This window comes from Platichthys flesus, chromosome 5 (genome assembly GCF_949316205.1).
Source record: "Platichthys flesus chromosome 5, fPlaFle2.1, whole genome shotgun sequence".
NCBI lineage: Eukaryota > Metazoa > Chordata > Actinopteri > Pleuronectiformes > Pleuronectidae > Platichthys > Platichthys flesus.
Genome location: NC_084949.1, coordinates 14,683,077 through 14,814,307, shown reverse-complemented (window position 1 = coordinate 14,814,307; position 131,231 = coordinate 14,683,077). Strand labels below are relative to the sequence as shown.

The 131,231-nt window shown below is 41.8% G+C and overlaps 7 protein-coding genes across 17 annotated transcripts in view; 5 read left to right on the top strand and 2 right to left on the bottom strand.

Annotated features, from left to right (window-relative positions):
• Window positions 1-12,557: 12,557 nt before the first annotated feature.
• Window positions 12,558-17,500, top strand: LOC133954453 (transcription factor Sox-10-like). The gene is made up of 4 exons (XM_062388886.1): window positions 12,558-12,664; window positions 13,045-13,698; window positions 14,110-14,378; window positions 14,528-17,500. The coding sequence occupies exons 2-4, from the start codon at window positions 13,256-13,258 to the stop codon at window positions 15,301-15,303; spliced, it is 1,488 nt and encodes a 495-aa protein (XP_062244870.1). The 5' UTR covers window positions 12,558-12,664; window positions 13,045-13,255; the 3' UTR covers window positions 15,304-17,500.
• Window positions 17,501-18,465: 965 nt separating this feature from the next.
• rnaseh2a (ribonuclease H2, subunit A) lies at window positions 18,466-22,349 on the top strand. 6 transcript variants are annotated; one of them, XM_062388854.1, is made up of 10 exons: window positions 18,531-18,570; window positions 18,923-18,993; window positions 19,310-19,438; window positions 19,530-19,601; window positions 19,828-19,954; window positions 20,255-20,342; window positions 20,879-21,016; window positions 21,336-21,423; window positions 21,631-21,754; window positions 21,995-22,349. In XM_062388854.1, exons 3-10 carry the CDS (start codon window positions 19,312-19,314, stop codon window positions 22,155-22,157), a joined length of 927 nt encoding a protein of 308 aa, XP_062244838.1. In that variant the 5' UTR covers window positions 18,531-18,570; window positions 18,923-18,993; window positions 19,310-19,311; the 3' UTR covers window positions 22,158-22,349. The 6 variants fall into 6 exon arrangements, with proteins under 6 accessions (XP_062244837.1, XP_062244836.1, XP_062244841.1 ...); XM_062388853.1 differs by lacking the exon at window positions 18,923-18,993 and having other exon boundaries at window positions 18,466-18,570; window positions 19,307-19,438; XM_062388852.1 differs by lacking the exon at window positions 18,923-18,993 and having other exon boundaries at window positions 18,505-18,570.
• Window positions 22,350-32,498: 10,149 nt separating this feature from the next.
• Window positions 32,499-39,345, bottom strand: LOC133953427 (serine/arginine repetitive matrix protein 5-like; the record flags this gene model as incomplete). The annotated part of the gene is made up of 15 exons (XM_062387351.1): window positions 32,499-32,736; window positions 33,052-34,869; window positions 35,014-35,096; window positions 35,194-35,414; window positions 35,535-35,593; window positions 35,865-35,965; window positions 36,316-36,456; window positions 36,570-36,681; window positions 36,763-36,824; window positions 36,919-37,010; window positions 37,102-37,169; window positions 37,736-37,835; window positions 38,051-38,161; window positions 38,303-38,509; window positions 39,111-39,345. Coding segments are annotated over 15 exons (3,648 nt in total), but the record flags the coding sequence as incomplete, so codon positions are not given.
• A 2,540-nt stretch (window positions 39,346-41,885) lies between these two features.
• On the bottom strand, window positions 41,886-44,124 carry LOC133953309 (zinc finger protein 599-like). Its single transcript, XM_062387183.1, has 2 exons — window positions 43,795-44,124; window positions 41,886-43,203 (listed from the first exon to the last, which is right to left on the bottom strand). The coding sequence occupies exons 1-2, from the start codon at window positions 44,078-44,080 to the stop codon at window positions 42,290-42,292; spliced, it is 1,200 nt and encodes a 399-aa protein (XP_062243167.1). The 5' UTR covers window positions 44,081-44,124; the 3' UTR covers window positions 41,886-42,289.
• Window positions 44,125-49,077: 4,953 nt separating this feature from the next.
• mast1a (microtubule associated serine/threonine kinase 1a) lies at window positions 49,078-107,640 on the top strand. 2 transcript variants are annotated; one of them, XM_062387101.1, is made up of 27 exons: window positions 49,078-49,735; window positions 56,005-56,036; window positions 75,437-75,525; window positions 78,264-78,339; window positions 78,868-78,940; window positions 82,800-82,960; window positions 83,826-83,901; window positions 85,276-85,485; window positions 85,594-85,695; window positions 89,910-90,042; window positions 91,554-91,621; window positions 91,711-91,787; window positions 92,388-92,596; window positions 92,783-92,921; window positions 93,573-93,705; window positions 94,535-94,700; window positions 95,025-95,126; window positions 95,936-96,058; window positions 96,223-96,332; window positions 99,353-99,516; window positions 100,839-101,083; window positions 101,326-101,583; window positions 101,686-101,918; window positions 102,082-102,204; window positions 102,432-102,568; window positions 102,716-102,903; window positions 103,142-107,640. In XM_062387101.1, exons 1-27 carry the CDS (start codon window positions 49,697-49,699, stop codon window positions 104,857-104,859), a joined length of 5,184 nt encoding a protein of 1,727 aa, XP_062243085.1. In that variant the 5' UTR covers window positions 49,078-49,696; the 3' UTR covers window positions 104,860-107,640. The 2 variants fall into 2 exon arrangements, with proteins under 2 accessions (XP_062243085.1, XP_062243086.1); XM_062387102.1 differs by lacking the exons at window positions 49,078-49,735; window positions 56,005-56,036 and adding an exon at window positions 60,881-61,144.
• Window positions 107,641-108,812: 1,172 nt separating this feature from the next.
• On the top strand, window positions 108,813-117,182 carry atg4da (autophagy related 4D, cysteine peptidase a). 2 transcript variants are annotated; one of them, XM_062387155.1, is made up of 11 exons: window positions 108,813-109,121; window positions 111,036-111,285; window positions 111,378-111,461; window positions 111,867-112,040; window positions 112,525-112,876; window positions 112,962-113,026; window positions 113,147-113,298; window positions 113,404-113,482; window positions 114,851-114,927; window positions 115,116-115,235; window positions 115,916-117,182. In XM_062387155.1, exons 2-11 carry the CDS (start codon window positions 111,060-111,062, stop codon window positions 116,093-116,095), a joined length of 1,509 nt encoding a protein of 502 aa, XP_062243139.1. In that variant the 5' UTR covers window positions 108,813-109,121; window positions 111,036-111,059; the 3' UTR covers window positions 116,096-117,182. The 2 variants fall into 2 exon arrangements, with proteins under 2 accessions (XP_062243139.1, XP_062243138.1); XM_062387154.1 differs by having other exon boundaries at window positions 111,030-111,285.
• A 9,204-nt stretch (window positions 117,183-126,386) lies between these two features.
• The window catches only part of LOC133953275 (transcription activator BRG1), an 18,389-nt gene continuing 13,544 nt past the window's right edge, over window positions 126,387-131,231 (top strand). For all 4 annotated transcript variants that reach the window (XM_062387106.1, XM_062387105.1, XM_062387104.1 and 1 more), the window contains exons 1-6: window positions 126,387-126,535; window positions 126,980-127,218; window positions 129,217-129,349; window positions 130,022-130,552; window positions 130,777-130,875; window positions 131,209-131,231. The exon at window positions 131,209-131,231 is cut by the window's right edge and continues 236 nt beyond it. In XM_062387106.1, coding sequence (XP_062243090.1) covers window positions 127,018-127,218; window positions 129,217-129,349; window positions 130,022-130,552; window positions 130,777-130,875; window positions 131,209-131,231 — 987 coding nt within the window. In that variant the 5' untranslated portion in view covers window positions 126,387-126,535; window positions 126,980-127,017. The remainder of the gene's footprint in view (window positions 126,536-126,979; window positions 127,219-129,216; window positions 129,350-130,021; window positions 130,553-130,776; window positions 130,876-131,208) is intronic.

Genomic DNA, 131,231 nt, shown 5'->3' with positions numbered 1-131,231 from the left:
GTAACTGGATTCTGTGGAAACGATCCATACCCAATTTGAATTGTTTCTTTCTTGGGTCATACCCCACCCCTCCACAAAGTGTATATTATTATTATGTATTTATAATTGCATAATCCCCTTGTATAACAAATACAGTTGAGAACCTAACCTCCTTGGTGGAGGTAATTAATCAAATAATGTGGAGACAAATCAAATGTATCTGGCATTTGACGTCACTTGAGGGTCTGTGGCAAACTCCATCTAACTCTATAGCAATTGTAATTTACAGAGTAGTATGTGTCACAGTACATACAACACTCTCCAGTGACCCAAATACAGTCAGTCCTGGTTGTGTCTCCAATGACAAAACCTATTGAGTCAAGGACGGATTGAAATTGATGAAACACACAGACTAAACTCAGCCTGGCCACGCAGGGCTGAAAGGTGAACGGCTCTAAGTGCAATAACAGAAACAAAAGAAGGAGTAAGTGAAGTCATTATTGTAGTGGGACCAATTGTGTTTTGACCGCTGCACATGCTCCCCCATGTGGTTGAACAGTGACACCACAGTGGTTTGCAGTGCCATAGAACCAAATTCTGTTTTTTAATTGATCACTAAACCATTTTCTCATGTTGCTTTGATGGATTTTGTTATTTTATCCTCAGCAAATGACTGATCATTAATTAAACCAGTATGAATAAGTGATTTCTGTGATATATCTGTGGTTAAAGAGGAGATGATGTAAAGGTCTCCAGCAAGGGGTCATATCATTAATTCGAGACATCAGAAGTAGACAGTTATACAATAAACAAAAATAAATGGAAGTTAATGCAATGTCCCGTAAGGATGGCAGTACATATGCAATGTGTGTGTGTGTTTGCGTACGTGCAAGTGTGTTTAAATCGGTAACAACTTCTGCATACTCAACCGATTTCAACTTTTAATCAGCATCAACGTTTCGATCATTCAAGACATTCCTGCTCTTGTTTTTCTTCTGCCAACTGCCAAGCCGTTTTCATTAATTCAGGTTTTCAACAGATACTGTCCAATGCTCTTTATCTGTTCGTATAAAGCAAGCATCAAGGGCAGTGCCAAGAAGAAGAGGAGCAGCAAAGTCAGGTTTGTGTTTCTCAAAGTTCTCTTATTGAACATCATTGAGACATGTTTGAGGTTTTCATGGTGGAACTTGATTTAAATGACCACTTTGCAACTAACCTGGGCTACTGAGAACCAAGGAAGGACTTAACACACTTCTGTAATGAAATTGGATTACCATTTAATATCGCACTATTATTAAAGTGATTGTCTATCTGTATGAAATTGACCAATGATCTTGGGACATTTTCTTGTTCTCAAATCCTATAGCTGTAAAAGGAAACCAAAATACCCCCAACATTTTTTAATGTTTTAACTCTTGACAATCCTTAGCTGGAACTTTTTGGTTATGAATGTTTCTTCCGCGATAGAAAAACAGTCAGATGGGAAATTCCTCCCATCAGATTCCTCTTCTGTAATCTAATCGGGCGATCTTTGATGTGGTTAGATGTCGTCTCGCGTCTCCTCTAATAGGTCGTTTCCCCTTCTTGCAATCTTCCCCTCTCCCTGCTGTCATCCCATCCTGCTGTTTTCTGATGCTGGTTAATTAACCGCACCGTCACACCCCCTGTCATCAGGGTCCATGAGGGAGAGCAGCTGGGTGACCCCTGTGACCCCTGCTAATGCCGCTGATGGCTGACTAGGATCTTACCTAATAAGTTGCTGTGTGTGGGAGTGTGCGTGAGCGCTTTTATGTGCCTGACACCCTGCGTATCTTCATGCCCTCTCTGCCCTAACTGGCTGTTTGTGGCCTTGGGCTGTGCGACCAGAGCCAGTGACAGTGTGTGTGCTCAGCAGGGGACAGTATTTAGAGACTGGGAGCTGTGGCCAGGGGGATCTTTGATTCCATAATGAGCCGTGTTGTGTTGTGGAGCTGTGAAGCAGCTCACTGGGGGGACAGAGGAGCATTGTGTGCAGCTCAGGCTAAAGCAGAGGAGGCCTGACTGAACTGGGCTGGGAAGCACCACAGGGCAAACATCTTCTGGATACGTCTGTCTGCATGTCTGCCTGCCTGCCTGTCTGTCTTTCTCTTGCTGTCTGTCTGTCTGTCTGTCTGTCTGTCTGTCTGCCTGCCTGCCTGCCTGTCTGTCTGTCTGTCTGTCTGTCTGCCTGTCTGCCTGTCTGTCTGTGTGTCTGTCTTCCTGTCTGTCTGTGTGTCTGCCTGTCTGTGTGTCTGTGTGTCTGCCTGTCTGTGTGTCTGCCTGTCTATCTGTCTGTGTGTCTGTGTGTCTGTGTGTCTGTCTGCCTGTCTGTCTGTCTGTCTGTCTGTCTGTCTGTCTGTCTGTCTGTCTGTCTGTCTGTCTGTCTGTCTGTCTGTCTGTCTGTCTGTCTGTCTGCCTGCCTGCCTTCCTGTCTGTCTGCCTGTCTGTCTGTCTGTCTGCCTGCCTGCCTTCCTGTCTGTCTGCCTGTCTGTCTGTCTGCCTGACTGTCTGTCTCTCTGGTATTTTTAATTTTCTTGTATTTCTATGACAAACTTCCTTCCATATAATCAGTCACGCTTCGATAGCGAAACTGTAACTGATGTGATTATTGTAATAAAATATGAACGTTGTGCTCGACTGGATAGAGCATACTGAGTTCGTAACTACAGTGTCCCCAGTTTGAGAACTTGCTGGGTGTCCTTTCGATCTATTTAACTATCTGCTATAGGATAAGGACAAAAAAATGCCTCCTCAAGTTATAAAAATGTATGTCAATAATACATTATTGTGATGGAATTGTGTACAGTTAGTTCAAGTAAGTCTTCAAGAAAAGGTTCAAACATTTGGTTAAATGTGTTTTCTAACAAAAGCCTAAAACCATAGCATGATGTCATGGGCGGTTCTTCTAACCAGAAGGTCTGTGGTTCGATTCCAGTTTTTAATATTCTGCATGAGTCTTCGGGCAATATTCTGAACCCCATCTCTTTCCCTTTTCATACAGAAACTGTACGAATGTGTGTGTAAATGTGTGAATGGAAAAAACTGTACTGTAAAGTGCTTTGAGTGATAATCAAGACTAGAAAAGTTTTAAATAAATACAAACCAAATACAGAGCACATTAACGTTTTAACAGGTGAGCTGTAGAAGGTTAATATGTGATACCTCTGCCCACCACCAGGGTAGCACTTTCCCTCTGGTTCTAGTCTTTCTAATTAGCTAAGCTTCTGGCTGTAAATCTAGTTTTAAGACATTTGCTTTTATGTTTGTATGTTGCACATTTCGAAAACAAGAGAGTGGGAGGACTGGGAGTGCACCCGGTAGCTCAATTTCCATTTTGTATTGTTTATATAGACTTGCATCAGGGACATTCATTGCTTTAATCTGTTTTTGAAGTTGAGGTATGAGTTAGTACACAAAGAAGTGAGTCTGCACATTATGTTTTGTATCAGAGTTTTCTCAAGTGTAATTTATACATACCAGTTTGCTTCTAACTCAAATTCTATTTTTAAGTGTTTAGTAAAGAAAATTTCCCAGATTTTGTTCTGTATGAATTTTGTAGAATGTCACACTCCCTCTGTCATGGCACTTTCTTATTGTATCTACACTGTCAAAAGAATCCCCTGCATGAAGTCTATCAAATTTACAGATATGGCCAATTAAATAAAAGCTCCAAATGCACAGCCATCAGTTATAAAGCTTACTAAGTGTGTTTTATGTCCTCTGGTTTTTATCAAGTTGCCAGGTTGACCAATGTTACCTGCAGTAGGTTTTGCTGGAGTTTGTAATAATAATAATAATAATATGGCAATAACAACACCCAGTGCATCATATCGATTGGACATCAGTCCAATCAATATAAGTTCTCATTCTTACATCCTCTATATATATACACCTATGAATACTCTGTGAAAAGGTCAGATGGAAATCTTTCTGTCCTTTACAGGCTGCGCAAACAGTTCCACTGTCACACAGTGGAAATATTAGGTTGCTAATATTCATTCATGCCGTTTTTTAAGAAATCAAAATGACAGACACCAGAAATGTCATAAATCACCATATTTCTCTCTCTCCCTGCTCCCAAATATCCCATCCATCTTTCTGTCCCGCTGGAGCCTTTTTATCTCTCCCTGTGCTCGGACAACAACAGACTCTTTCATGTAGCCATCTTTCCCTCAAACCCCTCAGGCCCTCTCCTCTTCTCTTTGGTTCACACAGGCTAATTAAATGCTCAGAAGTCATAATTTGAAAGTCTGCTTCACTTTCTCTCTTTCGCTGTTTTGTCTCTCGTGCTCTTTTTTTATTTTTTTCAGGGAAAGAAATCTCATAAAACACATATTTGAGTTATTGGCCCTGGTGGCATTTCAGAGTTAGTAGCCTTTTTTGTTTTTAAATAAAGACACAGATGTTGTTGTTGTTTTGATGAAGAAATATCACTTTATTTGGGGTTTTGGTTCAGTTCACATAAACACATATAAGACCACAGCAAATAAAATGTTACGTCCTATTTTTTTCTTTTTATTTCGGGATGTTGCAGTGGTTGAAATGTAAAATCTTAACTGACATGTTTAATAATTTATTTTGTCAGTGGGAAAACGGAGAGACAAAAAAAAACTGTCATACACCGAGCCGTGTGGCCATGGCAAAAGAAGGAGGTGCACACAACAGAGTTATAACAATTATACAGGAATAGATCGAAGAAGAGAATTTAAACTAACAACATGTGATCAGTGAGACCAGCAGAGTTGAGGTGGGTGCATGAGTGCAAAGATGAAGCAACACAAACCACACAGGTGTCTCAGGCACGAGAGAGCCAGCAACTTGTTTCAGAGAAGCAGCAGCTGGCGTACAGGGTCCAGACGTGCGATGAACATGTCACCCTCTGCTGATGATCCTCTGCTGATGCCCCGCCCACCTCTGGTACACCTGCAGAGAAACAGGTCATCACATCACACACAACATAACTGAGTGAAAATGTGTCAAACTGTTAGGTCTCAGAAGCTTGTGGATATGGTTCCAGTCCCTGATACCCTGTGGCTTGGTGTGTGGGGGGGGGGGGGGGTCCCATATGACTATTGACACAGTCACATGAGTACAAAAAGGAAAGCATGTCCCCATAACAAATCACTCCATTTTAAGACATATTTTAAACTTTTTGTTTAGGGTCATTGATTTGTTGGTCTCCAGGAAATTAATGTAAATTGAATGTCCTCTGAGTTAGAGAGAAATGACTATGTTCGTGTCGTTTCGTGCATGGGTGTGCATGTGCGTCTGTGTGTGAGTGTGCGTGTCAAGCTGTCTACAGCATCTCATATAAGCTGTTATTTGTGTACTTGACTCAGGTGCAGGCTGATTGAAGAAAACCTCTGATATTAAAAAATGACAGACTCGAGAGTTCACCTTCCATATGATCCCACTTTACTTTACCTTAATTTACTTTAACCACTTTCTACTGTACTACTTCTAAGAGGGTTATTATTTTTACCCTGTCTGTTTGATTGTTGGTGAGTTTGTTTGTTAGTTAGCAGAATTAAGACAGACAGACAGACAGACAGACAGATAGATAGATAGATAGATAGATAGACAGATAGACAGACAGACAGACAGACAGACAGACAGACAGACAGACAGACAGACAGACAGACAGACAGACAGACAGACAGACAGACAGACAGACAGATAGATAAACAGACAGACAGATAGACAGATAGATAGATAGATAGATAGATAGATACATACATACATACATACATACATACATACATACATACATACATACATACATACATACATACATACATACATACATACGTACATACATACATACATACATACATACATACATACATACATACATACATACATACATAGGGTTAGGGTTAGTTCACCATGTGCTGCACAGCAGTCGTCAGGCACAGAGAGAACGATAATTACTCCACAATGACACTACACATCACCACGGTTACCGTATATAACCTGTTACAAAAAGTGTTCCACGTGTAATAAGGTGCTTCACCTTCACACACTGAGATTCACTCGTTCAATGAATATTTGCAATTTGGTAGGGATGCAAATAAAAGTGTGGATCTTGTGTGCGCTCTTTACTCGCTTTGTTATTTGACGACAATGACAGAGTCACTGAAGTTACAAACAGACATACAAACATGTCGTGTTACAAGGGTTAGGGTTACACGAGATAGTAGTTTGTTCATAGTTTATTAAACATCATATCTGTAAACTTAATCTGACACATCAATCAGTTTCCAAAAGTTCAGGGAGGAAACATTTATAACTAGTGACTTTTTTTTTCTTCTATGTTGCAGGGGGAAGAAATGTGAGAGAGTCTAACAACCAACTTAAATGCATGACTAAACAGCGTGCTGGCATGTATGACTGAGGGGCAAAACCGTCATAGAGTCACATCATGAATGCCACCATTGTCCATGTCACCATCATCCCCATCTTCATCACCACCACTACCCTCTGAGATCTAACATCCTCCTGCATCTGAGTCAGAGGCGCAAATATAAAATCTGTCGATGACCTTTTCCTCCCACTTTCCATCACTCGTGTTTAATTTTTTAAACCTCACGTCATGTTCTCATCGTTCTCCCCGACCATCTTCTTTATCTCCCACAGTTGTTCACTTTTCTGTGCCTCCGCTTCTCTCGGTCAGGCTGCAGTTGTGGCCGAGAGATGCGGACACAGCAAACCGCCTGAACAATAGGCCATTCATGATAGCCTGCAATGCAATGATGATCCTGCCCTGCCCTCCACCCCCCACCCTGCACCAGCCTCCACAGCTGCACAGGAATGTGGTCCAACAAGTTACCCTCCTCCTCCTCCTCCCTGCTGCCGCCACCACCATCCCTACCACTGCCACCACCTCGCCAGTGCTGCCGCCATCGCAACCGAAGCCCCTCTTCCCCAAATAAAAAGGACGAAAGAAGGCAAGAAACTATAGAGGAGGGGGAAACTGTGCAGACAGAGCACAAAGAGAGGATTCATGCTCGGCCACATACACTCCCAGAGGAGAAAGAGAGGGGGACCCGTTTAAGTGTGGTGCAGCTGCACTAATTCACTGGGTGAAAATAGGCAAAAGAGGAGTGACAGAGGTCAGATAGCAGAATCATTTTTTATTCATTCCCCACGTATAGCGTGTCACTGCATCATCCCCACTTACAAAGTATGCATGACGAATAAATCAAGTGATAAACCCAGAAAACACCTGCAGCCCTCGGTGGGATGAATTCACCGGTTTGTTCCAAGATTTTGAGCCGTTCCCATGCGTTCTCAACCAGTGGGTCAGTGGCCCATTAGAAATCCCACCAGGACCCTCATTTTTCACTTTCAATCACGCATCAATACCATACTTCAGACGACACCCAGCCACAGCAAATCACTTCTTCACCCACAAAACCGTCCGATGGGGTGTAGAGTCGTCGTCTCCCTTTTTTGAAGACATGCCGCAAATCACCGCGCAGGTCTCGGTCATTAGCTGGAGGAAGAATTGTTGACGAGATGTACGGCTCAGCGTGAAAGTCAAAACATTTGAGTCACATGAGGGTCAGAATTATGGATAGTCTAGAGTCGGAGCTGGAATTCCCCGAGTGAAAGGCACTGACCTCGACTGCTATTCGCACAAAGCCTGAGAGCACATTTTAATTAATGAACAGAGAAAACACAGCGAAAAGGCTGCAGAGCATGAGAAAAGCCCTCAGAGCAACAGATAAAAATCATTTTTCTAAACGGGCGTTTTCAACCTCATGTAGCAGGGACGTGCTGTGATCCTATCTGCAGAAGAGTATCCCTCTGTATCAGTCTTTTGCAATTTCTGACATATAATTTTGGCTTGTTTTGTCGAGTTCGTCATCATTAGGAACAAATGACGCTATTCATTTTCAGGCCCAATGTGCCTATTGACATGGGAATGAATGCTTTCCACCAATTACCCATCAGTTTAATGCAGAATGTGACCCAGCATGTGAATATTTGACCGCTGTGCATGCTTCCCTTATCTGCATCCCTCTCACACTCTCTCCCTCTCACACACACACACACACACACACACAGCGTTACGCGCGCAAACACACACACACCACACACACACACACACACACACACACACACTATCTGCATCTCTCTGTTTTTCTCTCTCTTTGACTTTTCCCTCCACCGTCAGATTTCAAGAATTTCCCCTGGGAGTTGTTCAAGTATCGAAGCCAAAGCAAGAGGTCATTCCCTTTCATTTCGCTTTCTCTTCGCTTCTTCATTCCCCCCCAACACACACACACATAACTGATCACCTTATTTTCTATCTTCAAAACTATATTACAAAATATATTCAGAAAGTTATTCATCAACCCCGATCAAAAAACCCTGAGGCATCCCAATTTCATCCAGATCACATGTAGGGGGAAAAAGGGGGCTTCCTGTTTCTCAGAGTGCACCTGAAGGCCTGACTCTTTGACCCCCTGCCGATGCATGATCTTTGTTGTTGATCTCGCCCCTGATCATGAGATCTCGTCCTCCTATCCACTCCCCGCTCCCAACCAGAAGCCGCAGGAAATGGGCTCTTGTGACACAGTGGTCTGTGCAGCTATGGAAAGGCCCATTACTGCAGTCACATGGCAGGTTAGTGAAGGGACTGCTGCAACCATGTGAGCTCTATTTTCTAACAAGTTGCCCTGAGGCCCATGATAGTCTCATAGGACTTGGAGAATGACTGAGGATGCATGGCGCCTTTAGATTCAGAACAGAATGTGATGTTCTGAATTTCTTATTGAATATGTACAAGTTAAACTGAATCAACCGTGTAAACCAAGAAGCCGGTGGTATTTCTTTATCATGATCTGGGCAACAGGTGTAATATCCATATTAAATCCTTTTTCTTTCCTTGTTTCCGAACATGTTGGTTATTCATCTTGCGAATTAGATATTTATGTGAATCTGAAATTTTCATCGCCAAGGTGCAACAGAAAACCTGTGGTATTCAGGAATCTTTAGAGTATCTAGTGATTTCCAAAAAGACCTTTAAAACCTCTGCGATCATGAATAAGTGCAGAGCAGGCATTACAGAGGCAAAATTCCTCACTGAATTTCAGCGCTTGAGGGGAAAATATTACAATTCTTATTTAATGACATAAAAGAAAACCAACCATCTGTTGGTTGCCCTGTTGAATCAGCTCTAAATACTCCCTCTTCTTTTTTTACCACAGACAATGTTAAACTGAGGGGGGGTTTCACAGATTGATTTCTGAGTGTCTCAGATTTCTTCTCAGACTCAACAGCTTCTCGTTTTTTTGTTCACAATTTCACTTAATTTATTTTCACTGAACATCTGCAACACAAAAAGACACAAGTATGACAAACAGAAAATGTGGTAGAATCTATATGAATTATATATGAATATGTGAGTTTGTATAAAAAAGGATTCAAAAGTACTTTTACATTAAAATATTGTAAAGACATGTCTGGACATTAGAGATGCAACAGAACTTACTTTAAGGAAAAGTCCTGGGGGCCTATTGTCTAGGCTCTAATTCAGCTGAAGTAAAATAATACATGTAAAAAACATTTAAATAAACTTAAAGCCTGGTTGAAGTGTTCAGCAACTTTCTGATGCTTCTCCAGACAATTTGCTTCTATGTATTTAATTCTTTCAAAGAATATGATATTATAAATGACAGGCCTTCATTAAACATCGAATATCTTTTGAAAAATTGGTTCTAAAATTACAGATTTGACTTATTATGATTTACTTTAATTATTCATATATTTTTTACAGTATATATCCATATAGCCCCGTATAACGTTAGGGAACTCTTGGCCCGTCAGGTTAGATTTTTACGTTTCAGGACACGGCTCAACTTCTGAGGAGGAAAAAAGACGCTTCAAAAAGTTAGATTTTCTTTTTTCCCCATTTCCGAACATTTAATCACACGAAATGAAACGTACTGTTCAGACTTGAAAACAAACTGCAATGATGTATATACAAAGAGACGGATACGAAGCTGGTATTGTTTTATTATCATTAACCGATTTCTCCCGGTAGAATAAAGGCCCTAGATATTACTGTTAAATTAAAATACTTAACTTAAAAAAAATCTGTCTTTCCTATCCAATCCTTTAAAATTCAATATAACAAAAACTATTTAACCGAAACCCGTCCACTGCAATCAACCCTCAAGTGTAAAATACAACGAAATGTGGCATACGGGAAGAAAATACACGAACAATAAACACCATTAAAAAAAAAAGTATAGGCCTGTTTGTCTGCAATTCGGTATTATGTCAACATGAACTTCAATGCGGCAATAGGAAATAAATAAAAGCAAACTAATTATTAATGTTATTGCGAAAAATAAACGGAATATAAAGCTTTTCAGGATCAATCTAGGCCTGTGTAAACCGCTTCTTGATACAGGAATACACTATAATGCAAACACATAATTATTATACTATGATGAAATACAAATATGAACTACATTTTACATGCTCTGGTTACATTTAAATTCTAATGTCTTAATGATGGACACACAGTAAAAAGCACCTTGCCCTGTCTGACAGACAGACACACACACACGCGCGCAAACACACGCACACACACAGACTCCCTGGGGGGCCATGCACATCCACAGCTGCTAACTCAACACTTCTCCGTAAAACCGCAGCTTCCTCCGCATACAGCCCTCTGGTCTGCACAACCCCAATAAACTCAGCGCACAACAACACGCACATTTGGTCCAATACAGACAAAATCACTCACTTCCCCGTGCAGGGCCTCATGCCAGGGTCCGAGGGATCGCTTTCTGGGGGTGCAGCATGAAGGTGCACACATCCCCAACACAAACTCACCCACCACCCCCCAATCGCAGCCCCCTACCATCCAAGGCCCGCATCCAGGTGGTGCGGCGGAGTGTTTGGAGACAGAGAAGTGTCGCAGCAGAGAGATCCAAGTGTCCTGTCTGCCGCAGAGGGTTTGCTATGTGTGCACAACTGGTGTCTTTGCTCTGGACATAAGGGGAGAAAGACGCACACATCTCTCTCTGTTATCAATTTTTTCCATGTTTGCAGCACAAAACTGCTTTTTGTTCCCCATTTTTTCATTTACGAGGGTTAATGGATAGAGGCTTGGGCGTTTGATCACATGTCTACAATTCACCTGAGATGGAGACAAAGAGAGCAAAGAGAACGGAGAGAGAGGGAGAGAGCCGAGAGCCAGCCTCGACATGAGAGGCAGCGCACACACAGGGGTTATTGTTGCATTCATTTTCTCCTCTATGTGTGTGTGTCTGTCTGTCTTTGTGTGTGTGTGTGTGTGTGTGTGTGTGTTTGTCAGATGCTGCTAAAGTCGACTCTTCCTTCCCATAAGGCCATGCTTCACAGGACAGTCGCTGAACATGGCCTACAGACAAATTGACCATTACGCACAGTGAAATAATAATAATAATCATATAGCTTTGACCCTAACACACGAGAACCAAATAATTATTTGGATTGAATATTGATGATTATAACGAAATCTTGTGACTTGTACATGAGTTTGGTCTGAAGGAGCCACTCCACCCTTAACAGTTCATCTTTTAGTCTCCATCTTGAATTTTAAGTGTCTTGCCAAATTTTTTTGTTGTTGTTTTTTTTCAATAAATAAACAGCTTTGTCAGATTATGGGATTAATTATTGATAAATCAATTCTGTCACTAAGTGAAAAACACATGCACATTGAGTTCTCAAATAGGACGTAAAGCCCTATAAGGACCTGAAATAAATGAAACAAATAAATAGAAAAAACATACAATGAATTCAAATTTAGCATTATTTTAGCAGACCAGAGCTTAGTGGGTAGTGAGAAGATTTTTTGGGGCTTTTTGAAAGATTTAGTTGCTTTGAGTGATTATTTCATGGCAACATGGCTGAATGGAAACGGCAGATAATGGCTTCATCAATATTAATTTAGTATTTGTATAAATTGAACACCATTATTGATCACTGGCCTGAATCCAGCCCATCAGGCCTATAACTCATGCTCTATGTTCTTCTTTCAAAAGCATTAATCTGCTTGACTTGTCTCTTTTGCTTTTATAAGTCAAGGTCTAATACAATATTTGGTTTTATTAGATCTTTAATAGACAAAGAGCGTAACTAAAACGTGCGAGCTTTATTTCCTGAATCCAACAGATTTTTTTTTAAATTTTTTATAGTAACGTGACCACATGAGGCAACAACTCTCCTCCTGATTGTTTATTTGTTTGATATAACATGTCAACACGTCCAACAGACCTGGCCCTGTCCTGCCTCTAAATGGACGCACTGTGGACTCATTTAAAACCACTCCGATGGTAAAATCTCACCTCTTCTCTGCTGGATATGTCGCAATGACGGACGGGACGGGCATTAGCCAGCGTGTCCGCGTGCTGTCCAATCGGAGAGCTGCGGGGATAATTAGCGGGCCAATGGCGGCGCTGCGTGTCGCGGTGCTGGGCGGGGCTGACGGTGTGTTGGAATGCTGCCTCTCTGGGAATGTTTTCCACTTTCAATCACTTTTTTTTTCTCCCGGTCCTTCTCACAAGGCGCTCTTTAAGCTCCGCTGTTGCCACACAGAGCAGCCATTCATCGGCTTCACAGTCGGCCACACACTCCCATGTTGAACCACTGGACATCTAAATTGGTAAGTTATCTAATTTTTCCCCCTGAAAATCAAAAAATTCTCTGATAAAAGGGAATATTTCATATCAGTGTTTATATGGCGGCTGATTTCTTCTATTTTTCTATAAGAAGAATTGGGCGAATTTTCTGGAAGCTGTTCTGGAATTGTTATAATTATCCTTATTATCCTTATTATCCTTATTATCACTATTATTATTATTATTATTACTTTTATTATTATTGTTGGTTAGAGGGGCTGCCCATGTCGTATTTTGTCCGTTAAAACTCTCAACGTGTTTACCATAGAATTAACCGAGGTCATACATTCATAACAAAGCTAAAATTATAATAACTCGTGGTGTTCACGAAAGCTATTTCTCTGACATTGCATTTTATTTATAGGTGTAACTGTTTTCGCTGTGAAGGATTTACAGCCGACGGTGGAGAGGATTTGGACACTTTTACGCAGCAGTATGACTTTGCCTGACGAGAGTCAGCAATAACTGGATCGCCGTAGACTCCAAATATCGAAAAATATTGAGTTCCCCTCTTAAATATTATTTAACGTTCAAGGCTTGTATTGTCATTAGCTGTAAATAAATAAAAAATCAAAATGTCGGGCGAGGAGCACAGCCTGTCCGAGGCGGAGCTGAGTCCCGGGGCGTCAGACGACGGTCACTCACTGTCACCGACTCAACCTGGAGCGCCGCCGGGCCCGGGCTCACCTCTGGCCGTGCCGCCGCAGCAGCTCGCCGCGCTCTGCGGTGCGGACGGCAGCGAAGACGACGGAGGCACATCCAGGGGCAAGTCGGAGGAAGAGGACGATCGCTTCCCGATCGGTATCAGGGAGGCAGTGAGTCAGGTGCTGGACGGATATGACTGGACACTTGTGCCCATGCCGGTGCGCGTAAACAACGGGAACAAAGCAAAGCCCCACGTCAAGAGGCCCATGAACGCCTTCATGGTGTGGGCGCAGGCGGCAAGGAGGAAACTGGCGGATCAGTACCCCCACCTGCACAACGCCGAGCTGAGCAAGACCCTCGGCAAACTGTGGAGGTCTGTATAGAGAGGCTGTCCCATTAGAACAGTGTGGCCATACAGTGGCACATTTCCTGTGCAGCCTGTGCGTAAAGCCAAGGAAGGGGTGTGCTGAGGGGTCACACTCAAACATGTGCACCCCACTTCAATATGTATATATTGAAATTAAATGTAAAAGAATGCAAATTGTGATCTTAATGTGGGGGTTCCTGGTGTTCTTTATTTAGTGGTCCTTAAAAATATTTGACACATGTGCACTCAAAGCTTGTGCAAAGATGCATAGTGTCCTTCACCATCCCACTATTCATCCATTACGCACAGGATTGATAGCTACACAGTTTTTAGACATATTCAAATAAAATACTTTTCCATTAACCCAGAAGGCCAATAAGACTAAATCAGTCCTTGTTGTTTTTTTTCTCCCCCCAGGCTGCTGAACGAGAGCGACAAGAGGCCATTCATCGAGGAGGCGGAGAGGCTGAGGAAACAGCACAAGAAGGACTACCCGGAGTACAAGTACCAGCCCCGGAGACGCAAAAACGGCAAACTAACGACCGGTGAGTCTGATAGTCAGGGGGAAGGGGAAGCCAGCCACTCCCAGTCTCACTACAAGACCCTGCATCTGGAGCACAATGGCGGCACTGGTTCTCCCCTGGGTGACCTGCACCACCACCACCATCACCACCACCATCCTGCTGGTAGGTGGCTCTGCACACAAGATTTATGTTCTGAACTTTCAAGAGACATTTGTTCAAGAGAGGAATGGTGAAAGAATTTAAGCCACAATATAAAACTTGATGTCAAAGTTCACCGGAACATGTTGTCCCCTCTCCTCTCTCCCCTTTAGGTCATAGCCCACCCACGCCCCCCACCACCCCAAAGACAGAGCTCCAGTCTGGAAAACTGTCAGATGCCAAGAGGGATGGGGCAGCAGGAGCGGCAGGAGGATCAGGGGGGTCCAGAGGAGCCCTCGGGGTGGGAGCTGAAGGTGCATCCGGTGGTCCCTCATCATCGGGAGCTAAACCCCACATCGACTTTGGCACCATGGATATTGGCGAGATCAGCCATGAGGTGATGTCCAACATCGAGCCGTTTGATGTCAATGAGTTTGACCAGTACCTCCCTCCAAACGGCCACCCGCAGAGTGGAACCGGGGGCCCTGCAGCCGGCTCCTCGGCCTCGTCTTATGCCTACGCCTTGGCCGCCGCTAGTGGGCACTCAGCCTGGCTCTCCAAGCAGCAGCCCCAGGCCTCTCCGTCTTCCTCCGACCCCACAAAGGCCCAGATCAAGAGCGAGTCGGTGTCTGGGAGCCACTATGCCGAGGCCTCGTCCTCTCCCTCCTCGGGCACCCATGTTACCTACACGCCGCTCAGCCTCCCCCACTACGGCTCCGCCTTCCCCTCGCTGGCCTCCAGGGCTCAGTTTGAGTACGGAGAGCATCAGGCCCCAGGGGCGTACTATGCCCACTCCAGCCAGGCCCCGGGGCTGTATTCAGCCTTCTCCTACATGGGCCCTACACAGAGGCCTCTGTACACTACCATAGGAGACCCCTCCAGCGTGGCCCCCTCCCACAGCCCCACACACTGGGAGCAGCCTGTTTACACCACACTCACAAGACCTTGAGGGAGACCAGCTGAGCAGAGGGAAATATGGGAAGCGTGTGAGTGGATCTGTGTGACTGTGTGTGTGAATATGTGAGTGTGTGATTGCCTGTTTGCGTGTGTGTCCATGCCATATTGATGTTATATTAGAGGTTTTTACTTTTTTAGCCAATATAATGCAAGACGCATCCACGCGGCCTTACATCGTATAAAAAATACAAAAAAAGCCTCACACATTAGTTCAGTGTGAGTCATGGGTCAACAGCCAATCAAAAAATAAATAAACCTTTTTAACAAATGTGTGCCATCATGAATATCTAGGTTGGGATGTACAGCAAGTGTGAATACAAGAGTTTAGACGAGTGAGAGAGACACTGAGAAAGTGTGGAGTGACTCTGATTTGACCCGGACACGCTGGGTTTAGACTGACGTAATCAGATTTTATTAACCAAACTAAAGGATGTGTTTGACGTTTCATGTGTTATTTTATATGAGTAGTAAGTATATTGTCATTGTTGATATCCTATAGGGTGTAACTTTATTGTGACTGATTTGATATGACACTCACACATCTGCACCACTGCCTTGGGAAGAAAAAAAGACGCATGCTTTGTTCCAATAGAATGTTTCCCTGGTGTTTTGTTGTTGTACGTGGCCGGAAAAGGATATAGTTGCAACCTTCTCTCTCTTTGTAGATATAGCACAGACTGCATCTCTGTCCTTACTTTACATGGACGTCACTGAACTGAACAATTAGGCATTTAAGGGGAAAAACATAGGAAAAAGAGAGGGAAAGAGAGCTCTTACAGACGCATTCCAGCTTAATGCTCAGTCTTGGACACTTACCTCAATTCTATTAATTTTGTGCCAGTAGCAAAGGATGAGTACAACCACGGATACCTGATTGACTGAAGCTGTTCAAAATTTCAGAACGTTAAGCCTCCACTTCAGCCTCTTTATTATTATTATTATTATTATTATTATTGCTTCTAAGTGCCTATAACATTTTTTTGCTAATTCACATCTGGTTGACTCAATAACTGAGTTAAAATCTATAAGTCTCAGCCAAACCTCTCGAGATAATTGGCCAGCTTTGGGACCTACTTAAGGATTAGAATCACATGTACGAGCGTTGTGCGCTGCATGTAGGCCAAATGCATGTTTGCTTCCTCACAAACAGCCCTCTTCCTCTTCAGCAATGTGAATAATGGTCATTACCACAGGCTTCACCTTTAATTAAGTGATGCATACTTTTATCATTTTATACTGACCCTCTTACAATTGTAGTTATCATTTTTATGTAAGTAATCATGCATCATGTGACACACCTTTGCTTCTTCCATTTTGTATAATTCTGGATAGTTTTGTAAAGTGTTTGCTATACATTCCCTTGAGTATTTTTTGCTTCCTTACAAGAAAAGCAATGTTGAAATATTATTGTTGTCATTTATTAAATCAATTTATTTATAAAAAAAAAAAGAGAAAACATCCAGTCTGAGCTTGTTATTTCGTCAGTGTTGGGTTTTTGGAGATAACACAAGATGCAGGTAGCCAGCGAAGTGTAAAAACATGCTGCTGACGTGTGAACTGTAATAACAACACAATCACAGCCCCACCAAAGCTAAGCTGTTTAGTGTGTTTGTGTGTTGTAGGCTAAAATTGACTACTAATTCCCCACATTTAATCGGCTGGGGACTGCGTGTTACTGACGAAGACAAAGAAAGCCATTCAGCGAGGCAGAGGGACAGAACGAGAGAGAAGGGGTGGGTGTAAGGAGCCAGAGGCAAGGCCAATTTCAGCTCAGTAACCAACACACACTCAGACTTTTGTACACGACTTTGCCTCCACGCTGCCCTCTCCACACCACCTGAGGCTGCCTCCACACTCAGCCATAGTTTAAACACAAGTCAGAGGGCATATGAAATCAAAATGTCAAGTTCATTGTGCTGTCATTGTCTCTGAAGGTGATCTAGAACATAGATAATGCTTGAAGCACTGATATGTTTCACAATAGGAGGTGTGGGAGAGACAGGGAACCATTTTCAGGGCAGGGAGATTATTATTATTATTATTGATGGAAGAAAAAACTGTAAAACAACATTCAGTCCAGAGTTAATAGATAAGAAATTGAAGATATTGAGGCTCTCAGAGTAACTGAACCGATTCAGAACCGATTTATGTGTGTGACCCACAAACACATCAATACATTTTTCAGAAACAAATTTGGGATAAGTGAAAAAAAGTTTAGTTAAATTAAATCTGTAGGAATTAGCCTGTAACAGATTTTAGTCTCAGCTCCATCTTGGCTACACGATGATATGGATTTCACAGAAGTACATTTCTAGATATTCACTCTTCTTTGTTGTATAATAAACATGTAATGTGTTTGTAACTAATTACTTTCCCCATTTGCAGTTTAGACCATTTGATATGTAACACATTGCAGAAAAAACAACAATGCAATGCAATATTTTCATTTAATTTTAATTAAACGCACTATTCCACTTCCTACACATTGTACTTTTTACTCAATAAGATATATCTTAATAAAAAAAAGGCCAATTTCATAAAATGTATGCATCAATATTAATAATAATACACCATAGTGAGACCATCTAAGTTTATTCATTCTAGCTACTTTTCATTGTAGTGCTTTTACTTTTTGCTGGTGAAGTATTTATGTATTTATTGTAATGGAGTATTTTTTTGCAGTTGTCTTTGAAGTAACACATTTTTCATACAATTTTTTTTTATACTTTTGAGGTTTTTCACTTTTTGGTTTACAAAAAACCCATGAATTATTGAAATGTCACTTTTTATAATGAATAAAAAATAAGAAAAACTCAAATCTAAATTAAAATGTTTAAAAGTAGAATTTTAAATGAACCCTACTCAACCAAGTAAAACAGGCCAATGCTGTGTAGATATCAATAATAATGAGTTGATAGAATAATATATAAAAGTGGGTGTCACTGCTCTGAGTACTTTTACTTTTAATACTGTAAATTAATATTCCTGGCTGTACACATCCTTAATTCAATATTTTTCAAGATCTTAATATGTAATGATAATTTAGATGAAGTATTATGAAGTAAATACAGAAGACAAGATGTTTTTTTAAGACAAATAAACCTGAGCCTGGTGAGCTGTGTAGTTCCAGCTCTGACTCCAGACCATGTGGTGGCGGTAGAGCGCCTTTCAGGATTATACCAAACGAAGAAAACGCTCTTCCTGCGGCGCCAAACTCACGAAGCTTCAGAGAGTCTCCGGTAACTCCGCCAATAAACGGGTTAGTTCTTCTTTAACAGGACGCGTGTGACCTAAATATGAACCTGGAACAAGCTAATCTGACCATTCAAACCAGTAACACCTGCGTTCTGATGGAGTAAGGGCCAGTTTCTGTAGTTGGAGCCGTATCGACAGTTTGCAGCACTTAGCTACAACATGACAACACGGGAGACTAGCTACACGATATGGGCTGTTATGTGTGTAGTTACATGACAGGGAGTTGTAAACACCACCGACGTATTGTGTCAGTTGTCCACAGTTGAATGTAAATGTGTTGCTGAGTTTTGAAGTAGTACCATGATTTAAACTTAAGCCTTCAGACGTCAATACACTGTTACGTGTTGCGTTCTCAGACTCCTTCATGTTGAAGATCCACCGACGCAGTGTGTGACTAAGAGTAATAACAACAGATGATCAGGGGAACGTGAGGACTTCTACCATCAGACCTCTAAACTCTACTCTTTCAATATTACGAAATGATAACATATGCATTCACTTCATTTTAAGTGTAATATCAAATCTGTGCAAGTAATATCTAGTTGTCTGGCATTTATTGATTGTGTGTTTCATGGTTTGTGTCTTTTTCTGGATTGTAAACCAGTTTATTCCCCCAATAATTTGCGCTTTATTTCCCAAGTAACACCTCTAATTCCGTGGTACTGCTTTCTTTTGGATAACGGCAATAAATACTTTATATTCTATTCTAATCTACAAAAGCTTTTGGTTTCCTCTCCCAGCAGTCATGGATCTCGGCCCCTTTGAAAAAGACAACTCTGTCAGCTGCCGGCTGGCTTCTCAAATCCCTGATGTCTGCAAGAAAGAGGACTGCTGTCTGGGCATTGATGAGGCAGGCAGGGGGCCTGTGCTGGGTACGTTCAGTCATTTTGTGTAGCAGCAACTACACAATGTGAGGCATGTGGCGCACACACTTATGTTTTTTATGTTTTTTTTGTGAAACAGGCCCCATGGTTTATGGAATATGTTTCTGTCCCGTTTCCAAAAAGCAGCAGCTGAAAGACTCGAAAGTGGCAGGTAATCCCGTTCCCCTGCATTTGGTTATTTTAAAAGGACGATGCACTGAAGGACTCAAGTTTTTACTTTAATTTAGCCTGTTCACCATTCACCAGTATTTGTTAACAACTGTAGATTGAAGATGCAATTTGCATACTGAATACTGCATTATTTACTCCATGGCATATTGGTAAATAAAATATCAGTGGTATGCTTAAATGATTGCGTTGTATATCTCCCTTGATAGATTCAAAGACCCTATCAGAGGCAGAAAGAGAAAAACTTTTCCAAAACTTGGATGAGGCCAAAAGTTATGTGGGCTGGGCGGTGCAGATTCTCTCCCCCAACACCATCTCTACCAGCATGTTACAGAGGTATGTGGTATCATACAGACTTAAACCTGTTACACGTATCACAAGTTACTACTTCCAATCCTCTTTACTGTGCTAAAATTAGGGCCAGAGCACTGAACGTTGGGAGGCCCTATTGAAATTGTAAGGATTATTATTATTGTTATTTTCGATATATCCTTATCTTTATATTGTATGTTTATGTATTTTGTTCTTTTTTTAATAGATGTCTGTTTTTGCTTTCCCCTTTGCTGCTGTAACTAATAAAGGATTATCTCCACTAAAAGTCTCACTCGATAACATGATCTTTGCTTTTGCTTCAAGGACAAAATACAACCTGAATGCTCTGTCACATGATACAGCGATTGGTCTAGTACAGTTTGCCTTGGACAGTGGAGTACAGCTCAAAGAGGTAAAGACCTGATTTAGAAAAAATCAATTTAAATGTGTGCATCTCAATTGTAATGTTGCGAAGTGTAGGCAAATATATCTTTGGGTTTTTTATATGGACAACCTGTGTTTTAACATATGCATTTCCTGCCCTATAGAGCACCTTTCGGCATCTTATTTCGGGACATTGAAATGCAATAAATCACCTTGCATGCAACTCAACAATGTTCAACACTGTGCTTATAACAGGCTGCCTTGATGATTATCCTCAGTAAATATATTCTAATACATTTAAATAAAGACAAAGCCACAAATTCTTGAGTGACGTCACTTAATTCTGCAGGTTTAAAATGTTTATTCTGTGAAAAGATAAGGTGTTTAAGTGTGTTAAAAACTATACGTTGTGAACTACTTTACCTGCACTTTAAAGGCTTTATGTTTTTCCTCTTCACCCTACAGTGAATTGACTCCTGTTGTTCTCTTGGTGTTCTCCGTTCTCTCTTCACTCTGTCTGTTCTTTCTCATCGTTCCTTCTTCTCTCTGTGTGCTGTTCTGCAGGTTTTTGTGGACACAGTCGGCCCAGCAGATAAATATGAGGCAAAACTCTCCCAGCTGTTCCCGGGTATCGAGGTGACCGTTCGGCCAAAAGCTGACTCCCTCTTCCCCATTGTCAGTGCTGCAAGTATCTGTGCGAAGGTTAGTGATGATCATCAAGATGCCATAAATGTGTGAGGTTATAGATGTATCACTGGTGGAGACAGTGAAAAGGAAAGGAGGGCTGATATTAGTCGAGATTTTATTTAATTATTTCTAGGAAATATATGCAAAGGACTTTTTTAGTTTCCTTTTTCAGCTGAGAGCAGATTAAATAACGAGCACAGCGAATAATATTATCGTAACAATGACTGTGTGGACTTCCGTGGCCTTAATTTTGTACTATTGATGCTGCTGAAAACCTCAAAATCTAGTCAGATTTGGTTCTCTGGCTTCACCTATGTTGTGTGATCTTCTTTAGGTTGCCAGGGATCGTGTTGTAAAAGGCTGGAACTTTGCAGAGGACATGGGAGAGGTGGATACAGATTACGGCTCAGGATACCCAAATGGTAACAGATGTAATGACAGCCATGCTTGAAAAACACTTATTGTTAAATAATATACTGAATGAAATCAGCCTTTGAGTGTTTATCTATTACCACTCGGTCATTCATAACCCATCTATGCAAGGCTACAACAATCAGAAAATTATTGATGCATGTTGAAACTTTTTTTGGTTAAACTGTAACTGAGCCCAACCTTTCTACCATTCCCAGACCCCAAGACTAAAGCGTGGCTGCTGAAGTGCCTGGACCCAGTGTTTGGTTACCCTCAGTTTGTTCGATTTAGCTGGAGCACGGCCCAAACCCTGATGGACAGCAAAGCAGTGACTGTTCACTGGTAAAAGCCTTTCAGACTTAATATTGTCCAACGCCTTATTATGTGTAAAGACAGCCTGATTTAGGGAGAGTACTTAATTTTTTTCACATGACTATAAAAAAATGCTTCCATGTGTTTAAGATGAGAAACCACAACCAGTTTGATTTCCACGCTTAATGTCTGTGCAAATCATTTGACCTCAGGAGACGAGCACTAACCACAGTGTATAAATCAGTCTTGTTTTGTTAAAACTATCCTCAGGGATGATGACGAGGAGGACGGGGAGAAGGCAGCAGAGCGGCAGCACAACAAGTCCATGTTATCCTACTTTAGTGCTTCAGCTGGAGGTAAAGACCAAAATCCATCCCACCAGACACACCGCTTCCTCACTGAGCGCAGACTGAAAAGCCTCTGCACACTCTGAAGACATTAGCGGACATCCCTGTACACACAGGGAATCACAAGCTCATTGTGGGATCTTCATATACAACAAAACAGTTTTTTGCAGATGTGTATGGACTGGGATGAAACATTGCTGGCACCTGTTTGTTATCACAATCTATCTTTATTTGTTCTGTCTGTATTTTTATTACTACATAAAACCATGTAAAAGTCATGATTTTCCTTCTGACGAGCCTTTGTTTTAAATTTCTACACTATTATACCAAACAAGCAACTAGTCATTGTTGGAAAGCTCAATTTTGTAGTGCCAATACAGCCCTCTGGTGGCAACCTGAGAAAATACACCAGTTATAAAGCAGCAACCATGACTTTCATGTATCGATATAGATCATAAGCACAACCAAGTGCTTGCGGCGGACATGTGCAAAGGTTACATGACCTATTTCACAGCTGAAGTTCCAACATGTCACATGGCGTGAAAAAAGCCCATATCCACAACTGTTTGGAAGAGTGGAAACGACTCGACACAGCTTGTTCCACAGACCCTGAAATAATAAGCCGTGTCCCAAATCCATACTATATGTTAATACTTTACCGTGCATACTATACTGGAATTGTCATAACGTACTGTTTTAGCAGGGCAAACAAGGTAAACTTCTCAAACAGAAAGCAAAAGTCCCTCTTAACATTATCCTTCATTTTCTGTTTAAAGAGTTAATTTCTCGACCTGTTTCAACACCAACTAGATTTGATTTAAAATGTTTCCAGTTCCCTTTTCTTTGAACAGAAAAACACAAGTCCTCAGCTAATGACTCCAAAAAGTTTTTATTATGTTTCTAAAATGTTATAGTTTTTCCCATTGTGTATACCAAAAACATGTTCAGAATTAATACCTAATATGGTTTTCAAACTTGGAGATATTTCTGTTTATAAATGGCAGGGTTAGGGTTTTACTTAAATTACTGCACTTACACTGTAACTTGTGTTTATTATGGATTGGGGCCACAGCCTGCCATAGCGTCAAATCAAAACTGAGTAAGGTTTTCACACTAACTGCTGCTTTGGTATTCAATGTTTTTTGATTGTTGTATTTCAGTTGATATTAATTTAGTTCAGAGATTCAACTGTAAGAAAACTGAGGAGACTTTTCTTAAAGAAGGTTTGATTTTATTCTAATGTACTGATATAACAACTCGTTCTACCACCTTTGATATATATGGCCATAAATGACAAGTATCCCCATCAGTGAGCCTCCAATAACAGACACTTTGAGCTACGTCTCAAGATCTTACATATTTCTCTTTTCTATCATTTACATGTTGAGACTACTGATAGAAGTACAAGACAAAGGTGTAATGGTATTACTGCATCTTCCTCCCCTATCTAAACAACAATTGTAATCTGTTTTAATCCAAGAGAGTGAGTTGGCGTCGCATTGATCAATCCCAAGGTGTTTTCCAAATGCTCTTCTTAGAAAACACAGCAGGCAGTGTTGTTCTTCTGTTGTTGATCTCTCCTTCATTCCAAGAGAGCTTCATCCTCTTCTGACTCCAGGTTTTTTCTCCAGACTAACAATTGGACACACATGAAACGTCACATATGGTACAACCCACATCACATTATTCTACGAAAAAACAAACGGCATTTACCTTTGAAGGGGTGTCCATCACATCATCATTAAAATAAATTCTACATGACTTGATGTCTTGATGGAGGTTAACTAGTAAGATATTATGGGATATCCATCTGTTGAATGTTGCTAGTTCCCCCTGGGTTTGTGTCTGGACTCCTGGATCCGCTTTCCAAAGTTCATAGCTAAACTGGAGACTGCGAACGAGGACAGGATTATGATCGAGCTCCCCACAAAATGAGACGAGGCTCCTCTGGGTGCTCGCACAGCTTTCCTGGTGAAAGTCTCTCTGTCGAAGGTTGTGGAGGCAGTCTCCATAGGCTTCATGCTTATGGTTTACGCTTGGATGGCAGAAAACTGAAGACACAATTTTCAAAGCTATTTTGATGGGTGAGGCGTCGGGTCCTTGGTATGAATGCTACAGCCTCTGCGTTAGGTATCTGGATCTCTCTGTCCTCACCAACAAGCTGTAGGACTTGTTATGTCCTGTCTGAGTCCTCCTCTGATCCGTACCTTAACGTCCATTTATAACCTCCCCTGGCTGCTAATCTAATCCCTTTAACAAGCCTGGTCTCCTACTGCGTCAATGGGATTAAAATAGTTAGTCGGTGCCTGCAGAGGACTAAGGTGGCGATCTATTTCACCATAAGACTATCTCATGTAATTCTATTAGATCGCACTGTCATTGCTCCATAGTGAATGAATGGAGTTGCTTATGGGATAGAAGCTTGCACACAGTCAGTATATTTGGCCTGTAAACGTGTAAAGTCATTAGGAAGGGGCATAAACATTGATTACACTGTGCGACATGTGGTAAGGTATTTCATTCATTACATTTAATACCAAAAATAAATGCTGCAGTTTTCTCTTGTTTTCATCACAAAGGGAAAAAATGGTTCACTGCTTTAATATACCAATATTGTTAACACCAAAAAATAACTATTATGGCACTTAGTAGAGATCATACTTCAACCATGGCCATATCCTCCCTTAAATTCCAATTACACACTCATTGATATCAGTTCCCTAAATATGACAGATTTTTTTCATCAAGATTCATGGAAATCAAAGATGTTGAAAAACGCTGGATCTACGCCCTGATCTGGATTTGCATCCAAATTGAATGGGTTCGACCCTGACAGAGACCATATCCTATCGCCAAGTTTTGTGGTAATCAGTCCTTTGTGCAATTTAAATAATAAGCAAATACAGATGAAATATAACCTCCATGGTGGAGGAAACAAGACTGATAGTCTATACCCATGCTTCATGCAATGTGAGGTCCTAAATGCTACCATACGACTACTAATATTTGGCAGCTAGAAGGAGTTACGTTACGTTAAGACTTCAGTATTTTTCTGAACATATACTGTCCACGTGCCATTAGATGAGATAAGAGGATCAATTAATGATCAGGACTGGTCCACAGGCAAGAAGAGAACATCTGATTAAGAAACAGGATGGTGACAGTTATACAATTAAGAAATTACATGAACATCCTGTGAATCTAGCACGGTTTCCTGTTCTTATCTACAGGACTTTGTCATTACAGACTTTAACTCTTATTGTTTAAGTTAGACAATTGTGTAGATTGAATTACTTGAAGACCTATAACCAACCACATGGTTATGTTATATGTTATTATTTTTTTGTCAATTTGTAAAGTTGCCTACTGCGTAGATGTTTGCCTGCCATGTCATAAGAATTCCACTGCTCTGATGACGCTGTCATTGGTGCATGTGACAATAAACTTTGATTTGATTTTGATTCTTCTTTGATCCGTCTTTTTGACAGGCAGTGTTCAGTCTGAGAGGAAAAAGTAAAAACAACCAATATAAAATGCCCGAATCATTTATTCCTTGTTGAATTGAACAACCATGTGATATGTCACACGTGACCCAGGTCACATGGGTCAGACGGTCCCTAATCCCAGAGGTTGTTACACATAGTCCCAGTTTCTTTTCATGGCGTCCCTTTAATTGTTCTAATTGGATTGTGCTGGTTCTTTTCCACGAGTGACACAGAAAGCTTTCATTAATGAATGAATGATAGTGGCAAGACTGTTGTGGTTGTACAAGATTTTTATTGTAACTAAGAAAATGCGGGAATAGATATTAGTGCCACAATGGAGTTATTTGATCTGTCGTTATTTTTGTCCCATTATTAAACCACCATGTCAGACAGGGGCGGCTCCTGGTACAGGCGACATAGGAGGTTGCCTAGCCCTAGGGCGCAAAATGCAGAGAATGAGGCACAAGAGACTGATTTATCATGACGTGACACATGTAATGTAGAACAATACATTAACGTCACACCATCATCCTCTAACCATCTGGATGCACCGGAGATAGAAGCGCTGCGAAAAGCACACACACAAGCACACACACACACGCACACACACACAATAGATTGGTTCAATCAGAAAGACTGTGATTTTTATCTGTATCTTTGCTTGCATTCATTCAGTATAAGATAACAGAAGAGACAGAATTTCAGGGTCATTATGAAATTTGACAACACAAATATGAACTGATTACAAACAACAACATTCTATAGGAACTTAAATTATTGTTTTAAAATACTAGAGATATATATTAATGCAAAGAATAGAGAGCTGTCGATAGTTAGTTTGCTCGTTCACACTCTTGCTCACTGGAGAATTTTTTTAACAAAATAGCTAGCTAGCTAGCTTAGTGTTAACATAGCTCATTACAATATTCCCTTTCATTTTTATTTTTTTTATTATTTAAAAAGGAATGAATCACAGCGGCCACATGACTCATGTGAATCCCTGCATGTAAACGTCACAGCTCAGAGCCGACACAGTCATTAAAGTCAGTCAAAGTCCTCAGTGACAGACATGGAACGACAGGACTGAACAGTGCGTAATGTCCTCAGTAGTGGTAGACTCTGATCTGGTCGTTATCGTCCAGGCCCAGCTGGACCAGGCTCCTCTTGGAGGACGGAGCTTGATAGCAAGTGATTAGAGGTATGCTGGGGTCTTTCTTGTGTGTCTCCAGCCACCTCTTGTTGCCGTCGATCATCCCCTGCAGCCTCTGACCATCGATCTCTGCTGACTTCTGCATGGACCGCAGGCTGGGACTGGTCCTCATGGTGCTGGACGCAACTGGGTCCACAGCTGCTCCAGGTAAAATCTGGCTCCACCGGCTGTTGAAGAGATCCTCAGAGGCCTTCAGCCCGCTGCTGATGGGCGCATTGTAGACGGCGTTGGCTGAAGAGCTCCCAGTCGCCAAGTTCCACGAAGGGTTTAAGGGCCTCAGGGGGGGAGGTGAGGCTAGGGAGCTGTGGCCCAGGGTATGCATGTGGGACGCGACTGGATTATAGGTGGGAGTGGGAGCTGGCACGGAGAGAGGCTGCGACGCAGGCAAAGTGAAGGCTGTGTAAGGTGTGGCACTCTGTGGCCACTGAGCTAATGAAACTAGTGAACTGGGAACACTGTGGAGCTTGCCTGAGATCTGCTGCAGGGAGTCTGCTAAATCTTGGACTTTGGCCGGGACCGCGGGATGTGCTCCTGTCCCAACCGATAGGTCCACAGTGCTGCTGAGGTCCGACTTGGTCACATCGAAGGTCACCTTCCTCTCTCCCGCCAGCCGAGACACATCCTCTGACAGAGGCTCTTCAGCGATTGAACTCTCCAGCTGCTGAAGCTGCTCCTCTTTCCTCCTCAGGAGCGAGTTCCCTCTCTGTACCGTCCGCTGCAGCTCCATCATATTTTGGGCATCCTGCATGAGGTGTCTAGTCATCTCCTCAGTCTCCCTGGTGTTGTGGTTTCGGGTTCTATGTAGAAGGCTCCTTTGATGATGCATCAAATGAAGGTCTAGGAGCTGTGCTCTATCAACAACAGGGAAAGAAACTCTGTGTCATTGCTAACGGGTCCAGGACCCTCACGCCGGCTGAAAAGAACTATAACTTTCACTCAGGCAAGCTCGAGTTCCTGGCGCTGAAGTGGGCAATTTGCAATACATTTGGAGATTATCTTTAAAATGCCCCCACCTTCACCGTATATACGGATAATAACCCCCTTACTTACATCCTGAGCACCGCCAAGTTGAACGCTGTGCGACACCACTGGGTGGGTGAGTTAGCCGACTTCCATTTCACCATTAGATATCGGCCAGGAAAGTAAAAAGCAGAGGCTGATACCCTGTCAAGATATCCAGTGCCACTTCACGACCACCTTAACAAATTCTTAGAGACAATGCCCCCAGAGGTAATCTCTGCCATCTGGCAGGGGGACAAAGCTGCCGAAAAAGGTGATGTACCCTGGGTGGCCGCACTGCAGATGAAGCCAGTGGAGGATGAACCACCTTCTGAGGGCATTCCAGTTATCACCCCTGAAAGCAGTGAAGCTTATCAGAAGGAAGATGCTCCCATCTGTGGGGTGATAAACCTGAAAAAAAGAGGATGAAATCCTAACGACAAAGACAAGCGACAAATGTGTAGAGAGACAGGCAGGCTAGTCCAAGAGTGGAACAGACTTACACTTGAAATATTATACAGGCAGATAGGGCAAAGGAAACAGTTGGTTCTCCCCAATAAATTTAAATCTAATGTAGTAAAACATCTTCATGATGATATGGGACATGTTGGTGCAGATAAAGTCATCCACTTGGTGAGGGAGAAGTTATTTTGGCCTTTTATGCAGTGTGAACTCGAAGATTACGTCATTCGCGAGTGCCAGTGTATTAAACAGAAGCAGCCAGGCATTCCAGAGAGAGCACCTATGGTTTCAATCACATCCAGTGCCCCCTTTGAGCTCATCTCTATTGACCATCTCCATCTTGAAAAGAGTAAAGGTGGTTATGAGTACATTTTAGTCATTGTAGATCATTTTACTCGCTTTGCACAAGCCTACCCCGCCAAGAACAAGTCAGGCGGGACAGCAGCTGAGAAAATCTTATTTGACTTTATCCCACGCTTTGGGTATCCTGAAAGTTGCATCATGATCAAAGCAGGGAGTTTGAGAATAATCTTTACAGAGACTACAACAACTAGCAGGCATATCTCATTCTCGAACTACGCCTCGAATCCTGTTGAACATCTAAATAGGACACTATTACAGATGCTTTGCACTCTGCAGGAAGAGAATGATCTGAGTGGAAAGACCATCTACCTCATAACGTCCATGCGTATAACTGTACCAGACATGAGGGAACGGGCTATTCACCATTTTTTCTATTGTATGGCAGAACACCACGCTTGCCTGTTGATTTGCTCTTTGATTTAAAACCTGAAGCAGAGTCCCAGTCTAGACAGGAGTATGCACAGAAATGGGCATCTCGCATGCAAGAGGCATATAAGATCGCTTCAGAGAACAGTGGAAAGAGCTCAGCTAAAGGGAAGAAGTACCACACATCATCTGTGGTGGTAACTAAACACAGAACTGGTCATCTCAGTGTGTCCACTGTTCTGCTGCCGGGAAACCTCTGGGTTACTCAGCGCTGTTCCGCTTTCTAGTGTGTGGCACTGACAACTCACAAAGGACCTACAGTCACAACCTCATAATAATAATAACCGTTTCTTAAACTAACTGTGCAATGAGAAAAGTAAACACTGTTTTAGTGTCTTTCAGTAAAATTTGTTCTTCAAAAAATTTTTTTTTTGAAGAACAAATAAAGTGATTAAGAATAACGTTATTTGTGATGCTCATCATTTCTCATTTTAATGCAGGCGACAGACTGATCCTCTGAAATTCCCTTTGTAAAGTTAATCGTTGCCTAATATTATAATTTTTTTATATTACAAATTTATTCTCATAATATTACGACTGCATGCATATAATACCTATAACCTTCTGAATTGTTGTTCTGCCAGCAGCTATGATGACACAATTGTCACATTATGTCGTTAAGTTCAGTTACAAGCACACGGTTGTGTCTGATGTCCCTGTGAGGGACCGAGCAGAGCAGAAAGACCAGAGAGCCACAGAGTTTCTTTGAACGAAAAGTTGTTTTTTAATTCAGTTTCCATTAACAAGAAGTAAAAAGAAAATCTCACAACCGGTAAAAAGGCAAATTATCCTCAAGCAGCAGCTGGCAACCAGCTGACAGCATCACAACAAAAAAAGGCCCCCTTCGGCTGAGAGATGAGAACATATATGGTGGCTGGTCAAGCCACTCAAAACAAAGAGGGGGATACACATAGACATGCTAACGTTGAAAACAAACTACCGCCACAACATAACATCCCCATATTAGACCATATAATATTAACTAAGGAAAATTAATTAAATATAAATTTCAAGCAATAATTAACAATTTAACAATTACAGATATAGATAAGGCAACAATGTCCTTCCCCATGATGGCAATAGACATGGTGCAGTCCAATTAGGACTCACAGCCACTTAAGGTGGTCTGCTGCAGCTGAGCCTCCTTTTGCTGAATGGCCAGATGACTCCAGATACAACCACCCAGGAACTGGTAACTCAAAGAAAACGTAATTAATTATCACAGAAAGAAAATATTTAACAAATAAAAGTATGTTGTATGAAATCAAAATGTGTCCAGTTATTTGTGAGTGCGTGTGCAAAAACAAACAACTAAGCAAATTAGAAATCAAGAAGTTACCACCATGTTTCGGAATGTCAGTGTGTGGTTGCTGGTGCGGCCATCACAGTCCCCGTAAAGTATAGAGTGAAAACTAATATGAATTGTCATAGTTACATATAAGAAACCTTATCCAATCAATCAATAGGGACCCATCACACTCATCGTACCCTCACTGTTTGAAATAATAATCAATAAAGCTTTGGATGTATGGCTGCATTCTTTCTTTTCCTTTTTGTGTGGATAACATAAATAGCAAGATGTTGAGATATTGTGGAGTTAGTGAAGAACAGGTTTCCGGGGGTGAAATCACTGCCAACGTCAGGCTTTGGTGTTGATCACATGGCAGATGGGTTTGTCTTTTCTTTATAAAACCTGACCGAATACAGAGCAGGCACAGGAACTGATGTTTTGTAAGGTGCATTGACTGATCGAGACAAGATGGATTAAGGTCAGAGTTGTACATTGACAATTTACTCAATCTAATCAAAGACAAGAACTCTGTACCGCGGTCAAGCCAGCCGACACTCGCATCTCTGTGGTCAAATAAGCCAACACGGAGTACTCAAAGTTAGAGAAAGAACACATCTGGGCCTATATCCGGTTTTCAAAATAAACTGTTGACATGGAGTTAATACAAAATGCATGAAAAGAATTTCTTGGCTTAAATTCACAAGTATATATTATCTTACCTGTGTCATTTTTATGAATAGCCTTTTGACAATATCAATAATGAGATTTTACTAAATAAATATCACAAATGTTTAGCTTCAAGTAGTTTTTTTCTGGATACTTCAAAGTACTATAAAAACACTTTGCTCTATAAGTTCAGAGAGAGACTGATATGCCTTTGTTCAGGTGTGTCCAAAGTTGAAAAACAAAACATAACAGGAACATAACAACATAACAAAACATAACATAACACTAGGTATGGCCTAGTGGTTAGAGTGGTGGCTCTCCAACAAGAAGGTTGCTGGTTCAAACCCCACTCTCACCCTTCTGAATGCCGAAGTGTCCTTTGCAAGATACTGAAGCCCTAAATGGCCCCTCATGAATGTTGAGTGTGCTAATTGTAAGTCGCTTTGGACAAAAGCGTCAGCCAAATGACATGTAATGCAATGTAACAAAACTAAATGAAAAAAATAGAAGAAAAGAATCCATACTCCAAAGAACATGGTCAAAATTAACAATTGTTGTTCTAAAAACAATCAAAATATCTACTGCTAATCCTGATACAGGATCTTTGTGTGCATATAAAGTAACTGACAGTTAACATTTTATTCACAGTATTCTTTTATGACGCAAGAAGACACAAACTTTATTTTTCATTAAAAAGCAAACACACATGGTCAACAGCGGTGATACATTTTTGATGCTTTCTTTCTAAACTCCAAGCTTTGTTTGTGTTCACACGAGTATATATCTATATTTTCATCATAAATGTTCAACAAGGTGACCGTTATTTTTTTTTACCAATAGTAAGAGAGAATTACAGCAAATAGTTAACGCCTTAAAGAAAGATTTTCGGAATATTTCATAATACTGCACTCTTGGTAAAAATACAAATTATTCCCAACGAAGAAGGAGCACCATGTCAAAAGTTTGTTGATGTCATTCATCTGCTGTTAAAATGTTGTTGATGTGCCTGAAATGAAAAAGAACAGACCATGTCAAAGTTTGTAGGCAGAAAGATGAGCTAAAACATGTAGAGATACTGGGCTACCAGCATCAGAAATGCCTCCAATACTGGAAAAGTGCCGGGTCAGAGTATTTGAATCTATAAACCGATCCAATACCATATATTTTAAGTATTTTAGTTTGAGCCAGATAAACAGACAATATTTATTTATTTGTGTTCTTTTTCAGTTACGACTGTTAAAGGTCACCGTAGAAATTATTTTTATGTAGTTGGTAATTTTCAGTCTCAGTTTTTATCTATATGTATACAGTCTTTAACCTGAGCCAGGACATACTACAATGAAGGCAATCAATCAGAAATTAAAATACATATATTTGTGGAAATGCCATGGTGTCAGATCGGTTCTCTTTATCAGATAATACCAAAAGTCCAGGTATTGGAATCGGTATCGAGAAGGGATGTTTATTAGCATTGACAGTAATAGAGCAAACACTGATGATCAGTAAAAAGGAAGCCCACTCACAGTCAGTGTTCGATGCCACTGGAGAAGCAGTGGCGGCCTTTGTCTGGTGGAAAACCATAGATGCATGTACAGACCTCGATATGACAGAACTTCCGCTTGCGGATTTCAGGGTCCATGCGACTGTTCTTGGGCCTCTTTGCAGCGCCTTGGCTGTACTGCTTGGACTCGTCAACCCGCTGCCGCCTGCTTTTCTTCTCCTTTTTTATTTCATCAATTAAATCTGAATCCACGTCAGCATTTCTAGGATAAAGTGGAAAACACATGATTAGTCTTAATCCACAATTAACTGAGATCTAAGGCTTTGTCTGAAGGACTTTAATAATTGATTAACCATGTGAAACATTCATTAAAATATCAAGAAAAAGTGCCATTGCAACAACAGAGGCTGAGGCGACATCTTCAAATGTCTTGCTTTCTTGACTAAAAGGCCAAAGCTAAAAAATAAGAAGGTCACATATATGATAAAGAAATGCAGCAAACTTTACATTTGAGAAGCTGAACAAAGAATGGTCAGCATTTTTCTCCGTGTAAAGATGGATCAATAGTATCGCTCACCCGCTCTCTCTGTCTTGGTTTTTGTCCTTTGACTTATTTTTCTTGTTATTATTAGCAGCAGCCCTCTTGCGCTTTGGAGCTGATCTCGACATGAAGTGGGGAGGCAGAGGCTTTGCAGCTGTATCTGATACTGTGGCAGGAAAGGATGTCACCTCTTTAAAAGGATAAGAGTTCCTCTTTTCCTCCGTTACCCGGGATTCACGACTCTCCTGCGGACACCTCCAGCGACCACGAAACTCTTCACGGTTGGAATTGCGGTTCCCCCTCCGCTCAAAGTCCCGATCATCTCTGGATCGTTGGCGGTGGTAATGGTGAGAGGACCTGTCGCGGTAGCTCTCCCTGGGGTGGTGGACAGTTCGCTCATAGCGACGCTCAGAGTTCCAGTCTCTGTAATGTTGATCGTGAGGAGACAAATGATCACTGTGAAAGCGATGATTGTGCCGGTGATCTCTGTAGTCCCGTCTGTACCGGTGCCGATCACCGTCACTCTCCCGATCTGGGCTCCGGTCCCTGTAGTTTCTCTCTCTGATCAGATTATCAGCAGCCCTCTTGGGATTTTGATCGTCTGTGTTTGGAGCTGATCTCGACATGGAGCGAGGATGCCGATGCGGCGAGCCTTTGTACATCGCCGATGTACCTGCCACTGTTGCAAGAAGGGAAGTCTCCTTTTTTGAAGGGTAAGAGCTCCTCTCCCTGTCGTTTCTCTTTTCCCCGGTTACCCAGGATTCCCGACTCTCCTGCGGACACTTCCAGCGACTACGAAACTCTTCACGTTTCGAGTGACGGTACCCCCTCCGCTCAAAGTCCGTATCATCTCTGGATCGTTGGCGGTGGTAATGGTGAGAGGACCTGTCGCGGTAGCTCTCCCTGGGGTGGTGGAAAGTTTGCTCATAGCGACACTCAGAGTTCCAGTCTCTGTAATGTCGATCGTGAGGAGACAAATGATCACTGTGAAAGCAGTGATTGTGCCGGTGATCTCTGTAGTCCCGTCTGTACCGGTGCCGATCACCGTCACTCTCCCGATCTGGGCTCCGGTCCCTGTAGTTTCTCTCTCTGATCAGATTATCAGCAGCCCTCTTGGGATTTTGATCGTCTGTGTTTGGAGCTGATCTCAACATGGAGCGAGGATGCTGAGGCGGTGAGCCTTTGTACATCGCCGATGTATCTGCCACTGTGGCAAGAAGGGAAGTGTCCTTTTTTGAAGGGTAAGAGTTCCTCTCCCTGGCGTTTCTCTTTTCCCCGGTTACCCGGGATTCCCGACTCTCCTGCGGCCACCTCCAGCGACTATGAAACTCTTCACAGTTGGAGTGACGGTACCCCCTCTGCTCAAAGTCCGTATCATCTCTGGATCGTTGGCGGTGGTAATGGTGAGAGGACCTGTCGCGGTAGCTCTCCCTGGGGTGGTGGACAGTTCGCTCATAGCGACACTCAGAGTTCCAGTCTCTGTAATGTCGATCGTGAGGAGACAAATTATCACTGTGAAAGTGATGATTGTGCCGGTGATCTCTGTAGTCCCGTCTGTGCCGGTGCCGATCACCGTCACTCTCCTGATCTGGGCTCCGGTCCCTGTAGTTTGTCCAGTCAGAGTGCAGCCTGTCTCTGTCTCGGGAATATTGTCCATTGCTGCTACTAGAACTGGGCTTGGCGGCCGTTCTTCCTTCCATCCCTGCCGATGGCCCGTTTTTCTGTGGTAGCTTCTTGGATTCATCCTCACTTATGCCAACATGCTCTGTTGCATCAGATGTCCCACTGGTGGCAGGATGGATGCTCCGAGCAGAACAGGTTTCTGATGAAGAGGCTGAATTATAAGCCACTTTGCTGGGGAAAACAAACAGACTTTAAGCAGATTAGAAATGTTCTATACCAAACCTTTAGGATAATTACAATAAGAACTTAATAATTCACTATATAAAATAAATAAATATACAACGTTTCTTGATCACGGTCAGAATGCTACATTACCTTGTTGGACTATGGTCACCATCTAAACCATCAGCCGCAAGGGTAGCCACTGAGGACAAAGATGCATGATCACTGCCAGAGATCTGAAGGACATAAAAACAATAGATGATTTTGCATTCAAAAAAACTGTTCAACACAAATAATGAACATAAGCGATGGCAATAACACAAAGCATTTTACCTTGTCAGAGGTGTTGTTGGTGAGCCGGCTGATGGAGTGGGAGATGGAGGTGGAGGAGGAGGTGGAGGAGGAGGAGGAGGAAGAGGAGTAGGGGGGTGAGGAGGATGGGCGGTTCTGCTTGCTTTCTCTAATGAAAGATGAAAGCTTCTGACGTTTGTCATGGTCTGGGATCATTGTGGGCCGGCTGATTGAGTGGGAGATGGAGGTGGGGGAGGAGGAGGGGGAGGAGGAGGGGGAGGGGGAGGAGGAGGGGGAGGAGGACGAGGACGAGGAGGAGTAAAAGGAGGAGGAGGGGGGGGAGGAGGAAGAGGAGGAGGAGGCCAGTCCATGGTTAGGTTGACATGGGATTCCAGTGTTGTGGTTCATGTGACTGCAGTCTGCTGTTTTTTCATCACTGGACCTGATGAGCCGAAAGAAAGGCACATTAGCAATGAGATACATCTACATGACCATGTTCATTTTTTTTCAGACCATCTTCTCATCAAAATGGATAAATAACTAGAACGCCAATCAGTAGCGAACTTGATAATCAAAATGCTACTTTTTTATAAAGAATGTAAAAGCATATTCTAAGTTACTTTAGTTATTCCTCAGTAAAATCAGTTTTTGATTACATTTCTTGTTAAGTTAATTTACAACCAAATAAAATACAGACTATTATGGTTACTCACTTTATGTAGAACAGGACATAGGCCGGCTGGTTGAGAACAGTGGTGATGTCACTGACGGACACAGAGGCGTCGTTCATCTCATGCCACTCACCATCGCTCGACTGTGAAACAGAATCACAGCAGATTTGACAACAGATTCATCCTTGTTATCCAAATGTTTACTCAGTCTCTGGAAATGATTTTTAAAGGTGAGAAATCTGAGTACTAATATCACCATATACAAATGTGTTTTAAGACATAGAATAATGTAAAAATAGAATACTATTCATAAATGTTTCCAAGTCTTGTCTTTATTGTCTTTTCTCCGTTCAGTCTATTAAGTGGGGATTTGCTTTTATCTCTGCTACGTTGAGTTGTTGATGAAGTGTTGAGGAGATAAATGTGTACATGTACACTTGGCAACAGCAGTGTCCTGATAGAGTAGAACAGTGATCTGTAGCATTGCCCATACCTTAATATAGCAGAAGAAGTGTCCAGCGTGACAGCTGTGTCCAGAGTGGACCATCACAGCGTACAGGCCGTAGAGTTGGGACTCTCCTTGAGTCTGAGACATGAACGGCCGCATGTCCAGGTACTCTGGATATTTTACATTCTATTGGACACAGAGCAACCGCTTAATATCAAACCACAAATCAAATTTCCCCGTAACTGCTTAGTGGAGCAACACTATGACTGTAGCATGACTCTGAATTTGTGATCGTGTACCTTAGTCATTTTGTGTCCTTTGATGTTTACAGAGGGTTTGAGTGCCAGGGTGAGCACGTTGGGGTTGCGGTGAATGCTAAATCCCTTCGAGGCTGTGACCGTTTTATTGCACCTTAGGGAGACAAATGTTGAGTGGTTAGTTGACAAACAAGTTGAAAACACTGATGATCTTTTTAATCATCTCACAACTTACTTGGTGCAATTGTAGGCGTTGTCACCTTCAAGCTGATCAAGCTTAAAAAACTGCTCCAGAGCCTTTGAGACGCTTGAAGTCTTGAACTATTATAAAAGACCAAATTCTAATTTACATTTTGTCACACATTTGTAGTAAATCAGACTCACAAGTGACTTGAGAAATTTGAGGAATTACCTTAATTTGCAGAGAAATATCTAAAAATGTCTCAAATTTATCCGAAACTGCGTTGCAGTTTAAACATTTAACTGGAAAATAAAAAGACAAGACAGGGAATATGGTCAGAGAAGGAACAAAAAACATGAAGAAGAAGAAAAAATCATGACACTTATGTCTTACTTCTGGACCTTAGGTACCCGCCAAATACTTGATGGATGAAAGTTGTTGCCTCTGTCTGCATGTCAATTCTGTCATAGAAATATATATTAGATATTATATCACAAACCAAATCAATGTTTTCAGTCTATACTGAAACAGAGAAAAGTCAAATGTCTAGTATTTTCCAGTGACAAGTTGCAAAATATTACAGCCCCCAAAGCAGGAGAGATATAGGGGAGAAATTAGACCAAAGAGTGATTAGTGGAGAGGCCAACTACTAGTACAGAATGAGAACTGAGTTGATACTCGCCATTGTTAAAATTATAATAAAAGAGTCTCCTGCATCTATTACGCATACCCTGCTCTTAACTTTAAGTTAAAGTGCATGGAGGCTTCATATTGGTACGAAACCTACTTGGCAACATTGCTCAGCACTGATTTCCTATATTTCAGCAGTAAAAAAGAATACTTCTAAGATGGACTCTAAAATGCTGAGTGGATTGATAAAATGTCCTTGTCATTTCACCTGCCTGACTTAAGATCATCACCTGTAAATCTAATAAGAAAAATATTGATGTATTGGGACAACCTTTAAAAGTAAACATGATTGCGTCTCATCCCTTTCATATATGAAACAGCTTCGGCTCAAACTTACTCGGTTCCAGGTAAGCAGGACTTTTGCATAGCCTCCATTGTGTACCGCAGGAATTCATGGGCATCCCCTTTACTTCCAATGTAGTATTTTTTTGCTTTCCCTGTGAGGGGAAAAAACACAATGGAGGAGGATATGATAGCTTGGTAAATACCAACAAATATTTGAACAGAAGACAATTAAATGTATTATCCCACTAGATAGATTCCCTCCACAATGAAAAGGTAAACAGCAGCACAGCGCCTCCTGTCTTTCATTTTAGGTAAATGGTTTGTATGCAGGGCACAACTTCAGCATTCTAGCTTTACAAATACTTACTATGGAGCTCATTAACCACACCAACGATCTTGATGACATTCCCAGATTTGGAAAAGACCTCAATGATGTGGTTTTCCATGCAACACATCATACAGAACCCCGACAGGTGACCTGGTGCAGGGAAAGATTCACAAAAACACTGATAAGTAAGACATTATTCAGGCATGACAACTTATATGCATTGTATCACCGTACAAATACACAAACAAATAGGTGCAAAGTCCCACCATGAAACCATGAACACTAGCTCACATGTTTTGGAGTGCAGGCCTGACAGCAAAAAGTTAGCAAATGGAGGCGTGTAGGTGAGACACTGTAGTGTTGAGTTGAGGAAGCATGTGTTCCCCATGTTCTTTAGTCCGGCACCGATAGGGTGAACCTGGGTCCACTTCAGATTGAGTTGGTCTGGAGAGAAGAGGACCCTCTGCGGCAACTCAATGCCGTCACCATTGCTGAGCACTGGACAAACAGAGGGACATCATTGCTTATATCAGATTTAATGTATTTACCAGATCGAGGACAAATACTTAAATAAGTATAATCTGACACCTTAAAGTCATTGCTGATATTCTAAAATGTGATTCTTATGAATGTCTAACACTGTAAAACAAGCTGAGGGGGAAAAAAGGACATGAAGAGTTTGCAATTTCCCCTGAACAAGTCAGATTACTGCTCTTTATATCAAAACAGCTATTTTGTCACAAGCTCAAATGATTGATCATGCTCCAGCTTCAAAACTGGCATTGCTACATAACTTGATAAATGAAGGTAGAGTGGAAGCAGCAACATCACACCCGCAAAAAAAGTTGTGCTCCCACTCCCCTACAGAAACAGGAGCCAACAGAAAGTTGACCAAGCAGAGCAATTATTTCCAGAAAATAATTATCAACCATCCTGTAGGAGTAGGTCACTTAAAACATCAAAGCAAATTTAGCAAAGGAATTTTTTTTCTTCACATTTTGCATCTGATCTAACAAAAGTGTGACAAATCTTTTCTAATATGAGTCGCAAATTGTTAACCTTTGTCTCAAGTACAAGCTTAACTGTTGCTTCCTCCTACCTTGCTCCATGGGCCGGTCTACAGTTGCGAGAGACCTATTGTAGAGGGCATCTCCAGGTATCGAGCCCAAGCAGTCTCCTGGAGCCTTCAGCCGAGGAGAGTCACCTGGCATGTTGGGACCCACCGCCCTGCTTCTGGACCACCTGCCGCCCATCCCTGTGTCTCCACTGGTGAAAGGAGATCGATTACAGCCGACTGACTCGTGGTCTGACTTTTCTGAATATCCGTCAACTATGGTAATTGTTCATTGCTGAATGAGGACAAAAACAGAAGTGTACAGTTGAAATATCTTGTTCTTAATGGGATATATTAAGATTAAACCCCAGATTAAACAAAGGCATGGCTTTGAAACCACCATGAAACACATAGCCTATGTATTTGCCTTTGACCTTTGTTGGTTTAAGATCAAAGTCACGAGTGTGACGCATGTAAACGGGGCGATACAACTTTAACGTACAGCGCGCGAGCTCCCGTATTCATCTAGCCGCTATGTCATCAAATAAAATTTACTAATGTCAATGTGGGAGCTGTAAAGTAGACGTTATCAGTGCTGTACGTCTGTAACGTTAATAAACAGTGTTCATTCAACAGGATAATAAAAAAAAATGTGTTTGAAAAGTGTTGCGTTTCTCTTAAAGTTCCAGATTAAACAAATGCATGCAGTTGTAACCTCCACATAACACTAATGTGCCTTTGACCATTCTTGGTCTAAATCAAATCCGAGTGTGAACGCATGTAAACGGAGCGATACAACTTTAACGCACAGCGCGCGAGCTCCCTTGGACGGTCATCAGCTTCTTGCAGACGGTCACTTTTTGGCACGATACCTGCAACCTGGCTCACATTGGCTAACAGACGGCTGCTAGACCTGTAGACCCGCGAAACTTCAATAAAACAGGCGCTAAAGCTCCATTCGACTACACACTGAGGTGGTCTGAGATGTGAAGGACTTAGCTGACGTCTCTGACTTGCAACAGTTTCACAAATTAACCAAGTGTGTTTTTTCCCTCCTCTGTGTCCATACGGTGATTTGTTGCCACAATATCAACACTGATCACCACATAATGACTGAAACGTCCCACGGATTGGTCAAATCTTTCTTCACGGTCAAAGCGATTTCGGCCACAGAAAACCCAGGAAGCCAAAGCTTAATTCCCCTCCTCGCTTGCACAGATTGTAAATTGGAGGGAGAAGACTGATATAGTCACGTATGAGTGACAGGGACCTTACTCCCCTCTCTCTCTCTCTCTATCTCTTATCCTGACACACACACACACGCACACAAACACATACACACTCACACACGCACTAGTTTGATGATTGATGAGAATAAAGATGATTTTAAAAAAAGCATAAAATTATCAGATGCACAAGTCATAAAGCGCCGCAAAGCAGCGGAGGAGAAGAAAGAACAATGTTGAGGTAAGAATCACCCCGATTTTGGACATTATTAATGTTTATTTTTGTCGACATGACGTGATATGCTGTAAGTGCAGCTGATTTCAGCCCACTTATTTTTATTTTATATTTGTATTCTTTTTAATAGCTTACAATTTTGTCTGCCTGTGTGTGCAGCTGTATATAGTCCAACGGCGCCAACATTGCCAGGGCCGGCCCTGATGTCACAACTGAGTTGTGGGGACAAATCAACTGTGGCCTTCCTTTTTTAATTTGACAAACCACGGTATGCCTTGGTTTCAGGATCTAGATGTCTTAGCTTTCAGATTGTAATAGAGCTTATACATGTGTTCATACACGTATCAGAGGAGGTAGTAATTGCTTAATAAAGCAAAGACTGATATTGGTGCAAACACTTGGTAAATATCTTGCATGAAGATTGAAAAAACATGCAAACGCAAATACCAGATATCTTGTCACGGTTTTTGAGAAATATGTGAACAGTTTGAATCTTACCTTGTGTACGCTAATGTTACACTCTAAAATAATTTCCTTATTTAAACCATCTATTGTAAAAAGGAAAAAGTATAATGACATTGTTGGAAAAGGCCAAAGCCCCTTGATTTGGATCCACCCCAGTGTTTAATGTTTGCCTCCTTGACTCATACCTTATCCTCACACACAAACAGAGGAGAAACCCCCCCCCCAAGCAGAGGTAATAGTGAACAAATATATGTGTGCTATAAGCTATTTGGACTCGCTATGAATTCGTAGTTAACTAGTCATGTTAATGTTGCAGATTATTCTGTTCAGTACAAAATCATATACTTATATGAAACTGCTTTTTATCTGTGGATCACCAGGGCCTCCCCTGGTCTCCACAGTCTGCTGTAACTTGCCTTCAGATTAAGTCATCTTCATGGAGTTCCCTCAGGAGCCCAAAACTTTCTCTTGGCTCCTTGACATTAAGTAAGTTGCGCGGATTTAGTCTGTTCATAAAATGTTATTTTACATTATTGTTCCTATTTTGTTCTGTGTTGTTTGATACCCATGTCAATTTAATAAAGCAATTGGTTTTGATAGTGCTTTAGAAATATAATTTAATTACCATTATATTTGTATTAGTATGTCAGCTCATTTTAATGATCATGGCAGATCCTTTCCACATGGGGTCCCTATTGCCCCAAAATGAAAACTGGTCTTTTTTTCATCATCTGAAAATGTTGGTACATGAGTCTTTTAAATTACATTAACAGGCAGGTTTTAACTTTACGTCTCATAAGGAGACAGTTCAACTGTAGCCAGTGCAGCCTCCGTTCGTACAGAAACAAAGAGGCCGACGACTCCATTATTTTTTTATTAGAATTTATTCTTGGAAACATATTCAATACATAAAGGAGAACCAAAACTATCATTGAATCTCGCGAACCAAGAAACCATTGTTTAAAAAAAACATATCTAATCATATGAGCTAGTTAAGAACACACATTCATATTGTGCAAGGATAACATTTTAACCATAAAATTACATGAAGGATATTATAAAAAATAGATAAATTATGTAAAAACAAGATATATTAACACAAATCGTTTGTGTTATTCAATGAGTTATATTTTCTAGGGACATAAAAACTGTTAATAATCTGTAAAACAATGAACTATGAATATTTATTATATGAATATCTGCTGATAAATCCTAATAAATCTTTTGTTGTAAAGGTTGCAACTGAATTACTTCTCTCCTTTATAGGACTGAATAGTAACTCTTTGGCCACACTCATATCATCTAAACGGTTTCTCTCCTGTATGAATCCTCATATGTTTATCTAGACTGCACCTATGGCTAAATCTTTTACCACACTCAGAGCAACTAAACGGCTTCTCTCCTGTATGACTCCTCATATGTTTATCTAGACTGCACCTATGGCTAAATCTTTTACCACACTCAGAGCAACAAAACGGCTTCTCTCCTGTATGAATCCTCATATGTATATTTAGACTGTCCCTTCGGTTAAATCTTTTACCACACTCAGAGCAACTAAATGGCTTCTCTCCTGTATGAATCCTCATATGTATATTTAGACTGTCCCTTCGGTTAAATTTTTTACCACACTCAGAGCAACTAAACAGTTTCTCTCCTGTATGACTCATCATTTGTCTATTTAGACTGACCTTTGCGTTATATCTTTTACCACACTCAGAGCTACTAAACAATTTTTGTTCTGTCTTACGTCCCATATCACTTAGAGGCTGTTTGTTATTTCTTGTATTTAAACCAGTCTGAGGTTCCCTGGTCTCCATCCAATCATCCTCACTGTCTTCAGTCTCAGAAGAGTCTTCAGTCTTGTCCTCAGTATCTAGTTGTAAATGTCCTTCAGGATCTGAGTTCCTGGCTGGTTCTGGTCCTCCACGGTCCGCCCTGTTCTCCTTCGTCTCACTCGGATGAAGCTTTGACGACTTAAGTTTCTCTTCATCTTCTTCACTCTTCACATCGACAAGAGTCAATGTGAACTTCATATCAGCCTCCTCCAGTCCTTGAAGCTGCTGTCCATCCTGATTGGTCCACGGTTCCTCCTGTTCCTCTTTAATGTGGGGGGGTTCTGGGTCCTCCTGGTCCACAAGGGGGCTCCACTGCTGCTGCTCAGAGGGAACCTCTTCTTTAATCACCATCAGTTGCTGGACGTCTGCAGGACACACTGAAACACAAATACACATGTTTTTTATTTCAGAGTTTCCTGAAGTGTTTTGAAAAATTTGCGTTGTGACGTTTAATGTCGACTGTTCTGATTTTTGAACGATCACATACAGGAAGTAGAGAGGTTGAGGTCGTATACAGTTGGTGTTACGACACAGCTCATTTTTTTTCTTAAGTTTAAGATCAAAATACATTTATTTATCCCAAACACATGCACAGGCACACTCGTGCTATTGTAGGGAAATGTAACCTCTGCTTTTAACCCCTATTGATGCAGGACAAATAAAGCAGTGTCTACGGCGCCCGGGGAGCAGATGTTTGGGGAGTAAGGTGCCTTGCTCAGGAGCTGCTTTCAGACCTGTGGGTAAAACTCAGAGAAATGTGTCCAGACTTTATGTTTCAGACATTAGCATCACAACAGCAGGTTTTCTGCACAAACTCGTTCACAACAGCATCAAATCTTCCTCATTATTCAGGTGAGAGGTGGAGCAGCCTGGTGCAGCAGAAAGAGACAGGAAGTGGCGTATTAACTCCGCAGCTCGAGCTGATGCTAAATAACGTTAGCCTGTGAGCGGTTCCTCTAGGGACTGACCTGCTCTGTGCAGCTGGACAACGGGCTTCATCACGGCATCGAGCAGCCTCCTCTGGCGGCAGATCTCCCGCTCGGACCGCTCCACTCGGTCCTCGTACTCTGCCACGGTTTCCTCAAGCACCACGAGGATCTCCTCCTCCGCTGCCGTGAGCCGCTCGGTGAGCATCGCTCTCAGCCTCGGTACTCGAGCCTCTCCTCCTCCTATCTCCACCTGCAGCAGAAAGTTTTCAGCGGCAGCAGTGATCCGCTCATGTACCAACACCCGCAGCAGGTGCACGACGGACATTTTCCTCCTCTCTGTGCAGACCGAGTCTCTGAGCCATAGAGCGATCAAAGAGACCAATCGGCAGGAAACCAGAGACTCTTAGCTCCGAGCCAGCAGCGACCCCTGTTGGACTGGAGGACGAAGAGGAAACCAAAGTTCAAATACTGCACAGTAGCAATACTCTTGTTAAAAGTACTTGTTAAACAAGTACTAAAGTATAAGCAACAAAATAAACTAAACAAATAGTGGAAGAAGAATTCGGATCATTCACTGAGGTAGAAGTACCAAGACAGCAAAGTAGTATTCCATTACAAGTAAAAGTACTAAGACAGTGAAGTAGAAATACTCAATAATTAAATTAAACAAACACCGATAGTAAAACCAAAAATAAAAGTTGCATGCATTTTGTGCACTGTGGAAAGGATGAACATTTCCCTTCCTGGGTGCGTCACGTGATTTTGATTCTTGCCTGCTAATTGCTCATACGGTCAACACTATCAATTGCACATCACACTGTGAAAACTTTCTGTAAATTGAATGATAGTTGTAAAACAAAGCTTATTTCCTGTAGGTGGCGCCATCAGTATTATTATATACACTAATAGATCTGTTCATTACATGTCACTTTGCTGAGGCTTTTGTCCAAAGCAACTTACATTTAGTACACTCAACATATATGAGGGCCCACTTAGGGTTCAGTATCTTGCCAAGGACACTTCAGCATGCAGATGGGGAAGAGTGGGGTTTGAACCAGCAACCTTCATGTTGGAGAACCAACCGCTCTACCCCTTGGCCACACCGCCCCATTTCAAGTTGGGCCTCTGATGGAGCGTGAGCAAGTTTGTGTCAATTGGACAATGTTACAACAACCAGCAGGTGTTGCTATAGCGACAGAATGTTCAAATGAATGTTCTCAGAGGACAAAAAGTACATTACAATGATAATGATTAAAATCTTTGATAAAAAATTCCGTATATGTAAATATACATGAAAGCGGAAATTACTTTATTTTTACAGAGCCAACAATGCCAGAAATGCACTCAAGCGATCAAGCATATATACATTATGCCTCCTCTCTTCCTCTCTTCTCTCAGTCTTTGTTGAATTTATGTATGTATGATGAGGCGCCCCTGAGACAACTGATTGTATGGTGTTTTATTTAGAGAAGCTCCTCTTCCCAGACTAGGCTTTTAGCACAGCTGTAGTCTGTGACCCACTTCTTCAAGACAGACAGGCCTAGAAATACGAAGGAGCTGGGAGATGAGAGGGGGAGAAAGGAGGTGTAGGGATTGTAAGGAATCCTGGGGAAAATTAAATATATCTGCAAAGCGAGGAGAGTTGAAAGACAAGATTTAGAGATGTGGGCAAAACTGCATTGCCTAATATATAATGTAGTTATGAAGGACTGACAAATCAGACAGGCCATAAAAAGGAATTATTTAAAAGGAATGATCACATATTTATGTCCTTCAAAATGGCCACAGTTGTTCACAGTTATTTGAGGTTTGCAAAGTCTTAATCAAACATAACAGGCACATCGAATAAGCCACCTTGGGCTCTGGATAATTATGGTTGCCATTTGCCATTCTCTTGAGACATTTCACACACCAAACTGTGAGGAAATAATTGGCAAATCAATTCCTAATTTAAATAACTGCAACCCATTATGTTGATTTCATTCATAAGTCAATAAACAACATCCCATTTGGCCTCTATATTACCAGAGTAAAATCTTGACATAAAACCTATTCGTTTCACAAAGATAATGTTTACCGCAGGCTTTTAGAGTGGCTTAAATTGAAATGTGTTATTTTAGCTATTCTTCGTAGATACTAGTTATATGTCCAAGAACAAGCGGAAGACTTTCACTTAAAACAATGTCAAATTGTTATAGTTTATGTCTGGAATATTAAATATCAACCTGCACGCAAACACACACAGCAGATTTAAATGCAGGGGGAGGCTCTTGCAGCCTATGAAGAGATGTGATCTGATGTGGCTCTTGTGAGACAGGCTTACTGGGACAGGAAATAGGATTGCGCAAGCAGCAGGCATATTCCAAATCCCAGCGCTGCCAAGCTTCTGGTTGCAGAGAGTTGACCCCGTCTGACCTCCCTCGGGGCATCCTTTCAAAAAGAGTGACATCATTTTTTAGCTCCTTCACTCTGAGAAATAGGAAGAGGTCTTTGGCTTTATAAGAAAAAAACGATGTCATGTGCGAGCTGAACGCTGCTGCCCCCCCCCCCCCCCAAATCACACAGCACCTAATGAACAAAAAGATGTAAAATTCATGTGCCTTCATCAATTATTTAATATTAATAAGAAAAAGCAGCAGCGGCTAAATGTGTTCCAGAAGTGAGACACGCTGGTAACTGGGTCACTCGCTGAAACATCATTTTTCACCTGCTGACACCTAAGCACATTTATGCCACCGATGACCATTTTTGTGAGAAATAGTTTAGGATAATATCTGGCTGCTTCCAGTTTACTGTGATGCCTTTTTAATGTAAAATCACTGTGTGCCTATGAGGACCACGTCCCTTTCTTAGATTATTTGAAACCTCCGATTTGATCAATGGTGAAGGGCATTTATTTTTATTTTTCGTAGACAATCCAGTCATTTAAGAAGATCTACACCATAATGTAACGGGTGTTTCCTGACCCACACTGCATCCTTCCACCGAATGTTGTGGTAATCCATCCTCTAGTTGTTGCATGATTCTGCTAAGTGACTGACTGACAGACAAAGGGAAAACACAACCTCCTTGCCAGAAGGTATTGGTTTCCGCCCTAGGTTCACTTTTGAAAAGGGTCCACACCCTGAGATGAAGGGCAACTTATGTGCGGCTGAGAGTGAGGTTCTCGAAGCAGTGGCGGTGGTGATGGCGGGGGAGTGCTGAGGTTCAGCTCTGAGTGATCTGTTAGCACTAAACCTCTGGGTGAGGAGGGGCCTGCCAGATCTGTCTACTATGAGAGGCGGGAAACATTAAGGCCACAAGTCTCCCACTTGTCTCCCTCTGTCCAGGAGCCTGAGCAGCTGACTGTAGCCTCTGTGTTTGTCTCGCTCCACATTGATCCGTCCCACCAGCCACCTTTGACCAACATTTCGCTATTTTTTCTTCCCTTCTTGCTTGTGAGACACACACTGCATTATGTCAACATGGTGATAGACCTTGCCCTTAAAATGTGTCAGTGATAACTAGTGCTTAGTGTTGTTTTTCAGTCAGTCAGTATCGATCTGTGTGTGCATCATTTATGACACGCTGAGGACAGGATGGTTCAGTTGTTGAGAATATGATTATAGATCTATAGTAAAACACAATGCATCTTCAAAATCACTACAGGGTTTAAAAGCCAGTATTCCTTCATTAAGATTGGGTCTAGGTAACTGGTGAGGATCTATGAAATATAACTGGCAGTGAATCATGTGTGACAGATGTGAATGCTGTTGAATAACCCACAATACTTGAGGGAATAGCAACGGAAGTATGACGACATGCTGCGCTGACTGTTAATTCAGTTAGATGATGTCAGTTATATGAGCCAGACAAACAGTATAAACACATAACTTTGGAGAAACAATACCTCTCTGTCCAAATATGCAAAGAGGTTGGTGAAATGCCTAGATAGCAGGAAACGTGCAAAACATTGGATGCCACGTCCATATCTGTGAATTTCAAACTTCTCTGTCTCTTCATACACTTGCTCTGTCTGAAATGGAAGCAAAATATACTCAATCACATTATCCTGTATGTCCTGAAAATGATGATATTGAGTTTTTTTTTATCATTAAGTAGATAATGAAAATAAGGGCATCAATTCTAAGCTCAAATGATTTAGTAATTTATCATGTATAACTGAAAACAGTACTCCTTTTTACCATATGTGGGAATCTGTAGCTTTTTTCTCTTTTACATCATCTTTAGGTTTTCGTGGTTGATCAAACGAAAAAGCAGCGTCTAAAGTTGTCACTGAGAACCCTGGAAAACTGTGATGGCCATTATTTCCTTATCTTGGACATTTTATTGATCCATCAAATGGAGAAAATATTGCGAGATAAATCAATAGTGCAGATATTGTTAGATGAAGTCCTAACTTGATACATTTTCTGTTGATGGATTAAATGACCAGTCTGGAATGTGAGTTTTTGGAGTATTCAGTAAAACAGCGTTGACAGCAGATATGTGAGGCTGCAGTGGGACTTTGAGTGAAATGCTAAGACTGAGCCGAGCTAGTATCCAAGGACCTTGAATTCTAACCCTAGTTTTGTACGAATTTACTGAAAACCTACAGGATCAGCAGTATATTGGAAGTTTTGAAGTGGTCTATCGTCTTATCTATTACATACAGGTACTACATTAACACTGAAAGCAATGCATAGTTAGACCATGGTCCAGCACAATGCCCTCCACTGAAATTCCGTGCTGTACCTAAACAAGGGATGTGAAAACCCCCACCTCACAACTCCTCACAGCCACGGTGTTCCTCCTAGCCGGTGGCCGATGAGGGGTTAAACGTCATTCGGTTGTAGCAAGTGGGTGGTTCAGCGGTTGGAGCGGAGGATGGAGCGAAGCCCTGTGTGGCTTCCACAGATCGTTTTACACGAGAGAGAGAGAGAGAGATAGAGAGAGAAACGGGAGGCAGCTTTACACCGGAGAGGAGCGGAGGGAGCACATCGTGTAACTGAGAAAGCTCGGAGAACACAGGAAGCTGTTTTTTTTTTCACCGGAGGACGAAAAAACAGCGATGTGATCAACCTGCTTTCTTTAGCGGCGTGTGAATGTGTACGTGTGCGTGCGCGCGTTTCGGTCGCTGCAGATCCTCAGTGATCTCACCTTTTTTATTTTAATGCACATACGCGGTGACAGCATGCGGGAGTCATATCATAATGGTGGCTCGTAGTTTCATGTGCATCCAGTGAAAGTCATGCATCCACGCACTGGAGCCTCCTCAGCTGCAAACAGACGGATGTGCGCGAGCTGAGGCTGCTCGTGAACTCTGAAGCCGCGGATTTCTGCTGCCAAGTGGTTGGATCACCATCTGAGGATAGTTGCTATTGAAGCGTTTGAAGGGATGACAGCAGTCGCATTGTCTGATCTGATGTGTAATCGCACTGTGGTATTGATGTTGTTGTTGTTGTTGTTGTGAGGGTGAGTGTAAACTTGTTTTGTTTAGTCTAATCTCGGGTGGGACAGTCTCTTATCTCAGCTGGACCTCAGCCCATGCACAACACGCTGACCCCACCGTGCAGCCTCTCGCTTCTTCAGCAGATCCCACCACAGAGCAGTCCCGGTCAGTGGTGTCCGTCTGTAGCTGTCAGCATGGGGTGTCAGCAGGGGTTAAGCACAGCAGTGACAGCTCTGAAGCCTGGGTCACATTTGATCGAGTAGTTCTTTTTTAATTGGAGACCTAGTGATCATATTTATATCAGGGAGCGCGGATGTCCTCGATCTGTTTTTATTTCTGACGGTGAATCGCCAATAGACCATGTTCCGATACTAGGCTAAGTGGTACATTGTGGACACTTGGTGGCCATTTGAAAGCCAGGTGAGAGTGGGGCCGTCTTCTCTCGAAAACACCTGGAAACCACGGGAGCCAGGTGACCCCTCCAGACAGGTGTGACCCCGGACACGCGCCATGGATGATTCTGGGATCATCCGGAGACGGAGGCTGCAGGTGAGAACTAGGACTGGGCTCAGCTGCCAACCATTTTATATTAATATATTTAGTATTGGATATTTATCAAGATAAATGTCAAGTTACTACTATTATTTTTAAGTTTAAAGATTGATTTCAGCTCCTGAGAGAAGGTTGTGGTTTTAAACGGTAGAACTACTTTACAAATCTAATGTAGATCGATTGTGTAATACCTTCTCACTAAGCCTGCATGATGCATATACACATTTGATATATCGATATTGATAACAGTTCTGATTCTGATTCTAATCGATATTGCTTTGATGGTTTGTTTTGTAGTCTATATCAGCTTTTATACCATTTTCACAATTACCAGCACATAATCTTAAATGAGATTTACAGTGATGGTGCGATTCTATATTAGAGGAATGGTTTAGGGCCAAGAATTGCATTTTCAACCTTTGGACGCATAGATCAATGAGTAAGTGAAAGTCATATGTAAAGGCTGAGTGTATTGCACAATACAGGGTCCACCAATAATATTGTTGGCCTAATTTTAATTCAAATACATGTTTCATTACTTAGGTCACTTTATCACATGAAAGTTCAAAACATCAAAAGGGGTTTGCTTATTCATTTGCTGTGTAGCTTGCCGTAGTTTAATACACACTCTTGAAGAGATACAGTGGCTATCAGAGTAGTAAAATCTACAATGGTAAACAACTCCACCCTAGTTTTAGGTAAGCGAGAACTTCCTCGAGACCTTCGCCTGTGTGGTCTGCGCGTGCGTGAAGTGAATCGATGAGGCAGGTGAAGCTCAGTGTGCGGGGCCTTCATCTGCCTGTCCTTCTCTGCTTCCTCGTGAATTCATTCATAGTAAAATTATTTTGTTGTACATTGTTTAAAGATACTCTACTCTTGATGATTGCTCATCATAAGCTAGACACATGAAAATGGAAGATTTCGGTCCAAATGTTGTTCACTTGTGAAAACTGTAACAACACTTCCAGACCTCCAGCGAGTATCCAGTCCAGGTGCACTGCTTCTTTACTGTACACTCTGGTGGATAAAGCAGTATTAAAAACACCTATGAATAGTTACTTTAAATGTAATGATAGATTTATCCAATCTTGTCTGAGTGAGTTATTGTTTTTAAAAATGTGAGAGAGTCGTGCAATTACATAGAAGGATCTATTAATGCTAACATCCTAAACCGCCATGTTAAAGAAGGTAAAAAATAAATCAATCTAAAAACTGCAATAAAACTTAAATTCAACCAAGCCACTCCAAATGGCACACTCATATTTATCAGTCCGCTAAATATGCCTGATTCAAGATCCATTATTCAACCAAATAACATCTTATCAGTAGTCTTAACATAATACTGCGGAAAAACAAACAAACAACAGACACTGACAAAAACACAGCTTAATATCCTTGGTGGAGGTTCAAATAAGAAGAAGCAAAGAATCCATACATGAGTAGGTGGTTGCCATTTTGGTTTCACCGAGCCACTCTAATTGTTTCGGCTTCTTCGGTGAGATTCTCTATCACGGTACATAATTCCTCACACAAGTGACAGATCTTGTTCTTCATAGCGGTAAAGATTTTCACGCATTATATATACTGTCGGTTTTTATCAGATGGTTAAAATCTCTTCCTGCTCCGTGATGGTTTCATGGTAGAGTTCAGCGGGTAAATTAGAGGACGTTGAGTCGCTTTGCTGAGCTCAGGAGTTCTCATGATAGAAAAATTTCCTCAGAGGATAATTGCAGCTGATTTTCCGATGTAGCATTGCAGAGCAGGGTTGTCTGGATGGGGAGGGAGGAGACGGTTTTGATGTGATCATAAAGATTGAAAGTCATGCACGGTTTATGCAGAGACACAGCAGGACATACACACACATTGTTGCAAGATGGACTTTGAATCCAACTTCAGACAGATCTTGAGTGCACGTTAATGAGTGTGTCCATCCATTCAGTCCATTGTACGGACGCCACAGCGAACATCTCGTTTTGTGCGTGTGTGTTTGTATTTGTGCACAACATTCATGCACAGTATATGTACATATCAAATGGACTCCCACCCCCTGCCCCTACTCTCCATTTCCATTGAAGTGGTCGATATCCATATCTCAGGCAGCAGCGCTCTAAATGCTGAGGATGTGGCACAGTTGTCAGGCCCATTAACAGGACTAATGGTGGCCTAACAGCCCTGTGCGCCCTCAGGGAGGAAGACCGACCACCAGCAGCAGGACGGCCTGAAAGGGCTTGAGGCTAGACGGGGGTAAAATGGGTTTGGGGGGAGGCAAGAGGCTGCAGGCAGCAGCTGTGGGCTACAGTACAACCCATTTTAAGTAGCTATTACCGTATCTGGATTTCTTCTCTGCTGGGATCTACTTTCACACTAGAGAGACAGAAGAGGGAGGCACAGGAGTGTGTGTGTTTGTTTGTTTATATGTGTGTGTGTGCGTTTCATGTCGTTTCATGTGCATTGTTGATTTATGAGGGTGAAAGGTGAAAATAATTTGAGCTTCAGCGAAAGTGGGTATCATTAAAATATCATTAAAATATTTCGATGTCGATACTTAAGATGCCTTTTGCATTGAATTTACTATGTCATGGTAGCAAAAGTGCAGTTTTAAATTATATATTAAGAATGGCTCTTGAGAGTGTAGACCTCAGCCAAGGCCAAACAGTCATCTTAGGAAAACACATTTAAATTCAGTGGATCAAGATTTTTTGCATAATTCTACTTACAAACATACACCAATGAAAACATAGCCACCTTGTGTGAAAACCACTTCAGATTAAGGTTAAACATGGCTGTTCACGCGCCTTTTTATGTTTTAGAACTTCATTCCTCTATTTCAATCTCAGAATATTAGATTTTCCAAACGACCCTCCCTCTGTTTCTTTAAACCAGGTTAAATAAAAAACGAAATCAACTGGAATCACGATGAAAGTCATGATCTCACCATTCAGTCTATATAGTTTTGCTCCTTGGGAAAAGTGAGTGTGTCACTGATAAGAATCATTTACATCTCGGCTGAAGATTATCGTTCTGTCCTGAGTTGTTGTAGGTGTGTGGAGAGCAATTGCACGTAACCCATATGCTCATGCATTGACACACACAAGTCAAACTGTGTGTCTCATCCCTCTCAGAGTGTAGAGTAACACACACACACACATACACACACACTCGCAGGCATAATTTGTCCAATATTTTGTCCTGGGCAGTGTGCCCATTTCCAATATGCTAAGCACAAGGGATAAGAGTGTGATCACTGCAGAAGATCCAACCCTCCTTGCCAAGCCCTGTCACTCACTGCCATGCCCACTGCTTTGTTCTGCCTCATCTCATCCCTCTGATGTCTGTATTATTCAGAAAGGGTCGTTTTTGTACTGCGAGAGCAAAGTGCACATCAAAGCTACTGATCTGGGCCAGAGTGAATGTGAGAATAGCTTTAGATATTTGAACTACTTTCTCTGGCCTTGAATGATCATGCCCGACGCCTATAAAGCACCAGAAGCCTGTGTCCAGCCTAATACACAAAAATGGACAAGGTGGGAAAAATAGCATCTTTTCAAAGTTTGTAACTAGATTAAGTGTAACAAGAAAGTGATAAAGGTAAAGAGTCAGTTGCACATTATATTGAGACATTATATAACTTTAGACCTCTGTGTAATGAACAGTGAGTTCAGATGTTTTAAATGAATCTTGAAGGCTGGTCGGCCATTAAGCTGAAGAATACACTGTGTGACATTTGCCTCGCAATCTGCTGTCAGCCTTGGCAGACGTAACACAGCAGAAGCCTCATGACTCGGCCCAGAGCAGCAGCATATTAACATTTTTTCTTTTCTTCGGTTTCCAGTTGGACTTTGCTTTGTCCTTGGGTAAACATAAACCAAAAGGACAAAAAAAAAAAAAAACGAAATCCTTTCTTCACTTGTCAGGCAGAGAAAGTTCTGAAGGTGTACACATCCGTCAGTTTGAGTCTACAGTACAATATCTCTGCAAATCTCAGAATAATCAATTATTCTGAGGTTTTCTTTTAGCTCTGAGGAGATCCACAGTGCTCTCGATAGTCAAAGGTCACGGTGACCTCACAAATCACATTATTTACCTTGTGAATGTAGTATGTAAAAGAAACATCCAGAGAATCTGCAGATGAACTGTTTAGAGTTTGGTGGTCAAGGGTCAAAGTCATTGTGGCCTCACAAAACATGTTTTGGGCCTTTTGAACATGACATCTCAAGTCTGTTTTTACAGAATTTCTTCAAATTTCGACCAGTTGTCACTTGGAGATTTACTGAATAACTTTCATTGGTTGAAGTCAAAGGTTAAGATGATCTCATATGAGACAGGAAAATAAACATGTTGACTCAAACTGCACTGGTTGGTGGAGCAATATAACCGTAGGGCAGTTTGAGGCAGGTTTTTTTTTACTTGGAAAGGTATTATCACTCAGCTCTGATATCCCTTCTGGACACTGCAGTGGTGAAGTGGGGGGACAAAGTAGGACACACTGTGGCACTCAAGTATAATCGTGAAGACAGGATGTGTTGAGGACTCACTTATAAAGATCAGCCGGGCTTGGGATTACCATTATTATCATATCACATCAGAATATCGAAATTCACCGTTTATGTAACATTGAATATTACTGAGAACTTTCATGGGTTGTCATGGTCGCTTGAGCTCAGGTAAATATAATAAAACAACCTGGAGTGAACTGTAACATGGCAACCACACATGAAGTGGTGCCCTGTATGACAGCCGCAGTGAGAGGGAGCAGGTGCTGAGGTTTTTATCCATTAGCCACCTCTCTCACCTGTCTAAGAAGTGCCCATCAGGATACGGTGGGTTAATTAGTGAGCTCGACAGGCCCTGCTCTACAGTTTGATCTGTGCACAAACAAAAATGGATCGGCAAACAGGTTTGTAGTTTTAAGGGCGAGTATTGACTGTAGAACTCTGTGACGTCAAATAGCAATTAAGCACATTTCCTAAAATATAGAGCCCTTCCTTTGCCAAGATTCTGGACTGGTGTGATTACTGCACTAATGCTGCACTTTCTCAAGATGGTGGTAATCGTCGATGATCAAAATGATGCAGCGTAGCAGTGTTTCTGCTGCTCTTTTGGCTCCCCTCCGCTTTACACTATATAGAGTGTGAATATTAACGCCTCTCTGTGCCGGAAAGTTTTGGTTAGCGAGCTTGTTTTGAGACGAGAGCTCCAGCTGTCAAGTCGAGTATCATCAGCTTGGCTTTGTTTGGGTTTTGTAATGCCTGTTTACTTATTCAAAGACAAAGAGATTGACGTAGAGAGAGAAAGTGATGGCAGAGAGAGAGAGAGAGAGCACTTGTTTAAAGGGATGGAATTCGTCTCTGGAAAACCGACCGCAGTCTTGTACTTTCATTATATTTTCCTTTTACTCCTGTGTTTGAATTCAGCTTCTGACCCTGCTGTGGTTCTTAACTGTGATTGTTTTATTTTATTTCACAGATGCAGCTCTATGTCATTTTGCCTGAGTAAAACAAAACAAATTGTGATATCCCTTTAGAGGAGCCACTGGACTAGAATATGGCTTAATAATCAGCACAGGACAGGCAGACTGTAGGAAACTTGATCTTACTTAGGCCAAGTGTTAAATGGGAATCAAATTGGGAATAAATGGGCAACAAGCAGCACACAGATCCATTCCAGTAGGCCCTAATCACATCAGAGTCCTTGCTGTTGTATCCCAGTGTCATAAATATAGCAGCAACATTTTTAAATTGACTTTGGCTCCGTTCAACCTGCTGTTTTCTCAGAGCTCTGAAGTCTCTGAGCACTTAGGAGGGATCGGTTTACAGACTGCCTCCCACTCGCACCATACAACGAGGCAGAAATCACGAAACCCTAATGATTTGTTCTGTCTTTGTTTGTTGTGTCCTATGTTTTTCTGTATCACATGCTAATGATGATGCTAATAATCATAAGATACATGATCCTTTGATTTGTTTATTCAGCGTGTGTTGCAAAGATGAGTCAGTGTGATTCAATAAATTGTTTACGATTCTACTTATATTTTGAAGTAATGCTTGTCTTTTGTGTTCGTGTGAAATACTGGATACTCTTCAGGCCTAGAAATCCTAAAAGTAAAATTATAAAGTGAGGAAAACTCATTCTTATATTAAGAATAAAAACATACTCTGTAACAAGGAGGACACACAAACATATAATATACATATAACTTCACATATTGCTAGACAGGAATTTTGATTAATGCGTCTGCGCTCTCCTCTTCTCTCATTTCTCACCAGAAGGATTTGCCTCTGCCCCGAAAAAGTAGCAGGTAAGTTCATGTTTACATGTTATTCCTCTATTGTATGTATGGGGTATTAAATTAATTTCCACTACTTATGGAATTCATGGAATTTAGTGGGACTTTGAAAGTTGTATTCCAGCCGGAAAAGTATCAGTATCAAGGAAGATGGGTCACTTCATGTGCTATGGCTACATATATAAAATCAATTAAATGTTTCAACCTCTTACTGTTTTTCTTCGTCTTTTGGCCACATCATACAACCAAACGGTTTTCTGAGCTGAAACACAGAGGGAATTACATTTGTAGGCCTTGGGATGTTTCCATCTTTATGGTACGTCCAATAGGTTATGATGTGGTATTGTGAAGTGGGAGTCTTGTCCTCAGAGGGCAGCGTGTTCCAGCTTTGTGTGAGCACTTTCTCACTCGGACCGTCTCAGTCGGAGCAATCTGTTGCAGTCGGCCTTGCAATGAACATTCAGCAGCAGAAGACGAGCGCTGTGACCTCAGTTGCCCACGTGGCTCTGGGAAGGTGGGGAGGTAGAGGAAGGAGATTAGAGCAAGACATGATGTTTAATGTACAGTGATTAGTTGTAGTGTTGTTTGTTGTTTTATGGCAGCACAGAGCAATATATAGTAAATGAATCTCCTTTAGCATTAGTATTGAAGACGTTGACCTACTTTTTAACAGTAAGGCCAAAAAACATTTTCTTAATAATGCAAGTTTATCTCATGAACTAAAATCTCATCAGACAGATAGAAATTCCAATTTAGATCCAAGGACATAATTTCTTTGATGTACAGAAGTCAATCCAGGGTTTCTCTAGAATGATTTAATTTCTGAGTTTTCTTTAGGAGCAAAGTAATCTCAGAGCCCATTGGCTGTCGTGTGATGATTAATTAGCCTCTTGGAGCAATGGCCAATATGTAGTGCCTTTCGGAGTAGACAGTGGATATCTGGGCCAAGACACCGTTTCCAGTCCAACTAGTTTTCATTTGTCACATGAGTCAACGATTCTTAACACAAAACACAAACAGTGATACATTTTGTAGGTGTTTTAAGTCCAGACGACATTTTAGCTAATCTCTTTTAATATCCAGCAGCATATCAATGTAGATAAATCCAAATGCCAATACCTGATGCACTTGGGTCGATGTGTTCTGCCTCTTTTGCGCCCCACAGGGACTGTTTACCTGCAGATTGGTCAAAGTAGAAATGGAAACTAGAAAGCTTCCAGCCCGTAAATCTGGTCCCTTGCAAACAGATAGAGCGTATTTACATGCAAAATCTGTTTATTTAAATTAGTGTCAAAGTAAATCAGTGATGGTTGTTTATATACCTCCCGGTAAATTGCAAACCTGACAATTGCCATCTTAACCTACTGTAGACAAATTTAACATTTAACCAGCGCCACAGTTACAGTTACATAAATCTTGAATTGTAACCTGTTGTTTGAGGTTACAACTCAATGTGTTTTGTAAAGGAAATCATGTAAATAGGAAGCAGAGAGTTTGAGAGGACACCCTCTCATGCCTCATCTCAGCTACTCGCGGTGCTCTTGAATGAAATCATTCATGGAAATAGCTTCAAAAGTCAACGTTAGAGCCAGACATTAACATTCAGAGACGGCTCTACAAAAACATGATTGGCTTCACGGAGACAAAGCGAGAGATACAGTTGGCTTCTCCACAAATGGATTACATTTAGTGACTGAATAAGAAGCCTCGGGAGTCATTTTCTGTGCCATTTAGGAATGAGAGGGACTGAATGATCCCCTGAGATTCAACAAAACTGATTAAAATATCCTCATTTGTGGTACATGCAGATGAAAGCGCTCACACTAAAACAATTAGAGCAGGCAAAAATCGGAAATACGTGAAAAGATTGGTGTTATTTAAGTGTGAGTCTCTGTCCATGGTGCTGAAATCTACAGCATCTCTATCACTGTTTTGCCCATAATCCTTCAACAATGATAATATTAATAATAATAATACTTTTGATTTCATGGAACCTTTTCTATACACCACAATACAAACAATAGATTTTTTACATTCAACATTGATGTTAAAAAAGGTTCTACATTTTAAATATGTTCTCTTACTGGCAAAACAAATATAAAACGTTTACATAAAGCAGTCTTGAAGTTTGATTTGAAAGTGGTTCCTCCTGCTGCACTGTTCATTTAATGCTACTTCCATCATGCTTTAAGCATATTTTTGGGTGTTGTGCTTAATTTGTAATGTCGCTGTGTGTTGTAGTTCTTTTTCAATGATACAGATATTAGCATGCTAGAATAAAACTACAAACAACAGCATCGTCATACTGATAACTACAATTAATCTCAGTACACTGTCTGGGGGAAACACGATGGATTCCAACTGTCGATGTTTGTTATTTGGAGGTAACGTTGTGTTATTCTCTACTAGACTATTTCACCTTGTCCTCAATCATGGGGAGCTTTAAGTTAGTAATTCTGGGGCTCTGATATTCCTTCATATTCGTTGTACTTGTCATTGGTCTAAAAAAGTTTTAAATTTAACTTTTTTTTCTGAAATAGCTGTATTCCAGAGCTGCACTTTGCCCAATGTGAGCAAAATATAAAACTCTTGTCTTCTCTCTTTTTATCATATAAACTGTTATCGGTGCACAGAGAGTGTTGGCAGTACAGGAGGTTGTAAATATGAAGCATGGATTTAATTCCCTGTGCATAGCTGATTTTGTGTTTTACTTATTTCTTTGTATTTGTGTGTGTAGTTGTCTACTCAGTATTCTGCGTGTGTCACACTCTGGGCAGAGGTACTGTCTGGCAGAAATAAATCTGATGATGCTTCTTATACATGCCTGGGATCTTTAATGTGTATGTGTGTGTGTGTCTCCCGCGTGTTATTACAATTTACAATTTACAGCCTTACTCCACTCGCCTTTGTGAGAGTGTGTGCTCCCGTGTGCAGTGCGGGTGTGTGTCCCTGACTGCTGTCATCGGTTGTGTTTTGCCCGTGACCTCTGACCCCGTGTGGTAACGTGGCAGATGTCACAGCATGACATAAAGGAGACACCGGAGCTGGAGGCTCTTAGCCAAGTCCCTTTGCCTGGTGATGGACTTGGATTTGTCTACACATGTCCTCCTGTGGGTGGAGCCGCAGTCTCTTTTTTACTTAGGGTCGAAACAAAAATGATGCTGACATCAGAATGGAAACAATTTACAAGCAGGTTAATAAATGTTTGAAACCATCACAGGTTAAATTTTCTTCTTTGAAAGACAGACAGAGAAAATCCCACTCCTACATGCCAGACACAAATATACACTATGCTTTCTATATGATATCATGCTGCTCATCCCTGTCTGGGACCCCCCCTGCTGTGTGCCAGTGATATCACTCCCCCCCCCCCCTTTCCCCTCGTCTCTACTCCCTCATGTATATTTTATCCATCCAGACTCCCACATTAGAGATGACATCCATTATTGAATTACTCCCCTCAGCACTACTGTGCAACTGTCACCCCACGTCAGCTTTAACATTTGGTGGGATTGTTTCAATGGGAAGCAGGAAGGGCGTACACATATGCACGCACAAACACACACAGAGACATTACATCTCTAGACGGGCATTACAGAAGCAGCTCCTCTGATATGTAGGACAATGCCGGAGTTCGTCCAATATGGCGTTTATCTTGGGAAAAACTACAACATATGACTGTCTCTACATTTGAAAAAAGGCTGATCCAATCCAATGAAAACCAACAGTTTGTCAGATTGTTTCTCACGACTTGTCCCTTTCTCTACCCCGGCTCCGTCAAAGCATGATTTGATATTTTTGTAATTAAATATTTGCTTAAAAGGAAATCTTTATGAGGACCATTCATCTTATGGGCTTCACACCTGATATGTTGACTGTTAAGGAAGTGCAGTAAGACATTTTTCCTGATTTCGACTATTGATATTTTTTCATTAGACAGATTCGGTAATGCACTGATAGAATAATGCATGGTTGGTTTCGGTGTTATTATGGGATTCATTAACTATAGTAAACTACATATATCATTACCAGCTCAATGCAATGTTTGTTATCATTGTTATTTGAAAGTGGAGGTTTATGGTACAGAGAAAAAAGCACCATCAAGCTTTAGCTGCACATAAAATTCCTATTAGTGTGTTTTTGAGTTGTTGGTGTTTGCTTCCAATTAGAAAAATATAAAATATAATGTTATCCTTTAAAGACCTGTGTCAGTGCCACTCATGAGAAAGATTCATATAAATATCACACAAAATATTCCACGGCCACATTCAAAAATCAGCTTGCAGGGCTTTTCACTCTCTCTCGCTCTCTCTCTCTCTCTCTCACGCTCACTCTCTCTTCGTCTCTGTCTCGTCATTTACGTTAGTCTTCAGTTCACTGGGTTCACTCCGACATGAGTCACAGGCTTTTCCTTGCATCTTCACTTCCTTTCTCCCACATGCTGCTCTGTCACTCATACTGTATATGCTTGCATTGACTTCCCTGTCTTTTCCACTCCCTTTTTCTTTCCCTTTCCCTTTCCCTCTCTCTCTTTGTCCCTTTCTCCCTCTCCCTCTGTCTGTCTGTCTGTCTCTCTCTCCCCCCCTCTCTCTCTGTGCCTCCCTCCCCTCTCGCTCTGTCATGTGGCACTTCCTGGCTTGGCACGATACCCTTGAGAGCAGCCCCACAATCCTCTCCCCTTCTAAAAGGGATGCTGGGCAGCCTGTTCCCTTCTCTCTCTCTCTCTCTCTCTCTCTCTCTCTCTCCCTCTCTCTCTTCTTCTTCTTCCCTCCATGCTCTCTCTCTCTCTCTCTCTCTTTAATTCTGCCGCTTTCTCCGCCTGTGACACAGCTGACATTTTTCAAATCCTTTTTTTCCACACTCCTGCACGTACCCAGAGAGAGACATCGGAGAGAGAGAAGGAGAGAGAGGGAGAGAGAGTCTGGTTGTGTGTGCATGTGTTTATCTGGCCAGAGGAGGCTCAAATGCCGGCGTGGAGCGTAATCGCTGCCTCTTGACAGCCTCTCTCTATCTGTGTGTGTGTTTATTTCCCTGTGTGTTGGTGTGAAGCCTCAGCTGCTCTCATGTTCACTTGCCAGCACAGCCTCTGCCTCTAGCAACATGTTTCGACGCACAAAAAGGTAAATGGCAACAATCAGTGTCTGTGCAGTCTTTGTGACCAGTGTGATGCCCTGCTGCTGTTAGTATGTGTAGATTCATCGGAGGAGGTTGTTGTGTTTTTCCATGTATTACCCTCGTCCCTGCCAGCTATCATGCTGTCTCACAGTCGTCTCCCTGTCTCCATTTAGCTCCAGCAATATGGTGTGTGTGTGTGTGTGTGTGTGTGTGTGTGTGTGTATGTGTGTTTATATGTGTTTGTGTGTGTGCAGGTTTACTTATTGTTTGCACATGCATATGTGGTATATGTGACGTGTTTCTGTGCATTTAGTAAATTGTTACATCTGATGAATATATGGCTACAGGGTTATAGCAAGGTTAGTCATTTGTTTGCCGATTTTTATTTGTGTGTGTGTTTTCCACTAAACCATTCTGCCGCTACAACTCCTCAGATGTGTATTTATTTATATCCCTGTTGAGCTGTATTGTAGTGATGCACATGTGCACAAGGATTTAGTCTGTAGATTATGACCTGTGAGCTGGTGATGTCACTGTGTCTCTCTCTCTCTCTCTCTCTCTCTCTCTCTCACTCACACACACACACACACACACACACACAGTCAAAGGCATGTGTGTGCTTGGCCAGTACCCTGTGTGTCAGAGATGGCATTATGATAGTATTATTGTCTATGTCCAGGGAGTGCTTGTGTAGCAGATATCCAAAAGTGGGCTGTGCTGAAGTGGTGTCTGCTTGGCACAGGCTCCTTGCCTGTGCCAAGCACCCCCCCCCCCCCATTCCCTCTCGCCTTTATTTTCTGTCCTTAACGTCACCCTGTCTGTCCTCCATCTTTCCTGTTGACTTTCTGTTTGTCTGTTTCTCTCAATTCCTCTCTGCAACCCTAACCCCTCTCATCTCCTCCTCGTCTAATGTACATTCTGTACAGACCCCATGGCCCCTCCTGTGGTGCCTCATTTTAGCTTTAGTCTTCATCTCATCTGATCTCGGGAGGATTAGTTGAATCTCCACCATTGCTCCCACTGTGCAGGGAATGAACAGCAGGATGCTCTGTATATGAACAACACGGATAAGACCTCCCTCTGTTGAGAGCAAACACGTGTGTGCTCTTTCCATTAGGTGTGTTTGCTTATGAGGGTCATGACAGGTGTGTTTGCTGTTTCCTAGTGAGAGCTTAGCATGTTTCCAGTCTGTTTGTGTGATGCAATACCATTTTTCTGTCCTTGTCTGTTTCACGTGCGATCATTGGCCAGTTTTATTATTATTATAAACTAGTGTAGAATTTATTACTAATAGTACTGAAATACTTGAAATCATAGAAAATAATCTGAAAATAGTAAAAAATGCAGATCCATGAAACTGGTGAGGGGGGCAAACAAGGCGATACTGTGAGCTAAATGCTATAATTAGGATGCAAGCATGCTTGCAGTGACAATGCTCACATGATGACGTTAAACAGGCGTAATGTTTACCTTGTTCACGACCTTAGCTTAACATTTGGGCATGTTTTGACCTCATGGTGGCGCTGTAGGAAAGTCCGGGGCTCAGCAGTGTTTTTAGAAAAATCGTGCTGGTTAAAGGCTTCATATTAGCACCCACATCAATAGCTTAAGCCCTAATTGAGAGTTATAAATATTATCAAGTCATTTACGCTTGATTTCTTTTCCTGCCTCCCTCTCTTTGTGCCTTCGTTGCTTTAATAGTGCGTTTTCATGCTGGCTGTGGCATTTAAAGAGATCATTCTCTGGGCCGACTCCCAAACAGATTGAGCTAAAGACAGACAGCCGAAGTGAGGAAGAGAGAGAGAAAGTGAGACACAAGAAAGCAGCAGAGCAACAGGAAGAAGGGAGTCTGGTGGGATGAAAGACAGAGCCTGAGGAAGTGGCTCAGCCTACATTTAAGAGTAGCCCACCAGGGTTAACTGAGCCCCTGACGATACACTCTCAGTGTGTACTTCTTAGTCTCCCCCCCCTCCTTACTTGTCCTCTCCGCTTGAAGGTAAACTCTGCTGGTTGTTTGTCTGGGCTTTTGAGATAATGGACAAAGGGACTGAAATTGGATGATAAACAAGGGAAAGAGCTCCCAGTGGTTTGCAGCTCAAAAACATGATAGTGCATGTTTATTTCACTCACTCAAATAGACCATACACTATTAACCCACTCATACACTAAGATAACTACAGTCATACATGTGGATGTACTTCCACACAGTACCATAGACTGAATAAAAAGGTGGAGGACAGGACTGCTCCCCAAAAGTGAAGCCAAGAGTCTGATCGCCCCCTAGTGGCTCGCTGTAATACAGGTCCTAAATCCCGTCTCCTCTGTGTAAGTGGATGTGACATGAACAAAACCAAAAGTCCATCAATCCTTATCTTCACTGCTTATCCGTTGAGTGTCACAGAGGGCACTGGAGCCAATCCCAGCTGACTAAAGGCAAGACGCAGGGTACGCCCTGGACAGGCTGCTAGTGTATTTAAGGGCTAAAACATAGAGAAAACCATTGACACTCAAATTCACACATATGGACAATCAACTTCAGCCCAATATGCTATATTAACATTGTTTTCACATAACTGACATAAATAATGTATTATAACCATCATAAAATCATGTTTCCCCTTCTACGCTATATATGCTCTTAAATTGAACAGACAGACATGCTTTCTTTACAACACTGAATATAAAAGATTTGAAACAGAAACAACTCTCACCTTGAAACACTGTCTTCATTTTACAATTCTTGCTCTGATCTGTGCAACAAGCATTTCAGAATATTTGAAGCTATAGTGCAGCAGACATGAGGATGATGGACCTGAAAGCTCATAAGCAGGTACCACAATTATCTGCTTTGGCATCTACAAATGACTCACAGTTACACTGAAGCTCAGTGTTGTCCTTAAGAAACATGGGTGTTGTATACTCAGTGACACACGTTTGAGCAGCAGTATTATTTTTTTAATGAAGGAGCGGTAGAGAGAAGGATGGTGTGGAAAAGGAAAACTCCTCTGCATGCTCTGCTCGTGTTGTTTGTAGCATGACAGCACCATCTGTTACTGGCTGGTGTTCAGGCTGGCCTTAACCAAAACACACAGACTGTTTGTGGCTTATCTTTGATATAACGATGACATGATAGCACAGCATATCTTCAATGGCTGACGGGGAGCTGGACGAGCACCTGAATAACATGAGTTGCATGAGAATGATAATCTCTTATTTATCTCTTTATATTTAAAAATTGTTTTTCCTGATAAATATAAATCGGGCTGAATTATTAATATTTAAGTGGTGCATTAGGATTATATAGACGTCATTAAGCCATTCACGAGGACCACTGTAACACAGCTGTGTATTCATAATGGGACCATAAAGAATTAATGCATTAATGCCGCATTGAATATTAATTTCCTAAATGCAGAACTGAAAAGTGGAATTTGAGCCCTGGCCTCATTCTGCTCCTGCAAATAGTTTGCGAAAAAAGTGAGTCTGACCAAAAAATAAAAAGTATTCGTACCTCAACTCCACTTACAAGTTATTTTCTGAGCTTTCCACTCTGTCTCACTGTTCAGTGGACTCAACACTTTTCAGAGCTGGCTCCATGACAACTGGGCAAAGTGTGGAAAAGCCAATAAGTTGATGAATGTTTTCTTTTGTTTTTAGAAGGGGTTGATGCTTGACATATTTAATTGAAGTTAATGCTCCGTCAATAGCCTGCATTGTTTTTGTAAAAACAGTGCCCACATCAGTGCAAAGTTTAATACACACTTTAAAATGCACGCTAACCCTAACCTTATTTACTTACGTTTGCCGTTTATAGAATGTAACAAAACTTAACCTTATATGCTCCACATTATTTTGAGTTGTACAGTTGAAGTAATGTATACTGTGAATAGGGCATTCAAGCACATATAAAGAACTCCCTTTAAAGATCTCCAGTTTACCTCGGTCACCAGTCTCAAAACATTGGCACCAAGCTAATGGACTGGGAGTTTTGTCAATCTCGCTCTATTGCTAAATTATAGAAATAAAAAGAGGCATCAAGTTCTTAATTGTAATATCATCAAAACAGAAACACACAAATTCCAACAGTCTGTCCAGTGTGTTACTGCTGTGTCATCGTATAATTATCTCCACCTAAAAGGTTTGTTTGTGTTCGTTTTTGATTGTAATCAACGTTACTCAAAAATCACTTGACAGATAACTTAAAAATCTGTTGGAAAGATGCAGTATGGTTCACAGAATAACCCATTCCATTTCGGTGCTATTTTTGGTTACATAGACAAGGCCTTTTTTGATATTTTCACTGATTTTCCAGATTATTATTTATGGGTTTGGTACAGTTTGAATTTAAGTGGACCGTCTATCGAGTGCCACTCTTGTGTTCATTTATCATTCAAAATCATTCATTTATTATGACATGCAATTCACGTAGGGAATAATCGTCTGCTCACAAAATGCCAAAGCTGTTTTGTTCCATTCTAACACTCTTCTAAGGGATGGAAGCCGGCGCCTTGCTTTATTGTGAATCTGTATGCATTATCCATAATCAGATTAGATCTTTTTTAATGTCTGTTTAACATGCTGCAATACCCTCCACTCATGCAAATGAGGTGCAGCTCACTGGAGAGACTCTGTTTAGTCTTTATGATGTCTGTAGGACGGCTGCAGATCATTGGCTGTGGATAAGGTCACGGTGGAAATGTCATGATTGTGGTGAGTCAGAGCACCTCTCAGATCTCCACGTACAGTGACTCCGAAGAGCTGAGGCAGCAACAGCGACTGATGAACATGAGGAGGGGAGACTGGTGCAGACAAACAGGAAACCAGCTGATGAGAGACTGATAGTGACACATGCAGAACGATCCAGATAGGTCTTTGCACTGCCGCAATTTCCTGCTGCATCACTCTGCCTGGGGATACGCTTTAACACCTATAGAGAACATCTGACAACACCTTGGACTGGTGAGCTGTGACGTGACCAAAATAGACGTCTGGATGTTTATTGCGTCCCGTTGCGTTCTATTCATGTGTGCTGTGCCCGCCCCTCCGATTGTGGTGTGTGCCCGACGAGTTGATCTTTAGGTGACATGGTATTAAATGTAATACACATTTTTCTATAATCTTTAATCATAACCAAGAAGCTTAGCTGAGCTTTAGCTCTTCTTACTCTCAACCTTGTTTATTATAAAGCATTTGTGGAAAACATTTTTTTTATCTCAACTCAAGATCCATTTCCCACCTTTTTGGCAGCTTTCAACCTCATCGGGTGGAAAACAAGGAGTTTTTTTTTTTTATTGTAAAGCCCCTTTGCCCCTGGCCACTGGTCCAAAAGCCCACTAACATCCACTAGCATCTGGTCTTATGTCTGCAATGGGAATAGATGCAATCGGCAGTCATCCCCGGGTCAAATGACTGCAGAAGACACTGGTTTTAATCGGCTCAGATCGACACATGGGTGAATGCGCTAATTAGGCAAGACAGCGAGGTGAGAGAGTGCATCAGTTGTTAGTTGAGTTATCGAACATGGCGCACTGGGGAGAAAAATCTGAAAGGCAAACTCCTCCACTGGCAATAAGAGAGGAGTCGAATGCCTTTTTTTTTTTTGCTTCAATAAACCACGTATACCCACTAATATTAATTTTCCAGGGAATAAGGGAATAATTCATGCACATTTTGGGAACTAATATCTACTTTGTGAAATCTGGTGTAGATCTGAATAGGAAATCTGGATCTAGTGAATTTAGATATGGTTTCATAAGGGGTCTTTGGTATGCGTTTCATTCTAGTTGGTAAACTAAGCCGGTTGTTGTGTCCTCTCCTGACCTTCAGTGCAGAACATGAACATTTTGGAAAAGCACAACCCTGCTCTCATTTGATAGATAATCTTTGGCTTTGTGACATTTGAGTCCGCACTGACTGATGAGGTCTGTGAGTTGAGTTCGAAAAAACCTACTGAGATGTTTTTCTCACATAATGATCTCAAGTCAAGAACAAAGTATGTATGGAACTACCACCAGCAGATTATTAGTTTTGTTTAGCAACTTGCTGGGTTCTAAATTTTTTAGTTTTTTTTATCTGTGAAAGGCTTTAGACGTCGGCTTCGACCCCCCCCCCCGACAGACTTCAGTGTTTTGACTTTGTCAGTCAGCCACTACAAAATCCACTCGCCAGTGAGGAAGTTAAGCGAGCCAGAAAAATCATCCTGAATATCAGCCAGCATGTCAATCATCCAGCCCGCCGGTCGGCCGCCTTGTCAGTCCGCCAGCTCTCTATTCAAATAAGAGCCACCACAAAACGCACAACCTTTTTTCATTTCTTGAACTAGCACCAAGTCTTGTTGCAAAACTGAGAATTGCCCCTGAGTCACAGCATGAATTGCCAAAATCATTGCTACATGTTGGAGTCTTCATCCTCTTAATTTACTTTCTCTATTTACGGCTGTGAAGCTTTGTTTGCTCCTGTTTTAGGTCGGCTTTGTCTTCATCATTTTTTTTCCTTCCTCATGCTTCGCCTCTCTTTCATGGGGAATGACAGCAAATCCTCTGTTTATGTGTCTCTGTACTCCATTGCATAGCAACAAGAAACAGCCATGTGACTAACCCCTGCAGACATCCCGAACACTAAGACGGCCCACACATATGTTCTCCTCCTAGTTTCATGTCCTTTATGCCATCATCCATCTTCCTTTTTGTGTGTTTGCATTCATCTGCTACATGTTGGCATCGCTCAATCACCCTCCCTGTCTCCGTGTAGCTGCCTCAGGCTTGATTCATCTTCCCAGATGGCTTGATTTGGACACTCTACACCCTGCATAGATCCCAGTGGTTGTTTAGGACGATGGCATTAAGGACCTGGACCTGTTGGACCGGAATGCTTTTTAAAGGGGAAGCATTTTATTGCCACCATTTGAAGTTGTAAACATGCACTAACCTTTAAGATGTGGAGAGAGAGAGAAAGAGATAGATAGAGGTCACCTGACAGGAAGTGGGTTTGGATTAATAGTGTGGGGTAACCATCACAAAGGTTTGTTCTGCTATGAGTCAGCACTCAGAACAGGACACAAATCTACTAATAGACAGAAGACACGCGCACACACACACACACACACACACACACACACACGCACAGAGTTAATAATCTACTAGGTGAAACTCATTAAGCATGCACAGGCACTCACTCACATCTGTCACAGCCTTACGTGTGCACGCAATTGGATAATCAGTTACGGCCAGCACAAACACACACACACACACACACACACACACACACATGCACACACACACATTGTTGCCTGCGTCCTCCAGCACATTGTTAAACGTCCTCCCATGACCGGTCCCTGTGCTGTCGGTGTTGGCTCTTCACTCTGGACGGGCTCATTTCTTTAATTTGATTCTGTGCATAATGGAGGTGTTCAGCTCATTGTCCACGTTGCCCTGTGTTTGGATCAGTGTCCAGCTGTTATAATGAGTGGACTCAGCTGTCTGACTACATCATAGACCAGTCAGAGGCCGTTTGGTTTTAGGATGGAGATGACATAATGAAGTTAAATACTTTCCAAACTCTGGTTCGAGGGTGTTCTGTCCTTGACCTGGGAAAGTATTTATAAATGAGAACAAAGATAATTAGCGCCTTCACTTCACAAATCAAGGTTTTCCTCTGCACCTCTACACACAAACAGGGTTTTTAATTGACTAAAACCGAGATTTTTTTTTAATGGAGGGTTTGGGAAACAATGTTTTCACACCTTACTTTGTGCATCCCCTCTATTGCTTTGTGTAATGAGTAACAACAGCATAATGTCACACTTATTGATTTATTTATAATTTTATAGCTATATTTAGCATTACTAGCCTTCACAGGCATCTATCTATATAGATATACATATAAAGGCTAGAAGTACGTACCACTACCAACACAATGTTATGGGTGAGCGAGCCGCCTGTGGCAATATGGCCACCTTGTGCGGGTGTTCGACTCCGTTGGCCGAGACATCTAGCCTGATGTAGACTTTATTGCCACCTATTGGCCTGGCATGCTTCTTAGAGCGTCTGTAGTCGTTTTTGTGTTCTCGAATGACGGGAGAATTTTTCTTTATTAAAAAAAGTGTATTGGAAGTCCAATTGGAAATCAAACAATCCACAGGTTAAATAGTAAAAATAATTACATGATCTGTTCATCGTATATTTCTGCTCAGTTTAAATGCTCACGTCATTATTAAACATTGAAATACTGCGGTAGTTTTATGCAATGAGGGAGTATTAGCAACCTCTCAGATGTGATTACTTTCAGTTTATCTCCAGGTGAAGTGATTCAATCAATGTTGCTAAACGTTGTTTTTCCACTTTGCGGCAGTTACTTTGAAGAGCGCAATACTATCTTAACTAAAGCTCTTGATTGTAATTAAACACATTTATACTTTAGGGTTTTTCTCTATTATTAAATGTTGTTTGAGCAGTTGGTCCATCATGTCTTACTCCCAAGAGACTGTGTCAGAAACAGAGGTAGAAATAAAGGCGTAGTTGTAATGACCTGTATCTAAGTGTTGTTGTTTGTGTTACTTCTGTTGTTGTACTGACTGGAGACACTTTGCGACGGTTTGGGGGCAGTGTTAGGGACCAGCACTGTGCTTATGTGTAGATTTCCATGAGTGTGGGCACATTCAGGGTTATGTGTGTGAGGGGGACTAATGGCCCAGTGCCAGCCGAGGGCCCGCGGGGGGATAATTGCTCGTCAAAGCTGATGCAGGAGTCATTACCGCAGATTTAACCTTCTGACCCTTCGGCAGCGGGCTGACCGTAACGTTGGAGCCGATGACTGCCTGAGTGCGGCGAGACACGAGAGCGGCGTGTTGATCATCGTGTGTGTGTGTGTGTGTTTGTGTGTTTGGGTTTTAGTAGCTCTACTTGTTTGCGTTGATGTTATTCTCTCAACATTGATGTGTCAACATGCGACTGGGTCACCTACAAAATGCACTGATATGTGCTTATTCTCTTTTATCGTACTTGTTTTAGAGGAATTCCAATTGATAAAAATAAGCTAAAATGAGCCTCTCACAGATATACTGAAAGGTTTTGGCATTTAGGTTTTCTGACACCAACATAGAAACTTTATCCTACAGAATAGAAAATTCTGAAAATGCTGAAAAAGATTTGCATTTATAATTTATATTTTACCCCCAAAATGTCCTGTCTTAATTCAAGTTGTTTGGTTGCATTAGTGTTTTCATTTAAATGATAGTTAATTATAATAAAGTTTATGATTAAACTGTAAAATATCAACCCTCAATTACATTTCTCTTTCATAAGGGTTTGATAACATTTCAGGAATCTTTGTCAGGTGTCAGCATAACACATCACTAATTGATGCCTGGATTATGTTTACCGTCAATTTGAATTCATATCAAAGCGTTTGTCTATTCAACAGCCAACAGATACGGAGAAACTGTTTTGAGGTTGGATTTCCGGTGAACACTGAAGATTTATCTCTTCAGCTGCTATATATTCTGATATGTTCACTAGCGAGTTTCTAATCTTGTCACTCTGCTGTTTGGGGTTCAGCAGATAGTGAACAGTGGGTTAATCTTGATCTTTTTGCTGAGAGCAGCTGCCTGTTGCAACTGGAAATAATCAATGAGAGCGGTGAGAGGGAAACAGTGCAGTTAAGTTGTTGGTGGGGAAATTAAGCAATGAGCTAAACTATGCTGATATGCTCCATAAACATGATAGTTAGTCCCACCAAGCATTTGTCTATGTTTTTTAATAGGATTTAGCAAAAAACTACTGGACGCATATGAAACAGATGAAGAACCCAATCAATTTTGATGCGGTTCTTGATCTGGAGGCAGATCTTTGCTAGATTGCAACATTGTGTTGATTTCTCATAGAATATTTCATGGATTTTTAAGCATTTCGTGCAGGTCGAAAAAAAAAGTGAATATAAATGTGGTTCCATAAGGGGGCTTTTTGGCCTTGGTGGAAGTATTTACTTTACTGAGTTATCTGTGGCTCTGTTTCATCTTAAAATTATTTTCCCGTTAGTTTCTCTAATTTTCCCACAATTGTTCCTCACCCTAAAGGTCTTGGAGTTGCCAAAGCATAAAACCATTAGTTGTGCTTAAATTGCCAGTAATGCTCCCTCTCCCTTCTTTCCCTCTTTCTCTGTGCCTGTTTTGTTTTGGAGGCGAACACATGGATGCAAAACCACCTTCATCCTGCAGAACAACCACCACAAAACCACTGATTTGCTTTTGCACCTTGTGACAGATTCAGCCCGACACCACGAGAGATACATTCTCTCTCTGCTCTTCTCACTCACAGCTTTCTCCTCAGCGCTGGTGTCCATCAACAGAGGCCCACACAATAGCAGCATGCACCACTGACCTCGATGCATCATACTCTGTCTGACTGACAGCACGCACACCTCACCACTACTCCTCTGTCACACACAGATTGAGCCTGTATGATGGATTGCACATTGGATTGTGATGGATTATAATTCCAGCATTCATACATAATAACACAAACGGCTCTATCGACAAAGTCTGACTCAAACCATTAGTTTTCACAGCTGGGTGAGTTTTCAGTTTTTTTGTTTCTACTCATTTAAGGTCAGAGCTGATTCCATCTGATGCTCAACGTCCTTATTTAACATATTTCACACAAGCTGTGTGTTTCTCGTTGTGTACAGCTTCTTTTGCATGTGACTCTAAATGTGTTGCTGTGGAAACGTTCACACACAACCCCCTCTCCCATGACTCTTCATCTTCCCTCCCTCCTCTTGGTCAATTCATTATGAAAAGAGAGAATTTGTTCTTGATTAACCCCGTTCCATCAGAAAGAGTCTGAATACTTTAAAGGAAAGTGCCTCGTTTATAAGTGAAGCTTCCGCTTTCTGTTTAAAATTCATTTATGCACGAGCGCGTGAAGGTAAAAATCCAAACATCAACCATCTGCCTGATAACAGAGGAGGAGGTGGAAAACTGACAGTGTGTTTGTGTCTGACAGCTTTAGATTTATGATTCAAAGATGGCCACATGCAGCATACTAACTTTTTTCTGTTGCACACACATGCCCGCGCACACTGAACGAGATTAGGGGATGAGTCCAGGCTGCATGGTCATAACCGTGACAGAGTGATTTAATGTCACATTTACGCACACACACACAGGCAGACCCACATGCACACACTTTTTCTGCCGTCCACCAGCAGCACATTCCCACCTCTTATCTCCTTTCCTTTTTTTTATACAGCGTGTTAGTCATAAGCACTTACAGCCACCTCTAGCTGCTGTCCTGCAACCTTCACTGACTGCTAATTATATGACGATATCACGATTTCAGCAGGCAGGACAAGAAACATGAACGGGCCTGACAGGTTAACATGAACTCCTTCTTTAATATGCTGCCACATCTTTCTTTGAGGGATATAAACCCTAAGAGAGTTCAAATGTTTTAGTTTTGTAATGACAGGTAACTTGGAATAAAGAAAGGAAAGGTTGAAAGTATGATGGATTTTCATTTTCATGTAATGTTATCATAATTTGAGGGAACAAGTATAATACAGAATAAAGTGCATACCTCATCCACGATTCAATCAAGCTGCATCCATTTTCATACACTCAGATATCACACCAATATTGGATTGGCTCTATCCTGACCCATACTTACTTTCCACCAAGATTCATGGAAATCTGTTCAGTTGTTTTTGTGTAATCTTGCCTACAAACAAACAAACAGACAGGGATCAAAACTTAGAGTTCCACTATTATTTGCAGTGATTTCTCAGAAAATGTGTTTTTCCGACCATGTTTTGGCTGCTAAAGTTATATCACATTACATAACATTACATTACATTTCATTTAGCTGACTCTTTTATCCAAAGCGACTTACAAAAAGTGCATTCAACCCCGAGGGTACAAACCCAGAACAACAAGAATCAAGACAGTACAATTTCTTCAAAAATAAAGCAATACTACAAAGTGCTATAAGTAGTCTGGAGAAACTCTGTTAGAAGATCCACGTATGAAAGTTTCATCCGCTGTCTCTGCTCCTCAGCGACACAAGCAGCAGAACTCTTTATCTGACCTTTACTGCAGATACATATGGGACTGGTTGCTGGAGAGGGGCAGAAAGAGCTGCACTCTTTTTTAACCTTATTTTACACTAATGCTTTTGCAAGATGCCCTTTAGAAGTATTCATTTAAGATAATAACGTTATAAAGCAGGGGCCGACGAGAGTCTCCGGGCTTCATGGGAAGATTAGATTGCTTTGCCCTGCTGTGTTTTTATTCTGTTACAGTCTTAAATAGTTTTGCTGACTCTCTAACCCTCAAATCTGGAGTTAGAGGGTAAGAATTAGTTTTCCTGACTTCACACGCTTCAATAATTCATCGTTCAGAGACTTAATTTAGATGAAGGAGCAAGCAAAATGAGATTAGAGCAGGATGTGAGGAGAAAGTGAAGAAATGAAGGTGAATCAGAGGGAGAGTAATTTAAAAGATGTTGAGGAGATTTATGGAGACTGAGAGTAATCGTCAAGGAAAATTCAGAGAAACAAAGTAGAGGAAATCAAATCCCTTTCTCTGTAATATGTGGTGTGCAACATTAGACGCTTTATACTTGCCCGTGAATCACCGCCATTTGAGAATTTTCCGGCTGAGTAGAGCTGTGGTAGATGCAATGAATCATAAATCAAAAGCTCCTAACATGTTGTGAAGAGATGCTTGACTAGCATGAGCTTGAGTGATTCAGCTTTTGATTAAGAAAGAGCAGGGGCCAAAATGTGGATTTGAGAGAGCACAGGTTCAAGGAGGGAGAGAAATATAAGATGATTTCAGGCAGAAGAGTTTGACACATGAAAGCTATCAGAGGAATATGCCGTGTGCACAAAGTCTCTTTACTTTTTTGTCTTGTTCTTTTTTTTCATCCCTCCCCCCATCCCTCCCCCCATCTTCTCAGAGTGGCAGTGAAGGATGGCGTTCAGCCACTTCCAGCCCTCAGTCCAAACCTAATGCATTTCCTTTAAATATTTCAATACGCTCCTCCTCTGTTCTGCAAGGTTGAGAGAAGCTCTTGCTCAGCTGGCGCCCACAGAGGCGCACTGCCACTGGTGAAATCCCTGCCCGGGGTTTGATGTTGTTAGAAACAACTGGCGAAGACTCACATCAAAAAAACGAGGAAGAGATAAGGCAGCATGTAGGAGGACTGGGAGATGGGGACATAGATTATAGAGCGAGGTGTTATTTGAGATGCATCAGATAACCGATGTGTGTTGCGTGACTTCGCGCATTTATTTTCATGTGCGTGTGTTTTACTGCACTTACTGCACAGATGTGGAACAGCGTGCTGGCTGATGCAACGGGAGGCAAACTTGTATTGTCTTGTCAGATGTGACTCTGCTCTGCAAAATCTGCTCTGACAGGCATTCGATTGAAGTCCCCCGACGACGCAAAAGCCAATCCACACATGAAAATAACACCTGAAAAATCCACTTCCCACTTTACTTTCGCTGTTATGTAAGACAACAACCCTCATGCATCTGTGTGTGTGTGCTATCCAGGTATCACTCATGTTGTGGGGACCTGAATCTGTTTACCCGGTCACAATTTGGGGACTTGTCTTCCTTATGGGGTCAAAAAAAGCAAGTACCTATAACACAAATCATTTCAATTTCAATTGAAGACATGTTTTAAGGGAAGGTTTATGTGTAGTCTGTGTAGTCTGTGTGTGTTTGTGTGTGTGTGTTCCTTCAAGCTATTCGTTGAAACATTAAGTGGTGGCAGCATTGACAGCGAGTGAAGCATTTATGGTTCAATAATTCCACATCCTCATTACGGTCTGTTCCTGTCCTGTCCTCCCTTCTCCATTTCCTCCTCTCCATCGCTCTCTCTCTCTCCATCTCTCCGTCCTGCTGTTAAATTTCATGGCAGGCACCAACGTGGGGCTGGACTTGGAGGAAATTAAAAATCTTTGTTGCTTTGTCGCTCTCCCCCCTGTGAGTGGGAAGACGTCAAGAAAATCTTACATCACAGCCTGACACAAGAGCAAGCACATACTGTACTCAACATTCAAAAGCATACACACACTCACAGCCACGTGTACATTATTGTATTCCAGGCTGTACATTCACTCGGGGTGACAAGTGTGCTCAAGGCCAAACACGTAAACAGTATATTCATTAACCTGGAGGTGATTGGTGGGTGTTTGTACCAGCTTTCATCTGACTGGTGTCGATGGAGTCTAAGGTATAATCAAGACAAATATTGACGTGCTCCTTCTTTCTTCTCCCTGGTGTTGTTGTAGTTGCAGAACCAATAACCGGAAAAGCCTCATCCTCACCAGTACGTCCCCCACCCTGCCACGGCCGCACTCGCCACTGCCTGGACACATCGGTCAGTATATCAAAGCGTTAACGCATCACACAGTAACAGACTAAGCAGCATGGTCGGCTCATATAGGAACCTTCTATATGCTCACCCCTACAAGGAGTTTCTAAATGGTTATGAAACGGTCTTATTTTTATAATCCTGCCTCTTTGTGACCTACAGCAGCAAATCAGACAATCAGGGAGAAAATTGGCTTTTTCTATAAACCATTCTCAATGTCTAAGATTTCGGGGATGGATTACCCTGCGAGGTCAGAGCAACGATTTATGGAAGTCCTCCTATGTTCAGGCAGAGGGAGAGGAAACAGAAGCAGGAGGAGCGTGCAAGGCTACACGCTAGGCTAAAGGCTAAGCTAAAAAATCAACCGTAGGCTACAGAGCAGCGCTGACGAGCCTGAAATCAGAATGAGAGTTACGATATATTACCTCATCGCTATGCATCCTGTATAAATGTATTTTATACTCAGTGGGGGGTATGTTAAATAGTTATAATAGTTAGAAGATTGTCTTTACCCACAAAAGGATTCATATTTTGGTGTGCTGTCTGGAACGAGGTTTTAACAACAGGTGACAGTGTTAACACAACAGCTTTCAGAAAACAAAAATCTAGGTCAAAGCAGATTTTAACTGTTGTCTATTCAGGAAATGTAGTATTTTCAATTGTTTAAAATAATTGACGAGAAAACATTGAGCCTTAAAGAGCAAACTGACTCCAATTAATTATCTCCACCGATGATTCTCATTCTCACCTTGCATGTTCGTACAATGTCACTTCGCTGCATCAAGGTGAGAATTCAAACCATTGATGCAGTGATTCCCACAGTTCCCCAGTGGGGATTAGGGCCAAAAGAAACACAAATTACTCAAGGATAAGGTGATAATATTATGAGAATTAAGTTGTAATTGAGATGTAAGTCTTACTATTACAAGAATGAATGCAGCAAGGGGAATCAGTGCTGTCTGTAGTACCTCTCCGCCTTGATCCAATTTCTTTAACCAATCTCATTGTTTCCTGAGAAACTACAAAACCCCTTTAAATATCTCACAGATGTAACGATGACCTCTCAGTCGACCACTACCGAACATCCTCACCCAATAAAGAGCCAATTTCCTCCAAGTCTTTGTGGTTCTTTCTTCCTAATAGACTAATTTTCTTGAACGATCTTTCAAAGTCCTTAGATACTTAGAATACTGGGTGCTTGATTCGGCCACACATTATAATTTTGTTAATTGTGAAACATATACTAAAGTATGCCATAACAAGATGCTCCACATTCCTCATTTAATGCTGTGAGCGGCTGATCTTCTGATTTCCCCTCTAAAATAACATTTAGCCATACACAACTTTATTCTTGTAATAATATGACCTTATTCGCGAATTCTCTGCTGAATTTGTATTCCCTCACAATGGTCCCAATACTCTGTTGTATCATAACACTGCAGTGCCACTAGATCTTTTCATATCAAATTTTTTATTTATTTAGTTGTTTATTTATTTTTAATTATAATTTTAACGATCCGAGCACACAGAGTACACGCATTACTGTGTGAAATACTGCACCAGTGACGCCTGACTTTTGTTAGTCAAAAGCACAAGATAACAACACGGTGCACCCGACCAAACCTAATTTTCAGACAGACATGTCCATGGACGCTCAGGTGGGCACAGGTTTATTTACAATGCAAACAATGTGTTCACTGGGCGGGAAAATGGCAACTGCTTTGGTCTGAAAAGAGCAAACACACTTTTGTGCCGATGTGAGAGATGGCCCTTAACAGTCAATGTCAATATTAAGTTATATTTTCGCTCGATTTTAAATTATGCAACACCTGTTCTATCTGTGTCAGACACTTCAAAAAGGAGAAATACAAGCAACAGACATCAGAATCCCTGACAATGTCGTCATCTGTATCCTGGTTTTTATTTTTAGAATGTCGTGTTTCCATGGAACAGGAAAAACCTTGTTATTCATGTCCATGTTTACATTATTCAGTATCCAGGGTTTTGCAGGACTGTTTGGATTCTCACCAATCTGTTCTGAACCAACACAAGAGAAAACTCAAAACTGGATCTTATCCAAGTATTTGATTTACTTGGCAACATATAACCTGAATGGCTAAATACCAAGATAGTAATTTACGTTTAATCACAAACATTATACTAAAAACGTATAAATGCAGTTATAACACAGCTGATGATATGTGATTTCACAGTTGCTGTAGTAAAGCAAGCATATGAGTGTTCAAGAGCCGTAAGAAATACTGACCTTCATAGAAAGCAATGGGAAGATTTCTGAGTACACAAAGAGCTCTAAGGAAAACAGATTGATCTGAGCCCTCAGCACAGTCAAACCGAGCCTGTGGTGCTACAAAACAACAAATCACCACGACAGGAACAGGATTCTCCGCTGGTCTTAAGTCGCTCTTTAACTCCATCCATCCATTATCTGTACCGCTTATTGGATCATAGTTGGAGCATCATTGCTTTTTAACTTAATCTTTAATCATTTAACACTGTAGGACAGGATATAGGACAAGATTATTGTTACAAGTAGGATTCATGATGAATATACAGAGTTTTTAATTATAAATTAAAACAGTGATTTGTCTGTTAATGCCTGAAAGAACTAAACTTACATTATGGCGCGCTGCTGTAACTATTTCCTTCAAGGCGTTTTCAGTGTATAATCACCTAAAAGCCGAAATGAAATAATCCACACTGTGTGTTCTCTGTTTTGCCAACAGGAAGCAGTCCGTTGGACAGCCCGCGCAACTTCTCTCCAAGCGGACCCGCCCACTTTTCCTTCGCTTCTTCTCGAAGGTTGACATCCCTCCTTCATTCACACGACAAGTCACATATGCAATGTTATGAGAACAGCGCTAAATAGATTAGGCTTATTTTTACACGTACACACACTGGTACGGTTGAACTCTTTAGGGAACACAGCAGCCTGCAGGCTCACACACGCACGCACAGTGAAGCTGCATGCCGCTGCTCTATCTTTGTCATGTAGATTGCTCCCGCCGTGCGCGTGTGTGTGTGACAGAGGCGTGACAGCAGAGTGACATGATGGAAGCGGGGTGCCAGGATTTGGCCCAGACTCGTGTCCCTCATCGCTCACTCAGAGGAAGTGTCAAACCTGGGGACAGCTGGAGAAAGGCCTGAGGAAGAAAAGAAGCAAATGTGTTGTAGGATAAATTGAAAGGAGAGGAAGGTGGTGAAATGGCTGCAGTTAAACTGACGATTGTGTTGCTTGGAAGAAAGAAAACATGCAAGCAACGATACTAAACTATGGTGGAGTTGTTGTAACGTATGTTCTCCTTTCTTTTCCTCCACTTGTCCTCTCAGGGCTGATGGTCGAAGATGGTCCCTGGCGTCCCTGCCCTCGTCAGGATATGGAACCAATACGCCCAGTTCAACGGTGAGTTTAAGGGGAATTTGATAAAGATAAAGAAGTTTCACTTAAATATTTCTTTACCAGACTGTGTGAAACGCATTGGAGTCATTTTTTATTTTCTAAGAATATTGTATGAAATCAATTAGATATATACTCAGTGCAAGGTAACGTGAGGCAGGTGATTGCCGTGGCACTAAGAACAACAACCCACTGTGACTAAATGACTGTAATGAATGAATGTGATCATGTCCCATAACCAGTCCAGTAATTTATTGAATTTTCCTGAGAGTATTTCCTTCCTAATAAAACATTTGCCTTGCTGATTTTTTATTTTTTATTGGAGCAGAAACATGGTGATACCATTGACCTCGATGTTTATCCTGATGCATCATAGATGTGGATGATACAAAGAGGTTATTGCGCTGAATTGCTCGGTCTGTGGCTTGAATTGGCAGCTTCAGCTCTATTGCTTTGTAATCGTGTGTTAATGGGTGAATGAGAGGGAAATTGTAAAACGCTTTGTCTCACTTAGGCTGTACAGAGCTGTATAAGTACAGTTCATTCTCCATTCACAGCCAAGAAAAGCCTCTCACATCCACACTGGCTGTACGCGGTTTACGTGGTAGAGTGGGTTGGCAACTCAGTGCAGGATGGACGGTTCGATTCCTGTGCTTGTAACTTGTAACTTGACGTGTGTACATACTACAATACATACATACATACAATACTTGGTGTGTTGGTCAGTGTTTTCAATATGCTGCATACCTCTCTACTTTCTTTTCACGTGCTCTTGTACTGTACTATGTGGACCATCCACCACTATACTTTAAGAAACACCTACTTTGCCAATATAGCCGATTCTGATCTTCTGTATTTGGAACATCGTGGGATGAAAACATTTCCCAGATCAATGTCATGTCTGGCATTAAGAGCCTGCATCAGAAGAGCTTTGTGTTTTCTCTCTTTTTGAGATGCGACCAACAGTAAATCCGCAACTTTCCTGAACCCATCGTGTATTGTTACTGCAGCAGCCACTGCACCTCATCCTCTCCCTACTGTAGCATAGAGCTGACTAAGTGTGTCCTTGTAACACAAACCTTGTGGCGATCAAACGCCACACCACGCTTTAGCAGCATCAGTGCCTAAGAAGTCCCCTGAGTTTAAATGTGATGCTTCTGGAGATAATTATAATGTTTTTATGCACAAACTCCTTCAAGTATCCGTCAACAAGTGAAAAGTAATTTCTTATAGGTTTATCAGAGAAAAAATAAAGTGAGGCATCTGCTTTTTCATCTTTTCCAAATTTGTCTCAATGAGTCAAGGGCTCGACACGCAAAACTGTGTGTGAATGTTCTTCCGTCGCTAATTTGATGAGGTGGGCTATGTATACTTCGCATGAATATGTATTTCACCCAAAGAATTTATTTGCATATATTTTCATGCATAAAATCAGTGTGTGCTCTGCTGCATGTAAATTCATGCTCTGAGGTTGTATCACCAACTTTTGATACGCTTGAAATGATTACACGCTACACCAGCAGCTAAACGCCAGGCATACACAAGCACACACACACCCGCACACACCTCTATGTTCTGTGTCCGACTCCTGAGGCTACTTAACATGCATCACATGTAAACCATACCTAAAAATGGTGCAACTATTCTGTTGCTAAGATATGACTGACCTGATTTATGTGCTGGTGTTGGCTTGACTTATCTGGGAGGAAAAGTGGGGCAGTGATAATTGAAATGAAATTTTACCATTTCAACCAGTATCTCTGCATTGCAATCGCACACCAGTGTTCCAGGAACTATTTCTCCATCCATCACTCCATCCGTGAAAAAGTAGAGGTTGATGTTCAAGAAGGGCAACAGAGACAAATAAACACAAGTGTAGGTGGAAGTGAAATGTGTTGACAAGCAAACAGAGACAACAATCATGTTCACTTTCGTATGGGAGAATGATGTTTGGAGCGTGGGAGATGACTCAAAGGGGAATGAACACCGCCAAGGTCCATTTGGTAAATAGTCCATTTGAGAAATGGACCTTGATGTGTGTGTCGCTCAGATGGAGGCAAGGTGTTGCCTCATAATCCACTCCCTGTACATTTCAGTCTCCAACCTGAACGCGATCACTTCCTCTGCATATCTGCTGCTTGTCACACACCATTTCTTTCGTTCACTGTCTCCCAGCAGTACACACAGTACTGTAGGCAACTGATTGATCTCCTTTTTACTGTTGCACCGGGTTGACGATGGTTTCTCCGTTTCCACCACATTCCTCTCCACCTCTTCCCTCATCCGTCCCGTCAGGTCTCATCGCTCTATCGGTTCTAACATGGGCCATTACTCGCTTGATAAGTTACAGCAGGACCCTTGCATACTGAGCAGAGCAGATTAAAGCAGTGGATGTGTGTTTGTGACTGTGCGTGTAGGTTTTTTTGTATGAAGAGATGGATATGAGCTTAATGTATGCAGAAAAGCTGCAGGAGTAGTAACAGATGTAAGACATGGTAAAATATGGAGGAAGTTAGAAGGTTGAAATGTTTCAGATCCCAAGTTTCCTGAATCCGAGTTCACAGATCCTTTATCCTTCCCTTTATGGTTGATCTAATAGGTATTTGGATGCTGCAGTGGTTTGGCCTGGTTTTGACTGAGACAAATATAACTCAGCTTTTATATTATTTATAATCTATTCAATTCACCATCTAATTAAAATCATTTGATCTACCTTAACTGCAGTTACGATTAACAAGGGTGCCTCTCCACAAAAAATATTTCCTACTATAAAGAATCCCGTCCTTTGGTGATAAAATAAACCACAAAGAAGTAAAGGCCCCAGATAATTCTACAAAAATGAGACACTGTCATCATAGCCTTTGTGAATTTACAAACAGAAATTCAGAAATTGAATTATTCTTGCAGTTAAGTGAAGTGAGACGCACACTGTGCAAGACAGGAGCAAGGCCTATGTCAGACATTTTTCATCTGTGACAGCCATTTTATCCAATGGCATTTCCCTCCATCTCGGAGCTCTCTCTGTCTGCAGGGAATGTATTAATTGATTCTGGAGACTGGACTTGCTGCATCCTGCAGCTTGCATGTGGCTGAGACCTGAATGGAGTTTCTAATGGATTTTTATAGCAGAAATCGTTGTGTGGCCAAGGCCAACCTAGGCGTCCCACCGAGAGATGTGTTCATTAAGCCTCCGATTGATCCACGCTGTTCTTTCTCTCCTTCCTGTGCTGAAGAAAATACTTTTTTTTCTAGACGAAATAGTGCTGCAGTGAACCCCCAAGGAAGCAGACACTTAAGGCGGCAGTAAACTTTTACTTTATTTTACTTTTACTTCCCTCCCTGCAGTCTTCTTCCTCTGTCATCTCAGTACAGATTATTCAGTTTTACCCTCCCACTCTACCTCCTTCTGGATGTTTTCCTTGTTTCTGCACCTCCCTTTCCCTTCTTCTTTCAACTTAGCTGCTTCTTTGTTTTAGTTGTTTCCACCCACTCACCTCAAAGTACTTCTCTTGTCTTCTCTTGTCTTCTCTTCTCTTGTCTTCTCTTCTCTTCTCTTCTCTTCTCTTCTCTTCTCTTCTCTTCTCTTCTCTTCTCTTCTCTTCTCTTCTCTTCTCTTCTCTTCTCTTCTCTTCTCTTCTCTTCTCTTCTCTTCTCTTCTCTCTTCTCTCTCCTGCTCTCCTCTCCTCTTCCTCTCCACTTTCACTCCACATCAATGAAGGTGTTTTCATTGGTTGTTTCAGATTTCCTCTTCATCATCCATTTTTCAACGTTTGATGATGCAGCTGCAACTGAGACTTCGGAAAAGATCCACCAAAGATCAGTCCTTTATTTTTTAACCTTGTCTCTTTCCCGTGTCTCTCTCCAGTCATCCAGCTCGTCCCAGGAGCGTCTGCACCAGCTGCCCTTCCAGCCGACCATGGACGAGTTGCACTTCCTGTCCAAGCACTTTGGCAGCACAGAGAGCATCACGGACGATGACGGGGGGCGTCGCTCGCCTCACGTCCGCCCTCGCTCTCGGAGTCTCAGGTGAGACATGACAGATTATTGGGATTTTTTTTTTTATTGCAAATTAAGATTTTGTCCTGTCTTCAGTGAAAAGGAAGCTACTTGTGACTGAGATGAGGAAAGGAAGTGATATTTGTAAAGTTTCATAGTGATTGGTTTTAACTACTTTATGAAATTAGTTTGCAAGGAGAAAAATATTAAATAGCACTTACCTTATCCTTAAACTGTTAATATATACTACTGGGGAGATAAGTATATCAAAATAATCAAAAATTTTAAATATTCAATCTTGAGGTACATGTACTTTACTTGAGAACATGTTTTCAGTGTTAGGTTATTTTCCACTGTTGTTGTATCAGTGTCACTCCAACCCTCCAGTGCTTTGAGCCTCACCAGAGTTAAGCAGTTTCTTCATTAGCAGCAGTCTCTGGTGTGCACGTTGTTCAACCACACCTATTATTATCATCGCCGGGCCTCTGCATTCAGCACCCACACCTAACTACCTACAACAAGTCACTGCTCACTAGTATTCAGTTTGTGTACTGAGCACCTCATCCCGACTGCTGTTCCGACTCTAGTATTGATCACAGTGAATATGAAATGTTTCCATTTATTGATTAATGAATTCTACGATTTAATAAGGTTAGACTAAAAATTGAATGAATTTCCGATTGCCCTATTAGCATAATGTACACGGACGATGGACATGATGGGAAGCAGTGAAATAATCCTCCACTCAGGTGACAAATACAGAATCTCATCTCTTACGTCTCACAAGCCGCCTCGCCTCTCCATTCCTCTCTGTTTTACTCAGACGTGTCTCCTTTGGTATTCTCAGTCAGCGCCGTAGATTACACTCCTGCTCTCTGTGTTTGTCTCTCTGCAGCCCGGGGCGCTCTCCTTCCTGCTATGACAATGAAATAATGATGATGAACCATGTCTACAAGGAGCGCTTCCCCAAGGTCAGCCGCACACAAACAAATACACCGTGTGTAAACTCTGCATTCACACGCTCCTCAAATATGCCCACGAACACTATGCAAACAGTGCCCAGCTTTTTAGCTACTGTGAATTTCCTTTCCATTTAAAACCGTTATCTAGTGAAAGATTTAAATGCAGATCTTTACAGTAAAAAGCAGAAATCATATTTTTGAAGCTGAACGCCTGTAATCAGGATGGTGCAGGGCTACTGAGTGAGTAGAATGCACCGCTTCAGCCCAGGTCAGCCCTCTTTCTCATCGTGCAATGTGCCTTTACCTTCATAGAGCTGAATTTCACTGGTATGGCCAGGAAAATGAAACAGGTCCCAGCACTGAACCCTGGAGGACACATTGCAGTGGTAAACATCTGATTTCACAGCCCTCTGATCTCCTGGAATTGTTCTTTGTGAATCGTGGGATCACTGAAAGGCCTTGAAAATGTTTGAAGCCCCCGATTATATGTTCTCATGTCTGTTCAACTGTACAGTTGCAGGCTGTTAGAATATAAAGCATAGATGGTTAATATATATATATATATATATGTCATCAACTAGTAGGATGTTGAAGGCCATGGCTTTCCTTTGTGTGATGTATTATTTGTCAAGGGCTTCACAAATGCATTCACATTATAGATTTCAGGGAGGATGACCTCTTGCACTGAGACGTTATCTCCTGTGATAGAGGTTTATCGTTCTCCTCTGACCTTCAAAACAAAGAGAGCTTTCAGTCAGAGGGCTGCCCCTTATGTGTTGTTTATTGCACTGTTCAAGTTAAGCTGTTGACAATGAGGTATGTTAAAACTCCTGGAGGTCGGCCATGTTTGAGATCCTAGTTTGGACTTGTCTGTACCGGATTTTAAGCACAAACTAAATTAGATCATAACATGCTCAACCTGGAACTAACGCTCTTAAACATGTCTTTCTATACTGAGATTTGGACCTGACTTAATGTTTGAGATGTTTAATGTTTGAGTCAAATACTTCTATGGCCAAGTGTAAGTTGGAAACTAGAATACCACTTGCTAGAGCACATACCTCCACCAAAGTCCCACAGGTTCATCAAGTTTTGTGGTAATCCATCTATTGTTTTTTGCGTCACCCTGCACAAAGAAACGCAGATGAAAACATAACCACCTTGGCGAAGGTAACAAAAGATACAGTTTATTTTTTCTAATTTATAAGCTGCTGATGTGTTAGCTTAAGTAATTTATCATCAAATTCAGACCTTTTCTAATTCCTCTCCAAACTAGCAGAGCACCATTGATTATCTTTGACAGGGGATTACATTACGCTCCCTACACCCGCCTGACAACGTGACAATAATTGACTGTTTAACCACTTTCTTTTCTTCAATCAGGCCACGGCTCAGATGGAGGAGAGGCTGGCAGAGTTCATTCACAGCTACTCCCCAGAGAGCGTCCTGCCACTGGCCGACGGGGTCCTCAGCTTTATCCACCACCAGATAGCTGAGCTGTCCAGAGACTGCCTGACCAAATCCCGCGAGGACCTCATCACCAGTGTCTACTTCTGTGAACTGCAGGAGAACCTGGAGAAGCTTATGGATGACGTGAGTCGCAGGAGATGGAGCGGAGTAATGAGTGAAGTCTGTTGCTTTTGTTCAACACTACATCGCACAAACTGACCCTGTCTGTGTCTCTATGTCTGTCCACTTCAGGCTTATGAGCGCTCGGAGAGTTCGGAGCTCACCTTCGTCATTGAGCTGGTCAAAAAGCTCTTCATCATCATATCTCGTCCCGCCAGGCTCCTCGAGTGTTTGGTGAGTTTGACACTGCTGTCTAAAAGCATAGCCTGTGTTTGGTGAACAAAAAGGCTTTGAAATTGCTCTGATTCTTAATACACACTGATACGGATTTGACAAATGAGCTTTAATTGAATGTAGTGACAACATGTTTTATTTTCTTTTTTATATTCTGAATATGTTCTCCTTCATCTGCTGGGAGAGACTCTTGTCTTCACATGGGGATGGAGCGTCTACTCATTAATGCTGAAATGTAATTTAAGTAGTTGAAGTAGAGCAGGCTGTTTACTGTGCTTCCAGTCAGTAGTGATGAAACACAGGTTTTGCATGCATGCAGATTTTTGGCATTGCTAATTATATCACAGCAGGAAAGCTGTGTTGGCACCCTTCAAAACGCTTATTTAATCTTTTACACTTAATTTGTTTTACTCGTCGTTGCTTTTATGGTAAAAATCCTCTAGTTTAGGAATAAGAACATACAAGTCACTGACTGCACTCACATACCGAAAAAACTCCCAAAATGTAACACCTACCTGCACACAAATGGCCAAAATCTCAGTCTAAGATCTTGACAACCAAATACAAGCCCTACCCAGTACTTATCTACCCTGTGCTGACAAGTCTGTAGCTGGAGAAAAGAAAGAATCCACAAATAAAAATGAAATAAATTGAAATGGTTTACTTTATAACATTATCACGATATGTCTCCTCAAGTACTCTAGACGTGAAAAGTAAGTAGAGAATACAGTACATTATTACTACCTTGTTGTTTCGTCCAGCCCTTCTGACCTTTCAGTTAAGTCCTGTCCAAAATAATGCCTCGGACTATGGTGCAGACCATTGGTGCAAAATTTAGTTTGACCAAAAGAGGTGGTCTGGCTCGGCCCGGATCAAGCAAACAATGTTTTAGATTATGTGCAGTAGGATACCTTATTGATGGCAATGAAATTGTAAATCAGTTGCTTAATTTTCTCTGTTTAAAGGGAAATACCACTCTTTGCTATGCTGTGAGAAATTGATCCAACTCACTTGTTGCCAAAATCGTGGACGCAGCCCACGTAGGTTATGACAACAGGACGTACAAATGTCAAAATTCTTCAGTGTGCTTACTGCGATGTGCCATGCCATCTTATTTTATCTTATGTCAAAGAGAATGTCTGCAACTGAACTGACTGTAAACAAAGTTCAGTACTACCTGATTACATCATGTGATGTGTTTAGCGTGTGAAGCCAGAAGGTGTGCTGAAAACACAGAGCTGGAAACTCTACTCCCTCACCTCCTCCTTTCGGCACTTGTATATTTGCCTATTCACTCTAATCGTCTGCATTCACAAATCTCCTGCACTTGCTTCCAGTAAATGTAGTGTCACCTTCAGTAACATGAGCTGTGGCTGTCTGTATGCTCTGTAGAGGTCATGGTTTTGTTAATTCGGAGCAGCTCAGTATCATCAGAAATGCTGCACATCTCTGCTGCAGAATTTTACTGCCCTGGGATGTTTTATTACAACTTAATTCAAAACTTTGACAATATTCTTCCCACCTCCGTGTTCATCACTCCTCTCAGGCACACATACAAATTGTCCGGAGCCGTGTCCTCAGCTTTTTCATGCATACAGAACATAACTCAACAAAACTTACTTAGTAATAAAAAGTTTATACACCGGAGGCCTAGCCATCATGGATATCAGCTCACTGATTGATGGCCTCCCATGTTCGTCATTGGCGTGGTCCCTCCTCCCAGCACCGGTGGCTCATCTTTCTGTTGCCAAGGCAACCGTCAGAAGAGGTTGATGGGGTCAGGCAGGATGTTGAGGGGGCTTCAGATCCTTGCAGCCCTTTGGTTAGAGAGGAGAAGAGACACGGCTAAAATAGTGTCCAGGCCAGTAGAGTTAGTTAGGGAAAATGTCACAGTCAGTCTGCGTTTAGCTGCTTGACTATTAACCCGGAGCAGAGCGAGCTATCAGAGAGGCAGGTTAATGCCTCCATCTCCATACTCTGGTCTGGTGTAGGAGAGCAGATATGAAGGAGTGGGGGAGGAAAGAAATGATCATGGCTGCCCCGGGGTCTGCTTTCTAATCAAAATGTTATTCCACCGACGGGAATGAAACTGAATCCCACAGGACAGCCACAAAAGATTTTTTCATCGGGGAAAAAAGGATGTTTTCAAGAAAGCAATTTAAAGTTGGGAGCTGTATTAACACTGATTATGTTTGTCTGACAGCTCCATAGAGGTGTTTGGGCAGGAATTTCCTGCGGCTTGTAAAGTAAAGTCTAGTTTATGTGATTGTACTTCAGTTCTGGATTTGCTTTGATGCGTTTATGTGGTGCAACACAACATAACATCGCTTCATCAGCAGTCATCCTTTGTAAGCTGTTATCACATCCCTTTGTTTCTGCTAACCAGGGAGATAACGCTGGTGGTTCGATACCTGGCTGTAGGCTGGGGGGGGAGCTGATCAATATGGTGTTATATTCTCTGATACGTTCTCTGTTCATATGTGATCATCACACTGAGCCAGAGGATGTGTTTCTTCCTATTCGGCAGAGAGTTCACCTCTTCAACTCTTAACTGTTCCGCACTCATTTCAGTGCCACGATAAACAAATACTGTACACACACATACTACACACTATATATAATGTAAAATAGCAAAATGGAAAGTTTCTGTTTTGTTTGGACTGTTGTTTGTTTTCATTATTTTTTGCCATTTTATAGACATAGACAAAGTAATTGCCAAATTATGTGACAGTTAGAATGTGTCAGAATTAGCTGATGCTCTAAAGGCAGGAAACACAAATCCAAATATAATTTAGACAGCTGACTTGTAATTTGTCACATAAACCATGATACCATCATTATAAATCTTTTTATATTTTTTTTTTCTGCTCTACCACTGTTAGTATCTTATGGGCATCATACAGAGAAAAACAAACATTAACACTACAGGCAATTTACTGTCAATAAGAATGAACATAATACCACACAATCACAGGTAGAACATGAAAACTCCACAGAGAAATAAAACTGGGATTCAAAATCTCTTTGTTGAGGGAGACCTGGCCAAGGTAGCACACTGTTTCAAGGTTACTGATCCATAGAAAATGAAGCACATCAGAGAAACAATGTCCAGTTTAGGAATAACATGTGCTCTCTTCGGTTGCACAGCATTTTATGAAAGCTTCCAAATCGCCCGTGGGAGACACAATCATTGAGCTGTAGATTCTGTAGTTCTGGAGGTTATTTCATGATGACTGGGCAAAGTAGGAGAAAGCTGCTCTGAGTTCTGAGTAAATCCTGGATACCCGGTGGAGAGCAGCCGTCCAGTGGAGTGATAATCACAGCAGCGCTTTTTGAGTGATAAGGGACCACAGAGATATGAAGGGGGAGGCCCCGTATGGCTTTATAACTAAAAGGAGGCTTCTCCTTAGGCTTATTGAAGACCAGAAAAAAGGGTCTACTACAGAAAGCTGGTGTACCACTGAGTATTGGCAATGTAGTTCTGAGGAGGCAGCATGAATTTAAATGATGTCCCCATAGTATAGAACACTTCAGAGCGTAGCCTGGGCAAGTGTTTTACTATCTGTGAGATTGAGGAAGGCCTTGTCCTGATAACAAAAACTCTTCTATTTCTCAGTTTCTCCCCAAAGTTCTTAATGAGGCTTCTGAGCAGACTATTGAATGATCTGCATAGAAATGCACCTAAGCTGTAAGCACCCCCCCCCCCCAATCATAGGGGGGGGGGGGGGTTAGGATTCAACCTTTAACATGTTCCCATCTGTGTGCTTGCCCTGTGCTCTATCTGCAGAGTCGTCTGAGCTTTATCATACACAGTTCAGCCTTTTCACCCATATCACCATTAATTCTCTTGAAAATCAGCTTGATATTAAAGGTTTCCTTTAACACCTCAGCTCATCTTCTACTGTGTTGACAGGAGCTGATTAAGAGTTCTGCTTTTTCAGAGGTGTTATGAATCCTGCACTGCTCTTCAAACCAATCTACAGGTGTTTAAAATGTATTGTGATATATTTTATAACGCTACGTGTGAAATCAGCAGGGACAGTCTTTCACTGCATTGTTACCACCCTTTTAATTTGGGCTCCTATTCGTATCAATTTGGATTCAAAATACTACATTTGAAATATTTTGACTCAGTTTTGGCAGTTTAAGCTTTAAGGTACATTTATATCCTCAGTTCCTTTGGCATTTCATGTATTTTCTTCTTTCAATAACAGGAGTTCAACCCAGAAGAGTTTTACCATTTGCTTGAGGCAGCGGAGGATCATGCCAAGGAGGGACAGCTGATGAAGGCAGACATCCCTCGGTACATCATCAGCCAATTGGGTCTGACCAGAGACCCACTGGAGGGTAAGAGAGAAGAAAGAAAAGAAATGTTCCAGGGGGTGATCAGCTGAGCATGAAACCAGCAGGGAAGCAGGAGCCCGGGAACTGTGTTAACATGTTTTGTCTTGTTTGTGATGGGCTGTAACTACTTCTTCCTGAAGCTGTGTCTTCTTACTATCCAGCCAAGCACTAAAATCTCTGCTTGTCAATTTACTACATTATGTTGATTAGTAAAATGTGAGACACAACCAAGCTCTCTCTCATCTAACCAAAAATGTCAACTATTGCTTTTAGCCAGAGATTTCAAGGTGGGAGCCACAGTTTCTCAGAGGGATAGGAAGAGCTGCATGGGGGCGGTGGGCAAGGAGAGGGAATGTGATGTGAAAGTGACAGATACCTGCCGGTGCTCAACAACAAGGGGAAGACACTTCAGGAGCAGAGTTAGCTGTGCCAGAGAGGAGCTCCCTCATTATCCTGTGCTTTTTTACTTTGTAGATTTTTTTTGCATACACAGAAAAACTATTAAACTAGTGGAAAGTAAAACTGGAAAATAAATACACAAAATCTGTACTTTCATCTTATATATATGTTGAACCAGTATATGCATGCCTCATTCCGAACTGAGGGAAGTCCACCATGGACTGAAACGTTTGCACTTTTGCATGTGAAATGTAGACATTTGAAATTCAGACTACACTTTTTTTTGTTCTTTGTTCTTTCAGCTATTGATCCGTTTTACAGGATGTTAAGGACCAGCATATTTATTGAGGTGTAGAGTCTGGATCATTTGTTGGCTGCTGGTGCAGTGGCATCACTATCGTTCGTTAATCGTCAGGGCTGATGCTCTCGCTCCCGTTCCAATCCATCAAGAGCTCTTCATTAGCTGATGGGCTAAATGACCCAGAAAACAATGTGGTTTTTTATTTTTGAGAGAAAAATGAAAGTGAAATATTGGCCTGTTAAGTCTCTCTCAGATTATCTCCACTAACAATATGAGACTTGATAGCTCGATCTTGCACCTTTTTCTGCACCTACATGGTTTTACACAGACACAAATTCACACCCACGCAGCTGCATGCATGTTTGTACTTCATACTCTCATTTCTTTTCTTGATTCCCATGGAAACAGTTGACGGAATCATTTTTTTCCATTATGACATAACGTATGATTTTCAGCCCAGTGACTTTACATTGTTCAAATGACTGCAGAGCAGCTAATTATTAATCAGTTATTTCCCTGATTGGGAATGTAAACAGCTGTCACTTAAAGCTGTCATTTACAGTACAAGAGGGCAAGAAGACTGGAAATTAGCTGCCAGCTCTACACAAGGAGGAAGGAGGTGGGATGCAAAGAAAATGAAAAGAAGTAACAGATTGTAATTCTAATATTTTTCTCTCTGTGATCAGAAGCTTTTGGCCCTTGTTGTTTGAGAAGCTTCTTACAGCAGTGTGGGAGGCCTGGGGTTATAGCTTTAAAATCACCTCTCATCATTTTGGTGCTGAGTTTGGTTGCTAACTTACATGTTTTTCCACAGAAATTGTGAGCCTTGACAGCTACGACAGTGAGGGTCCACACACTCCAGAGACTGATGACTCGGCAGAGGTGAAAACCAAATATAATCACAGACAGATATTTAAATTGAGCTGCTGTGATCTGATTTATAATCTTAACAATGCTGGTTATATCATCAGGGAAGAGGGAGAGCCATGAAGCCACCGAGTGAAGAAGATTTTCAGAACATCAAACTCATCAGCAATGGAGCGTATGGGTAAGCAACAGATCTACCTCTTGAACCAACCTGTTATGTAGTGTTTTAATTGAAAACAACAACAATAGTACGTATATTTCCATTGATAAAAAAACATCTGCCTTAAAGGTTCAATGTGTACGATTTGAAAGTGAAAGGGATCAATTGGCAGAAACTGAATATTAAATAATGATATTTTCACTAGTGTGTTTCATCTAAATTGTAGGCATTGTTTTTTTCTTTAACCCAGAATGGGACCTTTATATTTAAATACTCTATATTTACATCCGGGGTAGCCCAAACTACAAACTAAACCATTTTTGAGTTTTTATGACAACTGAAGGCCACCACAGGTTCTTTGTCATACTTGGAAGGGGAAGGGGAGGGTGAGGTGAGGGGTATTCAGCTGCAACATGCAACTTCACCACTAGATGTCACTTAATTCTACACACTGAACCTTTAAATGTAAGAAACCATTCATAACATTTATGGCCCTCGTGGCAAACTCCACATTATTATATCTCAGCTGTACTGCATGGGAAATAGATGTAGCATTTATTTTTACCACTGTCTCATCCTGTCTTTTGCTCGATGTCCTCCTCTGCCTCACTCTCACTCCAGTGCCGTCTACCTGGTGCGGCACAGGGAGACGCGTCAGCGTTTTGCCATGAAAAAGATCAACAAGCAGAATCTGATTCTGAGGAACCAGATCCAGCAGGCGTTTGTCGAGCGAGACATCCTGACCTTCGCAGAGAACCCCTTTGTCGTCTCCATGTTCTGCTCCTTTGAATCGCGCAGACACCTCTGCATGGTCATGGAATATGTCGAGGGTAAGAGAGTCAGGTTTGGTTTGCCGTAAAGACGGACTCAAGCTGATAATGTGTTAAGGATTGTGAGGCCTCTCTGATTCTGTGACTGTTTGTATGTGCCTGGGGAAATGTTGTGTTTGTATCTGTTTTCTATTTTAACACTTTTCAGACTTGAACAAGCACTTTGTGGTGTTTGTGTTTTCACAGGTGGCGACTGTGCCACGTTGCTGAAGAACATCGGCGCTCTGCCTGTGGAGCTGGCGAGGATGTACTTCGCTGAGACTGTTTTAGCCCTGGAGTACCTGCACAACTATGGCATCGTCCATAGAGACCTCAAACCTGACAAGTGAGTGTTTTAATGCCCCAAGGAATAATAATGTTGTACTTAATATTGATCAAGTGTTAAGTGTGAAAATAGTTGTTCATATTATGATGAAAATGATTATTATTCATGTTGTTTTTTTATAATTATTATCACCCAACAGAGGTAACTGGGAGACCTGAGTGTTTTAGTGTTTTGCAGCTTCCTGTTTAGTTTTACTGTCAGCAGCTTTACAGTTTTGTTTTAGTTTTACCATGAGACTAGATTGGATTAGTTTGAGCAACAAAGCTGTGATAAACACACGGCTCACTACATGCCCAACTTTCAGTGGCTGGAGAACTGTAAACACACCACATGGCCAGAAAAAATATAATTTTTGGTTAAGGTTGATATTTGTTTACGTCTGCTGTATCTTAAATGAAACCACTGTTTGCTAATATGTTCAGCATTTAATAAAAAAAGTGCTGCTGACTACAGTGGCTAAAAGGTAACCCACTGCTTTAAAAGTACTTCAGTCTCTAAAGAAATTATAATAGACTAAATTATAGTAATAAGACCTTGGTTGTGAAAATACCCACTTACTCAATTAAATATGGATTTTATTGCCTTGTGCCAGAGTTTGAACTTAATAAATGTCAAATGAATAAAAATGTCCTGTCTCCTTTCTCCACATAGTCTCCTGATCACCTCCATGGGCCACATCAAGCTCACAGACTTTGGCTTGTCGAAGATGGGCCTAATGAGCCTCACCACCAACCTTTATGAGGGACACATTGAGAAAGATGCTCGAGAGTTCCTGGACAAGCAGGTACAGACCCCATAGCCTCGTGCCACTCTGTAGGCTTTCAGACATTAATTGCAGCACATTATCCTCACATTATAATGCACTAGTACATGTCTTTGTGCCTGTAGCTGTGTGACATTGGTACAAAGAGTTGCCCCGAGGAGAATTATGGCTTCTATTTTATTCCTCATCAGTCATCACAATTATTTGATGTCACTGAGGCAGCAAGTGCAGCATGAAATAAAAGCCGGATTAGTGTCAGAAATGCACACGCTAAGTTTAAAGTCGATCAGATGAGCAGTTGTCGAGACGGTCGAAGGACAGACAACGATTTGAGGATTTATAAGGCTGGCTCAAAGTCAGGATGTTTGGTGGCTGAGCAGACAACTCCCATTCCCAGCATCCTTTAGACTCCTCCAGCCATGCGAGCCAACCTGCCAAGTCATCCGGCAAAAAATCAATAATCTCCTAATAAAGACTTGCTTCCTGTGTTGTCTGAATTAGTGATTCATTAATGCTCTCCATCTCAATCCCATTTTGCTATTATAGTCATTGTTTATGCTGTGAGTTACATTAGTCATGATCAGTCACATCGACCTCGCATGTTCTCCAGCTTCTCTGGGTGGAAGTCGGCATCTGTTTGTCTGCCAGTGACCAGCTCACATGTGCACGTGAAACAGTCCAGGAATTTGCTTTTCAGGATTCTAGTGCAGAGTCAGTTTTAATGCTTTGAGCACCACAAACAAAGATCTAAATAGCTACATCAGTGGATATATATATAGGATAATTTAACGATTTTAAAGGATGTTCTCCTGTTTCATCAGAGCTCCTAAACAAATTTTTACATCTTCAGGTATGTGGTACTCCAGAGTACATTGCTCCGGAGGTGATTCTCCGTCAGGGCTATGGAAAGCCGGTGGACTGGTGGGCCATGGGCATCATCCTGTATGAGTTCCTGCTCGGCTGTGTTCCTTTCTTTGGAGACACTCCTGAGGAGCTGTTTGGACAGGTCATAACAGGTCCGAGAACAATTTCTAACTGAAAATACCATTGTTTGTATTCGTTTCCCTGATTGTACACTAATGCTGAGAACAAACTGAACATTACTAGTCATTAAAAGGAAAACAAGCAAACAATCATATGCTTCTACAATGTGATTTGTGTTCCTGTGCTGTCATTATCCGCTGTGTCCCTGAAGAAAGGGAAAACAAAATGTCTTTAACTGATACCTTTCTTTAGTTTAACATTTTGCTTAAAGTTCTGGTATTGAAGAAGATTTTTCTGTGGTTTGAATTGTTGGTTTTTACTCTGGCTTTTTGCTCTCTCTCTTTTGTTTCTGTTAGACAATATAATTTGGCCAGATGGGGACGACGCCTTGCCTGCAGATGCCCAGAGTCTCATATCAGCTCTGCTGCAGACCAACCTTCTCATGAGGTTGGGAACAGGTACTTACTTAGGCCTTTATTTGACACAAGACCTACGATCTGCAGCCATGTGGCAACAAGATTGAGAATCAAAGATGCATACAAATTATTTTGGTAGACAGTGAGATGAAGTAAGGTAGCCTAGCAATAACTGGACACAGGGGCTAACCTAAAACAATCCTCCTTTCTATAATCTGTTGTGGTTTTAAGGGGATATGTTCCAGACTCTTTCTTTACTTTTTGACACAGTCCAACTTTTCTGTCTTTGTGCCAAGTTCATTGTCTCTTGTGTAGCTCTATTTTTTCAATTTATTCAATTATCCATTCTAGTCTATTTTTAATTTGATCTCCGCCAAGGAGGTTTTTGATTCTGTTTTTGTCTTTTTTTTGTTTGTTCTTTAGCAGAATTATATAAAATTAAATAACCTATATATGAGATTTTTAATGTTTTGTATTTAACTTCTTGTTGCATTTGGTTGGGTTTTCATATAAGTCATTATTATTTGCTACAACTAAACTAAATTGGATTAAACCAAACTTAACTAAGCTAAAAAGAAATATATAAAAAAAACTACTAGACAGATTTCCATTTGGGTTCATGGAGGGGTCGGGCATGATCCAAGGAAGAACCCACTAACTGTTGGTTTGGATCAAGGGGCAGATCTATGATTTTCTTTAACATTGTTGTTCAGAGACATTTTTTCATAAGCTATGGATCTTGATTTAAAAAAAAAAAAGTGTTATCTTATGAGGATCAATGTAAAGAATCCGGATCTAGTGTATTCACATATGGTCTCATAAAGTTGTGTTGTTCTTACCCCTGCCACCAGGGGGGGCGTTTGAGGTGAAGCAGCACTCGTTCTTCACCGAGCTGGACTGGAACAGTTTGCTGAGACAGAAGGCAGAGTTCATCCCTCACCTGGAGTCAGAGGAGGACACCAGCTACTTTGACAGTACGTGTCTGGATTTATGTGTCTGCTGAAGTGCAGCGCTTACATCTATATCGGGTTTATGGGTCCTACAATAATTTCCTGACAGCGTTCCAATCAGAAATGCACACTTTAATATTGAAGTGACAGCTCATATATATCATGGCTTCACTCCCTCCTCTAACCAGCCCGCGCGGACCGTTATCACCACATCAACACGTACGACGAGGATGACACCAATGACGACGAGCCGGTGGAGATCAGGCAGTTTTCCTCGTGCTCGCCTCGCTTCAGCAAGGTCTGACTTTGTCTCTCCTCACTCTATCGCTTTATATGACTTAACATAGAATCTCACTCGTACCTTCAGGTTATGCGACAGGATTAGTTGCGGAGGGAGAGATGGATGAAATGAGCTCGTAGGTCAGAGACAAGCAGCTGCAGTCTGGAACCAGGTGTCACACCTGAAGTTAAGAGAGTCCAACTGGGCTTGTTTCAACTGCTCCTCCTTATCCCTCTTGTCTCCAGATCCTTTTTATAGGCAACTCAGAGACCCATGTACCTTTCATAGCGAGGCCACGGGTCGACATTCTCTTCTCTACTTGTCTGCAGATGTGCGTTTAATGACCCAGACAATCTTTCATCCTTATTTTTCATCCACACTCTCTCCTGCCAACCCCTCCACTCTCAGCGCGCCAACCTGCTCTCTCTGTCACACTTCCTCTGGTGGGATTTTCTCACCTCATGCTGCCTTTTTGTTCCCTCTCTCATCTCTCACAATGCTATTCCCTCTCTTGCTCTCTCTGTCAATCTGTCTCTCCATCTGCCATTCACACAGTCCCACACTCTTTTGTTTGGGTTGTAAAGTCGTGAAGGAGCTGTTCATCAAATTTCTATTCAATCTGAGGTGCATATGAAGTTATCATTCAGAGCAAAGAGCTCGATTAAGGTGACAGAGGTAAATACTGAATTAAAAGATCAGAGATTCATCCTGGGTCCATGAAGAGCCTTAAAGTAATCAATAACATTTTAAGATTAATCCTAAATCAAACCAATATAAAAACAATAAAACAGGTGTGACGTGATCAGATATCTGCAACTGCTGGATTTTTTACAGACTGAAATTGTTTTCTGATTTAGACTCGAGTGTCTTCACCGTTAAAACTTAAATTTTAATTTAAAGTGTTTTTATGCTGTTTTTATGTGTGTTTTGTGTATACACTTTCACGATTCTCTGAACTGAACATTTGTATTTATTATTCTGTTCCCTTACTCATTAGTACAATACTACAATCATGTTTTAATGCACTAGCTCATTTAATATGGCCTCATTTAACCTCAGTGCCTCTGTCGTACCTCCTTGAGTACTTTGTTGAAATATAAAAAAAAATACTCAAACATACAATCAAAGTAATTAACAAAAAGATCATAAAAAAGCTGAAAGAGTGAAAGCAAATGACTCCTTTGTGCAGGTGAGATTATAAAACCCTGAAAGCTTGAGAGGAAATAATCTCACACCAAAGCATAAAAGGAAAAGGAAAATAAAAGGCACGTGTGTGATCATCTGGAGCTGAAAGCAGCTTTTCTCTAAATGTCCTATAGCTCTTTAATTTAATCACAGCATTGAGATGTTTCGTCGATTTGATGAAAATAAGAAATTGGCTCTGACATGGTTTTGGGTTTCTTCCTAAGGAGACAGCTGGGTCCTCAGCTGAGACTAGTTTCCATGGTGCACTGCTGAATATTCTGTAGTTCTTCCTTAACGTACTGTAGCTCGTCTTGTTGTCCTCCCCCACACGGCTTAGCTTCCCTTTTGTCGCTCTGCAATCTGCACATAATGAGAGCTTTACTGTGTGCACGTCTTTGTGGATATGTCAGCAATCACATGCATGGTAATAACGTAGTGCTGCTTCTCACCGAGTAGGTCACATTCCCTGTGTCCTGTTTTGGCTTGTTAACAGTGATTTGTGTGAGGCCGGGAGTCAGTTTTATTATCCTCAAATACACAAGAGAGTGTATTGAATAAACAGCTGAGACTGCATTGAACAGCAGTGGAAGATATGAGAGATATGACATTTATATAAACTCAAATTTGCAATTATTTAATTTAACTGATCAATAATCATTTTCTATCCGTGCAATCCCAATTTCCTACAAGTGCAATACTGATCAACTGTATATATTATGTTTACATTTTGCATTTTTTCAATTTTTGGTAGTTTATAGTTCATATTTTCTCTTTGCTGCAAATTTCACCATAGTGGGACTAACAAAGGACATTCGTATCTCTTCCGATCATATTGTCTCATATCTTATCTCATTTTCTCTTATCTTATAATATCATATTGTATCAACAGAAGCTTTTCTATTTGCCATTTTGCTTATTAAGCACATATTTACGACTGCTGCTTGATAAATTCCAATTATTAGACACTGCGGCCAATCAATATTATATAATCTTGACAAGGGCTGATGGACGAAGTTGGCTGTGAAAGCCATAATGGACATTTTTAGGTTTACACTGCCATAACCAATATATTGTGCCAGTATTTAAATCTTGACAATTTTCGTGCCAAAATGTTTGAGATTAGAAGGATTCATAATGTTCTGCTTGTTACAACTTTAAATATACTGTAAACCAGAATAGTTAGATACTCCTTTAGGAAGAGGAAAGTTTCATTACATGTTTAAAAGGCTTACATTGCCCATAATGCAACTCCACTGCTGACAGTTCAGAAGCCACCCAGCCTCAGGCAGACAAGCTACAGCGGTCTTGTAATATCGCTTCCTCTGACTCCACACCCTCAGATCTGTTTCACCTTCTAACTTGACATCACTTGAGGCGGTTTATCAGATTTGTTCACATATGCAGTAAAACTCCCAAACACCTGTTAACAGAGAAAAACAAGAGTTCTCCTTTAAACGGATAGTTCACCCAAAAAGGAAAATTCACTCATTATCTACTCACTACTATGCCGATGGAGGGGTGGGTGAAGTGTTTGAGTCCACATAAAACTTAAGGAGTTTTAGGGATAAGAAGTGTTGCAGTCAAATCCAATAGCTGGAATAGCATCTGCATCTTTTAATGTCCTCTATCATCTTATTATTTGTTTACTGTTATTATGCTGCAAAAAAAAAGATGTACAGCAATGAATAAAACACGTCTATCATTCGGAATATATCTGAAACAAAAACAGTAATCTTCAATCATATCATAGAAATACTTAGCTGTAATGCACATTCACCAACGACATTTTCCGCGGGCTATTAATAACTGCTGACGGACCACATGATTATTGATCTGACTGTGTCCCCCTGCAGGTGTACAGCAGCATGGAGCATCTCTCTCAGCTGGAGCAGAAAGCTTCGAGCTCTGTGTCCCGTCGGGAGCACAAGGGCCCGCGGGACGACAAGGTGACCAAGAGAGAGAGCCTGGGCAGCTTCAGCATGAGGGACAAGAGCTGGAGGACGGGGTCTCCTGAGATGTGAGTGACAGAGATGCCTACTGAAGCCTTCTTCTCTTTGCAGTCACACTTACCAGAGATCCTGCTTAACTGGTTTCTATATCAGGGAGACCAACTCCGACACTTCTTTGTGAGAGACTTCACGCTCACTTTGTGTCAGAATCAGGCAACAGATCTCACCTCCGCCAAGTTTGAAAACTGGGGAAGAGAATTGGATTTCTGGTTCACACTTGTTTTCATGATTTGTTATAAATGATGCAAACGTAGCTACTTGTTTAGACACAAATCCAGTGCCATGTTGTCTTGGATCATGGAAATAAGGAGTAATTTTAAATTGAATACAGGTCGTACGATAAAGTTGTTCACAATTAAATTAAATTTTTTTTGCTCTCAAGACACTTTTTATTGCAAGGTGGTGACCTTACTAAATTGTAGAGAGACCCAACCGTTCCCACAACCAGCATCTTAGGGAGTTTGGCGAGCAAACACAGGAAAAAAACTCTAGAGTGGGCGTCCGTCTGCATGGACCAGTCGGGATGAGTGGAGAGAAATGGGGGAGAGAAGAGAGAGACCAGAAACCGTTTTGAAACCGTCATATTTAAGCTCCTTCAGTTTTATCCCAGCAAATGAAGAGATAATTTGATCCCTAGATCTAGATTCATTCAACATAATTCTGCTCTGCCGTCATGCAGCAGCTCAGACAGACTGCCTGCAGAGGTCAGACCACACATTTAATTCACTGATACACATCTGATTGAGAACATACAGAATCTGATTGGCATTATTTCTCATTGCTCAGTTCCAAGTAAGCCTTTAGGAAGCACATGTCATTCCCTCTATATTCATATATTAAGTAAAATGATTTCTTCATAAACTCATAATGGATTGAAAGATTGATAAGGTGGGCGTGGATTATGATTTATTGCCTTGCATATTGAATTTTCTCTTCTTCCATATCAAGTAGAGATGATCTCTTATCATCTCTCTTCATTGTCAGCTACTGATCCTCAGAGATTTCTGCTGATTCTCATCAAAAGTTACCATAACCAGAATGTGCTAGGACTGCCATGATTGTCATTATGGAAATATTAGATTTCTGCTGTTAGCGCTTAGCTCAAAGCACTGCTGTCCCTAAACCATAGGCAGGGTTTATGTCCTATACTACAGCCAGTCAGCAGGGGGCGATCTAGGTGATTTGGTTTCACTTTTAGGGAGCTGTCATGTCATCCATTTTCACTTACGGTCTATGGCTGAAGATTCTCTGTGTTTTTGGATAATGGATTCTAACAGAGACGACACGTTGGTATTGCATTACGTGACTGCCTCCATTTTTCTTCCTGCAGGAAGCGCCTGTCGTGTTCAGAGTCCCTCTACATGGATGGTGACGCGAGCCCTCCCCTTGGGGCTCGGCGGCGCTTCTCAGCACTGATGGATACACATCGTTTTGCCTCACCTCTAGAGGGTGAGCCAGACCTCCTGTCCCGCCAGGCTCCCTTCAAGGTCCGCGGAACCTCACTGGACGGGACCAGCGTCCCCTCGCCGAGTCTTCTGGAGCAGAGGAGCAGTCTGAAAGAGATCAACGGAGCAGGTGTGTTGCAGCTGGAGGTCTCAAAGGTAGTGAGGATGGAGGAAATTAAAGAAATTACAGAGGGAGAGAGAGAAGGTGATAAAGAATTTATGAAACAGGCATATGAGGTGAAATAGCAGACTGAAATAGTCAATTAGGTGGCTGGTGTTGCGTCAGTGGGCAGCTGGACAATCATTAACTTCGCCATTTCCCAGCTCTTAAGTGCCGTTTTGTGATTTCAATATGACTCTACATCCTCACAGACAAGCCCCCTCGACCTGGAGAGACACCGGGCATTACCACGGCAATCCACACATTATCTCCAGCTCCTGCAGCAGCCAGCCGTGATGTGATGACCCCTCTGTATGACCCTCTGGGGGCCCGGGCCACCAATGACCTGGTGCTCCGCAGAGCGCGTCACCAACAAATGTCTGGCGACGGAGACAAGCGCAACTCCAGAGCTGGCAACAAGGTCATCAAGTCAGCCTCTGCCACTGCTCTGTCTGTCATTATACCATCAGGTGAGGGCCACAAGGAAACATTACAGCCAAATCCTTCAGGAAACACTTAAGTTGTGCCGCACTAATACAATATCTTCTTGTTTTTTACCATACTGCAACTAGTGGAGCAACATGGCGGCTTCTCTCCGCTGGCCAGCCCCATGTCTCCTCACTCGTTCTCATCCAACCCCTCATCCCGAGACTCTTCACCCAGCAGAGACTTCTGCCCAGCAGTCAGTGTGCTGCGCTCCCCCATCACAATCCATCGGTCAGGAAAGAAGTACGGCTTCACCCTCAGGGCCATCAGGGTCTACATTGGAGACAGTGACATCTACAGCGTGCATCATATTGTTTGGGTAAGAAACATGTAGTAGTGACCTTCCATAAAGAGGTCCAGAATGCAGCAGCAGCAGGACTTCTTAATCAAACTTAAAGTTAACATTTTAGATTTTAATTCTGTAGTGTGTATTTTACATATCGGTGAATTTTTTGTGTTGTGGATGCTTTGTGTATTTGCAGCATGTGGAGGACGGCGGCCCTGCACAGGAAGCTGGCCTGTGTGCCGGTGACCTCATCACCCATGTCAACGGGGAGTCTGTGCACGGTCTGGTTCACACTGAGGTGGTCGAGCTTATTCTTAAGGTAGGAATCAGTTACACTCACCTGTACCGTACATGGGTAAAATCCATATTATTATTATTATTATCCATATACTCTATAGATATTTCTATCTCTGTGTTGTCGATTACAAGAAAAGGGCTCTCTTATTAACTCTGTAAATAAAAGCAATGTGTAGGTTAGTCAGCTTTTGCAAACCTTAAATAAAGGTTGTTAGCATGGATTTAATTTCGTGTCACTGATTTGTGCAGAGTGGAAACAAGGTGACAGTGACAACGACACCTTTCGAGAACACCTCCATCAAAGTGGGACCAGCCAGGAAGGCTGGCTACAAGTGCAAGATGGCTCGACGGAACAAGAGGACTACGGGAAAGGACAGCCAGGAGAAGTGAGACATTAGACACCTGCACCAATGCACACAGATGTCTCTTGTTGTATATTGCTTATTGTTGTATATACATTAGTTATTGTTTCTCTGTACGTCCGTTCTTGTAAACCTTCTTTTCACTTTTCACTCTCTCTCTCTATCCTGCAGTAAGAAGCGCGGCTCGTTGTTTCGTAAGATCACAAAACAGTCCAATCTGCTGCACACCAGCCGCAGCCTGTCCTCTTTGAATCGCTCTCTGTCCTCCAGTGAGAGTCTTCCTGGCTCCCCAACTCACAGTCTGTCTGCCCGGTCCCCGACGCAGGGATACCGCTCTACCCCCGAGCCCTCATACCTGGGTAGGGCACTGGCACATCCTGTTTTATACCTGACAAACACAGTTACACATATATGTCATTTTAGGGCATGGATTTGGGAGTCATGCACATTTGTTTATGTCCTATAAAGTGTTTTAATGCCAGAAGTTATACCAGAAACGAAGACCAACACTCACTTTACTTTTAAATCAAGTGTTTGGATTTACCTCAGCAATTCAATGTACCTCAGTTGATGTTTCTGCGCTCTGTGGTCCTTTAGGTGCCTCCTCCCAGAGCAGCTCTTCAGCCTCCAGCACTCCAAACTCCCCTGCTCCATCACAGCACATGAGGCCCAGCTCCCTGCACGGCCTCTCACCTAAACTCCACCGCCAGTATCGCTCTGCCCGTTGTAAATCTGCCGGTAACATCCCCCTGTCCCCTCTGGCCCACACACCTTCCCCTACCCAGTCGTCTCCTCCGCCCTTGCCAGGCCACATTGTCGGGAGCTGCAACACCACCCAGTCTTTCCCTGCCAAGCTCCACTCCTCCCCACCGGTGGTCCGTCCCAGGCCAAAGAGCGCAGAGCCCCCTCGATCGCCTCTCCTCAAGCGGGTGCAGTCGGCAGAGAAGCTGGGCTCCCCTCTGACCCAGTCCAGTTCTACGGGAGGGCTGGGGGGTCCGCTGAGGAAGCACAGCCTGGAGGTGCAGCACTCTGAGTACCGGAAGGACGCTTTCCTCTGTGAGCTCGGGCTCCAGAGCCTGTTGGAGACAGATGGGGAAAATTTGCCTAATCCTCCTCACGTGCAGTCCTCCTCATCCTCAACTACACCAGAGACTGGAGTGCTGAAGCCTGCGAGAAGACTGGGGAGGCAGGAGTCACCGCTCAGCAGGGAAACACTGTTGGCTGGGAGGGAGAGGGAAGAGAGGGAGAGAGGAAGGGAGAGAGAGAAAGAGAGGGAGACAGAGACAGGGACAAGTCGGGTAGGAGCACCAGCATTCCAGTCATCTTTAACAAGAAAACCTCATACAAGTGATCTCTACTACAACTCACAAAGCTCCAGACTAGGTGCAGAAGGCACTAAAGTATCCACTCTGAGCACCCCGACCAAAACAACAGGGAGTCTTGGTGGTCAGATAGCACCTGAAAAGACCCACCAGGGTCAGGCTGAGTTAACTCCAAAACAATTAGACTCCAGGGCAGGCAGAGGTGTGTTATCTAATAGTAAAGATCTGCAGGAGCAGCAGCTCGGGGCGAGAACTGAACCAAAGCAGGAAGGAAACAACAAGAGTGGTTTCTGCAGGCCGAGTTTCCCTGGTGCTGCTTTCACTAAGAGCTCTGCTTCCATTCCAGATAAATCCATGGGCATCAACGTGACAGTGACAGCAGGTCCCCTGAGCATCAACAAAACCTTTAAGTCATCAGGGATTGGCGACGGCCTGAGAAAGGCTGGAGCCGAGAGCAGTGACTCAAGGACTTCAGACCTCGGCTCCAAAAGCCCCAAACTTACAGCTCGGGTCCTCGCTCCAGTTATCCCCCCGCATGGGCAGTCGCTCTCCCTGAGCAAGGTAAGGCAGGGACTCGGAGCCGTCAACTGCTACAGGGGAACCCTTGACTGGGAGGACAAGTGTCGCCTGGAGGTGGTGGAAGAGCACTCACCTTCTCCTTCTCCCTCCCCAACCTCCGTCGCCCCCTCCCTCTGCGGGCCATCCCTTTGCAAGTCTCGACCTGCATCCCCTGGCGACAAGACGAGCTTCGTAAGCCAGCTGACCACCGTGGCAAAAAGCGTCCTCGGGCCGATCAAGCTCGGCTCCCAGGAGGGGGCCAAGAGCAAAGAGCAGCAGACTAAGGCAGCGGAGGAGAAGCAGGGCGGCCAAGCAGGGAAGTCTGACACGCCCGCTGGAGGTCGAATGGTGGTTGGGGCTGCCGTGGTGACCCAAAGTCCTGCTGGGTCGCCCCTAGAGAAGGCTGCGACAGGCAGCAGCCTGCCCAAAATGTGACTGTCGCGGTGTCACACGAAAAAAATATGCCCTTTTTTGGGGGGAAAACAGTGCAACAAAAGTCAAGTACTTAAAACATTGTACATTCCAATTTCAGAGTATATAAATAGTTATTTATTGATTTCAATCATTGACTGATTCTAACTTAAAACCAGGATTAAAAAAAACTGTAAAGGTGCATTTACTATTGATTTTCTATTTTAAATTATTTAATAAGAAGACTCTTAATGTAAGGTGGAACACTTTATCAGATGTATATGTGTGTGGGTCTATGTGAACGCATGTCATATGGTATGTGCTGTACATGTTTAATAGATACAAGAGGTCAAAAAGTGCTTTACCGATCAAAACATGCTGAATACTGTGAATACCAAATCCTGTCACTCTGTTTTGTCTTTCAACCAGCCCTTTCTTCCATTACTGCTCAAACAACAGGACGGGGCAGAGAACTGAGGCACAATTGAGTTTATATGTTTTTATCGGAGGACACGCAGCGTTGGTTTGGAGACGGCGTGCGAGCAACAAGATGATTAAACTAATTTCTTCTTCATCGAGCAGTTTGCTTTCTCTGAGTTGCCCAGTCAGACAAAGCCAAGGCAGGCGCTCTGTCAGTTAACGTCATATCAGGCTCTGTCTGTCACAGTGGGGATTGTGTGTGTGTGTGTGTATTTCTGTGTACATGTGTGTGTGTGTGTGTGTAGCCACCTTGGGTCTATTTCTGGTGGTTCTTGAAGGCTGTGTCGTGCCGCGCAAGAAATCAGGGGTGACAGAGCTCAGGCTCAGCGCTTATCTTCACTTCGCAGGATGGCTGCCACTGCCCTTCTCTCCCCTCCGCTCCTGACTATCAGCCGACACAAACACATGCACAGACGCACACACACGTTGTCCCAGGAGGCCGCAGTGTCAGCAGCTGATTTTCCTGCATTTGAATCCACCCTCCCTATGGTCCGGGAGGCCGGATCGTGAGTGTGTTTGCGAGTGAGTGAGATAAGAAGTGTGTGTCTTCTTCTAAGGGTTACACACAGCCCGGGTGACTCAGCAAGGGCAATGACCAAACCCATTGCAGACATATACAGACAGCAGTGAGGATCCAGTAACAGGTTTTCAACCAGTCACACTGGCAATGAGAATATAGGATGTAAAAGCATAATTAAATAGTATAAGCACATATACAGTAGACCCAATAGTTGGAAAAGCAGGCAGTCATGGATGTAGCATACTGTTATTTATCTGTTAAAGGGCTCTATAGCTAAGGTAGGGTTTGTGGATGTGGGCATGGTGTATCACACTGAACCTGTTATTGTAAAAACAAGGTAATCTCCAGTATAATCAGAATGACTGTGTGGTTTGGTACTACAAGCTAGGTAGTCGAGGTTGATCAATGTATTGAAACGTAACGGTGTTTGAATCAGCCTCAGCGGAGGGTGAAACGTTCACGACAGATCGGACTCCATTCCCCTCCTCATAGTTCATATCTCAGTAACTCTCCAGTGTACATAATCTTATGCAACACGTGCAGCTGTGTGGGAGGGACCCCTGCCACTGCACGGCTTTTGCGCTTTTGAATTTCACTTTCTGCCATCGATTTGATTACATGTGTCTCGGATTCTTCCCTCGCCGTACAAACTGATTCAGCCAGCAACAGCACACATAAACTTCAAGAAAAATGTGGATTCTCATCAAATGTTTTGTTTCAAACAATTGGAAAAACAGGTTCAACTTCCCAAATGTTGATAGATGGTGAAGAGTGGATCCTTGTTGCTGGTTATTATCTGTTTGGAAATCAAGACAAAGAAGTGGAGGTGGCTAAATGCTACGTAGCGCTGCAGAGTGTGAACCTGATTGTTGCAGTTTATAACCTTTACACATAACTAGTCTTTAATATAAACTTTTCTCAATGCATTTCATATGCAATATAAACTCATGTAAATCCTTTTAAATGTTTAGGCTTCTGTTTGCAATCCATTCTTGAATCTAATATTGTTTCAATGATTTAACATCATCCCAGGAAAAAGTCCCATAAATCAGTCAGCATTGGTTTTTATTTGGCATGGTGCTCTACTGCCCTCCAATGGTTCCCAATGCCCACTGTCCACATTCATTAATAACTCTCTGAATGCCAGGACCGTTGATTTACTGCAACATGGATGTTATTAGCCATATAGGATTACCGAATATGCATTTATGTATCAGAATATTTGCAGTAATTATCAGATAACACTTGAAACATGAATTTATCGATTTTTGTTGTTGTGCTCCTCATGTGACTGTTAAAGATATCTTCTGGATAATAGGAATTAACATTTTTAGATAATCTGTCTTATATATTCTACTGATAGGAAGCAGTTCTTTTATATCTTGGTGTAAGAAACAAGTGGTCAGGTCAGCTCCGCTCACCCGACTAACAAAACTAACTGTAATGTAATGGTATTCAGCGAGTATGTCCACTTTCAGGCCTTCTCCCAGTCAATGGTGTCTATACTAGTGTTATACATTCGAGAACTTTCTTTTTTATTTGTGATTGACCGAGAGTAGTAGAAATGCACTTTATTTGATAAACATCTTCATTTGCTGGTATTGTTTGTAAGTCACTTCGAAGAAAATTCAATATATTGTATACAATTCTATAAAATTAACACAAAAGTCCAACTATAAATAAAACATTCCACGTTTCTCTGTTCACTGAAAAAGTGTTTATTTGTACAATTGGGGGCATTTTGTTTGTGATAGATGTGATTCAAATGCAGACACCTGAAGTGCAGTATGTGGAATTAAACTGTTCCAAACTTTGTCATTTTCCTGTCTCTTTAACTGACTTTCGACATCCTGAAACCTCCAGTAAACCCTTTTCACAGCAAACATTTTGGAGGATATAAGAAGGTGTAGCTACTGATAATATTTGCGACTCATTTCTAGTTTTGCAGTTCCAGGACCGTGGCTCACCGGCTCTGCAATGGTTCCCAAACTGTGGGACTGGAGAAACATTTAGGTTATAGTTATATATTGTGTTTCACAGCAGACATTTTAACATGTCAGCACACGTGGAACTAATAGCATTACCTTCTGCAATACTGCAATATTTTCTTGAATTAAGCCATCATTAAGGTTATAACTTCCACTCAAGCTTTTGCTTTTCCTGTTGGGAAAAGTAAGGATTCAGCAGCATTTACTCAGACACAAACAGAAGCCTAAAGTATGAGATGGACACATTTTTAATGGAGCAAATAAGAATAAGAATAATAATGTGTAGCTGGTATAGATTATCCACTATAAACTGTATCGTTATATTATATGATTACATAATTTTGTGGGCAAACAGAAAAAATTGTAAAAAAAAAGCATATAAAAGAAATGAATTTAATTTAATTAAATTAAATCAAATCAACCCTGCGCAGTCCACTTCTGCGTTTAAATATATATTTTTGTAATTTTTTTTTTTTTTAACGATTTTATCTGATGTAAGCCCTGGTACAAGTACCTCAAAGTAAAAATGTGGAATATGGCCATATGGCCATTAAATGCAAAATAGCAGGTTTCCTGTTGCGTTTTTCCAATTGCATCTGCACACTTTTTTGCTTGTCTGGTCATGATACACATGTATATCGATTTTTATGAAGACCTGTCAATGTGAACATGTTCCGGGGGTCTCGTGGGGCACCGTTGAGCCATTTTGCGACGCCCATTGAAAATTCCTCCAGAATACGCAAATTTCACCACTTTATAATTCCCTGCAAATTTTGAGTATTTGAGCATGTTAAAGCCCTCTAAACGCCAATAAATTTGCCTGAATAATAATACAAGGTCTGTCATTGCCTGTCAGGGCTCGGGCACTAATAATAATATATTACTGCACACATAATAATAAGATCAGCCAATCGTGCCCATTACTCGAATATCACCCAATCAGCTTCCTCGCAGCGATTACTCCAACCAATGGCGCCGCGTCAGGAAAGGACAACAGGAAGTGAGCGTCAGGAGTCACTACAGCTGCTGAACAAGGGAAACGCCGCCGAACCCAAAAATGGTGTCCTCTGTTGAATAGAGGAGCTTCCACCACTCGGACAGCAGCTTTTTGTTTTGTTTGAAAAGTCGTTCGCATGTTTTTGTGCCCTGCGGCTTCTCTGCCAGCCTAGCACGCTAACGCCGGCCAGGGCCTCAGAAACGCTAAAGTTAAGCTAGGCTAACAGAGGAGTGGATTTACCAGAGAGGACCGCGGTCCTGGCCGAGGAGAGGAAGGACAACACCGAAATGAGTGAAACAAGGTACCGACCAGTGTAGCAGGCTTTTACAGGAGGCACCCAGCCGCCATGAGCCTTTAACAGTGGCGGAATTAGCTGGGTGTGAGTGAGGAGTACGGTAACCAGTGTGGTCACCTGACTGTCAGACCTGGGTGTCGTGTTAGATCCAAGGAAAATATGTGTTTATTTCAGTAGAAAGGTCAAACGCATCTCCCCTGTGAAGTACAGTAGAATGACTCCGTGTCGTGACAGGCGCAGGCAGCAGTGTAATATTATTAGGTGTTTAACAGCCTGATCCACGGTGATAAATAATGACAGCCACCACAAGCAGGTGACCTACACAAACGTTGCTATGGCGGCTGTGTCAAATGTTGAAGACACGATGTGATTATTTCCACAGAAACGTGCCCCTCAGTGTTATCAGTGACTTCACAGCTAACAAGTGCTACTCATCAGTTTCAGGGAAGACACGACAGAGACCAGTCACTTGGACTTTCCTCCAGTGTCTACTTCATTGTGAAAGAAGAAGTTAAAGACTGACGACTTGATCTTTTTAAAACACTTTCATTGCTGCATTTATTTCTACTTTTCAGGAAGTGAGATTATTCTTCCAGACTCATGATTGTATTGTTTCCAGTTTTCCTTTCTTTAGTGTAACGGAGCTGTGTGTTCTGCTGAACGTGGAAGGTTATCCATAAGGTAAGCTGACTGGAGGACGAGTTAACATTTCCTTGAATTATTGATCGATCTTCAAGTTGTCAGTAAACAAAGATAAATGCTCATCACATTAGAGGATAGAGAAAAACCCCACACACGCTAGAATTCTGTAAGTCGAAAGAAAATCTCACTTCCTCTAAAAGAATGAATAATTGCGGTGTTGTCCGTGTAACAGGAACGTGTGACGTTAATATTTCATCAATGAACTGATTGATCTTTAAACTATTAGTAAATAATCAAGGCTCATCACAGTTTCCCACAGAGCAAGTTGTCAGTCAGATTGACTTGTTTTGGCGCAACAGTTCAAAACCCAAAGCAAACTTTAGTATAATTTGACAAATTAATATAAAATTGTGTCAAATAAATGTCGATATTGAACTTACTTGTCCAGCGTAGATCTAACAGTCATAGAAAACCTATTATCGTGAAGCTAATCTTGGTATTTATAGGAGCTAAAACCAGCAGATATTTTGCTTTATTAAAATCAGTTGTGAAAAATTGTACTACGAGTACAACCGAGAACCTTCTCCTCAGGTTAATCTGTAACTACAGTCTTTAACTTGTTACCTTCTCACTAAGAACTTATTCACAAAAAAGTGTAAACGTTAATCCGGTGCATCAGTCAAATCAAACGCCTTGAATTTAAAGTTGTTTCCTTCTGGAGAGCGTTAGATTGGATGGCATCTAGAAATGTGCTCCAGATTTAACACTGTCTAATAAGGAGCTTGGAGAAGGAGCTTTCAGCCCACGATCAGTCAAGTCACATGATTCTCTATAGCTCAACGTCACAAATATCAAATATGCCTCAGAAGGTTTTACAATCTGTGCATCCTCTGTTCTTACACCCTTCATATGAGAAGGGAAAACTGAACTATAAATTATTCACAGCGAGAAAACGAAGAAATATCAGGAAGAGCAACATTGTAGGATGATAACTCTTTTAATGCAGATGTTCATTAGATATAATATAGACAGCGTAAACTAAAGAAGCAAGGGCAAAATGAATGGATATAGCCAATGTTGGGTTAGAAGGGGTGCAGCGATATATTACTGCGTAAAAAAATTAGATCGTAGTAGGTTAAAGAGTTTCACACTAAGTGTATACAATGTTTGAAGTGAAGAGTGTGAACCTTTGTAAACAGTCAATAATTTACCTCTTGTCTTACTTCCTTCCTCATTTTGTTCTCCCTCTCATTTCTGTTTTGCATTGACAAGCACCAGAGTCCAGCTCTGAGCTCAAGAGGCATGAACTCAGTTTCCCCGTGCACAGCTCAGTACATAGGTGGAGTGATGCAGGAAGAGCTGGTGGAGAACCGGAGGCAGCAGCAGCAGCAGCCCATGGAACGACAGGGCAGCTTTGGTGTCAGGCCACCTCAGACTCCAGATCCCGGCAGAGAGGCGGTCGGAGAGCCAGATGAAATTGACAAACTAAAAGCCAAACTGATGTCAGCATGGAACAACGTCAAATATGGTTTGTTGTTAGCCCAGGAGGAGTGCTGTCCGTGCGACTGTTGTATTTGCAGTTTGGCCAGTGTGTATAACTGCACGTTCTTCTATCTGCAGGTTGGACTGTAAAGTCTAAAACCTCCTTCAACAAGATGTCACCAGTCTCTGTCCTGGGACACTCCTATCTGCTTAACAGTGAGGGTAAGTTCTTCACACACCAACATATCTGATAAAGCTGTTATACATTGATCCTTTTGATGCTGAGGAGATCCTGCATTTCTTCTCTGCAGATGTTGTAGGTATTTGTGTCTTTGGTTAACCACAAGTGTAAACCCTTAAGCACAGAGCAAGGGAGCAAAAAGAAAAAAAGCTTTTCTACTTATGTATTTATTTAAAAAAATATGAATGTAAACTGATCTTATCTGTGAAGATTCTCAGTCATTCAGGTCATGTTATCTTGAGTTGCACATGTGCACATAGGCAACCGGAAACAAGCGAGACATGAAGATCTAAACTGTTCGTTCTCAAATCAGTGAATTATCACAAACAGGTTTGCAGTTTGAGTAAAATTGTGTTTGGGTTCTATTTTGTGTATCTCCCTCTCAGACGAGGTGGAGCGCTTTCGTTTGGCTTTTGTGTCCAGGGTCTGGCTCACGTACAGGCGGGAGTTCCCTCCGATGGAGGGTTCCACCTGGACCACAGACTGTGGCTGGGGCTGCATGCTGCGCAGCGGCCAGATGCTGCTGGCACAGGGACTCCTGGTCCATTTGATGCCAAGAGGTTTGTGTCTTTATCTGTCAGGCACACACATTTCACACTCCCACATAGAAATGAATTGGTACATTTACTTGGGAAGTCTCACATCACCTTTTAACAGACTTGTTGATCTTGTGCTGCCTGTGTGTGCTTATTAAAATCCAGTTTTTATCTCAAAGGTGTGACACTTACACATGCATCTTGTCTGCCGTTTTTTATTTACTCAGTTTCAGTTTATTCTGCTTTGTATCTCTTCTCATTTACACATTTTCTCTGCTTTACTTCTGTTTTATTTTTGTTCCTTTTCTTTTTACTGCTTACAGTATTTTACTTATTTTGTACTGCTTCTGACTTCTGCTTTGAGTATTTATAACCTGCTTTCCTTATTTGTCGATGCTAATTAGTTTGGCATTGAATATAAATTCAAGAATAAATACCTTATTGATTTTCAGCCCGACTGTAGAAAACTGTTTTAACAATATATCTTTTCTTTGTGTGTGTTCCGTAGATTGGGCGTGGCCAGATGCTCAGCAGCTGACCGATGTGGACTTTGAGGTGTTCAGACCAAATTCCCCAGTTCGGGCGGGTGGGGTCCCGATCCCTTCTTTTGGGTCCCCACGAGGGTCTAACACCCCTGTGAAGTCCTTGCCAAGCGACCAGGTCCCTAAATCCAGCCAGAAGAAGAGGCCAGAGTGTGCAAGGGACAGACAAGCAGAGACCGTCCACCACGGGTTGGTCACATGGTTCGGAGATCAGCCCCTTGCACCTTTTGGAGTTCACCAACTGGTGGAAATTGGTAAAAGTTCAGGGAAGAAGGCTGGTGACTGGTATGGCCCCTCGATCGTGGCACACATACTGCGGTAAGGGCTTTGCTCTTTTTCTAAGTAACTCACACATTTGACAAAATTAGGTATTGATTTAATAGGAGTGTTTTTTTCTTTTCAGGAAAGCAGTAGCCAAAACCTGTGTTGTCCAAAACCTGGCTTTATATGTGGCTCAGGACTGTACAGGTGAAATTAACAGACTTCAGTTCAGTTTATGATTGTTACTTTGCTCCAACATGGTCACCATGGAATTGTTTCACTGGAGGAAATCTTCTAGCCTTTTTCATTTCTGTCTGACCTCTTTAGTGTACAAAGAAGACGTGGCTCGTCTATGTGATCCGTCACTAAGCCAGACTCCTCCTGATCCATCAAGTGAAACCTGGAAGTCTGTCATCATCCTGGTGCCTGTTCGCCTGGGGGGGGAAGCCCTCAACCCGTCTTACATAGAATGTGTCAAGGTCTGTATGATCTGTTTCAAGCCTCTCACATGTTCTTGGTTTTGGATAATGTTACCTTACAAATATCAAATAAACAAATAATTAACACAAATATTTGATTTGCAGAACATTCTAAAGTTGGAGTGTTGTATTGGGATCATTGGAGGAAAACCGAAGCATTCACTCTACTTCGTTGGCTTCCAAGGTGAGAAACGGCCTCCTAATGCTCATGAAAGGAAGAGAGAAAAGGAATGAACAACATTATCCATACACAGAGGAAGGAGCTGGTGTTCTTTGAATACACAATGCAAGAACCAGTACTGTAGTGTAGCAATATGTGCTTTAGAAAAGTAACTGTGGTTGTTGCATTAATAAGAAGTGGAAGTTTTGCCTTAAACCGGCTGTTTCTCTTTATTTTATTTGCTTTATCTGGTCTTTCCTGCTCAACTGCCCTCTGATAGGTTGCTTAACTAAAACTAAATGTAAATATGAGCAGAGAAACACAGCGCTGCTTCAAGGCAATGTGATAATCAGGAGGCTGTTGCTTGTGGTCCAAGTAAACTCGAGGTGGAACAACCACACTGCCACCATCCCAAATGACTGTGTTTATACAGAGACTGTGACCAAAGCCAAAATCAACGGATTCCTTACGAATGAGATTTCATTGGATGTGACTGGAAGCTTAAAACCATTCACAATCGTTTTTAACAGATAAAAAGCAAGATTACCCTCACACTACTGAACCATTTTTCAAAGACATTTTGTGGAGGGATGGGACTTTATAATTTTAATTGCGTATAAACAGGTGGATCCAGGAATTGTTTTCACTTTCTTTAACATGGCGAGACGGGGCATTGGCCCACTAGGTTATGTTTTCATCTGCGTTTCTTTGTCTGTCTGTCTGTTTGTTGGAAGGCTTAAAATACCGGATGGATTTGGTGGATATATGATTCAGGGAATGAAACCATTAAATTTGTTGCGGATCAGGAGGCAGATACAGGACATTTTTTGCACTTTCTTTAATATTTTGAGATGATATTCATGAGTGTGTTCAGTTTCAAATAAAAAGTTGAATCTATTGAATTTAAATGTGGTTTCCTAAGGGGACTGTTGGGTCTTGGCGAAGGTATGCACTTCTCTGAGTGGCGTTCTAGTTGACTGTGATGTTGGTTGTGACTGGGATGGTAAAACATGCACAAAACATTAAAGTCAAGTCAATCTTATTTATAAAGCATCTTTCATACACAGTTGTAGATTCAAGGTGCTTAATCCACCTTGAGTGTCGTGATATAAAAAAGCTTCACGTCCTCTTGTATTTTGGTAAATCAGGATACAATTCAATTTTATCCAACACAGTAGTAATGGAGACAAACACTCTATCGCATCATCTTCCATTGTGAAGCGTACATAGGTGTGTTAAGAAGAGCTGTCGCCTTTGACTCTGGCATTGGCGTCACCACTCACATTGGTAGTTGCCGTGTGGTTAAATTCATTCATTGGCTCCTGTCAGGTGAAGATTTCATACTTTGATGCTGTGTTTTAATTCCTCTTTAAAACTTCTCTTGTCTATCAGATGAGCAGCTGCTGTACCTGGACCCTCACTACTGCCAACCTGTGGTGGATGTAACACAAGTCAACTTCTCACTGGAGGTCAGTCACATGTCACTTTTTTAACTTATTCTTATCAGTCCTGACTTTGTCACTCACATTTCAGATCATTTTGGACTCAGGCAACTTGACGTTCTCATTCTGTATTGTTTTGACTCCTCAGTCTATTAATTCTGTAACTTGTATTGAACTTTGCTGTAAGACCTCTGTGTGCCTCTGTCACTTTCCAGTCCTTCCACTGCAGTTCCCCTAAGAAGATGCCCTTCACCCGCATGGATCCCAGCTGCACCATCGGCTTTTACGCCAAGAACAAGAAGGACTTTGAGTCTTTGTGTTCTGCTGTTAATGTAGTGAGTTTTTTTTACACCCTCCTCCAATAAGAATGACTCTAGTTATAGTCATTATGTCTTTAATTGATGAAGTGTTATGTTCACTATTGAGACAAAATGACAAATATATACAGTTTGCAACTTTTTGATTATGTAATCCACTCCAAATTTAATTATTTCAGTTGGTACAGTTGGACAGACAAAACAATTCAAACATTATCTGTTGTGCTGACGATAGATAGATAGATAGATGTTTTTCACAAAAAATTTTCACCAGAATGGTCAGCTATTTAATTAACTCATTATAATTGTGGAGGTGTGGGGCATGGCCCAAAGAAGAACCCATTGAATTTATCAAGGATAAACATTTTAATGATTTCTCATAATGAGGACTGACATTTTATGTGTGTAATCTAATGCAGATAAATAAAGTCAGTTTGTAGTGAATGTAATGTGGTTTCATCAAGGGACTGTTAGGCTCTCTGGGTGTCATTCTAGTTGATAATGTGGGGATATAAGCAGTAATGAAAATAATTGTAGCTCTACATACACTTTTAAATATAGCAAACAGGTGAATTGATACTAGTAAATAAGCGTTTCGTTTTGGAATTTTTCTATTGTCCTTTACTCACTCTACTTATATTAAGTAATATATTCTCGTGACTGTTATCTATTTTGACTGAGCTCTGTTGCCCTGACAGGCCCTGTCGTCAACCAAGGAGAAGTACCCCATCTTTACCTTCGTAGAGGGCCAGAGTCAGGACTACGGACTTGAGGGTCACAGCAGCATTCACAGCGGACCTGCAGCCCTCATCCTGCCCCCGGGCAAACTGGGCCGGAGTAACAACAGAAGAAACAGTGACGAGTTTGTCTTCCTTTAAGACAGAGGAGGATGCTCCCCCAGCTCTCACCTGCAGGGGGCAGGAGAGAAACAGTGGATTCCTTTTCTAAAGGAAGGACTTGTGTGATTCCTTTGCAGCTGCAAGGTGGACATGATGCTTTTTGTACTTCATCACTCTCACTGGTGAACATACTGTGTGGCTCCTGTCATTACCTCTGTATAGATGGGTATTATAAGCTAGTGGGCTATTAGAGTGGGGTCCAGACTGGAGCATACAATTACTGGAAAAATAACAGTTTGATGTACTTGAAATATTCTTGATAACTTTATCAGACACCTAAAAGAGAACTCAAATTCATGCGCTTTAAAGTGCTCAACTCAGTCCCACTCCACTACTGTGTGTCCTGGTTTCAACTGGACAAACTGGAGGAGATATGTTGTCTACAAAATATTTAATGAGCTCACAGGTCAGGTGAAGGGCTGTCTGATGTTTGTTATAAACCAACTGCTGTACATCTCCTTTCGATTTCATTTATTTATCAGGTTTCAGAGTGTGTGTTAGCCTGTGTGTGTGAGTCTGAGGGTTTCTGTAGTTCATTTGTTTTGTCTTTAGTAAGTGTACTGGTGTATTTAAGAGTCACGCTGCAACCCACAGAAGTTTCAGATTCTTCCAAGAGCGTCTCGAACAGCGGTAAATAAATAATGGTGTTGCAGACTGGCTCATTATCCTATATTCAACCCAGGAGCCTCGATCTTGTACGCTTCCAGCATCTCTGTCTCCAGTGTTCATCATTAGGATAATGAAACAAGATTGTGTTCCCAGTTGCTTGAAGAGTGACATCTGCTCCCAGATCTCCTCAGTCATGTTTAAATGTTAAAATGTTAAATTGTGGTTTTGGTACATTTGTAAAGTAAAACCCAGAACAGCTCTGTTATGATGAACAGGTTCTGGGTTTTACTCTGTAGTGTCTGAACGCTGAGTAGGGATCTCGCCTGGATCGTCAAGCTCCTGCTGCAATGCCATTTGTGTTTTGTTTGTCCCCCTTTTTTAAATGAAGGCTACTACTGCAAGTTGCACTACTACTGTTGGTTTATGTGCTGATTAAACTTCATACACTGGAATCGCATCTCACTTGTGTAGCTTTGTATTTCAGAAGAGCTGCACTCTTCTGGCACGATCACAAGTTCTTTAGAATGTCATTTCCTAAGAGGAGTGATTGTGTTGTTGTTCGTTGCAGTGGTAAACGGAATGGTACTGTAATCTTGTCTTCCATTGTTTGGTGATGGTAAAATGAGCATTTGAAGCTAACTTGTGATCTGGCTTGTTTCAGTGTGAACTCAACTAGGGATGTGAAATATCTTGGCTACTTAAAAAAAGCCTGATGTTAAAACACAGGTGTGCTGATGCTTCTTATTTGTCAGTGATGATCATCTGACATTTTTGTTTTCACTGCAGATGTATAAGTGTATTAAATATATAAACTAAGTCGGTAAATGAAGGAAGCTGTGGTAAATGGTATCTGATGGTTTAACATGGTTTGAGTGTTCTGTATAGAGCACTTTGTAGCAGACTATGGACTTTGTGTTAACCTCTTCTTATTCCAGACTCTTAAAACAGTTAGAATCACTAGAAATGATTTCAAATAACTATACGGACTCTCCAGAACTACACTGAATATGCCCAGAAAGATGTATGTAATGCATTGATCCTACAGGATGACATAGTGGAGGACGGTATTGTTGGTCACAGTAGTGCACAATTGGGTAGAACAGAAGTCTTAAACTATAATCTTTGTGTTCAGGGTAGACCTACAGTCTGTTTATAAACAAAGTATATATACAGGCAGTATATATGAACTTTAAACATATACTTTATACATATATATATATATATATATATATATATATATACACATACTGTGTAGTTCTGGCGAGATGTGACGTCGATGTCAAATTGTGCTCTTCCATGGAAATGATTTATTACCCTTTCCTTAACTTTTGCTCTTCCATGGAACTAGGTGTGTCACTTTACAGGTTCATTTCATTCCCTCAACCGTAGCTGCATTCAGGTTCTGCATGGAACGAATACAAGGTATATCTCAGACAAAATAGCTTCACTTCCTGGACTATTTTTAGAGGTGTTTTATTGAAAACTAATATTCAGTTACCTTTTAAGAGACTTGTGAGACTTGTTTCTTGTAAGAGGTGTCTGCTAATTAAAGCGATTATTCAGAAACACACTGAGCCACAGCAGCAGGATCCCAGCCAGTGTCTCACCCACAAGTGAAAGTGAAAAAGGTCCTGCAGTGTCCCCCTTTCACTAAGGTTACTGCAGAGTGGATTAACCTGTTGCCTGTGGCTCCTCAATCATTCAAATCATTCAAGTTACTTCAATCAATTAGTGAATGAATTGATTGAACCTGATGTTGCTTCAAATTTGTTACATAACAACAAATGTGTCTTTATTAGGGACGGCAAGTGAAGGGATCTCTGGCTGCCAGACCACAGTGCTTATGTTTTTGGAGTAAATAAGGGATGAACACTTCTCTTTAAAATTCATGGTTAAAAAGTACATTTTAAGATGTGTTTTTAAAAAGTATATCCAAAGATGTGTTGTTTTGTTAAAGCAGCTGATCGACCTGAGCTCTCTGCTCATCAGGTGGAGTCCAGAAGACAAGAATGAGAACAACGCTCCACTCATCAACCTCTCCTTCTGATCCACATCCTCCTAAACACGTGGACCTGCTGGCCTCTGCAGTAAACTGGACTCAACAGGTTTCTGTCTCCAGAAACTCTGATGATGATCCAGTTAAGACAACGATTAGAATGTAGAAAAAATTGTATAACATAGTTGCTTGTTTAAAAACAGTCGCTTACACTTCAGAACTAGAATGGACCGAAGTAGGGCACAGTCGTCCACCAAGGCCCAACAGTTCACTTAAATCCAATCAAGCAGCACCAAATTTACTTTTTTATTTTGTTTAAGAAATTTAAGAACACATGGGGAGTAAAATCGATTTTGTGGTCTATTTATCATCTGCAGAACACTGCGTTGTTGGTTAATGTTGGCTTAAAATAGAATAAAGACAATGATTCCTCCTTGGAGAACTCCATTGTCAGTTAGTGTCTGTTCTTCCAGACAATATGAGGCAAGAGAGTAAATACCAAAACCTTTAGCTATCACAAGGTGACCTCTTATTGTATATTTCTATTCCAATAACCATCAACATGCTATTGCCAGCCAACAGTTTTTGATATAGTTTACATATATAATACTACTGTTTATGTACTACATGTATTTACTAAATGATAAATATGCACTTCAATCAGTCAATCAATCAAATTTTATTTGTATAGCCCATATTCACAAATCACCATTTTTTTCACAGGGCTTTAACATCCTCTGTCCTTAACCCTCAACAAGAGTAAGGACAAACTACTAAAAACCCGTTTGACAGGGTAAAAAGAACGTAGAAACCTCAGAGAGAGCCACATGTGAGGGATTTGTAGCCCAACAGTGAAAAGTTTTAGCCCCATTTTATTCAATGCTTAAAGGAGATGACTAATCCATTGTGTTCATAACATGTGTCTGAACACGTGTGTGTATGTCCCCATTTCTCTGGAAGATTTCAACACACTGTTCCTGTTAGTATGAAGGCCAACAGGATCTTAACTTTTCCTCTTTGCCACACCCAAATCCCCAAGTGTTTGCCTATAAATATGAGATCTAGGTCCTCGTTCACTGGGCTTCCTTATTCCACCGCCAGAGGACAGGAGCTCCGAACCCCCAGTTTCATTCCAGAAAAGACACTTCATTACTTGTGAAGGACAAGAGCTCAATGTAAACATGGTTGATATAAGCATTGCACTGGAGGCTCTGGGAGCACTCTGCACTGGCAACGTGACGTCTGTCCAGGAACAAGCATCACCAATTAATTTGTCCCGGAGGAACCTTTATGTGGGACCACAGCAGAATCTGTCCATCAAGCTTCTCATCCCTACTGTCTTGGATGGAGATGAAACCTGGTAATTAGTGGAGCTTCAATCCTGAGATCAGATGTTATTCTGTGAAGTTAGTGAATGCATTTTTCTAATGTACAGCTCTTTCCTTCACACTACAGCAAAGTGTCAAGATCCAGCTTCTACCGGCTGCAGTCTGTCCTGTCCGACAGTGGTGGAGCTGCCGCTCCTGCACTGGACGAGATCGATGGTCCTATTGAGAAGAATCTCATTATGGATGAGGAAGAATTCTTTGACCCAAAGTATCATTATGATTTCACCAAGCTTACTGACAAAAAGATATATTATAGAGGTGGAGAAAAGTACGAGCGTCCATGCGGTTGGCAGCGATTTGCGCTCAAGGTGAGTATGTCTTTTTTAAAGTTGACTTGTAATTTCAGAACGTCCTTTCAGTCTTTTTGTGAAACTGCACTACATAAAATAACATTAAACTTCCCTGCTGCTAAGGAGCAACAATACATAGAAATAATCAAAAATATAATGAATCAATTGGAGAGAAGAATTCTTTATAACTCTTCAGCTGCTAAAAGCCTCTGCTATGTTCACCTGCTAATCTCTGGATGCCTGCTGCAGAGCGAGGGGTGCTCACTGCATTTATTCGATTCAATTTGATTTGTATGGCAGCTAATCACAACATACAGAACATTATCTCCAGGCACTTTAAATTGTAAGGTTCGGACCTTAAAGTATTACAGTTCCTTTGGCAACTGTAGAGAGAAAAAACTCCCACATTAACTGAAAGAGAACCCTCAAGCAGAACCAGTCTCGTGGGGGTTCGGGTGAGAGGAGAGAAATGGGGAAGCGAAAAGTGATGGGTTGAAACCAAAACTACCAAACTGTCTCCTTTAAGGAAAGTGATTGAATTTGTTCTTATCTGGCCCAATGTCCCAATCCTCCAAAGAGTTTGGGGCAACTCTGTCCTTCACTTTTTATGTAATCCTGTTCACAAAAACACAAAGCAAACAGAGAGACACAGAGGCAACAAATGTCTTTGCTTCGTCAGAAGCCATCCAAAGCATGCGATGTCAACACTTTGTCACAGGTGCTGGACAAGTATCCGGGGAATACCTGGCTGGGAAACAGGTCCTGTAGAACCAAGTCATGCCCAGGGGAGTGGCCTGTGTCTTACCACGGGACGTCAAAGAAAGGTGCCGACTGCATCATCGAAGATCATTACGAGGTTTGATTACATATCCATTGCAATCAGTGTGAATGCTGTAGAATCATTCACATTATTTAACCCAGTAACTGCATGAATGAGTACACTTTACATTTCAGCATATGAAACTTTTGATTAATAGGAGGAAAATTAAAATTCATGCTGAGAGCAAATTCAATTTAAAAGACATACACACTCCTTTTGAGTTTCACATTTAATATCACAAGTCCTGACTGAAGCCTCCCTCTGATGACAGATTTCAAACCACAAAATGTAAACTGATGTAAACTCCTCTTTTTATTTATCTTTTTTATTTAAGAGTAACAAATATAATATGAAAGCTAAAAACTACATGCAAAACCATAACAAAAACATTGAAGGCCAGAGGGCAAGAAGAAAAAGACCACGATGTGATTACTGTCAACGTTGCTAAGACAATGAAACATTGTATTTCAATGATGCTACTGTAATAAAATCATTGTTGTAATTGTTAAAATTATTGTTATAACTGTTTTTGTACAAATTAGATGAATGTTAATAAATTCGAATTCACTCTTCTATTTAACAGCCAGGACCAAGGCAGGTCTTTGGCAGGGGGATTTACTCCACACCGGGCATAGGTGAGGCCAGCCGCTATGCCAAAACGTTCACCTCCAAGAATGGCAAGAAGTACAAAGTGGTTTTGCAGAATCGAGTCAACCCTGCGTACAGAAAGAAGTACAAGAACGACCTCTACTGGCTGGTCCCCATCCCACAGGGAACATCAGAAGCAGAAGAGCAGGCTATGGTGGAGAATGCCATCCGTCCTTATGGCCTTCTGCTGAAAGAGGTCTAACCGAGGAAGGTCTCTCTCTCACACACACACACAGACACAAACACACACACACACACACTCACACACTCACACACATATCTGGACAGTTTTTGGGCTTTGAAACAATTTCCTGTCTTTACATCGTAATACGAAAAAGTAGTCCGGTGCTGCCAAATGTAATTTGCATATCAGGATGAATATGGAAACATAAAATCTCATCTGTATGTGTGCTTTATATACGGATGGAATAAACAACATGCAATCTACTAGTCTTTTTTCAGAAAGGTATGATTCATAAGATCAAGTTTTAAATGAATTTGTCTCTCCCATCGATGTCTCTCCACTCCATAAAGATTGTTTACAGGCATCACAAGCAGGTTTCAGACATGAACTCCAGAAATTGTCTGGAGAATTGGGTCCAGAGTTTCTCCAGACACGTTCACAATAACACTGAAATCTTGGGAACATTCAGGCAAGGGGTAGAGCAAACTTCTGCTGAGGAGATCATGTGTTTTTGTTTTCAGCACATCGTTGGCCCTCACCCCCAAAAGCTTTGTTAACACCTTCAATTGTGTCTTCTACAGTGGATATAAAAAGTCTACACACCCCTGTTGAAATGCAAGGTTTTTGTGATGTAAACAAATGAGACAAAGATAAATCCTGTCTGAACTTTTTCCACCTTTAATGTGACCTTTAACCTGAACAGTTCAATTGAAAAAACAAACTGAAATCGTTGAGAGGGAAAAATAAAAATAAAAAACTAAAATAATGTGGTTGCATAAGTGTGCACACCCTCTTATAGCTGTGGATTTGGCTGTATTCAAAGTGAACCAATCACATTCAAACTCATGTTAAATAGTAGTCACTACACACCTACCATCATACACAGTGATTCTGATTAACACTAAATAAAGTTTAGCTGTTTTAGTAGGATTTTCCTGACATTCTCTTAGTTGCAACTTAGAGCAAGAGCCTTGGTTCGCCGAGAGCTTCCAAAGCATCAGATGGATCTCATTGTTGAAGGGTATCAGTCAGGAGAAGAGTACAAAATAATTTCTAAGCTATTAGATATACCATGATAGACAGTGAAGACTATCATCATCAAGTAGAGATATGGCACCACTGTGACATTACAAAGAACTGGACATCCCTCCAAAATTGATGATAAGACAAGAAGAAAACTGGTTAGGGAGGCTTCCAAGAGGCCGACAGCAACATTAAATGAGCTGCAGGAATTTCTGGCCAGGACTGTCTGTGTACTACATGTGACAAAAATCTTCCATATCCTTCGTATGTTTGGGCTATGGGGTAGGGTGGCAACACAGAGGCTTTTCTTACCAAGAAAAACATCCAAGCCCGGCTAAATTTAGCAAAAACATACATGAAGTCTCCAAAAGCATGTGGGAAAATGTGTTATGGTCTGGTGAAACCAAGGTTGAACTTTTTGGCCATAATTCCAAAAGGTATGTTTGGCGCACAAACAACACTGCACATCACCCAAAGATCACCCAAAGAACACCATACCCACAGTGAAGCATGGTGGTGGCAGCATCAGGCTTTGGGGCTGTTTTACTTCAGCTGGAACAGGGGCCTTAGTCAAGATGGAGGGAATTATGAACAGTTAAAAAATAACAGTTAGTTTTGGCACAAACCTTCAGGCTTCCATTAGAAAGCTGAAGATGAAGAGGAATTTCACCTATCAGCATGGCAACGACCCAAAGCATACATCCAAATCAACAAAAGCATGGCTTCACCAGAAGAAGATTCATGTTTTGGAATGACCCAGCCAAACCCCAGACCTGATTCACATGAAGAGGGCTGTGCACAGGAAATCCCCCCGCAATCTGAACGATTTGGAGCCCTTTTGCAAATAAGAGTGGGTAAATATTGCCAAGTCAAGATATGCCATGCTATTAGGCTCCTACCCCAAAAGAGTGAGTGCTGTAATTAAATCAAAAGGTGCCTCAACAAAGTATTAGGTTAAGGGTGTGCACACTTATGCAACAAGGTTATGGTAAGTTTTGTATTTTTTATTTTTCCTCCTAATAGATTTCAGTTTGTTTTTCAATTGAATTGTTCACGTTATAGGTCACATTAAAGGTTGAAAAAGTTTGGACAGGATTTATCTTTGTCTCATTTGTTTACATCACAAAAACCTTGAAATTTAACAGGGGTGTGTAGACTTTTTATATCCAATGTATGTGTTTGCCACTACTTTTTCATCCTGAGATATACGTATTATTTGTGTCTGTTTTTTTTGTTTTTTTCAGTTATCAGTATCAGAAACGTCATCATTGGCCTGGGTTTTTACTCAGGGCCTGGCAGGAGTACTCTCACTTGGACAGTTGCGTTCTTACACACAGCCCCTCTGGAGAATATCAGTTTACCTGGAGTACAGTGCATGTCTGCAAAAAGCTCTATTGTTCCTCTTGCCCTGTCAAATCTGTGCCATTTTATTTTTTCTCTGTTTATCTGTCGCCACATAGGTCTCCTCCTTGATCAGCGTCGAGAGAGATGGTTACTGATGAGGAAGAATTTTTCGATCCTAAGTTTGACTTTGATTTCAATGATTTAAAAGATACAGAGAAGTATTACAGATGAGGGGAGGTGTATGAGTGCCCTTGTGGTTGGAAACGTTATGCTCTTAAGGTGAATTTAACCACACTCTAGTTTTACAGATCTTTTCTCAATGTCATTGAGACTTTTCCTGTTGAGACTTTTCTGACCAACAGAATAAATACAGGGGGGGGGGGGGTATTTCACCTACAGGAAATACCTTTGGTTCCACTTTCATAGCCTTGGCTTATCTTTCTACAATGACTGTGTACTCTCGATGTGAAATCTCAGAAAGTGCCAACCAGGGTAGTGTTGGGACTATTTTCTATCAGTTACAAATTACATTCCAATTTTGTAATGAGTAATGTAATCAATTTGGTTCCAATAATTTAGGCTATTCTATTCCAGATACATTTTGCTAAAGAACACATTGAAAAACGTGCATATATATATAAAAACTCAGAAATAACAGACTGAGTGCAAGAGTACGCAAAGTTTCAAAATAGAGATGTGCCCTTTTTATAAGTGTTTCACAGTTTCTGAACATTTTATCAATGTTTGGGCACCAGTTTTCGATCAACATTTACAAAGCTTGAAACCTGGAAAACAAATTGATGCATTTGGCGAACATTGAGCAAGAGATTTTTTTTTGTAGCCAATAAAATCATTCTGCAAGTCTTCAAAACTTCTGACGTCTTTGCAGACGATAGCAGTTAAATGGCTCTGGGGAAAAAGGTTCCTATGTTGCACATTTTTAAGTTGAAGTGAAGGTGATATTTCCAGAAATGGAGCCCATTTGGGACGACTGCAGCTTGAACCTTACATCTTAGCTTAGATTTACCCAAGTAAAAAAACAAAACGAAATGTCTGCCTTATATGATTCATTTTTCCTTTGGATAAATACTGGGATGGAAACGCCTGGCTGGGAGAGCGAGGCTTCTGCACCACCATAGACTCAAAGGCAGGAGAGTGGCTCGTGTCCATGGGACATCAAAGATCGGCACTCAAGGCATTATCATATCATAATTCATGGTTTGTTTTATTTCTGTGAATGTTGTTGCTTTTATAACTTAGCGGGAAGTCTAAACTAGTGAGACCACCAGGGTTTAATGAATAGGGTGGCATGACAAAAATGACTTTGTGAATTGACTTTGTGTGTACTTGAGAATTGAGTTTTTGTGGTGTTGGATTTAGTAGGACGTTAGTTGTGTTTGTGTAGGTGTGAAAGTAGAGTGTGGGGGTGGTGCTTATTGTTACATTAACATGATGAGGACGATATTGACAATTGGGCCCAGGCATTATCCAGAATTGATGTCTGAAAACGGCCATGTAATTTTCAGTTTGTTGTTTCGTCCAAGCCACAACCTTAACTGTTATGGTTCAGTCTCACCGCTCTCTGTGTCGTTTTCGGCTGCAGCACTCATCCGTTTCCTCAGAAAAAAACACTGTCCACTGTTTACTCAAGTGGAGCTTTTAGCAGCTGAAGAGTCAAATATTTCCTTCAGGATAAGATAGAGACTAACTATATTTCAATGTTGTGTCACAGCTATTTCCACAACCCAAGCAAAATCATGTTTATGTAAATGTTGTTGATTGTTTAGAAAATATGTTTTAAATTAATTATAGGTATAACTATTGGATCAATGTACTGTGTATATATATATATGAAAGTGGAGACCTGTCTGGATGCTGAGTGTAGATGGAGGCTGGCAGCGCATGCGCATTTTGTCTTGGCTGTACCCAGACATTCGGTCATGGAGCAGAGGAGGGGGGCGCTCGAGCCGCGTCGGTGAACCAAACGGTCGCTCGGAGGCAGATCTCGAACATGATGAGTTCACTAATTACAACAGTTTCTGCGTCTTCTTCCATCTGCCGCTGATCTCAGCCCGGGAGCAGCAGACATCCACCGGCTCTGAGTCCTGCTGACGCGGGTAGGTCAGTCTCACAAGCGCAGTCCGCCATTCCCCCTCTTTACATTCAACCAGACACGCTGTCACTGTGGGACTGAGCAGAATCTCTGTGGCTCCTGGCTCGGGTGATTATTCACTGTTTCCCCGCGTGTACGAGCCTGCAGCTGAGCATGCACATGACCACAGCGGGGGATTTGGTGCAGGGAGGCTGAGTCCACAGTGTGACAGCGTCAGACCACATTCACCCTCTCCTGCAAACATCATGCACCCACTTCATTTATCAGAAGTCCAATATCCAGCAGCAGAGTCCTGATGTTTTCATACAGTCCTGTCTAACCAAACCAATAAGTTCATGCTTATTTAGAGGAGTAACTTTAACATAGTGTGTTTTCATCCCTCAGAGTTTCTCAAAGATCATGTCCTCACCTGTGTCACACTGTCCCTTATTTCTCTCCTTCCTCACAGGTCCCTGCTGCTCATCCAGGACCAGGAGGTCCAGGGCCATGTCCACTCCAGATCCCCCCATGGGAGGCACTCCGCGCCCAGGTCCCTCTCCTGGTCCGGGTCCCTCCCCAGGGGCTATGCTGGGCCCCAGCCCTGGGCCCTCTCCTGGCTCCTCTCACAGTATGATGGGCCCCAGCCCTGGTCCTCCCTCCTCTGGACACTCTGGATACGGCCAGGACAACATGCACTCTCTGCACAAAGTGAGGACACTGACTGAGACGCTCTGTTAGTTTGGACCTTATTATCGATCAACAGTTAGTTTTAAATGAATATCACAAATTCAACCTAATTTATGTGTTTTAAAGAGTTTAAACATCATATTTACCTAGAAACTGAGTCGAGTTAATATTAAACTTAATTTCACGGCTCAACATAAATCTTGATTACTTATAAGGCAGATTTGTACTTTTAGATGATATTCAAGAGATTCAAGATTCAAGATTTTTATTGTCAAATGCACAACAATAACATTAAGCAGTCGCTGGCAGTGAAATGCTTGAGTCTCAGGCTCTCTTCTAGCAATGCTCAAATAATTACCACCTATAAAATAAAATAAAATAGAAATATTATAAAAAAGAATATCAAAATTTAAAATAGAAAATAAAGTATATATATATATAATTATATAAATAAACAGCTGAGGAGAAAATAAAACAACAATAGTGCAAATATGCAAATATGTCACGGAGAGGAGTTTAAAAGTCTTATGGCCTGGGGGATGAAACTGTCTCCGAGGCAGGCAAACATTTTTATGACTGGGGTGAAAGGGGTCTTTAATAATCCGGCTGCTCTTCTTCCTGCACCGCTGGGTGTAGAGGTCCTCCATGGATGGTAGCGCCGTCCTGGTGATGTGCTGGGCAGACTTCACCACCCTCTGTAAAGCCTTACGGTTCAGGGCGGTGCAGCTGCCATACCAGGCGGTGATGCAGCCAGTCAGGATGCTCTATATGGTGCACCTGTAGAAGTTGCAGAGAATCCTGGAGTCCTTGTGGAGCTTCCGCAGCCTGCGGAGGAAGAAGAGCCGCTGTCTGGCCGGCTTCCTGATGGAGTCTGTGTGATGGGTCTAGGTCAGGTCATCAGTGATGTGGACCCCGAGGAACTTGAAGCTGCTGACTCGCTCCACAGTGGTCCTGTTGATGGAGAGGGGGGCGTGTTCTTCTCCTCGTCTCTTCCTGTAGTCCATGATCAGCTCCTTCGTTTTGCTGTTAAGAGACTTTACCACAAAGCACTTTTATCTATTCATGTTTATATTCCAAATAAACAATGCAGAAAATATCTGCATTTATGTTGATGTTTTATGCCACCATTTTTGTTTTTCCTTATTTTAAGCTCCATATATTTGGTTGTATTTTTTTAATTTTTTTAATAATTTATAATCAAATTCATGGTTAAAGGCTGGATCACACTCTATTGTCATGAGTGTTTGATAACATAATCTTCAGAATATATTTTTTAATATATATATATACATGTACGTATTGGTGGATATATGAGTATCATAATTTTTTTTACTCCCCAATATCAGTATCGGCCAAAAAATTCCATTTGGGTGCGGCGCTAATATAAATATTGTGGTGGAAATTGGTCAACAAACAAGGTTCTGAGACAATTTGTCTTTGTAAGTTTATTTGTAAAAGCTTTCTGCAGAAAGGATCAGACAGGCAAGGTGGAGGTTGCAAGTGTGATGGAAAGTGAAGGGTCTGTTCTCGTATTTAAGAATCTCTGTTTGGGTTACCTCCTGACCCCAAAACACTCGGGGGGATGTGGGAATGTATTGTTCTGTGTTGAACATATTGTCTGTAAATGTATGACTTATGGGCTGCATACTAAATGTGTTGGAGAGGAAGTAGTATCATGTATTGTGAGGGTGTTGTGTCAGTCAGCTGAGTTCTTCGAACAAAGGACAAACACAGTTAAACCAGAGTAGAGCAAAAGGTCACCATAGAATTCAGCTGATCTCAGGATCAACTTCTGCAAGACATGAATAGACAATGTGCTCACATGCTACACAGTGGGTGCACCATAAATGTCGAGCTTTACTCTGGATGAAAATGTTTGCTGTAAGCATAAACTAAAAAGTTATTAAGTAAATTTCTATTACAAAACCTGCACAGTGTACAACTTATAACATTTATATGATCTACTGCCGTCACAGGGAGGAATAGTTTCATTCTAACACTGTTGGATTTCTCCCACAGCCGATGGAGGGCATGCATGAGAAGAGCATGAGCGAGGAGAGCCGCTTCAGTCAGATGAAGAGTCTGTCGATGAGACAGGGCGGACACAGCGGCATGGGCCCCCCACCCAGTCCTCTGGACCAACACTCACAAGGTAGACATGCAACAGAGATTCATCTTGGGCAATTTCATGCTTTCCAGCGTTGTGCAAGACGAGCGGTTTCAAGTGAGACTTACCGGTGGTGGTGTTCATGTGGCTCTGTGAGTGAGTCATGGACCATAGGCTGTTTCTCAATCTCTTCATATAGTTTATTATTGTTTTTAGTTTGCTTGGAAAAACACCACAGTGTGGATGGTGGCTGGGACTCAGCAGCGTCTGCTCTAAAACAAACAAACAAACTAGACAGTCAGACAGACGAGTTGAGCTCAGTGAATCAGAGTTTAACACACTGTGAAATAACAGACGGGCAGGATTTCAGGATTTAGCAGGATTGGATCTGTAGCAACAAGTGAGAGACAAATCTCTTCCAGTTACCTGGAGAGTCTCTGGACTGGATGTATTAGTATTTAAAAGAAATGATAAGTGCCTAGAAGTGTCCGGCTCATTCTTATTGGTCGGGACATTTCTAGGCATTTTTGCTATAATGTAAAGTGCCTGCAAGTGTCCCAAGTATTGCAGATCCCTAACCACAAGAGTTGGACATTTCTAGGCATTTTGCTTCAATGATAAGTGCCTAGAAGTGTCCGGCTCATTCTGATTGGTCTGGACATTTCACGGCATTTTGCTACTAATAACTAATGCTCTGATTTGTCCTTTTATCTTCAGGCTACCAATCTCCATTAGGTGGCTCTGATCACTCCAGTCCTGTCCCGTCAAATGGTCCTCCCTCTGGTCCTCTAATGGCATCGTCCTCCTCTTCCTCCTCCTCTGGCGGCCCCGGCTCCGCCTCTACACCTTTAGACGGCCCCAGCGGAGACCAACACACGCTCGGCCCAACTAACCGTCCCGGACCTCAAGGTAGCTCCGGCCCCGGTCCCAGTCCCGGCCCCATTCTCGGTTCCAGTGTCCCCATCCTCGGATCTGGCATTGACTCCGGTGGTCCCGCTGGCCTCGGAGGTCCTGGTGGTCCAACTCCCTTCAACCAGAACCAACTCCAACAACTCAGAGCCCAGATTATGGCTTATAAGATGCTGGCTCGGGGACAGCCCCTGCCGGACCACCTGCAGATGGCTGTCCAAGGGAAGAGGCCGATGCCAGGGATGCAGCTGCCCATGTCCAGCCTGGGTCCTGGGGCTGGAGTTGGTCCAGCTGGACCAGGACCAGGGCCGATGGGCTCAGGCTACATTCGAGCTCACGGTGGGTATGCAAGGGGAAAATCTGGAATACCAGGCCCCTTAACTGTGAATGGAAAAGCAGTCTTCGACTATTGGACTCCACTGTATGTCCAATGGTCTGATGGGTAATGAATGTATGTCACATTGAAAAAGCTGGAGGTTGTAGCTTTTATACATTTTTGAAAGAGCAATCTAATAGATGTGCTGTTAGTCTAAAGAGAATCTGTACCTTTTTGGTTTCTTTAGGTATGATGGGTCCCAACATGCCCCCACCGGGGCCGTCAGGGACCCCAGCTGGAATGCTGGGACATAACCCCAACGGACCCCCCAAGTCCTGGCCTGAAGGTTTGTGATGTTGATTTAAAACCTCAACTTAGCAGTTTTCAGACATCTTCGGATAATGTCTGGACAATTGGACTTTGACTTTCACATATGAACAACACAGCAGGACATTGTGCGAGTCAGACACGCCAGACAACGAAAGGTGATCTTTCTCATTGAACTGGTTTCTGTGAGTACGTTTACAACCGTACCAGGTGTCAGCACGTAGTATAAAATTATCAGTATAAACTCTAACAATCCATCTGGTTTGAACTTTAGATTCCATTGCCTACAGTAAACTACAGCAGTACTTACAGCAGTGCCCCATTGATCTTTCCCAACTTCAAATGGCTCCAGGTCCCATGGTGAACGCAGCAGCC

What these genes read in the sequence shown, in the direction of transcription:
- LOC133954453 (XM_062388886.1), top strand. Translation starts at nt 13,256, where the DNA reads ATGTCGGGCGAGGAGCACAGCCTGTCCGAGGCGGAGCTGAGTCCCGGG. An exon ending in ACCCTCGGCAAACTGTGGAG is followed by an intron (nt 13,699 to 14,109) that starts GTCTGTATAGAG and finishes TTCTCCCCCCAG; the next exon opens with GCTGCTGAACGAGAGCGACA. An exon ending in TCACCACCACCATCCTGCTG is followed by an intron (nt 14,379 to 14,527) that starts GTAGGTGGCTCT and finishes TCTCCCCTTTAG; the next exon opens with GTCATAGCCCACCCACGCCC.
- LOC133953309 (XM_062387183.1), bottom strand. Translation starts at nt 44,080, where the DNA reads ATGTCCGTCGTGCACCTGCTGCGGGTGTTGGTACATGAGCGGATCACT. An exon ending in TGTCCAGCTGCACAGAGCAG is followed by an intron (nt 43,204 to 43,794) that starts GTCAGTCCCTAG and finishes TTTGTGTTTCAG; the next exon opens with TGTGTCCTGCAGACGTCCAG.
- atg4da (XM_062387155.1), top strand. Translation starts at nt 111,060, where the DNA reads ATGAACTCAGTTTCCCCGTGCACAGCTCAGTACATAGGTGGAGTGATG. An exon ending in TGTGGCTCAGGACTGTACAG is followed by an intron (nt 113,027 to 113,146) that starts GTGAAATTAACA and finishes TGACCTCTTTAG; the next exon opens with TGTACAAAGAAGACGTGGCT. An exon ending in AAGTCAACTTCTCACTGGAG is followed by an intron (nt 114,928 to 115,115) that starts GTCAGTCACATG and finishes GTCACTTTCCAG; the next exon opens with TCCTTCCACTGCAGTTCCCC.
- mast1a (XM_062387101.1), top strand. Translation starts at nt 49,697, where the DNA reads ATGGATGATTCTGGGATCATCCGGAGACGGAGGCTGCAG. An exon ending in GTTTGGACAGGTCATAACAG is followed by an intron (nt 94,701 to 95,024) that starts GTCCGAGAACAA and finishes TGTTTCTGTTAG; the next exon opens with ACAATATAATTTGGCCAGAT. An exon ending in GCGTGCATCATATTGTTTGG is followed by an intron (nt 101,919 to 102,081) that starts GTAAGAAACATG and finishes GTGTATTTGCAG; the next exon opens with CATGTGGAGGACGGCGGCCC.
- rnaseh2a (XM_062388853.1), top strand. Translation starts at nt 19,312, where the DNA reads ATGGATCTCGGCCCCTTTGAAAAAGACAACTCTGTCAGCTGCCGGCTG. An exon ending in GAAAGACTCGAAAGTGGCAG is followed by an intron (nt 19,602 to 19,827) that starts GTAATCCCGTTC and finishes CTCCCTTGATAG; the next exon opens with ATTCAAAGACCCTATCAGAG. An exon ending in AAAGCAGTGACTGTTCACTG is followed by an intron (nt 21,755 to 21,994) that starts GTAAAAGCCTTT and finishes AACTATCCTCAG; the next exon opens with GGATGATGACGAGGAGGACG.